Source organism: Ambystoma mexicanum, chromosome 11 (assembly GCF_040938575.1).
Source record: "Ambystoma mexicanum isolate Mex_15411 chromosome 11, UKY_AmexF1_1, whole genome shotgun sequence".
Taxonomy (NCBI): Eukaryota; Metazoa; Chordata; class Amphibia; order Caudata; family Ambystomatidae; genus Ambystoma; species Ambystoma mexicanum.
In genome coordinates, this window is record NC_090934.1 from 75155254 (window position 1) to 75299432 (window position 144179).

The 144179-nt window shown below is 47.4% G+C and overlaps 1 protein-coding gene across 1 annotated transcript; it reads left to right on the forward strand.

Moving 5' to 3' along the window:
• The first annotated feature begins 20246 nt into the window (after positions 1 to 20246).
• Positions 20247 to 84547, forward strand: LOC138503073 (gap junction beta-5 protein-like). Its single transcript, XM_069622558.1, has 2 exons — positions 20247 to 20574; positions 80179 to 84547. Exon 2 carries the CDS (start codon positions 80199 to 80201, stop codon positions 81009 to 81011), a length of 813 nt encoding a protein of 270 aa, XP_069478659.1. The 5' UTR covers positions 20247 to 20574; positions 80179 to 80198; the 3' UTR covers positions 81012 to 84547.
• Positions 84548 to 144179: the final 59632 nt, after the last annotated feature.

Below are 144179 nucleotides of genomic sequence, written 5' to 3' on the forward strand. Positions count from 1 at the left end.
CCTCCAACTCCCTCAGGTCAGTCGCTTCTCCAAGCAACGAGTTGGTGGTAGATTTCTTTCCTCGGCTAGGGCCTCCCTGAAACTTGAGGAGAATCATCTCTGGTTCCGGAAGCACCTCAAAACCTTTCTCTTTGCTTCTGCTTTCTCTCCTCCTCTCCCCAGCTGATTTTTCTGCTGAAACTGAAACTGCACTGGTTACTTGGCCACACTCTGATCTTGGGCCCAGGCCACCTCCCCCCCATCAGTCGCACACCTGCACTGCCTTCCTGGCAACCCATGCACTTGGGGACTGTTTTCTTTATCCCTATAGTCTCATTACCAGCACCTGACTCCTGATGTCTGCACTTACTCTTGCCACCAGCTGCCCGTACTTTTATTCATTGTTTATTTATCCTATTAATCCCATGTACTGCACTGTCCCCTCCCCCCTTTCCACCCCGCACTTTACCCTTCCCCCCTTTCCATACACTTGCGTGATCTGAATGACACATGGCCTAGTAGGATCGTTATCTCATCTTCCCGCTATTCCTCCTCCCCTGCCTCATCGCGTCTTGAACCACTTGTGTATAGGCGCGTTATAAATGCCATATTATATCATAACATATCATACTGTCCCAGAGTTATACCATATCTATCAAGCTGCCACAGTGGTTGCTAATCTCCTTGCCCCTATTAAATCCTATAAACCCAATCTCTGCCCTTCTAAGCCCTGGTTTAATGATAATCTTTGGGCTCTCAGCCTCCAACTGAGACAGGTAGAGCCAAAATGGTGGGCCTCTCTTTGCTCCGAGGCTAAATTAGCCTGGCAACAAATGTCAGCTTCAGATCACAACACAATTTGTGAATTTAAGTGCACTCACTTTGCACATCAGGAGGAGGTATTTATTAATCAATCTACAGATCTCTATAAAGTTGTGCACTCTCGGTCTTCTCCTCCTGTAGAAGCGATCCTCCCTCCCCAACACCTATGTGATTCTTTATCCTCCAATTTGTGGAAAAGACTTAGAACATAAGGATGGGTATTACCGCCTTAGGGGGTCTTCATACCGAACGTTCCGACCCTTCTCCGATGGGTAATTCCCCCCTTTTTAGTCCTCCTTTCCAACAATCGTGGCCTCTCTTTCTGTTGAAAACCAAACCAAGGATGTTTGTCAGAAGGACGATTTCCAGTTGAAGATCTTGCGTAAAGTGTTCCCCTTCATACAAGTTGAGTTTACAGCTCCCGTGGTGGCTGCTCTTGGTCTAGCCTCACTGGATGATTGTAATTCTCTTTATCTTGCTCAACCTGCTCATCTGATTCAGCGTTTGCAGGGCCTGCAGAATTCAGCCGCGAGAATAGCCACAGGGACATCTAGGCCTGCCCATTTAATGCCTCTTTTGCACTGCCTTCATTGGCTTCCGGTGGCCAAGCGTGTTCAATTTAAATAGTTGTATTTGGTGGCTCTATTCGCTCTGTCAGTGCCTGCCTGATTGTTGTTCACCGGGCTAAATACTCTCGTATTGAGGGTAGAGCTTTTTCGATCGCAGCACCTGTGCTATGAATCGTCCTTTCTCTATAGTTAGTAGTTGTCTTTTTGGCGCTCTCTTAAAAGTCGTTTGTTTTAACGTTTGCTCAAATGTCCTCTTCTTTGTAGGGCCTGTTTTCTTTTTTCTTCCTCTCTCATTGCAGCCTAGTGCCAAGATGCTTCTGGGCAGATGTTGCGCATATAAATCTCTGTAACATAACATAACATAACATAACATAACATAACATACCATAACAGAGACAAGTCAGCAAGTAGCAGAATACAATTGACTCCAACCCCTCTCCCCCACCAACTCATCCATTCTCTATCGTTCTATAAAACAGAACAAACAGTGACCAGTAAACCGCAGACTGTGGCAACCCAGTCACTTCAACAGCCCAAGCTTCAAAATCACACACCCAGCCATCTCAAGGCCACAGTGAGCGAACAACCACAGTACAGTCTTGCAGCACACACCCAGCCATCTCAAGGCCACACCGAGCTAACAACCACAGGTCAGTCTTGCAACAGACGCCATCTCAAGGCCACACCGAGCTAACAACCACAGTTCAATCTTGCAGCACACACCCAGCCATCTCAAGACCACACTGAGCTAACAACCACAGTTCAGTCCTGCAACACACAGCCAGCCATCTCAAGGCCACACCGAGCTAACAACCACAGTACAGTCTTGCAACACACACCCAGCCATCTCAAGGCCACACCGAGCTAACAACCACAGTACAGTCTTGCAACACACACCCAGCCATCTCAAGGCCACACCGAGCTAACAACCACAGTACAGTCTTGCAACACACACACCCAGCCATCTCAAGGCCACACCGAGCTAACGTGGAACCAGTGTTTCTGAACTGTACCCATCAACACCAGGGTTTCCCCTCTGGCAATACCCAACCCTGTTACCATAACACGAGGCCCCTGGTATGTTACTAGTTTGCATGAAAGTAGTATTTCTGACCTGTAGCCATCAACTAGAGGGGTTCCCACCTGGCAACGCACAACCCTTGTGCCCTAACCCAAGTCACCTCGTATTTCACTATTACAGGGGGAACCAGCGTTTCCGACCTGCACCCATCAACACCAAGGTTTACCCTCTGGCAGCACACAACCCCTGTGCCCTAACCAAGTCACCTCGTATATTTGTTTTACCAGTACACAGGGAACCAGTGTTTCTGACCTGTACTCATCAACGCCAGGGGTTCCCCTCTGGCAACACACAACCCTGTTGCCATAAACCAAGGGCCCTGGTATTTTACTAGTACACGTGAAACCTGTGTTTCTGACCTGTACACATCAACGCCAGGGGTCCCCTCTGGCAACACACAACCCTGTTGCCATAACCCAAGGCCCCTCGTATTTCACTATTACACAGGGAACCAGTGTTTCTGACCTGTACTCATTAACGCCAGGGGTCCCCTCTGGCAACACACAACCCTGTTGCCATAACCCAAGGCCCCTCGTATTTCACTATTACACAGGGAACCAGTGTTTCTGACCTGTACTCATTAACGCCAGGGGTTCCCCTCTGGCAACACGCAACCCTGTTGTCATAATCCAAGGCCCCTGGTATTTTAGTAGTGCAAGTGGAACCGTGTTTCAGACCTGCACCCATCAATACCAGGGTTTCCCGTCTGGCAATACATAACCCTTGTGCCCTAACCCAAGTCACCTCGTATTCCACTATTACACAGGCAACCAGTGTTTCCGACCTGCACCCATCAACACCAAGGTTTACCCTTTGGCAACAGTTCAGTTTTGGCAGGTGATTCTCAGGTGCTGATCGTGGCCCCATGTTGGCTGTTTCGCAGATACTGGACCATGGTTCGGTTTTGGCAGGTGATTCTCAGGCGCTGATCGCGGTCCCATGTGTGGCTGTTTTGCAGGTACTGGACCTTGGGTTTGTTTTTTGGCAGGTGATTCTCAGGTGCTGATCGCAGTCCCATGTGTGGCAGTTTCCCAGGTACTGGACCTTGGTTCAGTTTTGACAGGTGATTCTAAGGAGCTGATTGCGGTCCCATGTGTGGCTGTTTCCCAGGTACTGGATCTTAGTTTGGTTTTGGCAGGTGATACTAAGGCGCTGATCGCGGCCCCATGTATGGCTGTTTTGCAGGTACTGGACCTTGGTTCGGTTTTGGCCAGTGATTCTCAGGTGCTGTTCGTGGTCCCATGTGTGGCTGTTTCCCAGGTACTGGACCTTGGTTCGGTTTTGGCAGGTGATTCTAAAGCGCTGATCGCTGCGCCATGTGTGGCTGTTTCCCAGGTACTGGACCTTGGTTTGTTTTTTGGCAGGTGATTCTCAGGTGCTGATCGCAGTCCCATGTGTGGCTGTTTCCCAGGTACTGGACCTTGGTTCGGTTTTGGCAGGTGATTCTAAAGCTCTGATTGCGGTGCCATGTGTGGCTGTTTCCCAGGTACTGGACCTTGGTTCGTTTTTTGGCAGGTGATTCTCAGGTGCTGATCACGGTCCCATGTTGGCTGTTTCGCAGGTACTGGACCATGGTTCGGTTTTGGCAGGTGATTCTCAGGCGCTGATCGCGGTCCCATGTGTGGCTGTTTTCGCAGGTACTGGACCTTAGTTTGGTTTTAGCTGGTGTTCTCAGGGGCCGATCGTGCTCCCATGTGTGGCTGTTTCCCGGGTCCTGGACCTTGGTTTGTTTTTTGGCAGGTGATTCTCAGGTGCTGATTGCAGTCCCATGTGGGCTATTTCCCAGGTACTGGACCTTGGTTCAGTTTTGACAGGTGATTATAAGGAGCTGATCGCGGTCCCATGTGTGGCTGTTTCCCAGGTACTGGATCTTGGTTCGGTTTTGGCAGGTGACACTAAGGCGCTGATCGCGGCCCCATGTGTGGCTGTTTTGCAGGTACTGGACCTTGGTACAGTTTTGGCCAGTGATTCTCAGGCGCTGTTTGTGGTCCCATGTGTGGCTGTTTCCCAGGTACTGGACCTTGGTTCGGTTTTGGCAGGTGATACTAAGGTGCTGATCGCGGCCCCATGTATGGCTGTTTTGCAGGTACTGGACCTTGGTTCGGTTTTGGCCAGTGATTCTCAGGTGCTGTTCGTGGTCCCATGTGTGGCTGTTTCCCAGGTACTGGACCTTGGTTCGGTTTTGGCAGGTGATTCTAAAGCGCTGATTGCGGTGCCATGTGTGGCTGTTTCCCAGGTACTGGACCTTGGTTCGTTTTTTGGCAGGTGATTCTCAGGTGCTGATCACGGTCCCATGTTGGCTGTTTCGCAGGTACTGGACCTTGGTTTGGTTTTGGCAGGTGATTCTAAAGCGCTGATTGCGGTGCCATGTGTGGCTGTTTCCCAGGTACTGGACCTTGGTTCGTTTTTTGGCAGGTGATTCTCAGGTGCTGATCACGGTCCCATGTTGGCTGTTTCGCAGGTACTGGACCATGGTTCCGTTTTGGCAGGTGATTCTCAGGCACTGATCGCGGTCCCATGTGTGGCTGTTTTCGCAGGTACTGGACCTTAGTTTGGTTTTAGCTGGTGTTCTCAGGGGCCGATCGCGCTCCCATGTGTGGCTGTTTCCCGGGTCCTGTACCTTGGTTTGTTTTTTGGCAGGTGATTCTCAGGTGCTGATCGCAGTCCCATGTGGGCTATTTCCCAGGTACTGGACCTTGGTTCAGTTTTGACAGGTGATTATAAGGAGCTGATCGCGGTCCCATGTGTGGCTGTTTCCCAGGTACTGGATCTTGGTTCGGTTTTGGCAGGTGACACTAAGGCGCTGATCGCGGCCCCATGTGTGGCTGTTTTGCAGGTACTGGACCTTGGTACAGTTTTGGCCAGTGATTCTCAGGCGCTGTTTGTGGTCCCATGTGTGGCTGTTTCCCAGGTACTGGACCTTGGTACGGTTTTGGCAGGTGATACTAAGGCGCTGATCGCGGCCCCATGTATGGCTGTTTTGCAGGTACTGGACCTTGGTTCGGTTTTGGCCAGTGATTCTCAGGTGCTGTTCGTGGTCCCATGTGTGGCTGTTTCGCAGGTACTGGACCTTGGTTTGGTTTTGGCAGGTGATTCTAAAGCGCTGATTGCGGTGCCATGTGTGGCTGTTTCCCAGGTACTGGACCTTCGTTCGTTTTTTGGCAGGTGATTCTCAGGTGCTGATCACGGTCCCATGTTGGCTGTTTCGCAGGTACTGGACCATGGTTCGGTTTTGGCAGGTGATTCTCAGGCGCTGATCGCGGTCCCATGTGTGGCTGTTTTCGCAGGTATTGGACCTTAGTTTGGTTTTAGCTGGTGTTCTCAGGGGCCGATCGCGCTCCCATGTGTGGCTGTTTCCCGGGTCCTGGACCTTGGTTTGTTTTTTGGCAGGTGATTCTCAGGTGCTGATCGCAGTCCCATGTGGGCTATTTCCCAGGTACTGGACCTTGGTTCGGTTTTGGCAGGTGACACTAAGGCGCTGATCGCGGCCCCATGTGTGGCTGTTTTGCAGGTACTGGACATTGGTACAGTTTTGGCCAGTGATTCTCAGGCGCTGTTTGTGGTCCCATGTGTGGCTGTTTCCCAGGTACTGGATCTTGGTTCGGTTTTGGCAGGTGACACTAAGGCGCTGATCGCGGCCCCATGTGTTTCTGTTTTGCAGGTACTGGACATTGGTACAGTTTTGGCCAGTGATTCTCAGGCGCTGTTTGTGGTCCCATGTGTGGCTGTTTCCCAGGTACTGGACCTTGGTTCGGTTTTGGCAGGTGATACTAAGGGGCTGATCGCGGCCCCATGTATGGCTGTTTTGCAGGTACTGGACCTTGGTTCGGTTTTGGCCAGTGATTCTCAGGTGCTGCTCGTGGTCCCATGTGTGGCTGTATCCCAGGTACTGGACCTTGGTTCGGTTTTGGCAGGTGATTCTAAGGCGCTGATTGCAGTCCCATGTGTGGCTGTTTCACAGGTACTGGACCTTGGTTCGGTTTTGGCCAGTGATTCTCAGGCGCTGTTTGTGGTCCCATGTGTGGCTGTTTCCCAGGTACTGGACCTTGGTTCGGTTTTGGCAGGTGATTCTAAGGCGCTGATTGCAGTCCCATGTGTGGCTGTTTCACAGGTACTGGACCTTGGTTCGGTTTTGGCAGGTGATTCTCAGGCGCCGATCGTGGTCCCATGTGTGGCTGTTTCCCAGGTATTGGACCTTGGTTTGTTTTTTGGCAGGTGATTCTCAGGTGCTGATCGCAGTCCCATGTGTGGCTGTTTCCCAGGTACTGGACCTTGGTTCGGTTTTGGCAGGTGATTCTCATGTGCTGATCACGGTCCCATGTGTGACTGGGTCCCAGGTACTGGACCTTGGTTTGTTTTTTGGCAGGTGATTCTCAGATGCTGATCACGGTCCCATGTGTGGCTGTTCCACAGGTACTGGACCTTGGTTTGTTTTTTGGCAGGAGATTCTAAGGCACTGATCGCGGTCCCATGTGTGGCTGTTTTGCAGGTACTGGACCTTGGTTCGGTTTTGGCCAGTTATTCTCAAGTGAGATAGATCCGCCGTTGTTGGCTGATTCCCAAGAACTGTAACTAATCACCACTTTGGGTATTTCTCAAACCATGGGCCTAATGTTTGCGGGGTACAAGGGTGTTAGCCCCCAACTTTTATGGCACACCCTTTTGTCCTACTCATTTGGCAGGGGCCCCTTGATTTAGATGTCATGTCACCCCAACATTTTTAGCAAAGTTACTCAACTGTCTCAAACTCTGTTGCTTGACTCCAAGACTGGCCATATTGTTCCAGTCGTGTAGCCCAGTCCTGCAGTGGAGAATGGTTCTCAAGCAATGCATGTCATTATTTGGCCGGGTACCAGTCCTAAGCCCAGTGTTGGCAGTTGTTTCTCTGTCCCTGTTGCCTGGGCCTGTGTTAGCAGTTCTTGAGTTTGTCGACAGACCACATTGAAAACTGCCCTGTACCACTGACTGTTAATGAACCACGTGTGTGAGTGACTCGGGAGGATAGCTCAGGGGCAAAGCGCTCACCTTGGAAGCAAAACGACACGGAGCACCACAGGTTCATCCCCGGGTATTAATCGCGTTATAAACAACATATCATATCATATCCGTGCTTTAGTACAGGGCACGCTGAATTGCTGCTTGTGTGCACGTGCAGGGCAGACGGGCTGCATTCCTGGCCACATTGCCTCTTGATGAGCCACGAGTCTGCATGACACTCAGGGTCGGACTGGGACAAGAAATACGACCGGACACCACAAAAAAATTGGCCCACCCCTTGCCTCAAAAAAGTGGCCCAGCCCTCGCCTCACAAAAGTGGCCCACCCCTCGCAAAACGTGGCCCTCAAACCATCACTCGTGAATCGTGTCAATTCACGACTTTACAGAAAATGCTACTTATGGAGGGTTCATGTGTCTGTTACATTACAACACAACTCATAAAATAACATAACTTTGCATGCAAGAATGGATCACCATATGTATCATTAATATCTGTATGTATAGATCCATATTGTCAAATTACTGTGAATGCAAGCAGACGTCCAAGGCCAAATGATAATATGTTATTGTACAGCACTTACGTTTAAGCTCTTTTTTATAGAACAAATATGCATACAATATCACCCAACCTGTGTTGCTACTCATTTATCGACCTCAGAAGGATGAAAGGCTGAGATGGCCTTGCTTGGATTCGAACCTGCAGATCATACACACACAATGCAGTGGCGAGCGCTCAACCCACTGAGCTATCCTATCAGCTATAGTAAAATTATCAATTATTACGTAGTGGATACCATTAAACTGGTAACTGAGATATTGTTTGACACGCCCTCTGCCAAACCTTTGTCAAATACCAATGTGTCCCAGCTCCCCCACTCCATCCCAGCTGGAAGGGACAGCATTTCAACAGTTCTGCGCTTACCTTCTGCTCGCACTGCACATGACGCATGCTTATCTGCTTCCGCTTGGTAACGGAGGCACAGCATTATTTGCACCAAGAGTACACATGCACTAAGGATCTGGGCAGGGATTTGAATTAATTGCCACTTGGCTCTAAACCCAGAGACCTAAATTGGCAGCTCTACCCCAGACCCTGGGTATATACCTCCAGCATTGCAGATTTCGTGTCATATTATGGGTCCCAAAAGTTGTCGCTGGCCATATCTTTCACGGTAAGTCAGTGAAAGGTGTGATTCTGGTTTATGAACTTCTACTCTACGTGGCTAAAGGCTGTATTCAGGGAATATGGCCTGACAGGAAGTAAACATATGTCAACCATCAAGCCCAAACAAACACTATAGAAATTCTATATGATCTGCAAGGGGACAACGGTGCTCTTCACAGTACCACCAGTGCTGCCATGATGTGCTTTCTTACATACATCAGATGTCAGTCAGTGCTGTCATATAACATATAATGCCATCATGTGCCCCAGCCCAGGTAAATACATCGTCAGAAGACACTCCCATCACATGCACGGCTACTCACAGCATTTTCAAGTGAGTGCCATCATATGCCAAGTTTCTCCCGCAAGTAGAAGTCGTATTTTCACATCATACGCCTCAGTGCCCTGACTGTTTACCATGCAGTGCTAGCACACATCAGGAATTGTCAGGCAAAAGCGTAGGTACTCCCATCGTTAGCTAGGACACTCATGATATGGCCAGGTGCTCAGGTCAAAGGGCAAGCATTCCTAGCATATACCATGCATCGCCATCATGCTGGCATGTTCGAGCATGCCATGTCAGATTGTGCCCCATTTGGCAAGTAATATGTGATACACACAGGTGCTTACATCATTCACTCAGCATTTATTTCCACCACGTGCCCAAGTGCACCATTAGACACGGCTTGCCATCATGTTCCCAGCCACTCACACCATATGCCAAAAATGCCTGGACACACACATCACTTACACAGTGTGTGCCATGCTATGCCTTGTGCACATGCCGCATGAAAGGCTCTGCTGTCAAATGCACAGGTATTATCGCCATTCAACATGTTTCTGCCATGTGTCACAAATGGGAGCGCATTGCCAGCAAAATCGTATTTATTTCATTCTATTTCAAATGTTTCTTTAGCGCGAACATGGCTCATGAGAGCATCACAGCATTTTACAAAACACAAATACAATTTAGTACAACAAAATGACAAAACAGCAAATCCATCAATGCATTTCGTGTGGGAAAAGGGTGGAGAGCGGAGGCCGGGGCCACGGGGAAGTGTTCGGACAAGTGCTTTCCGATCGCCTCGGCATCACATGGATCATGGCATCTGTGCCCCCTCCGTGGCGGGGTTAGAGAGTTAGTGAACGGGTGTGTGAGGTGCCCTTCATGGTACCACAGGTGAGGAAGTGGAACAGATCCCTGATTAACGCCTTCATAGAAAATACGTCTCCCGAGTCCCCCGCCACCCCAGTCCCGACCCCCCTCGGCCGTCCCAGGCTCTTGGGTCCTTCCTTACCGGGGTCAGTCTGCTGCTGCTGCTGCTGCTGGGGGCCAGGCCCAGGCTCAGGGCAGGCTGCTGGCGGTGGGTGCCGCGGCCACTACTCTAGTAGTGCTGCTGCCTGCTGGGCTGCAGGGCTGGCAGTGGCTGCCTGCAAACAGTGTCTTCGTGAGTCGACGACGGTCAGTTTTGGGCAATGGCTGGGCACTGGGCTGGCTGCTGGCTGACTCTCTGCTGCCTCCTCGACTCGTGGCCAAAAAATAATGCCAGGGTCAGGACTCAGGAGGAGGAGGCCCACTATATCAGAGAGAGTCATCAGTCATCAGTCACCCACGTGTTCACACTCTCTCCCTCCGGCTCCAAGACTGTGGCGGCACGGAGTCTGTCTCATCGCCGTCCCAGCCCCCACACAGCACAAGTTGCTTTCAACTTTGCAGGGCAACGAATTGATACTTCCTGAAAGTTGAAGGTAACTTGCTTGTGTGAACTTGGGCAGCCCCGCCCCCGGCAGCCAGGCCCCAGCCCTGCAGGCAGAGGAACCGGAGGGAGGGAGCGAGCAGCCCAGCCAACCTCTTGCTGTGTGTGCTGCAGTAGTCTGCAGACCGCCTGCCCCCCGCCAGTCTTTGTGTATTGAGTTCAACTTCTCAGGGGGGTGGTGGGACGCTTGCACAGTGCCGCCGCGGCCTGGCCCTCTCATATGCATGATGCATCATGCACTATGATTATGATGCATGCATCATTGCAAATCATCAAAGCAAGGTAACAAGGTGTTACCTTGCTTTGATGAATATGCTCGCCCTGAGTCGCCTCGCTCCACCCACCTCCAGGTCAGGAGGACCGGCAGCTCCAGAGAGTGAGAGCGTGCGTGAGACTGACAGCGTGTCAGTTTTCTTTGTTTCCATTCCTTTTCGGGCCCGGCACCCGAAGCGAGCTGGCTGCTCAGTCAGGCTGCGCACTAGTCTGTGATCTAAAGCTTGGGCCGCGCAGAGCCGACGTGAAACACGATAAAAAAAAACACAATTAGAAAAAAAACGGCCCACCTCAGGAAAAAACTGGCCCCCAAGGTCCCAAAGGTCATCGGCCAGTGGCCGATCGACCGATAGGGCCAGTCCAGCCCTGATGACACTTCCATTAGGGGCTGGCACCTACCGCAGCAGGAAGAGTGGCATGCCATGTGAGGTCGTGCTCCACCCTCCTGAAGGGTGCATTGGGCGCTCTGACAAGGCATGCGTCGTAATGCCATGGAGCCATTACATGGCATTTATTTTCATGGGCTGACCGCAGAGAATACGTTTCGGATCCGTTTGTCTCTAAAACTAAATATCAAAGGAATAATGTTTGTTTTCTATTCTTTCGTCAATGTGTGCCCAGTTGATTAAACTTTAAGTGGGCAGTACGTGCTTGCCTGCGCATGTCACCAATGGCAAAAGGCTTACCCATCCTCTGAATGCCGAAAATGTCCACCCGAGTTCGCAGAATCATAAGACAGGACTTGTTCTTACCTCCCCACAACAGGACGTGCCATGTTATTAACGTGCAGAAGGGGGCTAGCACTGACCTCCCAGCCAATAAGGGAGCTCGGAATGCGGGCCTTCCCTCAGAATATAGGCCTGCAATGCGTGTCTTCGCATGAGCTGGAGCCATTGATGTCTTTCTAAACCCGGGCCAAACGCTGCTATTCAGCCCTGCCCTCCCTCGCAATGCCCCTCTCACACTACACTTACCTACTTCCAATGGCCCGCCTCTCAAAGCCACACTGCTCGCTGATGCCTTTGCCCCCCTCTGATACTGCCCCAGGCGGGTGTGAGATGGCTTCCTGGCACTAACAGTGGTACCGTCTGCTTAGGCCATACCAACAGTCGTTTTGAGTTGGTTTGCTCTGCCATTTCATAAAAGTAAAAAAAGGGTTTGCCACCCCAGTCAACAGTCTCCCATGGCAATAGGAATAAACCCCTCTGCAGGGAGCTTTGCAACCTTGCTTTGCTATGGGCTGTAAGTTTAGCCCCGGCTATTACAGGGTAGTATGCCCCTCGCCCCCCATGGACGCAGTTGAGCTGGAAATCACACAAGGGCATCCAAACCCTTTCTGCCAATGCATGCTTGCCGGGTGTACTTGATCTTTTAGTTGTGGCTATTGGGGGGTGCAAAAGTGCACTTAGGCACCACCTATTGGCTGTAACCATTGATTAGAGTGCATCTAGGATACAGGTGAACTATGAGATGTGAAACAGAGCTGCGGGTGTGGTTTGGTTATTTGCTCACCCATTGACTGTCCACCGCCATGTAAATCATAATGGCTATAGTGGCACCCACTACTTTCCCATCCATGCCCAAAACACATCCTGTGGGATCTCTTTGAGCTAGCTCTATCAAGCCGTAACATGAATCTTTGGCATCCAGTGTTATTTCTAATCAGTTGTTTTAAATAATGACGTAATAGCAGCTGTAAATGTGCTATGGGTGCAATAAACATGTCCCGCTAGAGCATGCCTGCAGCCACTTGTTTTATAGCAGTTCCCTACGCTGAGGTCCTGCTAAAAACCAGCATTGACAAAGCCAAATGTGTTGGCTTCTGTATAGGTATAAGGCAGGCACTTGGCAGGCTCCAACATTATGTGCCAGCGTAATCACACCATATTCCAGCGTGTGCCATTTTATGGCCAGGTAGTACCAGTGTCAGGCAAGTGTCTATCCCGTGTATGCACAACAGTCAAAACGTATGGCTTTGCCAACACTTGTGATGTTATATATTGTCATTATGATACGTGGGACCTCTAAAGTGCTACTCTGCCATTTACAAAACCTCGTGGCACTGTGACGATGGGGATAGGCTGGCGCTGCCATCCGATTAGCCACGTGCCGCCTGTTCACGCTACTGCAATTGATTAGGAATGTCAAGACAGCCGAGTCCACGGCCAAGACATGAGTCACGGCCACTTTGAATCTCGTTACCGACTGACACCCTTTGTAATTTGGGTTTCTCGATTTGCCACTCAGGTCTTGGGCACATGAGGTATGTCCTTCTTGGAGAATTCCAGCTGCCTCCACTGGCATCCATGACCTCATCCACTGGTGTGCACATTCCCGCTACACCTGGAAGCCTCCTACGTCACAACCGTGCAGAAAACACAATTAGACGTATTCACGTGTCAAAAATATACCCTGTGCATAAGGTACGAAGATATGAAGGCAGAGGCAGGGGTATGCCCTGATCGCCAGAAACAGAACGACAAGAAGTAGATTTCAAGGAGTGTCATTTCAGCATCAAACAATCCCGTGTCCTTCTTAGTTGCGCTGTTTCCTTCAATAACTGCCTCACTGCAGGGCACCCTTCATTAATTGCCCGCATTGCATCATTCCCTTCAGTTATTGCTTATGTGTGCTTCACTGCCTTTACTGTGTGTCTCGATTCTGTGATTTTCTTCACTGCCTTTCCTTGCATGGTTTCCTTATGCACCCCTCCTAGTGACATAGTTTCTGTCATTTCTTGTCCTTGTCCTGCCGTTTTCTTCCTAGCTTGTCTTTGTCAAATAGTTTCCTTAATTTGTGGTCCTTGTCTTGACGCTTTCTTTATTGCTTGTCTTAGTGTCATTGTTTTCTTCATTACTTGTGCTTGTCATATTGTAGTCTCTACTATGTGTCCTAGTCACATTGTTTTCTTCATTTCTTGTCCTTCTTTTTCTTCATTTTTTGTCGCTGTCACATAGTTCCATCAGTTACTGTCCTTGCCATGGCGTTTTCTTCATTGCTTGTCTTCGTTATATAGGGATAGTTTCTTTCATGTCTTGTCCTTGTCACGGCATTTTCATCCTAGCTTGTCTCAAATAGTTTCCTTTGTTTCTTGCCCTTGTCACACCGTTTTCTTTATTGCTTGTCTTAGTGTCATTGTTTTTTTTCATTTATTTTGCTTGCCGTATTGTAGTAGTCGCATGGTTTTCTTCATTGCCTTTCCTTGTTGCATGGTTTCCTACTTCACCTCCTCTTGCCATTTGGTTTCCTTTACTACTTCTCTTTGTTGCATAGTTTTCTGCATTGCTTGCCTTGATCACATAGATTTCTCTTGATGAGCCACGTCGTTTTCTTGATTGCATGTCTTTGTCACATGGTTTCCTTCATTTCTTGTCCTTGCCACATCATGTCTTCATGGCTTGTGTTTGTCCTATAGTTTCCTTCATTTCTTGTCCTTATCATGCCGTTTTCTTCATTGCATGTTTTTGGTGCATTGGTTTGTTCATTATTTGTGCTTGACATATGGCTGCCTTTACTATGGGCCTCATCACGAGTTTGGAGGCAGCCATGGAGCTATTAGCTCCGTTCCGGGCTCCATTACCGGGTTCCTGCATTGGGGCTTGCCGGGTTACTCCGACATAGGATGACCCGGTAATTTCTCCTTGCAGGAACCATTCCCCATTCCCATTTGAGCCCCCATAGGGCTCAATGGGAATGGGGAGGGAGGTAACAATGGGCACATTACAAGCGTCCCGTTGCTACCTTCCTCTTCCCCTCACGGGACCCGGAAAAGACGTCTGGTTTTACCGGAAGTCTGATCCGGGTCCCGCAAAGGAAACCTCGTAATCAGCCCTGACGGAATGAAGGGGGGCGGTCCCGTACCGGCCCCCTTGATTCCGTCAGCGCCAGGGTCGTAATGAGGCCCAATGTGTCCTGGTTGTGTGGTTGTCTTTATTACCTTTCCTCGTTAGATGGTTTACTTCTTTACCTCTCCTTAGCACATGGTTTAATTAATTACTTCTCTCTACTTCATAGTTTTCTTCATAGCTTGTGTTTGTCCTATAGTTTCCTTCATTTCTTGTCCTTATCATGCCGTTTTCTTCATTGCATGTTTTTGGTGCATTGGTTTGTTCATTATTTGTGCTTGACATATGGCTGCCTTAACTTTGGGCCTCATTACGAGTTTGGAGGTAGACATGGAGCTATTAGCTCCATGGCTTCCTCTGTTCCGGGCTCCATTACCGGGTTCCTGCAATGGGGACTTACCGGGTCATTCCGACATAGGAGGAGCCGGTAAGTCCTCCTTGCAGGAACCATTCCCCATTCCCATTTGAGCCCCCATAGGGCACAATGGGAATGGGGAGGGAGGTAACAACGGGCACATTACAAGCGTCCCGTTGCTACCTCCCTCTTCCCCTACGGGACCCGGAAAAGACATCTGGTTTTACCGGAAGTCTGATCCGGGTCCCGCAAAGGAAACCTCGTAATCAGCCCTGACGGAATGAAGGGGGGCGGTCCCGTACCAGCCCCCTTCAATCCGTCAGCGCCAGGGTCGTAATGAGGCCCAATGTGTCCTGGTTGTGTGGTTGTCTTTATTACCTTTCCTCGTTAGATGGTTTACTTCTTTACCTCTCCTTAGCACATGGTTTAATTAATTACTTCTCTCTACTTCATAGTTTTCTTCATAGCTTGTGTTTGTCCTATAGTTTCCTTCATTTCTTGTCCTTATCATGCCGTTTTCTTCATTGCTTGTCTTCGGCACTTTGGGCCTCATTACGAGAATGGAGCTCCATGGCTGCCTCCATTCTGGGCTCCATTACCGGGTTCCTGCAATGGGGACTTGCCGGGTTACTCCGACATAGGAGGACCCGGTAATTCCTCCTTGCAGGAACCCATCCCCATTCCCATTTTAGCCCCCATAGGGCTCAAAGGGAATGGGGCGGGAGGTAATAACGGGCAGATTACATCTGGCCCGTTATTGCCTCCCTCTTCCCCTCGCGGGACCCGGAAAGCACGCCACGTTTTACCTGTAATCGTAATCAGCGCTCCTGGAATGAAGGGCTCCGGTCCTGTACCGGCCCCCTTTTGTACGGGAGCGCCAGCCTTATAATGAGGCCCATTGTGTTCATTATTTGTGCTTGACATATTGTCCTGAGCATGTGGTTTTCTTCATTGCCTTCCCTTGTTGCATGGTTGCCTTCTTTATCTCTCCTTGTCAAGGGTTCTCCTAGATTACTTTTCTTTGTTGCATAGTTCTCATCGTTGGTTGTCTCTGTCACAAAGTTTCCTTCCTTTCTTGTCCTTGTCATGCCGTTGTCTTCATTGCTTGTCTTTGGCACATTGTCTTCATTGTTTGTGCTTGGCATATTGTCCTGGGCATGTGGTTTTCTTCATTGTCTTCCCTTGTTGCATGGTTTCCTTCTTTACCTCTCCTTGTCATGTGTTCTCGTGTATTACTTCTATTTGTTGCATAGTTTTCTTCCTTGGTTGTCTTTGTCACATAGTTTCCTTGAGTTGTTGTCCTGGTAATGCCATCTGCATCATTGCTTGTCTTTGTTGCTTTTTCATAGTTTCTTTCATTTGTTGTCCTTGACACACATTTGTATTTATAGCGTGTCTCTGTCCTACAGTTTCCTTCATTTCCTGTTGTTGACATGCCGTTTTCTATCTTTACTTTTCTTTGGGCATTGATTACATCATTATTTGTACTTGCCATGTTGTAGTCTTTACTACATGTCCTGCTCTTGTGGTTTTCATCATTGCCTTTCATTGTTAGAGGGTGTCCTTCTTTACCTCTCCTTGGCATGTATCACTTATCTTTACTTTATAGTTAGCTCCATTGCTTGTCTTTGTTGCTTTGGCTTTCAACATTGGCCTTCTTTCTTGCATGGTTTCCTTCATTGCTTGTGTTTGTCCTATAGTTTCCTTCCTTTCTTGTCCTTGGCACAGCATGTTCTGTAATGCTTGTCTTTGTCCTACAGTTTCCTTCATTTCTTGTTGTTGACATACTGTTTTCTTCATTACTTGTCTTTGGGCATTGTTTTCATTATGATGTGTACTTGATATATTGTAGCCTTTACTACATGTCTGTGTATGTGGTTTCCATCATTACCTTTCATTGTTTGATGGTGTACTGTTTTACCTCTCTTTGGCACATGGTTTCATGTATTACTTGTCTTTACTTTATAGTTTCTGCATTGCTTGTATTTGTCACATACTTTTCAACATTGTTTTTCGTTGTTGCATGGTTTCCTTCTTTGCTAGTCTTTGGGCCTCATCACGAGTTGGGCGGTAACGCCGGCGGTATTACCGCTGGCAGTATTAGCCCTACCCCCAAAGCCCCCAGCGCTATTAGCGCCGGATCACGGGTTTGGCGGTAATGGAATTCCCCATTCCCCATTGAGCCCATTCGGGAATGCCCCATTCCCCATTGGGCCCAATGGGGAATTTTCACGCTCTTACTGCCGGCAGAATTCCCGCCAGCGGTAATAGCGCAAATTTTCAGCGGATTTCCCCCCAGCTCAGAGCCCTGATTTGACGGACCCTTAAATCCGGCAGTTATAGCGCGACCGCTGGATTTAAGGGTTACCGCCCAACTCGTGATGAGGCCCTTTGTCTCATGTCCTTCATTGCTTGCCCTTGTCACATTGTAGCCTTTGCTGTTTGCCCCTGCGGCTATTTGTTTTTTTTCATTACTTTTCTTCGTCACTTCTTTCCAATCAACATTTCACCTCCACACGATTCTTCCCGCCCCGCTTTGCTTCCTTGCACTTCTGTGTTGCTTTCTTGTTTATATCAATCTCTTACCCTGCACCCTTTGGCTCTCCAGATGTTTTTAATCACAACTCCCTTCAGCCATAGTCAGCATAGCAAATGGTGAAGGGTCACGGGAGTTGTAGTCCAAAGGTCAGAGGTTGCAGTTTACTAGAAGATTATCTGTGCTGTGAAAACCAGCACTAAAACATGTTCGTAAGGATGAATTAAGAAGCAGCCATTGTTGCAATGAACGGCAAGGAAGGCAGTGGTGAGATGGGGGACAGGTAGTTAGAGTAGGTGGTAACCAGGATGCTTTAAAGAGATATGGTTTGAAGTCCCTGCACAGTTCTTTTGATCCCAAAATCCTGGGCTCTTCAAGGCAGACTGTTACCCTTATGCAACGCCAGGTAACATGCTTACCAGAAGCAGAGACTGTGGGCCCGAATCATGGAATAATTGCCCGGTTCCAAGTGAATTTGCACTGCTGAAAAGTGACTTTGCACTGCCGACACAAACCCTGCTTCATGGCGTGCAACGTGTATTTTTGCAGTGCAAAGGCCGGCAAAAGTCAGTGCATAATCGTTTTTCTATAGAAGATGACTTTGCACAGACTTTGCACGCCAATAATACACGTTGCAAGGTTCCAAGAATCGGGATTTGTGTCGGCAGGGCAAAGGCACTTTTCAGCAGTGCAAATTCACTTTGAACCGGGCAAATATTCCATGAATCGGGCCCTGTGACTTTACGTGAAAGGTTGGTTAAGACATGGTGGTTTAGTGTACATTAAAGGCAGGAGATCAAAGCTTAACCACTTCCCCTGTGGTGGCCAAAGACATCAATGCTCATTAGTGAACTTTTTAGACACCCTTCACAACCCAATTGAAGCAATAAAGGCACGCCCTGTTTATTGCAAACCACAACGCTGGATGTCCAACAGCAGGTCTGTGAACAGGCAGAGGGGGTCTGCAATACTTGTTCAGCCCCTCACTGTTGTGCTTTTAATATGTTATATGTTACTCCGCGCACATCACCACCCTAGTGGTCTGACACATAAGTGGGTTTGAGGATGAAATGTTTGAGGCACAGACGTTGAAGTTGTGGAAAAAGATCAACCTTCACTTGTAAGTTTTTAGAATAACCTAACACGTGCACATACTCTGGACTGAAAATGGGGCAGGCACCGCTGCATTTCAACGCCTGTGGAACCTGCCTGAATCTGTTGGGGACCCCTGCCTGAATCTGTTAGGGAACCTGCCTGAATCTGTTGGGGAACCTGCGTGAATCTGTTAGGGAACCTGTCTGAATCTGCTGGGGAACCTGCCTGAATCTATTAGGGAACCTGCCTGAATCTGTTAGATAACCTGCCTAAATCTGTTGGATAACCTGCCTGAATCTGTTAGGGAACCTGCCCGAATCTGTTGGGGAACCTGCCTGAATCTGTTGGGGAACCTGCGTGAATCTGTTAGGGAACCTGTCTGAATCTGTTGGGGAACCTGCGTGAATTTGTTAGGGAACCTGCCTGAATCTGTTGGGGAACCTGCCTGAATCTATTAGGGAACCTGCCTGAATCTGTTGGATAACCTGCCTGAATCTGTTGGGGAACCTGCCTGAATCTATTAGGGAACCTGCCTGAATCTGTTAGATAACCTGCCTAAATCTGCTGGATAACCTGCCTGAATCTGTTAGGGAACCTGCCCAAATCTGTTGGGGAACCTGCCTGAATCTGTTGGATAACCTGCCTGAATATGTTGGGGAACCTGCCTGAATCTATTAGGGAACCTGCCTGAATCTGATGGGGAACTTGCCTGAATCTATTAGGGAACCTGCCTGAATCTTTTGGGGAACCTGCCTGAATCTATTAGGGAACCTACCTGAATCTGATGGGGGAACCTGCCTGAATCTATTAGGGAACCTGTCTGAATCTGTTGGGAAACCTGCCTGAATCTGATGGGGAACTTGCCTGAATCTATTAGGGAACCTGCCTGAATCTGATGGAGAACTTGCCTGAATCTGTTGGGGAACCTGCCTGAATATATTAGGGAACCTGCCTGAATCTGATGGGGAACTTGCCTGAATCTATTAGGGAACCTGCCTGAATCTGTTGGGGAACCTGCCTGAACCTATTAGGGAACCTGCCTGAATCTGATGGGGAACTTGCCTGAATCTATTAGGGAACCTGTCTGAATCTGTTAGGGAACCTGCCTGAATCTGTTAGGGAACCTGTGTGAATCTGTTGGGGAACCTGCTTGAATCTGTTGGGGCACCTGCCTGAATCTGTTAGGGAACCTGCGTGAATCTGTTTGGGAACCTGCTTGAATCTGTTAGGGAACCTGCCTGAATCTGTTGGGGAACCTGCTTGAATCTATTAGGGAACCTGCCTGAATCTGTTGGGGAACCTGCCTGAATCTGTTAGGGAACCTGTGTGAATCTGTTGGGGAACCTGCTTGAATCAATTAGGGAATCTGCCTGAATCTGTTGCATAACCTGCCCGAATCTGTTGGGAACCTGCCTGAATCTATTAGGGAACCTGCCTGAATCTGTTAGAGAACCTCCCTGAATCTGTATTTTATTGTTGGTGGGATTATTTTGTGAACTATAATGTAATATGTATAACTTTTTTTAAAAGTGCATTTATTTTTCTACGTTTCTAAACTTGTAATTATTTGCCAAATAATGCTATATTCCTTTATTTTTTGTCTGTGCAGACACACTCTTCCATTTCTGCCTTTGCTTCCAGATGTGTCTTCAAACTTCCGCCTGAATCCGGAAAGTGTTGCCAATGTCGATCGGAGCCAAACACGGTGAAAAGTCTGCGACTTCGTAAAGTTGCAAACTTCCATTCTGCAGCAGTTATCTGGCAAAACAAGAAACCCACACCGCTGCCCGTTCCCATAAGCAGCGCCATTCAATGCACAGGGTTCCCTTTCTGAAGAGGAGCCAATCACAATCTAGGGCAGAAGACATTCGTTTGATATGCAGCCTGCACCGGAGGATCTGGCGCACTCACCCAACCCTGGAATGTATGCGAGTCCCTGCCGGGGTTAGTCAGCGCCAGAAGCCAGCGATGAAGCAGCTCCCAAAGGGGCCCCCGCTTCCAGTGCAGGCTCGCGGACTCGTCCGCGGACTCGGACATCTGTCGGGGTGACCTGCTGAGCCCGGGACCCTGCGAAATACCCGCGCCATTCTCAACAAGAGGTAAGGGAACTCGGGGAAGTGTCAGCAGATTCTGCCCACCTTGCACCAGCTTGAGGTCGAGTTGTGAGTGGTAACTTTCTGGGACAGTCCAAATATGGTATATGTGTATGGGGGGTGCATTTAGGAAGCCCTAAAACCTCACAGGGGCGTCACATGTTGATGATTGGAAGTTTCCGGTCTTTGTTTACAATTTGGAAGTAAGAAGAGTTCCTTGTCCCCCAATACACGCACACACGCACACACACACACACACGCGCGTGTATGTTTATAAAGGGGAGCGTCTGTCATTTCATTGTGCTGTGTTTGAACCGAGCGGTGATGTCAGTCACCTCGCAAGTTTTCGAGTGAAGGGAGCTTATATGCGAATAAAACTCTCTCAAATAGGAGCGCGGACCGGAGGGAAGAGGCGGTCTGGGGTGTGTGTGTGTTTGTCAGTCCGTGTGGGCAAAACACCCCCGAATCTTAGAATCTGGCGGGCTGGCTGCATGCGGCCAGTGCTCCTGGCTGGGGGTGCACCTTCGTTTTCATAACCCAGTGAGATAGCTCTGCGGGTGAATGCGCTTGTTAACGAGATATGCAGGAGCGCTGCAGTGCACGAGTTTCAATCCGTACAGGTGGACAAGGCACTCCCCTTAAACCCCAACCTCTGATGACATTCTGTGCGGGACACGTTCATTTTAAGAATAAATTACACTGTGGCTACCAATTCTATGTTCACTTACGTGCAAAATATCCTCGCCTTGCAATGTTTTATTTTTGCACCACGTAATGGAAAAGTAACGAGTAAAACACACCTTTACACTTCACTTTTCCACTGCGTTGGTGGAAACGTGTAAATGTATCTCGTAATTTACGATAGCTGGATGCATTTGCATTGCATTCCTATGGAATCCGCCTGCTTTTATCAGGTGGTAATTTCAGGAGGATTCCATAGGAATCCAATGCATTAGGTCCAGCATGAAGATACATGCTGGCGGTACTGCAAACTCTGTGTACCACAAGGTGGATGTGGTATATCCATCCCGTTCAACAACTCTGCCTTACCAACATAAGAGAATCCGGCAGATCAGAACACGTGGTTGAAATGACTTTTAACGCCATATTTCTTTTCCATCTGCTTCACCTGGCAAATGGCGCCCTCTAAGTCTTCCTGCGTTGGGTAGAGAACACGTTTGCTCCAGAAATGACAGCCGGCTTACTCTCAGACCCCAGTGGCGTGGCAGATGTTTCTGGCATTCTGTCCTCTCCTCCAAAAGCTTTCCGAATCTGTGTATATATGGCCTGAGTAGTGTGTATATTTCGGATGAGTATTGTGAAAAATGAAATTAGCATCAAACCTCATGTGCATTGTGTACGTCAAGCACTCAAACCTTTTTATCACAAGCATGTTTGTCAAATGTAACGATCTGTGGTCATTCTTATGCTCACAAAAAGCTCTTTGATATCATACAATGGAGTCAAGAACCCTCCATTTTAGCTATTTGCCACGTACCCCTTCACATATGGGTATTTCAATTGAATACAATAAGAGTGTACAAGGCTATCAATCTTGGAATTTCTACCTGAAAATCATTTTGGTGGTTTCTCTGGGTTTAGATAATGTGATTTTCTCAGTTTGACATGTGTAACATTCTTAATAGGAATACAATATTGTCTGGATAATCAACATTAAAATAGAGCATTGGGAAGAAAAAAAAAAACGTTTCAATGTTATTGAAATTAAAGAAATACATTTTTAATGGTTTCTTTTATAAAGAATACATGCACTTGTTTCCCTCTAAATATCATGAATTCTTGGGAAGGGCCACACTCATATTGCAACCAACGATCCGTTTCTTCTGGGAGTACAAAGACAGTATTCAGTGTATCCTGCTGGCCCCTGGCTGGTAGTGCTGTTGAACCTGCATATTTGTTACAGCATGCACAAACACTAATAATGTACAAAACCAGAAAATAACAAACACAGTTGTAGACACTGCAGTGTGGTCTTCTGATCCTCTATATGGTCCTTCAGAACCCCATCACAGCCTGTAGAGCCTGTACACACACCCCTCACTTCTCCCTAAACAGACAATGAACACTTATTCCTGTGGGACACAAGCGATGACAATGCATGTCTTCAAATATGCATTTAAAGCTATTATTTATTTATTTAATGGACATTACAGGGAAAACTGCATTTTTGGCAGAAAAATACGTACAAAACGTATTAGCGTTGATTTACAGAGCAGAGGACAAGTGTCCTTAACAATGGGTGAGAGGTTGTGCACATAAGACCAGATGATGCAGGGGAGGTAGAAACAGGAACTAGAGACAAGGACAGTAGAGCATGGGATACTTTTCTTTTTTTTTTGTTTTTTAATTGAAGCTCCTGGCCTGTGGCCAGTGCCATGTGGCTCTTTGTTTCAGAGTGGCTGGCCTTCTTGTTCAGGTCTCTTAAAGAAACAGGGGGTTCCACAAGTGTAACACTTTGAGCAGTGACCCTAAATAAGAAAGATTAGGAATAACAAATAATGAGTCTTTCTGGAATTCTATACAATAATTGCTAAACTCATTAAAGGTTCATTTCAGGAGCACTTCAAGGAGTCACTGATTTAGTCTGTCCTTAAACACCTCAAATTAACAATGCAGACAAAAACGTCCAAAAAGTATTTAAAATAGACTAAGCATCAATTTCGGACTAGGCATTTTGCTTTTTGCAAGTTGCAGTTATAGTATATTTTTTTCTGCCGTTGTCTCTGTTACAATCATCACAAGACATTTTATCTTGGTGTCCTCGGTCCCTTGACAAAATCCTTGTGCCTAAAAGCTTGTTTACAGTGTAGAAATGTTGGACCATAGCACATAAAGTGGCCCTTTATTTCATTGTGCACAATTAATGCTTTCTTGCAATGTGTCTATCTTTCCTGTATCTGTGGCGTGCTGTTCAGGATGTTTGTTTGCATGTATGAGGTAACGAGTGCCGAGATGCTGTGTCAGTGCACTGATTTTCCTGCGGTACTCAAAATTCTTTAATACAGTTGTGAACCCTCCCAATGATATGTATTTTGCCAACCTCTAAAGCCTGAAGAGTAGATCCACGCAAGCTTGACATGTGGCCAGCTTTGCACCAGACCTGCAAATGAACTGGCCTGCTGTTGAATCTCAGTTGCCAGTTTAGTGGTATCCACTACAGAGTGTAATTTGCTCTCTGACTTTGAGAACATTCAGACATGTAATTGCCCATTTGACTATAGCCGGTACGTGGGTTGAGCGCTGACTGATGCAGTTGTGTGTGTGTGTGGATGTGTGGATGTGTGCATGTGTGTGTGATCTGCAGGTTGCAGGTTGAATTCCGGCAAGGCCATCTCAGCCTTTCATCCTTCTGAGGTTGATAAATGAGTAGCAACACTGGTTTGGAGGTATTATATGTATATTTGTTCTATATGTAGCGCTTAATCGTAAGTGCTATATAATAACTCATTGTTATTCGGCCTTGGACGCCTGCTTGCATTCACAGTAATTTGCTAATATGGGCCTGTACACACTGATATTAACGATACATATAGTGATCCATTCTTGTATGAAGTGTGTATCACATTACAGTGATATCGTAACCATATTTTATGTGGTGTACTTAGGAACAATGCTATGTGATGCCGCTTCCTGTTTTGTCAAGGGGTGAACGGTCATGTTCTATCGCTTCCCATGATGTCACTTCAGGTTGGGGTCAAATGACATCACTTCCGGTGATATCATCAGAGGTCAAGGGTCATGTGATGTGACCTCCACTACCCCTGGCATTTTGGTGAAATGACGTCCCTAATATAGGAACGGGATAGTGGAGGAAGTGATACGTTTTAGGATGACGGGGTGAGGGGTAAGTGCTGTGGGCTAGTCGTAGGGTGGCAGAGATGGGAACAGGGAGATGTGGTGGTGTAGAATGCTATGCAAGGGGTTCTTCGGAATGGAGGAGAGCAAGGAGGTTGGATGTAAATACAGATAGTGTGGGAGTAGTGCAGAGAGGGAGAGGAAGAACATTCCATTGTAATTGAGTGAGGAGGGGAAGAGAGCGGAAACAAGAGGGAGCGCAAGGGGCATGAGAGGTGGCAAGGAGGTGAGCTGAGGGGGACAGTAGGGAGTAAGATGGGCTGATGAGTAGGATGGGGCAAGTCCATGCATAGGTTTGAACATGATGAGAATGAGTTTATGCTTTGCCCTTTGTCTCACAGATAACCAGCCTAACTGACAAAGGGCTGGGGAGGTGGAGATAAAGTGGGTTTGGACATACAGCAAAGTTGAGGACTTTGTCGAGAAGTAAAAAAGCAGAGTTGGGAAGGCCATAGAGAGGACTGGCACAGTAGTCAGATCGAGAGAGTACTGAAGAGGAGATTGGGTGCTTAGCAGTTTTGAAGGGAAGAAGATGTCTTATTTTTGGGATGTTGAGGAGATTAAGTCTGGCCGCATTGGCAGATTTGGAGATGAGTGAAAAGTTGTGAGATGGGTCAAAGATGACACCAAGGTTGTGAGCAGGAGAAGAGTAGGGAAGGTGGTCACGAGAGAAGAATAGAAGAGGGGGCGAGGAAGAGATAGCTTGTTTGGATGGGAAGTAGAGAACATCAGTCTTGTAGAGTTGAGCGTAAGCCAGTGAGATGCCATGCAGTATTTGATGGCTGAGAGACAGTTAGAACACTTTGACTGTAGCTCATCAGATAAGGAGGGCAAGAAGAAGGTCTAGGTGTCATCAGCAAAGAGTTGATGGGAGAAGCCATTGGAGGAGATGACAGTGCCAGGAGCAGAGGTATAGAGAGTGAAGTGGACCCAGGACTGACCCTTGGAGCACACCAACTGTAAGGGGGGTCAGAGCGGAGCTAAGACTATTCCAGGACACCATGACTTGATCCTACCTCGGGGGATTCCTCTGACACTTCTGCTATTTTTCTGCTTTTAACAATAAAATATTCCCTCCTTCAAGATACATGTGTTTTATCTGCAGTTACACTGCTGTCATCAACAACTGGGATGGTCCTAACAAAAGTAGACCTCACAATCGAATTCGCACCTACCGATAGAGACAGAGAGAGAGAGAGAGAGAGAGAAACCTTGACAGACAAGAGAGACAAAGAGAGAGCCAAAGCGTGAGGCAGAGAATGAGACAGAAAGAAGCAGAGAGAGAGAGAAAAGGCAGAATAATAAAGAGCACAGAGGGAGAGAGAAAGAGAGAAAGCCAGCTAGATCCGTGTGTGGCACACCTGCTCCAGCTAGTATTAGCATTATTTCATTTTGAGGGCAAGGTGTGGCTCTTTTCTGCTGGTGGTCTCTGGGGCCCGTCTCATGCATGCATGTCGAAGTCAGCTGAGCCAACCACGATAAATCCAGAACAGCTGGCAGCATATCCACAGATCCTCATAATGATAGCCACTGGCATGCACAAGGTCAGCACTACTGGGCATGTCAGACGGCCACACTGCGTCATTGTCATTGATGGGCACTGTATGTCTTGTTTCTCTATGGCGAGAAAACAATAGTGTCTCATTACGAGTAACGCGATAATGGCAAACACATGTGGTATGCTAAGTGCCTACACTTTGCAAATAAAAACACCCAATGCCTCGTTTACACTGTTACCATTATATTCACAATACAGTGCACAAGAGCTTCAGTAGACAATGTGACCAGTCCCAGTGCAATATTGACGTTTTGCAGCACACACCACACACTAACCTGCCGCTTCTTCCGCCTTCAACAAAAGATGCACTGCATCACAAATCACCAGCCCTCATGTTATCAACCCTGGAGGTAGGCCTGGGAGTACATTTCAAATAATGGATTGTGAGTATTTATAAATCTCCCAATCATTAAGGTAAGATAGCTCAGCGGGTTGAGCGCTCGCTGCTGCCATCTGAGCGTGATCTGCAGGTTGCAGGTTCGAATCCTGGCAAGGCCACCTCAGACTTTTATCCTTCTGAGGTTAATAAGTGAGTACCAATTTCGGTTGGGTGATATTGTATGTAGACAGGTGCTCTGTAAAGCGCCTTGGATAAAGGCGCTACATAAATAAACCATTCATTATCATTATTGGCTCAGTTCGAGGCTCTCCCCAAACTTTCCTTTCAACATAAATCTGTCACATCTCCTTTCAATGTCTGCATCTTGAGAGGGGAGTGGGGGACTTGGGGGGGGGGGGTGTTGAAGAGGGTCGGTGTTTGGGGTCCAGGGCAGAGATGTGCAGTAACAAAAAACACTTAAAACACTACTTCAAAGGAAGGGCATGAGGCAGGGAAAGAGGGAGTCGCTTGAAGAAAATGTCAGGTGAGAGTGATTCTGACTAGAGGGAATATTGTGCAGTGCATGTGTGAGTGATAGCCAAAGAAGAGAGACCAATAAACCAAGCAGTAAGATAGCTCAGTATGTTACTGCACCTGCAGCAGAGAGCTGTGTGTAACATTCAGATCCAGGGTGTGAACAGGGGTAGGAACTTAGTACTCAGACTTCCCTTCCTCTGAAATCAAGGTGCTGGGGTAGAGTCGGTCACATGTTAAGCAAGCTAGAAGCAGGCTACCATCTTCAGGATGAGGTTTCCGCGAGTACCTCTGAGTTTGTAATATTGCAACAGTGAGATGTCATTGCTGGCTCCCAGCTACGTCTCAAAGGCCGGTGGGGCTGGGACAGAGGCAGCTACTTGTAAGGTATGATAAAGCCCTTTAGCTTCTGAGGTTGATTCCATGAGTACTATTGAGGTTGATAATATTAGATTAAGGAAAGTTCATGGCTGGAATGACCTCTATTTAGGCCTGCCAGGTCGGGGCAGAATCATTCATATTAGAGGGAGGGGGGGGGGCGAGCCCTGAACCTCTTGACTCCAACGTTGGCGTCCATCCTTGAAATAAGGGATTGCATCAGAGGAAGCTCAAAACTCTGACTCGCGATGGAATTCAGTTTAAAACCTAAAATACTCTATTTTCCTCGAAACCAGTTTGAACTATTACTCGGAATCGAATACAAACCGACTGAACACGTGACAAGGTGAAATAGATTAATGTTACATTACATAAAAAGAAAATGATATCAAAACATAATAAAAATAAATTAAGCATGGAAACACGTGTTTGAGTCCATCATGGTTGGGGATGCTTGTGATCTCGTGCAGAAGGGATGTCACCTAGCAGTTCGGGCCGGACTGCCCCTTTTGGGGTGGGGCCAAGCCTGATTTGCATATGGTCTTTCCCCTTCTGTAATGACTTGACAGACCAAGAACGATGGTCTGGAGGGTTGCCCAGAGCAATGCCAGAGGTTAAGATTCATTCTAAACCTTCCAGCCATCACCTCTTTGTTTGTGCTTTATCACCCCGATTGGGACGGGTATGCCGAGACGGGGGTCCCGTGCATGCTGGGCCTAGAGACCCAAGCTACTCCTCACTGATGAGGCCCAACAAGGCCAAAACATGTTTGGGGATACTTGTGGTCTCGTGCAGAAGGGATGTCACCTAGCAGTTCGGGCTGGACTGCCTCTTTGGGGGTGGGGCCAAGCCTGATTTTCATATGGTCTTTCCCGTACTGTAAAGGCTTGGCAGGCTGAAGAACCATGGTCTAGAGGGTTGCCCAGAGCTGTGCCAGAGGTTAAGATTCATTCTAGACCTTCCAGCCATCACCTCTTTGTTTGTGCTTTGTCACCCCGATTGGGACGGGTATGCCGAGACGTGGGTCCCGTGCCTGCTGGGCCTAGAGACCCAAGCTACTCCTCACTGATGAGGCCCAACAAGGCCAAAACATGTTTGGGGATACTTGTGGTCTCGTGCAGAAGGGATGTCACCTAGCAGTTCGGGCTGGACTGCCCCTTTGGGGGTGGGGCCAAGCCTGATTTTCATATGGTCTTTCCCCTACTGTAAAGGCTTGGCAGGTGAAGAATGATGGTCTGGAGGGTTGCCCAGAGCTGTGCCAGAGGTTAAGATTCATTCCAGACCTTCCAGCACATCAGCTCCTTTGTTTTGGCGGTTCCTTTAGAAAAGACAATTTTCCTTAACTATCAACCTGTGTAAATCTGAGCCCTAATCTCTCAAACCTATGAATTTCAGCTTCAAAATGTTAAAATCGTAGTAACTGATTGAAAAACATACATCTTCTATCGGTTTGAACTGGTGCATCGATGGCAAATGCACGCGGCAAGCAGGCATGCACGTGGCTGCTTATCTCATCAAAGTTGATTGAATGAGTGTCATGTACAGGGTTATTATGGTGGTGGTGCAGGTTCATGGCTGCCCGGTACCTCTGGGAGATAATACAGCTGATGGGCTCTGAGCGCCTTAGCTGATGATTTATTGTGCCAGCTGAATATAAAGACTTGCTTTATCTTCTTAGCAACAATAAATTGCTCCACCAGCAGCACCGAATTCTCAAAGGAGGCAACATCTCAATGTCCCTGGGACTTCAGAAGGCAAAACGCGATCCGCATTTTTCAGCCCACTGTCTCCAGCCTTCACCCAGCATGCAACAGCAGCGACACCAAACTGCTTCTATTTAGAGAAGCTTGTCAACCTATTTTCTATGTTAACATTATCATCAAGGGAGTCTCTACTTCTCCTCATCCTTCCCAGGCCCTCTGCATGACTCTGGTCGCCCACCTCACGAGCGGAACTCAGGACATCATGTCCTCACTCTCTTCTACTCCCATCCCTCCGGACTCAGGATTCCCTTGGTCCCTCTCTTTCTTCCCCTCCTGCTCTCCTCCTGCTCACCCACCAAGACTGTTCGCTATATGAAAGTCCCCTCCAAACACGTGCTTCCCCGAGTGGAACAGGTATGCAAAGATGAGGGTCCCGCACTTGACACCTGATGTCTGCACTTACCCCTGCACTTGCCAGCACTTGACTGCACTTCTTATTTACTGCATTTATTGTTTTTTTATTTATTTTATTGTTATCCTATGTTCTGCACTGACCCCTCCGCTTTCCCCCGCACACTTTTTCCCTTTCCCCCATCCCCTGCACTTGTGCAATCTCAATGTCATTTGGCCTAGTAAGATCGTTGTCTCTGTCTTCCCTCAATTCCCCATCCCTTGCCTCATCGCACCTTGAAACACTTGTGTATAGGCATGTTAGAAATGCCATATCATATCATAACAACAATATTGCCGCCCTCGCTCCCTTCTTGGCTGAGTTCTGCAACCGCTTTTTTGCCACTGGCTCCGGCCCACTTCCTCTCAAGCACTCGCTTGTGCACCCCTCTCAAAAAATCTGTCAGCTGACCCTTTCTGCCTGGCTTACTACCGCCCTATCTCTACTACCCCCTTCTTGGGAAAACTATTGGAGAAGTTGGTCCTCTCCCAACTGATCCATCACACTGAATCTGTTGCTTGTGTCCACAACCACCACTCGGCCTTCAGAGCAGCCAGAGGCGCGGACACTGCTTTCCTGCAAACCTGTGAAGACTTGCTCTCAACCCTCGACTCCAGTTTTCCTTCTCTTCTCATCCTCCTTGATCTGTCCTCAACACCATTAATCATGCCACCCTCTTAAATTGCCCCCATGATACGCTGGGCATCACAGTCCAGGCACTGGCTTGGTTAAACTCTTTCCTCTCGAATTGGCTTTCCCAGGTTCAACTGTTTTTTTTTTCTCTCCTCTACCTCAATCTCTACTTGTGGCGTCACTCAGGGCTCTATCCTCTTGCCATTGCTTTTCAGCATTTGCCTGGCCCCTCTTGCCCACTTGATCTCCACCTTCTCTCCTCATTTCCAGTGTTATGGGAATGACACACAGCTTTGTCTCTAGCTCCCACCCCTCAACCTCCTCTCCTTCCTCTACCATTCTCGGCTGTCTGACTGCTATTCAGGCCGTGTGTGCCGCCAATGATCTGTCTGAACGCCAGCAGGACTGAGGTCCTTATCATCGGAATCCCTGCTTCTTCCTTCCCCCCTAATCTCTGGCCACGGTCCTTGGGTTCTCCTCCCTTAGCCTCTTATAAGGCAAAAGCCAAGGCGTCATCTTCGACTCCTCTCGCTGCTTCTCACCTCACATCACTGAGCTTGCCAAGAAGGCCCACTTTCAACTTCATTTCCTCAGAGGCATTCTCCCTGTCCTTAACTTCCCCCAGAAACTCCATTTCCCCAGAGCTCTGGTCCTCTCCAGGCTGGGCTACTGCAGCAGCCTCGTCCTTAATCTGCCCCTTTCCTCCCTCTGCCCTCTTCAACTAATCCAGACTAGGACTGTAAAACTTATCCTTGGCCTCAAGCCCAGGGATCACTTCTCTCCTGCCCTAAAATCTCTCTACTGGCTCCCGGTGGCTGTAAGGATCACATTCAAGACCCTTTGCATCATCCACAAGGCTTTCTGGGGTCTGAAACCATGCTACCTCCAAGGCTCTCTCCCTAAATACCTCCCTGCTAGAGTCCTTTGGTCCTCTAGCTCTAACTCTCTGCAGGTCAGATGTTTCTTCAAGAAGAGAGAGGGGGGGGGGGGTAGATCTCTTTCTTCGGCAGGTGCCTCCCTCTGGAATGCCCTTCCTGCCCCTCTCAGGCTTGAGCCGGATCTTTTAAAGTTCCAGAAGCTTCTCAAGATTTTCCTTTTCTCTTCCTCCTTCTCTCACCCCCTCCCATGCTAACATCCCCCCTGCTGCTACGATTAGCTGCCTGGTCCCTTCTGATCCATACAGGGGCCAGGCCCTCCTCTGACCAGTGTTCTGCAGTTCCCCATATCCAGAACTTGCCCCCAGGTGCCCTTCCCCGACTAGCATACTGAGAGTGGGCTGCCCCTGTCCACGTACTTGAAGACCCTTCACCTCTTTCCCTGCGCACTAGCTCTCCTTGGACTGCCTGTGATGCTAGAAATGCATTGGAGGGACAGGGCCTCCGTATCCTTGTCCTTTACTGCTTTTTACTGTGTGTTCTGTCGTGTTTCCGTGCAGGAGTTCATGTGGGACTCCTGGCAGTGCAGCTCTCTCTTTTGGTTTGGTGTACATACTCATGGTATTCCCTTATGGCACCCATGGGTGGGGGTACAACCCTGTGCCCCTAGTGTATGTTTTTGGGCACCTGTGTGTATCCCACAGAGCAGGGTACGGGCTGGTGGCAGCTCTGTGTTGAATTGACAAGTGCCCTGAGAGTCCTCCATTTTGGGATGCCCAGGCCCTGTCATTGGAATCAGTTCATTCCTGATGGAAACAAGATGGCCCCCGTGGCCTCTTGCCTTCCATCGCCTGTTACCTTAGTTTTCGCAAAGTCCCGGGAAGCCCTGACTCTGTCCCTTCCCCCTGACTGGCTGTTGGGTGGAAGTTCCCTATATGGTAGTGTGGGGAAGTGCCGACCAGACTGGCTGGAGCCTTCCCAATGACTGTACATTGTGGGTAAACCTATGGGTGGGACCTGGGTGAATGGAGTGTGTGACAAATATGCACTTCTTGTTGTTTATGTCTGGTATCTGGTGTTTGACACAATGACTGAGACAGCCCTGTCCGAAACTGGTATGAATGCAGTGTGTAGTGTTGAATGGCTGGGTACTTGTCTGAATCCACATTCTGTGTTGTGAGTGTCTGGATGGAGAAGAATGGCCTAAATGCACTGTGCGCCTGATTGGCTGACTGACTGCCGAATGCCCTTCTGAGGGATTGGTTGCCTGAGTGTAACCCAGCAGAATGAATGGGAGATCAACTAGTATATCTGGGGGCCTCTCACTGCTAGAAATCATTCAGAAGCTGAAGTTGATACTTGATGCTTACTCTCGTAGCCGAGCCGGAAGAAGGTGAACCGCTGATCCTTTCCGTCTAATCTGAAAGCTGCTGTGTCTTCAAGAACTGATCCAGGGGAGGACCTGGTTAGGAGACCTCTCCCCGAGCTACGAGGGACCATCGTGCACCAGCCGATTTTTGCCAAAGCTCCCTGGTAGACAAACCTACGAAAGGCTGCCGACTGGAGACGGGGACTGCCGCGGAATCCCAAGGAGAAGCACCCGGGCTGCTGTCTGTCACCGTCGACGACCGCCATCGCCGACCGGAGCCGCAGTGCTCCCATTGCCTAAGAACCTTTTTTGATCCAAGGACGCTCTCGTCTGCACCGTCAACCACTTTGTCCCGCCGGAGAAAGTCGAGGCTGCTGATGCACCGAGGAGCATCCACCGTGGGTTTCCTGCCACCTGAAGACCACAGAGACACCAACGACCAGACGCCCTTGCTGGGCCAACGTTCTTCTTTGCAGTCCTGAACTATCGACATCGAGGTGCCCCGCACGCCTCTCCCTTGCAGGACCTCTATACTCCACCGTCAACGGGCACCGCTAGGAACGAAACTGCCACTTAACCGCCATAGTTCACCCTTTTCATCGCCGGACATTCAACGACCCGTGGCTCCTGCCTTAAAGGGAGTGCACTCAAGAAGGGCCGTCGATTTCCCAGCGAGGAACTCTACAACACTAGGTTCTTTGGGGTTGCTGAACTATTGGAAAGACTTTTCTGAACAATGTATGGACTGTGCTTGTAGTACATCCTTATGTTACAGGTTGCCCAGGTGGGGGGATCTCCATGCAGAACTGTGTCTATCGGTAGAGGCCACTATTGTACCAATTGTTCTAACCAACTGTTTTCCTCCTATATCTATTGCTGGTTTCCTTTACAAACTGATTTGTGTGACATTTAACCGTACAGTTGATGCACTTTAAAGAGATCGAATAGTGATTGTGGTACCACAAAGAACTGTATATATTTGCCATTGTAGATTAACCGAGTACAAAGAGAGTTATCGTGATAGTGTATATAATCGTGAACCTTAATTATATGAAGACTGTGTTTTAACTAATACAGTGTGTGGATATTCCTTTGTGGGTGCTTGGGGACTACACTGTGCTTAAGAACCAGACCGCATTACCTCCTGAGAAGCTAGGCCTTGATTGCTCGACTACGTTACCAATAATACAGAATCTTGGCTGGGGTCCTCTGTGCCGCTCTTCTGCCATATAGAGAGCAGCAGTACAGACACCCCCCTCCAGTCTTTACACTGCCTACCTCCTATCCAGCCCCAGAGCCTGGAGTCCCTTCCCTAGTACTTATCCAGCCCCAGCCCCTTGGGGTCCTCTTCACTTACACTTCTCCCTTCCCCTTCCCTTTCACCCTGACCATCACCTCATCCCCTTGCACATCTTGTTTCTGCACTTGCACGATCTGAATATCGCAAGGCCCAGTAGGACCGTCTTTTGCTGTTTTTTCCTCCTGTGTGCCCCACTTCCCCCTTGCTTTGTGGCACATGGAAACACTTTCTGCTGTATAAGCGCTATACAAATGTTCAATATATAAATAAATAAAAGGTGAAGAGAGTAAACCATGCGGCGCAACATCCTTTCGCCGTGGGATGTTTTTTAGAAGGGGTTTTTACAGCTGATTTAAAAAAAATCATCGACATTTTTGGGGGGATTAGAAAAATATATATGTGGGGTGAGGGTGCTCGGGAAAATATAAAAAAATAAAGGGGGATGGAGTTTCACGGGGTGGACCCCCAAAAATAAAAAATTAATATTTGATGTGTTTTTTCATTGAAAAATCCACTATAAAAACCCAGCAGAAAAACATCCCACGATGAAATGACATAGAACCAACCATGCATATTGAGAAATCTAGCAGCAGTAGTCCAAGAAAGTATTGTGCTTGGTGATAATTCTGTTATGTCAAGATTGTGGAAAAAAACTCAGGAAAGGAACAGATACAGTCCCATGGTTGCAGCAGATACAAGAACTGGACTGTGCAAGGGGGTGCAGGTCGCCTCCCCACCTGAAACATCACACATCTGAACTAAAGGGTTCTTAAGAACCACAGAGCCAAGGTGGTCTCATTCAAAAAGAGCTACAAAAGGAAGGATGTGATTGGGGGCTAGGTACTCATGACCACAGAGCCACCAAATGTTTTCACTCACATCTTGAAAGTTGCCAAACCTTGAACACTTTCAACATTTTGGTTGTTCTAACGTTAGCCTAGTCAGTTCTTATGAGGTTACTTGCAAGTGATGTTGGCCTGTAGTTATTGTAAGCTTAGCCCTGCAGTTTACACACACATCCCTTTATTACACATTGCTCTGGGCCAACTCTCTCTTCACAGACAATAGGGGACCGTGGTTTGGGCTATTCAGCAGGATCCCCCTGCCTTCCTGCCTCCTGATAGCTCGTGGTTAGGTGGGCGGGGAAAGGAAAAGGCAGAGGCAGGGTAGGAGATCTTAAACTTTGGTATTAAAGTTGGGTTGTTCAGTCAGAGAGCCCTCAGTTGTGGCTACTGTGACGAGCAAAGAGGCACAGGAGTCATACTTCATTGGATTCTTCTGTAGATTCGGGGGTTGGGGTGGGGTAATGTAACAGTCATTCCATTCTGCAAGACTCCAGAAGCATCGTGCAGGAAGCCTGCAGGCCTCTGCACCAGGTGTTCTTCAATAAATATATGTGTAAAGTCTAAGCTCTGCAAAGTAACTTTTCCCTAGGCATGCTTAGGACATACAACTGTTGGGGGACAGACAAGACAGAAGAAAGCTTTTAGGTGAAGCGATAACTGTATGCATCCTTCCAAAACAATATCATATCAGAAATGGAGTGCATTTCAAGTTGGCTTCCATAAACAAGGTCCTATCACCGAGAATGTTCTATTCCCCTCTATGCTTAAAGTTGGACGGTGGGCCCTTCACAAGACGTTATCAGCCAATTGGAAGGCAGTATTATATCTTCCAGATACTGGGTTGGGTGGGCAATTTGTACTTTACTTATTTATTTATAAAGCGCACCCGTCCCAAGGGCATCCGGGCGCATCACTTAGGTTACAACATAGTATATACAAGTAGGGGAAGGTAATAGGCAGTACACGAACAAGAGAACATCTACCGATAATATACAGATTCAAATTATACGGACTACAAATGCAAGCTATATATAAGGCAAGATGTTTAAAATCCTGAAAACAAGGTATTAGATCTGAAAGTCAATACGCAACTCCACTGGAAGCCGGTCCAGAGAGGGATGAAGCTGTGGTACAAAGCTTCAAGTCAAAACTTAGATCCGTTCCTGTATTCTCCAACCAACTGGAGTCAGGGCAGCTGATAGGCTGGGAATCCAGAGTAAAGGGTTATTGGCCCTTGTATGTTTCAATGTGGAGTTCATAAATTATATAATATGCTGCTTCCTTTTCATATGTTTATCTCTTTGGATGTTCAGAGAGCCCCAGTGAGTTTGGTCAAGTTATTCACACAAGTTGTCAAGCCTAGAAACCCTTGTGTACAGGCGTGTTATAAATGACTTATCATATCATACCATTGATCGCCATGCAACAGCAAGGAATAACCGCCATTTCGACTAAGTTGGGCAACCATACATACGTCGTCTATGTCAGCCTACGGCTATGCATCGAGTACTTCAAATCCTTCTTACAAGTTAAAACACACACATATATGTTTCATGATATTGAGTATAGTCAAAAACAAAATGTACATGAGATCTTGTCAAGGGTGGTAAAAAAAAAATAAGTCCCCTGACAAATGCATCCGTTATTTTACTTCCTGCAAGAATATTTTTTGTAACTGAAGCAACAAACCAATACCACATTACAGGGAATCGGAGTAGAGCGTTGACATGTTTCAGCTTCTTCAATTGTGTACAGGTGGCTGTCTTCAGGATCCACTCTTTATTCAATATTTGGATGAAACATGAATTTATCTTGCGTTAAATAGTCAGAAGGAAAAGTAAAATAAGTGAATGAACTGGAACTGCTTTCTTGCAATTGTTTGAGTATTTTTGGTCTGCTCATTGTCATATTGCCAGCTTCTCTCTTTGCACATGGCGCAGTTCCATGCACCTACCCCTACACTTTGATAAATGTTTCGGCCCCAAATAGATACCTTTAATTGTCCATTTCAACTCCTAAAAGTCAGGACCTAAATGATAGTCGATAAGACCCTCATTCTGGTGTTGGGGAACCTTCCTTAAAGTCGGCATATTTCCGCTCTTTCATGACCTCCCGTGGGAAAGCCAATCTGGGCAACATGTCTTCAAAAACACTTGTTCAAAAAGACAGTGAGTGTGATAACTCACAGAAGAGGTTCCCCTTACTTCCAATAACAGGCTTAGTACCCTTCTTACTAGTTGTCTTTAATACTGTCCCGAAAACATGATGGAGAGCGGTCTCTTTTTGTTTTTCCATTTATGAAGATTGTGTTCAGCAGTCAGTACATAGAAACAAATGTACAGCAGAGCTTGAAAACGTGTGCCCATTTTTGTAAACAAAACTCCAGGAAAATCACAATGCAGAATCATTGGTGAAAGTTAAAGGCTTGCAGGCTCTGGGTGACAAATCATTTGTGCATGAGTTTATTGATCCATGGAATGTGATGAGTTGTTTCCAAACCCTTATAACCAGCATTTGTAATCTGCTTTAGTAGCCCACCACCCCACCTAGGACATTCACCCTCTAGCTCTCTCAGCCTCACCAGCTCCTAGGATGAATTAGGCAAGTATATGAGCACACCTGACCAGCACACCTCAGAAAGCAGAACAGCTCGAAAAGAGAGAGAGAGGGACCCCACAAGCAACATGCAAGAAACCTGTGTCTCATTGCAACCCCATGTCATATCAGCTGTAGCACCCCAGCAGAATGATACCAGCCGACAACAAGGCATGTACAGGGAGCTCCACTTTGCAATCAGACTTATCATCAGCAGTAATGCTATACATCCTGAAAACCAGTCCACACATACATACCAGGGGGAGCTCACCCACCCTAGGACAGCATGGACAGATATGACCTCAAGGGGAACCCCCAAAGCTTCCCCCAGGAAGAGGACACCAACCCCTTGCAGCACTCTTCCATATTGCAGAGTAAGCGCCCTGATGCCTGTGGGATGCTATATAAGTAAACATACATACATACAGAGTGAGGACCCATGAAGGAAGAACGCAGTGGTGCGTAAGCCAAGTCAAGAATGAATGCAAGACAACCCTTCACCCAGCAGCGTGGCTGATGCCAACCCCAGCATAGGGTTGCTAAGCTGCTTCGATCATCCCCTTCTGCTGCTCTTCACAGTGCTTGATCCGCACCCATGCACAGCACGGAGACCGTCAACGCTCTCTTGGAAGGCAAGACTGACCTCCTCTTCATCAGCAAGTCCAGGCTGACTAATGATTAGACTGTGGCCTGCACAAGGACACAACAACATATTTTAAGACCTTCTGCTCATCCAGACCATGACAAAGGAAGAAGAAATCCCCCTCTTACACAGGAATTTCAACAGCACACAGGTAGAAGAAAGGACTCCAGTACTGGACTGTGAGTCCATCCAGGTGCACTCCAGCATCACTCACACAGCTGTGTCCTCTTTCCTTTTGCTCCAGCTCCCGCTGTCCTACAGTCCATCCTTCCTTCGCAGACAGATTCACATACATGGCAGCAAATCCATCGGTGGACTAGGACTGTCTCACCATTCCAGGCAATTCCACACTATGACTGGAGAAGAAAACCTGCACTGCAGCCAGGAAAAGGCTTGGCAAACCCAGAGGCCTTATAACTGAAGTCATAGGGTATCAGGTAATATTACCCCTACCAAACATATATGCCGTACATATGGTCGTCTGGAACACCATAGGCGATATTTTTGGGGGGGATAATTTGTGGGAGGGGGATTTGCGGGGGTGTCCCCTGCACATTTAAAAATAATGCAGAGGTGTCCCCCGCAGGGTCCATGCCTCAATATCGCCGCAAACATATGGTGATATTTTTGTATCGCAATATTTTTGCGGGGATGTTAACACAAGGAACCAGTCATTATTGCGAGTACCCACCCATGCCGCCAGACACACTCCATGCGGATTACTCTGCAACGATAAGCTCGCAATTGCGCACCGGGGAGATTGGGACGCAGGGTACCCCTTGGGACCAGGGATACCCATCCAATATGCAAGGAGCTCCCTGGAACTGGTATGTGACGGAGTCCTCAAGGCCCCTTCAGTGCGTTCCCCAGTCCCACTTATAGAGGGATCACCGTCATGGTCCTTCTTAATTATAAGGAAACAAGCCAGGGACACATCCCAATTAAAACAAGCATTGACAATGCCAATAGTTTGGGCTTTTTTGTAGGCTTGGGAAAGGTACTTTCTAGGCACAGCCATAGTGGTATTATCTGGCATTGATGGCAGCAAGTGCAAAATGATGCGAGTACCTGTCTGGCAAAAGCATAATATGTCAAAGGTTGGCTTTGCCAATGCTTGTTTTTGACAGGACATCAATGAAGGACAGGCATAGGGCTTATAAATCGAGTGGTCGAAGGCTGGCTTGACTGACATTTTTATTACACCAAAAGCGTGTTTGCAACTCCAATTAAGTCATTAACTCTCAGAAGACTGCATTGAAAAAACACTGGCAGGCACATTGAATGCAAAGCCTGATGGTGAGGCTTGATTAAAGCAAGCTCAAAGAGTTTCCGTGAGGGGGTGTTTTGGGTGGGTAGGTGCAGGAGCTGGGTGGGAATGGCCATAGGGATTAGCATGGCCAGGGGAAGTCAATGGGTGGGCAACCAACAGCTACAAGCACCGTGTCCCTCCTCATATGCCATTTCTCCCTCTTTGTACTCTAATGCAATAGTTGCGGCTCATGGGTGTTTCATGTAATACTGTATAGCCCAAGCTAAAAAGTAATACATAAATGAAATTGGGCTTTCACATCACACTTCATGCCGGAGTCCAGCCTCTAAGCGCGAAACCGGGTATGGAAGCCCATTCTGCCCTGTGTTGTCTTGCTTCCAAGACAAGCATGCTGCCTTGAGCTACCATCCCGGCCCAATTGTAGTCCCTCCCATGAAATATGGACCAGTGCATGGAGGGGGTCACAGTCAGCGATCCTCTTACCTAAGAGGGAACAAGAAGGGGTGGGTCCCAATGGCAGTCCTAAAAACTAGCTGACGAGAGAGAGGGGTGAATAGAGAGAGAGAGAGAGAGAGAGGGAGAGAGAGAGGAAGAGGGAGAGAAAGAGAGAGAGAGAGAAAGAGAGAGAGAGAGAGAGAGAGAGGAAGAGAGAGAGAGAGAGAGAGAGAGAGAGGGAGAGAGAGAGAGGAAGAGAGAGAGAGAGTAAGAGAGATAGAGAGAGAGAGAGAGAGAGAGAGAGAGGAAGAGAGAGAGAGAGAGAGAGAGAGAGAGGAAGAGAGAGAGAGAGAGAGAGAGGAAGAGAGAGAGAGAGAAAGAGAAAGAGAGAGAGGGAGAGAAAGAGAGAGAGAGAGGGAGAGAGAGAGAGAGAGAAAGAGAGAGAGGGAGAGAGAGAGAGAGAGGGAGAGAGAGGGAGAGAGAGAGAGAGAGGAAGAGAGAGAGAGAGAGAGAGGAAGAGAGAGAGAGAGAAAGAGGAAGAGAGAGAGGGAGAAAGAGAAAGAGAGAGAGAGAGAGAGATGAAAGCCTGCAGAGGGCTGTAGCTCAAAACTGGAGAAGAAGGGGGAGAGGAAGAGAGAGTGCCAGTGTGAGAGTATAGCTGAACATTTCAAGCGAATCTCCCATTCGGAGCCATAACAGTGAACATTACATTACAGTGATCAGGGAGAACAGATGTTGCAGGGGTGTCCCGCATCCTTATTCACTGTAATGGCCTCAGGGGTTGTGGGGATACCCCCCGCTTCCTGAGCAATAACTCTGACCCTGCAGTTCCCGATCACAGAAGTTAAGGGAACAGGCATCCCATCGACAGAGCGAGTTGTTAGTCAGCAATGTGTGCCGCCTTGGGGTAAGTAAGGGGATTTCAGCTTCGAACAAATGAGAGAGAGCTAGAGAAAGAGAGAAGGGGAGAGAGAGAGAGAGAGAGATGAAAGCTTGCAGAGGGTTGTATCTCAAAAGATGTGGACTGTTGCTATAATCCTGTGCCAAGAAATGTGCTGGGTGCTATGCCCCTGAACCAAGAAGTGTGCTGGGTGCTGTATCCTTAGGCCAGGAAATGTGCTGGGTGCTATATCCCATAGCCAAGAAATGTGCTGGGTGCTATGCCTCTGAGCCAAGAAGTATGCTGGGTGCTATATGCTTACGTCAAGAAGTGTGCTGGATGCTATATCCCTCAGTCCATATATGCAATGGGTGCTATATGCCTGAGTCAAGTAGTGTGCCTGGTGCTATATGCCTGAGCCAAGACGTTTACTTGGTGCTATATCCCTAAGTAATATTGTGCTGGGTGCTATATCCATGAGGCAAGAAATGTGCTGGGTGCTATATCTCTGAGTTAAGAAGTGTGCTGGGTGCTATATCCATGAGCCAAGAAATGTGCTGGGTGCTATGTCTCTAAGCCAAGAAGTATGCTGGGAGCTATATGCTCGAGTCAAGAAGTGTGCTGGGGGCTATATGCTCACGTCAAGAAGTGTGCTGGGTGCTATATCCCTCAGTCCATACATTCACTGGGTGCTGTATGCCTGAGTCAAGAAGTGTGCCTTGTGCTATATGCCTGAGCCAAGACGTTTACTGGGTGCTACGTGCCTGAGACTGTTTTTAAGGCAAGTCACCTGGGAAAGGTTTAATTTAAGTAGCTGTATCCTGGCATCCCCTTGAATTCTCAGATTCCTGAACATTTACCAAATGATCCTTTGCTGTTTATAATCTGATTCCTCCCTGAGTATCTTTAGGCGTCATCGCCCCACTCATCCTGGCACCAGTACTAGAGCGTTGAACTTCACTGGTGACTCCTTTGTTCTGTTGACCCTGGTTCCCCTCTCCCTGTGCAACAGATCATGAAAACACAGTGAGTTGTTGAATATCCTCACAACCCTAGATGCCAACGATCTGGCAACACAGACACGTTGACCCAGGAACTAGAAGAAGGACTCCAGCCACTTCATCGCACCTCATCCTCCCCTCCCCACTATCTCCCCTTCCATGAAGTCCCCAGTGCCAGTCATTCTGCTCAAACTCAAATGATTTGCAGCCCCCGTTGATATTGAAGGATGTGATATAAATATAAATATTTAATCCTATCTTTGCAACAATAAAGTATGAGTAAAAACTCAGACCGGCCCTTTTTGATCTCATGTCTGAGCCAGCAACAGCAAAGTCCTGCACGGCTCAGTACCATCAGCTTGACTCTTAGGCAACTGCATGCAGCCACTGGAGGACCACTTTGACCTTTTTCTTTGCCATTTCAAAGATCACGGACATCACCGAGATCACATTCAGACTACGGGGCTGGAATGGGGACACCTCTCACCCTGCTTATTCAAGACTGGATGATAGACAGCAGCCTATGCCTAAAATGATTCATGGGTAGAGTTCATTCTCATTGGCTCTACAATCCCTCCCGTTCTATCGTTCAACTGGACTCATAACCTGGGGCCATCTTCCTCCCCTTTTTATACTGCTAAAAATCTTAGCTTGATGTTTGAGGGGCATCACTCCTTCACTCAAGTTCAGGATCCCACACAAGTTTGGGATCTCACAAAAATTCTCAGTTCCACTTGCACAAATGAATCTTTCCTTTCCTTAAGGTTTTACACAAAGTGCGCGTACCTGGAGCCATGTCCCGCTTATGTACCAATTAGACTATTGCAACAGCCTCTTCCAGGCCTCCCAAAAACTGTACCCATTAAATGAAACTTATTTCGAATGCAGTTGAAAAACTAATTTTAGGACTGAAACGAAGAAATCCCATCACACCTGCATAGAAACCCCTCCACTTGATCCCAGTAGATGAGGCAACTGACTTCAGAACTCCCTGCTTCACACAGCAAGCCTGTTGGGGATCAATCCCAGCTAACCCAATACAGAAATTTAAAAATAAAACTTGGCCCAATAAAAATACATCAGGTTTGACACAGAAATTCACAAAAATTCTCAGTTCCACTTGCACAAATGAATGTTTCCTTTCCTTAAGATTGTACACAAAGTGCGCGTGCCTGGAGCCATGTCCCGCTTATGTCCCAATTAGACTATTGCAACAGCCTCTTCCAGGCCTCCCAAAAACTGTACCCATTAAATGAAACTTATTTCGAATGCAGTTGAAAAACTAATTTTAGGACTGAAACGAAGAAATCCCATCACGCCTGCATAGAAACCCCTCCACTTGATCCCAGTAGATGAGGCAACTGACTTCAAAACTCCCTGCTTCACACAGCAAGCTTGTTGGGGATCAAGCCCAGCTAACCCAATATAGAAATTTAAAAACAAAACTTGGCCTAATAAAAATGCATCAAGTTTGACAGAAACTGGGGCCCTTAGCATTCCTGCAGTCACAGCCTTGGTGGCAAGCCTTTTGAAGCTGTAGTTGCCCCAGGAAAAGGTGTGCAATACAAATAAAATAAATACAAATACAAAATTCTCTGTGGAGTCACTTTCCATCTGCCCTAGGAATTAAAGGAACTATGTGCCACTGTAAAGAACATAGCAACCCAAAACCCGAATGGGAATGATAATCCAAAAGGACAAATAACCACTGCGCCTCTTTGCAAGGGAAAACAAGGTTTATTACAAGCAAAGGTTCTCAGATAGTCCCATAGAACCAAACTGAGACAGAGCTCGTCATGCCCCAAGAAGTTACAGGTTAGATATCGGATACGCACAGAATTAGGTTACCATGTTATCCCACCACTCTCATGTGCTACCACCTATAGAACATGCTAATGACCCCCCATAGTCCCTAGACCGATTGGCCACACACTAGCTAAACCCATTCCCCTAGACAGGTGGTCCCCTACATTGTCATTGGTGAATCCAGGTACGGGATTTGTTGTTCAAACATATGGACACATTGATCAATTTAAACTGCCATGTGATGTGCACCCGCAACCAGAGTAAACTTGCTATGCCAACTCTGCTTTGATAAGACAATAGGCCTTCTCATTATACCAGATGCTGTGGCTCACACAAGCTGCCTCCCGGCCTTGTATTTAATGTATTGGCATCACCTCTGCTCTTATCCCAAATCACAGGACGTTCCAGATAAATCTACCCCTTATCTCCTACAACCCCAGGTCCCCAGTAGTGACGTAACTGGGGCACCGCTCATGAGTCTGAATTTCATGGTTTTATTTATTTTTGTTGTGTGTAAACAAGTAATTCATGTGGGCTGACCGCTTATCGGGGGGAAGGCAGTAGCACTCTAAATCTTCGCCTTGCTCCATTGGCATCACAGAACCTTATGCCCTGCTCTTAAAAATGTGTCCTTCAAAGGGTGCATCACTACCAGCTCTCCCAGCAGCTAACATTGTGTTCCCACCATGTTCAGGCCCTGCAGCTGGATACAATTCGCATTTATCTGTGCTCCACGAGTGCCTCTGACCTCAGCTTCTCTCCTGGGGAACTGTAAAGCGGATTTGTTTTTGGAGCTGAGCTACACCGATCTTTCTCTTGGTCCCCATTTTGGTGTCCCAGTAATTACCACATATAGTAATGCTTTTGTGTGAGGTAATTACTGTCCCAGAAAAGCAGGTGGTAATAAGAGTTTCAGAAAGGAAATATGGAATTTGGCAGAGTGGTAAAACATCTGATGATGGACCACTCGTCGTCAGGCCCCTTTCGACTTCCTCTCTTCTCTTTATTCTTCAGCTCCCATGTCAGCCCTTCAATGACGATTCCCAGCCATTCCCTCCGACAGTCCATGACCAGATGGACTCTTAGGCCTTTGGGTCTTTACCGTTAGCTTTGTTCTAATTGTTCTTCCCCTTTTGTTCTCAGGTGACCCCATTCTTCTTGAACTCTTGCTCTTAGCTAGAATGATGCTGTTCCCTTGCACTTGGCCTTTGCCTTCCCTCAGCACAAGACTCATTTGGTATGTTCCAAGTCACTCCTGCTCCTGCCTTATCTACCCCTTCACCCCTGTGTAGAGGAGGTACCAAGCACGACCCGCACTCAAAGCGCCCATTTTGAAGTACCAAGAACATTCATGCTGAGATACGTGATGTACGATGATCAAATAAACAAGCAGAGAGCCGCAGTAGGGCTCTGCCCGTTACCGATCAGACCCTCAGCACCCACTGAAGTACCAACACCAAAGAAAACATGGACAGTAAAGTACCCATTGAGGAAACCATATCAACAAATAAAACGGAACGAGGATGGTCTGAGTACAGTGCCTGAAGAGGCCAAGAAAGTCCTAAAAGAAGACGAATGGTGACGTCACAAGAACTCAGACTGACTCGCAGATAAAGAACATGACGACTTGTGGATAACAAAAGAGACGAAACACCAAGGATAAGCGACATCCTGAGTTGACTTAAAGGAAGATGTCAAGTGTAAGAAGCTTATGCCATAAAAGCGATGAAGATATGCAACCAGTTTACACATGCACATATGCTTGAAAACCAAGAAAGCTGAGGGAATTGTGCAGCTTGCTATGCATAGTGGGAAATTAGATGCAGCAAGAGCCACATACACATATCTACCTCAAAAGGAGCACGTTAAATAGCATACATGTCCACTTTGCAAAAGTTCAGAACCAACTGCAAGTTACTAGAGGCCCCAGGAGCGAAGGCCCTCAAAAATGGGAATCGAAAGCCAAGGACAGAAATGAAACTCGGAGGCATGAGGCCCGTGCAAAGAAACCAAGGCCATCTTAAGATGACACAGGCTAATACAATGTATGACACCAAGAGCGGAGTATCCTGTTCAAAGGAGTTGAGATAAGCAGCAGAAGCCATTTGGTGGACAGAAAGCTAAAATCAAATACACAAATTACATGGAGACGGAGACAATTTCACGGTGCCTAAGACACGTGACCTGCCAAGCAAGAAGAGTTGGGGCATTCAAACCTACGCGCAGCCTTGAGCCATGCACAGACATCTGACTTCTCCCAAACAGAGAGGCAGCATGGAGGCCTACAAGTTAGAAACTAATTGACACATGGCCAGTGGGTGAGTGATGGATGGTGGTACTGGTTGGTGGGAGGCTAGGGAACTGACGGGCACCCTGCACCTGGCCGACCATTCTGCATGCTGCTAGGCAAAGTGGAAAAGTACAAGGTGACGTGTTATCAACCCATTCACAATGCACCAAGTAATCTAGCATCCTATAGTCCATGGAACCAATGAGACGTCGTACTTTCTGTGACGTTTACAGTAGTCATTCTGAAGGAAGGACTTAGATGCCCCACCTGACGCTAGATATCCAATCCCCTCTCCCCATTACCATGTACAGATATAGTACCTATAGTAAAGTTACCTTCCTATAACCAATACAATTGCATGCCACTTTTTAGCGTTTTGTACGTCAGCGATGATGAGTTTTTAGTATAAAGGATGTCATTTTTGTAAAGTTCGTTTGAGTTGAAGCGAGAAGGAAGATCGCACCACTGCTGATATTCATAACTCCCTGTTTTTTGTACTTGTCATTAAACGGACTCCCTTTACGATACCATTGAGTTGTCATTATTGATTTGATGCTAGAGTACGAATCTGCATCCCCATCCATCTCACGGGTGCTGCTATTCCATCTTAAAGTGCTGTTTGGGAAAACCACAGTCCTATGGGCCGGCTGGGGTCCCTCCTGCACACCTGTTACTCGCTTGGGTTGGCACATAGAGATGGTAACAGTGCTCTCAACATAAACAATACCTTGATAGTCTACCTGAATGGCAGAAGGCACGGTTAAATAACTCCACACTTGATTTTTACAATACCGGAGCTGGTGACACGTTTTACACTTTTTTTACCATCTCACTCTTTGACCTCGAAATATCTGTTTTTTTTTGCTTGCTCTGATCTCAGGTTTTTAGACATGGGAAAGGCACATCTAAGATGGCACACCTAAGATGTCTCTAATTAAAATGATTTGGCTGCTAATTCTTGTCTTTAAAGTAGTGCATTTCTAGTAATTCTAGTATAATTTAAGTAAACAATAAAAAAAAAATAATAATAATAATTCTCTCTATTATCCTCAAAAAGAAAAGGCAACATTCCCCCCCCCCCCCCCCGACCCCCCATCCCCAAACCCCTTGCACAGGCAGGTAGTTATTGCCTTTGCAGGTGTAAAGGAATGCATTTTGAATTCTCTGCGACTCCACCGTCCAGAGGTTTGTTAGAAGAAGGAGTTGTGGCAAAGGCAAATACACCAGTGATGTTGGGGGTGAGTGGTTTTTCTGGCATCGTTTGACAGTGTTCAGTGTTCATTTTGTAGTTACTGGGTATGAAATGCCCACCCTGAACTTGGCAGAATGGTTTTCAAAATATATGTCTGTATCATCATTTCATCATTGGTACAACACAAAATGAACTGTAAGCCCAAGGTAATCACACTTCAACCAATTAATGGCATGACAACACACCAGGTTCAAAGGTAGACTTTAATGAAAGAAAACCCACAGTGGTAGTATCATATCTAGTCCAGTCCACATGTTAAATGACCACACTTTGGGCCTCATTACACGGACGGCGGTGGACCAAGGTGCTATTAGCACCTTGGTCCATGCCGGTAAAATACCGGCACCGCCTTGGAGGAAAGGGGAATTACCGCCCTATTCCAAGGTTGGTGGGGCGGTAATTCCCCCTTCCCCCATTGCCCTTCCCCATTCCCATTTTTGCCCCATAGGGCATAATGGGAATGGGGAAGGTGCTAATTACGCCACCGCAAATTGCGGTACCGTAATTAGCTCCATGGTCCCTTTGCGGGATGGGTTTTAACGCCTGCAAAAAGCAGGCGTTAAATTCTCCAACCCGCAAAGGGACCTCGTAGTAAGGCGGTAAGGGTTAACGGTCACCAGTACCATTAACGGTGACCGTTAACCCTTACCGCCGTCCGTGTAATGAGGCCCTTTGTATTTCTAAAATTCCATGTTCCATAACAAATATAATAAAAATTAAAAAATAAATAATAATAATAATAATAATAATAATAATAATAATAATAATAATAATAATAATAATAATAATAATAATAATAATAATAATAATAATATATATATATATGTCAGTCTGCAATATATGCATACAAGCCTGGAAATGTGTGTCTTATTAGAGGCTAGTTGTGACACCACAACTGACCTGTAATAAGAACATGACATCACAACTGCTCTGTAATGAGTTACTGTGCTTCAGTTGTGACCTCACAGTGCCTCCTGGCTAAGCTAGCAGAGAGAATGTTAGCTGGCACTGCAGCACTTAATGAAAGAGTGAAAAGCTTTTCAGATGCATCGCTCGCTGAGGAGTTTTCTGTGACACTTTGCAGCCATTAATTGACGAGGAACTGCTTATGCACAGCTGCAGTTTAACTGCTTGAACTATTTTTCTGCAACACATTAGTAGCTGCATTTTTGCTTGTTTAGATCCAGACAGATTCTATATTGAGTCTATGGATACAATACCATATAGCATATTTAAACAGGATATTGCAAGTCACCTTGCAGTTCCTTGGCTGTATAAAGGAACTCGGCCTTCGGCCTCGTTCCTCTATTTGGTCATGGAGCTCCTCAGTGGATTACAGTTTCTTTATAATGTACAGTAGGCGGAACCTTGTCCCATATACCGCAAGTATATAATCCTCAGAACATTGAAGGAGTGCATCCATTGGCTTATCCCCAAGCTCTACCAATCAGTATAGCCGAGCAATTCCCCACTACCAGCACTTCCTCAACATCCTCCTCTTGGCATGGTACTCAACGCCACACTCCCAATCATAGAGAGAGAGCCTCTGTGAGCCCTGCCATCTTCCCTGCTCCCATATTCACTGGGGCCGCTCCTGGCAGATGTGTCCTGGGACTACATCTTCTCTGCCTCCACCCTCCCTGTAACATATCCTATCCACCACAAAACTGGGCCTACAGTGCAGCCACCAATCACAGCCTTTCTCTCACCGGACCTCTCCCCTCATGTCAGTGTGATATGCTCCCTTGCCCCAGCCAGTTCCCTGCAAATCCCCTAGGTACATTCCTCTAGCCCCAGGCTCATGTTGGCTCATGTTTGTAACCCAAAATTGAGATGTAAAAGCTGGATTGTGTTGTTGAGCCGTACCAGTATTTTTGAAGCCATATTCCGCATTAGTACCCACCAAGGGGGAATCAGAATCAAAGAACCATTCTGATTGGCCCTCGTTGGGGCATTACCCGGCGGGAATCCCTCGGATTCCATGCCTTTGTCACCGTCGGGGGCGTGGCAGCCCTCAGCCAATGAGGAGGGAGAGGGGAGGAAAAACAAGAAAAAAAACATACCTGAATCCCAAGCGGGGGATGAAGGGGCCTCCAGCCGTGTGGAGGATCGGAGTAGGGATTGCCCCGATTCGAAGCAATATGCCCCTCGCAGCAGGGGCATTACCGAGTCAGGTAATGCCCCAGGGCCTTCGTTAAGGCCCGAGCAATGGGGCATATTGCTTAATTAAACACCCTTGTTGTGCTCAAGGTTTGAATTCAGTCTGTAGTAGGGCCTTAAATCCCGGTACAGCCCTCAGGCTCGTCATTTCACCAAAATGCCAGGAGTAGCGGAAGTGACATTTGTATTTGTTTTGTAAAGCGCAACCAGGCCTTTTGGGCAACCGGGTGCATCATCTTACATACATGTTACAGGTCGTTACAATTACATACAGTGGCACAAGAGGATATGGTTGAACAATAGGAAGACTCAAAACAGTCCCCCTTTACAATGAGATACATGAGTGGCATACAAGTCAGTAATGGTAAAGCAAATACATAAGTAGGAATGCAATAAGTACAGCAGGGTAGAATATGAAACTAGTGATCTCAAGAAGTTGGTCAGTCATTGCATCCAAGCCCTGAAGCCATTGTTTCATATTCCGCTTGAATAGATGGAAGGAGGGTTCTGATCTTAGAGGGACAGGGAGTGTGTTCCATAACTTTGATGCCAGTTATGGAGTTTGAATCTCGGTATGGACATTGTGTTTACTTGGGCCGCTCTAAGCGGTCTTGATGACATGTGTGTAGTGAGTTGGTTCGTAAGGTACGCTAGAGCGAGGTTGGCCCTAGCTTTATGTGTTAGTGCAAGAGCTTTGAGCGATATTCTGTGCTCAACCGGAAGCCAACGCAGGTTACGTCTAGTCTCCGAGATATGCGCTTTCTTAGAGATGTTGAGGGCAGCCCTGATGGCGTTATTCTGAATTACTTGTAATTTGTTAATGTTTTTGTTGCTAGTTCCTAAGTAAAGGGTGTTGCAGTAATCAATTTTGGACAGGACTAGAGTCCTAGCGAGTGTGATGCAATTGGGTGTGGTAATGAAAGGTCTGCAGGCGGTGATTAGTTTGCATCTATATGCGGATGATGATGCAACTGCGTTGGTTTGTTTGGAAAAGGACAGCGGGGCGTCAAGGTAGATGCCAAGTGTTTTGGTATTGTTGGAGACGGTGATGGTGTTACCGTCTATAATAAATGATTTGAAGGCAGTGTTTAGTTTCTTCAGTTTAGCGTGTGTACCAAGGATTAACAGCTCAGTTTTTTCGTCATTTAGACAAAGGCCATGTTGCACCATCCATGCTTGTATCACTGAGTACATTTCGTTGAGGGTTTTACTGTCAGTTACATAGTCTCCAGAGATGGGAATGAGTATCTGGGTGTCGTCCGCATAGTTAGTTTACGTAACACCCAGATAGTCAAGTATGTCGAATAAGGGCTTCGTAAAGACATTGTAAAGAGTCAGGGATACACATCAGCCAACCTTTGACCTCTGATGACATCACAGGAAGTGATATTATTGGACCCCACCCAAAAGTGATATCACGGAAAGCGAGGTAACACAACCTTTCACCCCTTGACAAAACAGAAAGTGGCATTACATAGCATTGTTCCTAAGTACACTACGAAAAATATGCTTATGATATCACCAGTGGTCTCAAGCAGGGTCAATAAAGATAAATGATAATAATTATAAATTCCAGGGAAGAGTTAGGAACATGGTTGCAGTAAAGGTTACAGGTATGAGAGTTCAGTGCTGGTAGCAGTTGATAGTAAGAATATTAGCACCAAGGGCGGACACAGCAACCAATCAGGTTGGTGGAAATGTGGGCTGCATCTAATGTGGGATCTAACCTGTGTTGCTCCACGTCGTCTTGCTTTCTAAAACGAGTGCATTGTCCATGAGCTATCCTCCCGTGGACATTAACCGCAACATGGGTTGCCATCAGTCATGGCCACTTCCCTTTCAAATCCAGAAACGGGAGCTTGTACAAACTTGGCAAAATAGGATTTCTGACAGTCAACCCCTTTCAAATATTGTTGGGGGTTTAGGGAAGTCAATAAGTAGAAGGGCGTTGCCACCTGTGCCTTCTGGGGCATGGCTTCCACATGCCCAGGCTCACAATGAGCTGATTACATTCCAGACATTCTCCCTGGCACACCGTGTACCTTTTCTCCAGCCATCTCCTTTTAGCACTGTGCCTATACCTATACAGCACAACAAACCGCAGGCACTTCACTGCACCGCAACCTACACTCAGCGATCTGTCTAAACCAAACTGAACCTGCCAACAGCACATCACAGCTCTCTTGCGCTTTTTCCCGCTCAGTCCTACTTACATACCTTACCCTATTGCTTTTCAGATCCGGAAAAGCTCCAGGGGTGAAATTGCGCGGTATAAATATCCTTTAACATAACATAATTGTGCCCCATAGAATGCAGTTGAGTTCCTCAATAAATATGGTCCAATAGTCCACATAGCTCATCCCCCTTTTCCTTCCGAAGCCTTCCTAAGCATCTTATCTATCCTACGTCCTCATCCCAAAGATGTACCTGGCTTGGCCCCTCCCTGCCACTACTGCATGTTCTATCATACTCCTCCTGTGCCTCTCTGACAGGCAATGTGCTTTGATGTGATAACTCATGTCAGAAAGCGCTATCCAAGTACAAGATATCATAACATAGCAAAACGGTGTCCCTTGCCCATGGACAATTAGAACTGTTCAAATACCAACATGTCAAATGGAAATTCCCAGATACACATTATACAGCATTTTACGCCCATATGTCCTCCTGTGTTTGGAATGACAACATGCCCTGTTTGCATCGGAATAAGAGAACAGCAAGACAGGATTTGCTTGAAACAGCTAAGGCACCCTAGTACTCAGCATTTTAAGTGGGATGAAGCTATCAAGGGCGAAGCCCCAGCACCCTCCAAAAAGGAGCACTCCTCGAGTAGCCCCAGTCACGCCGGCCCCTCAGGCAGCCTGTTTAACCGAGCAGAGCTGCACAGTTAAAGGGCTGCCCGCAGGTGCCAGCACTTCAGATCAGAAAAAATAAAAGGCATTGCCTCTTACCCGAAGTGCTGGCACCCACTGTCAGCCCTTTAACCGTGTATCGCTTCTCGGTTAAAGGGCTTCCTGTTGCTTGTTGGGTCTTTACTCAGAAACAAAAGTAGGAGCAGGCAACCCAGCCCCATCTTGTTTCTGAGATAAGAACTGACACCAAGCAGGTGGCCCTTTCACTGAAGGAGCTGAGTGGTTTAAGGGTTGCCTGTAGGGGTCTCATGCACGGGAGAAGAAGGAATCCTGAAACACAAGAATCTTTTCTATGCATGAAGTTAATTAGTTCGATTATGAACACTTTCTGGTAATACTGCAGTTTTTTTTTGCTTACTTTACATTCCCTGTATATGCTTCTATTTGTATGCATTGTGGTCTCTTGATATTTTGTGTGTAATAGTACAATTATGCAGTAAGGTAAGCATTCGCAGATACTAATGTTTCACAGAATGCAAAAATCTGTAATGGAAGCATTTATCAATTTAGTATCCAACATGGTAAGATTTCGAAAATTGCACCTCGATAACGCATGCTGCAGACAATGCCTACGTTTCTTCATGAGTGCGTTCATGTACTGAAAGAACTCAGTAATGCAATGGAATTTTTTTGCAATGCATTGCTTAATGAACTATTTGGCATATGACAGTTCTTCAATGATCTGTGATACGTTTCTGCCAATATTATAATGACAAACCCTTGGGGAGGCTCTGCATGAAAACTAAATGCACATGTGATGTCATCTGTGATGTCATCAATGACATTTGTGATGTCATCTTTGATTTCCTGGGTGTTAGTCTTAGCAGTGCACGGTGGTGGCGCGAGTTATGGTTGCTTAACTTACCACAACATGTTATGTCATCAGTGATGTCATTAATGACATTTGTGATGCCATATTTCATGTCCTGATTGTTGGTGTTAGCAGAGCACAGTGGTGCGGGCAGTTATCGTTTCTTAGCCTACCATAACTGGCGAATTTCAGGGGGTTTTCGGTTTTACTTTGAACCATAATGGCACGTTTGAAAGGTTTTTTTTATGAAGTGCACAGGTTTTTGGTAGGGCAACTTAACCATAACCTCCCCTTAACAACGTTTTTTGTAGTGATATAGTGACCAAGCGGCGAGGCAAACCGCGAAACGCGTTAACGTTCCAAACGCGCACGGATATTTGCACTTTGGGAGAGCCTTACTTTTATGGCTTTTTAAATTGATTTTTGCCACTTTGCAAGGCATCAATAAAGAATACATTTTATTTCAACCTGGATGTCCGGACTTTGCTTATTTTTGAAACTATGAAGAGTGCTACTCACCCAGCCTGACATCTTTCAGTGCTTCGAAGATATATATAATAACAGGCTCCTTCAGTAGTTTGAAACTGTTCTTACCAGTGCACTACAGACTCCATGAGTGCTCTTCTTCCATCTGCCACCGTGTCCCCAAATATTATCCATTCAAGGTTAGTAAATTCACGTCCCTGTAACTGAATGTGGACTACCAGCAGTGTGTGCCTGCATTTCCCTCTGTATACCAGCAGTGTGTGCCTGCATTTCCCTCTGTATACCAGCAGTGTGTGCCTGCATTTCCCTCTGTATACCAGCAGTGTGTGCCTGCATTTCCCTCTGCATGCTGTCCTCGAGAATCAAAGTTGAAAGAACCCAAATGAACCAGACAAGGAAGATGGAATGTCTCTTTTGAAAGGCTAAGCACACTGCAGACGGGTTTGTGAATTGGGGTCAGAGTCATTCGACCGCCAACATTTCAGAGCCGAAAAAAACAAAAAAAGCCTAAGACACAGGTAGCGAAGCAGCTTTTTACCGGCCTGGACCATTTGGCATGGGTAACCAGCAAGCCTTGGGTTTCCGATGGGAGAGATGGAACCGGAGATTTGAAAATGATTTGCATGCCCACAACAAAACCGCGCTCGATAAGTTCGCTATGCGGCTGCTGGTGAATCTAGAGAAGATCTCATACCTACCTTCTCGCCGGAAGACATCATGAGATACAAAGTCCTCAAGGAAGCGCTGAGCAACTACTTTGTCCCACAGCGCAACATTGATCACGAGAGACACACATTCAACGTGACATACCAGATGGTGGGTGAATCCATGGATGCTTTCGGCACCTGCCTTCATAAATTAGTGGCGTGCTGTGAATTCCACAAGTTCACGAATGAGGAAGCTATGAGACTGAGGATCATAGGAGGATGCTTGTCTTCATCAATCAGAAAAAAACTCCTACGTGAACTGATTCCTCTGGCAACTATACTACAAATGGATAGTATGGAGTCTCGAGCAGATAGACAACCTCCAGGAAGAGTATACCAGGTCTCGTCAGCAGCTCCAGCTTGAGTCAGGCCTACAAGCAACAGTGTGCCCAGAGGGTCCCCTTCATCCAGAAGATGCTACCAGTGCAGCCATCTATTCCCTCATCAGGAAGGCATGAAATGCCCTTCATTTGGACAAGCCTCTTCCGAGTGTGGTAGAGGGAATCACTTGGCGGTCATCTGCAGCTTTCCAACCAGATGGTCACAGGGGTAAAACTCCATGCCATATAGACAGGAGTGCGGCATGCGCAGCACTGCTCCAAGAAGAGATGCAGTTGCAAGGAGAGACCTTGTGAGACATGTCAGGCAAGTGACAGGAAGATCTCTTTCGCCCTCACCCTCTAGAGATGGCAACCAATGGGATTACATCTATATGATGAATGGAATAACCCTAGCATCGGAAGGCAGCATCACTTTACTGGGGTTGATCACCAGGCTAAGTTCCTCATTGATATGGGTGCCAGCATAAACATCATGTGTATATCGGAATATCGCAGGATAAGGTCATCTGATCTCAGACTTTTCAGCGAGCTGCAACAGGACTGGTGCAGAATCATGGGAAATTCTCCACAACAATTTGCTGCAAGAAGAAATGTGTGCGAGCTGGATTTCACATACTGCAAGGGGAAGTCCCTGAGAGCAAACCACTAAGGCACACCACTGCTCCTGAGATGGAAATTGCTGCAGTGTCCTACACCGTGCAACACGGACTGTCAATCGCTCAAACCTTCCCAATTTTGTTCGAGGGCATTGTCTGCCTCAAGGGAGACCCTGTGATGCTTCACATTGATGAATCCATAGCGCCCGTTGATCAGCACCCGAGGAGAATACCAGTTCATTTGCAACTACTCATTTAAGAAGAGATGCAGTGTTAGCTGAAGGAAGGAATAATTGAACTGGCTGATGGTCTGACCCCCTAGGTGTCCCCCATAGTGGCTGTACCCAAGAGAGGACCCCCCAACATGATACACAAATGCATCAACATGCAACAAGCAAACAAGGCATCGGGCGTGAGCAGAGACCCACAATGCACCTGGATGATATGATCAACCTGCTGAATGGGGTAAAAGTTCTCTTGAAGCTTGACCGGAACAAAGGCTATTATGAGATCATTAAAGACCAACAGTCCTGATACGTCACCACGTTTGCCACACCAATTAGGCTCTTCAGATACAAGAGACTCCGTTTTGGCATCTGCTCGGCAGCTGAAATATTTCAAGAGAGGATGCAGAGAGTGATTTGTCATGTGAGTCACTGCTTCAACTACAGCAATGATATCCTGGTGTTTGAGCCACTGTCGCTCAGCACGATCAAGCTCTTCGCCAAGTCTGTGGAGCACTCGGAGAGGCCGGACTGACACTGAACAGGGAAAAATGTGTGTTTCAGAAGTCTCGTCTTAAATTCTATGGACACATTTTCTTACACGAGGGCGTGAGCCCTGATCCAGGAAGGTGTCTGCCATCTACAAGCTTTCAGCTCCCCAGGATGTCAGTGAAGTCAGGTCCTTCCAAGGGATGGCCGGCTACTGCAGCCGATATCTCCAAGACTTTGTGACCACCTGTGCCCCTCTCAGGGAACTCACCAAGCAGAACAGGGCATTCCGATGGTCTCAGCAATGTGAGGAGGTATTCACACAAATAAAGAAAGACAATGCCTCGGTTGAACACATGGACCACTTCAACCCAATCGTGAGCACGGAATTGACTGTAGATGCCAGTCCAGTTGGTCTAGGGTCGATTCTGGCACATACATTTGGGCGAGAATCCCCCAGAAAAGTGATTGCCTATGCCAGCAAGAGCCTGTCAGAGGTATAAACACGATATTTGCAACCTGGGCATGCAAGCATTTTCAGATGTTTCTCCTTAGCACGCCTTTCATGATCGTGACGGATCACCAAGCTCTGGCGACCATCTGTGGAAGCTCTAAACGCAAGATGCTGCCATGGATAGAGAAATTGACCCTGCGATTGCAGGATTTTGACTTCACGATTGTTGACAAGCCGGTGAAGGAATAGAACCAGGTGGATTTTGTGTTGTGGCACCCCCTGCTGGACACTTCCAGCAATAACTCAATGGCAGGGGAGTATGTGAACTTCCTCACCCATCAAGGGCCCCCAAGTGCTATCACGCCAACACTAATCCTGGAACACTCCGAACAGGACATCACACTGAAGCGCGTACTGGAGTGATTAGGTCCGGAAGATGGAGAGACACAAGCTTCACAAACAGACAAGTGGGTGATTGTGCCATGACAGAACTTCAGGCCTTCTGGGACACAAGAGAGGAATGATCAGTATTTGCAGAAAGGGTGTGTCTTGCGAGGACACAGAATAGTGATCCCCATGGATTTGCGGCAGCAGGTCATAGATCTAGCTCATGAAGGACACTGGAGGGTGGTGACCACAAAGAGACAGGTGAGAGACACCATGTGGTTCCCAGGACTAGATTAGGTGGTGGAATGCATGATTGGCACCTGCCACCTGTGTCAGTGCACATCCAAATCTAATAACCCTGAGCCTCTATTGATGTCCAACATGCCGGAGCTCCCATCGACTCACCTGGCGATGGACTTCTTTGGTTTGTTTGGGGAGACCAAATACTGCTGGTTATCATAGATGACTATTCATGATTCCCTCTAGTACACATGATGTCATCCATGGCTGCCACTGCTGTCATACCAGTGATAGATCGCATCTTATACACATGGGGCATTCCAGAAGTCCTCAATTCAGACAACGGTCAGCGTAATTCATGCAATTCATGCAATACATGGGTATCCACCACAGAAAGATTACTCTCCTATGGTCAAAAGCAAACAGCCTGGTGGAGCGATTCATGGGCAGCCTTAAGAGAGTCCTCCAACAGAACAAGCTACGATCTCTGTCACTCATTCAAGCCCTGTGCAACATGCTGTGTAACTACAGGAACTTCCCGCATGGCACGACTGGAAAGTGTCCCTCAGAGTTGTTATTCACCAGGAGAATTAGAACCAGATTTCCTTTCCTAGTAAGTGATCCAAATGAAGATGCGGAACAAGCCTGAGCGATGGACGCACGCAAGAAACAGGGTAGGAAGGTATATGCTGATAGCAAGAGACGAGTCAAAAGCTCCAACCTGTAATTAGGAGACAATGTGATCATCTCTAGATGGCAGGAAAGGAAACCAGACTCAAGATTCGATACAGGCTACCTGAGAGTATCCCTCGTGAATGGAAGAATGGTGACTGCCCGATCGCCTACCAAGATGGTCACACAAAATTTCTCCCAGTTCAAACTGTACAAGGGAGAGGATCAAGAACAGGACGAGAGGACAACTCTGCAACCTTAAGTAATGAGCCAGTGAGAGAAGAGACTGAAGAGGAGCCAGAAGGATGTTGGGAAAGGCCGGCCAGATGCATTAGAAGACATTTGCATCGGTTACCAGACATTATATCGAAAAAAATTGGCCGACTCGACAATTGGTCGAACCAATTTGGTCGAAAACCAAATGGTTGAATTTTTTTTTTTTTTTTTTTTTTTTTGGGGGGGGTCCCCCCCAAACACCCTTTTTTTTCTAAAAAAACCTTTTTTTCCCTAAACTACAACCTTAATATATATATATATAAATAAATACAAAAATTCGACCATTTGGTTTTCGACGAAATTACGTCGACCAAATGTCCTGTCGACCAATTGTTTTCGATGAAATGTCCGGACACCATTTGCATCTAATTGAAGAAATGTAAAGACAGAACTGTAAGGGACTTTTATTTTGCTCGATGGGGGGAGATGTAGTGTCCTGTCAAGGACATAGTTAACTGAACCTTGGAGCACCGTCATATGGGCCAATCAGCATGAGTGATGTTCGTGCATGCACAGTAGGGAGCCCGGGAAGGGGCAGTTCACTGCAGGGAAAGAGTAAAGAAGGTTCAACCTACTGAAGGCTCCTGTTATTATTGCAGGCCTGGACCTTATATATATATATATATATATATATAGAAATACAGGCACTATATATATATAGTGCCTGTATTTCCCTCTGTGTGCTGTCCTCTGAAGCGAATCAAAGTTGAAAGAACCCAAAAGAACCAGACAGAGTCCATGCTAATGAGGACACAGCAAAGATCCATTACAATGCTTGACACGTCTACTCTTCGTGAAGCCGGTGACAGCCCCCTCCTACTATCAGTTAACACCGAAAAGGTGTTGGACCGCATGGAGTGGCATTTTTTACGAGCGGTTCTGAAATGGGCAGGGCTGGGAGCCGTGTGGACTAAAGGAGCTAGAGCACTGTACCAGACAGCCCAAGCCAAGGTCTCCATCAATGGCACCTCTTCAAACGCCTTCACTCTCAAACGAGGCACAAGGCAAGGCTGCCCGCTCTCCCCCTTAATCTACGCTCTAGCTGTTGAAACTTTTGACCAAGCCATTCGATCTAATCCCATGATTCACGGAATCCCCCGGGGAGGCAGGGAATACAAATTGGCCATGTTTGCCGACGATATATTACTTTATCTCACCCGACCATTAGAATCCATCCCTGCCCTCTTACGGGAATTATCGCAATATGGTGCCCTATCAGGCTTCTGAGCAAACCTTTAAAAAACTATAGCAGTCACCTTAAAAACAAATGTCGAACTATCAGATCTTTTGAAGGCGAACTGGGGCTTTCAGGTACAAACCCGCTCTGTCAGATACCTGGGTGTAAACATCACTACCTCTCTCTCATATCTCTTTGAGGCAAATTACGTCCCCCTCTGGAAGGCCATCCAGCATGATGTTTACAGGTGGTCCAGAATACCTTTGTCTTGGGCGGCACGCTTCACCTCCATAAAAATGAATGTCCTGCCAAGATTCTTGTTTTTGTTCCAATCCCTTCCGATAGTCATCCCAGAATCTTTTGTAGCAGAGGTTAAACACATATTATTGAGGTTCCTATGGATTGACAAAAAGCCCAGAATTCCGTACGCTACACTAATCCAGCCCAAGGAGTTGGGGGGTATGGGATATCCAGACCTAGAGGAGAATTACAGAGCATCTCAACTCCAGGGTACTGCCGGAACACCTGTGGGAAAATTCAGAGAAACAGTGGGTCGCTATAGAAAATGATATATTCGCACCAGTTACGTTGGGGGAATGTTTGTGGGTCCCTTTACCGGCCATGACGCGAAGAATCAAGGAGCACCCTGTCCTAAAATTGTTGTAGTCTCTCTGGCATCCAGCTCGTGCCTTGCATGGCCCTCCCCCCATAGCTGCATTTGGTCCCCCCCTATTCGAGATCTGTTGGGCGAGGTTCGGCTTTTTCAACCCTGGTATGAGGCTGGGCTTGCGCGAGCCGGGCAGATGTGGAAAAAGGGTTTATTCATTACCTTAGAGGATTTAAAGGAAGCTCTGCAGGGTGTCGATGTAGCCCCCATGCCATTCCTCCCGCTACGAAGTGTCCTGACCGATGCGCGTTGGGGCAACTCTCTGAAGCGTCCTCTCACCCAATTTGAGCAAATACTTAGCGCCCCCCAAACAACGAAGGGTCTCATTGCACGAATGTACAAATCTTTGATCACTAGAGGTGGGCCTAACACACCAGCCGGAGGTTTGGGAAGCTATATATAGGGCGGTGTGGGCATCATCAATTTCAGTACAATATAAAATGCACAATGCACGCCTACTGGTAAGGTGGCATTACACTCCCCTACCGTTGTCTAAAATGTTTCCAGGCATATCCCCCTACTGTTGGAGAGGATGCAGCGAACAGTGTGACTATTGGCACCAATGATGGAAATGCCGCGAAGTGAAAATGTACTGGAAAGAGGTTCTGGGGTGGAACCGACCATAGACGGTATAACAAGAGCACTAACATCAGTGCTGGTCTTGTTCGGGGTGGAGATGGATGATGAAGACTCTTATGAGTCACTATCGCATATGCCACGCAACCTGTTACTGGCGGCAAGAGTTTGCTTAACTATCAAATGGAAGTCAGCCGCCCGCCCCACAAAAAGAGAATGGCTGACCAAGGCACATGCCATTTATGAAATGGAGAGCCTTACAGCCATAGTTTTGGAATCTCATAAGAACACAGACATAATATGGCTGCCTTTTTTGAAATTCTACACAGCATGCTGGGATTCTGTAAGACCGACTGACTAGACCCATCACAGTTAATGATGGGCAGAACTAATGAAGCCGCCCCAAGTCGTTTGCTAACCTTCATTCCTGTGTAGTATACCTGCATTGCATTCTAAGCAATGTAATATATGAACAACAGTTTGAGCTGTGTGAATAGCTGCTCGTTTTTGTCAATCTGTCTATTGGGATATGATGAGTGGGGGTGGGGAGGGAGGGTCTTATAAGACAGGTTTCTGCTTTTTTGTTCGTCTCATAATTGCCTAATAGTTATTATATCGACATAATATTGACCTGTACTGTGGAGCTAACATGTATCAAGTCAGACTTGTTGATAAATCAATAGAATTCATTAAAAAAAAAATACTTGACACGTATGTAAGTTGGACTTAACGATGTTAAAGACTGGTGCATGCTACGATTATAATATATGTAAAGTAATTATTTTCTTATATTCTGGCACGTGTTCTTAGGATGTGAATTACCAACTAAAGCGAAATGTTCATTGTTGCAGAGACTAGTTACTCACTAACTTCATCACGACTTTTTCATGTATGTACTAGGTGTAGGTCAGTGATGCCAAATATTGTGGGTGAATGAAAGCTCTGAACCCCGAACATTTAGATTATTGTTCCACATAGATTAACTGTTCATTAATATACTACATTGGAAGACACGGGCAATCACATAAAATTGGACAAAATGGCAGCAACTTCACCGTAATTATCGTTTAGGACCCATTTCTGATAACAGCAAGATGGCCGCCTTCCAGCATTATCACTCTGCCTAGACTATATCCAATATGGTGCCCTGGCGAATTGATGACGTGAAGCGCTTGGAAAGTGGTCAAGCAATGGTCCAAAGCAACATGGGATCCCACCACAATGGCCACCATTGAGCACAGCCGCTCGGTATACATATATTATTTTCAAGATGGCACCCAAGCAGACGCCTGAAATTTGGCTCCGGCCATACAACAGAGATCAACTGTTAAAAGTAACCATCACATGAGTTCTGCTCCGTTCACTGGCACAGCCAGAGAATACAGAGTCCTCAGGAGGCAGTGAAGGTATTGGAAATGGAGCTACCAGGAAACCCTATATTTTGATCCCTCACGCGCACTGTAGACCTCATACCTTGCATGATCTTTGACTCTGCCTCTCTGTCCTTTCCCCTAGCAGAGTGCTCCTTTTATAATAACCTATCCCATGTCTTCATGAGTATTGAAGCACATTTGGAAGTCCTGCTGCCTCTAGCATTACCTCAAGATTTGGTAAGGAAGGACATGTTTTTACAACCCTCTTCCTTTAGCCTGGATAGTACATCTATTCCTATTTTCCTAGTAAGCAACACGAATAGGATGTAGAATAGGCACCCACAATGCATTGCTTCCCATGAAATGAACCACAGACTCTTATAATGTACATTACAAATCACTATTACCTTTATTGAAGCAGAAATGTTGCATTATGGAATATTCCAACTCAGGTATGTCCCTAGCCACACCTGGAGAATCAGTGGGTGGGCGAGTCATTTAGGGTGACAGGATCAACAGATAAGCCAGACCAAATGATTTGCAATTTAAAGATCCTACCACCTTTAACTTTTGCACAGGATGTCCAAAACGACAAACAAAATGGGCCTTCTTTAACTAAAACAACTAGGATGGGTGTCCCCTCCAGGATCTGGGGTTTTTCTAAATGAAGCGAGGAAAGGGTTTCTTGGGGAAAAATAAAGCCCTCAACAAAGGTTGATGATAAGCGTGGAACCAGGTCTACCGGTCGCCCCTAGTATAGGGTTCCCATGGGACCTAAACCTCAACATTAAGGGCTAGCAGTAGTGTCACCAAACTCTTCTCTACTTTAGTCTCATCCTCAGGTTCTAGGATTCCCCACGCCCTGCAAACAGTCAGCAGGAGGTTTTGCCATCGGGATTCCGGGTCCATTCATGATTGGGGAGGAGTGAGAACTAGAGATGGAGTTTTTCTGGCAAAAACACATCTTGTGCTTCCTCCAATATTTCCCCTTCTTTGGGATTTTTTCTCCTGGTGGATGTCAGAGCCATGGAAGAGGGTGCTTTGGTCTCTCTCTGGCCTAAATCTCTTGGGCCTGTCTATCTCTTCCTCCTACGGTCTCGGTCTCACTGCCCTCCTTCTCCTCTCTGAGCCTGAGGCAAACTCCCCGTCAGATGCAGAGTCCTCCAGCCACTTCTAATGCCTCCATAGGGTAAACCATCCCACCAGGACCTTCCTGTTATGTTATGTTATGTTATGTATACTTGTAGAGTGCACAAACGCTCGAAGGCACCAAGGCGCTAGAGGAGAGAACAAAAACCTAACAGACAAGACTTAGAATACAGATGTCTTTAGTAGGCGACAAAAAAGCGAGGTGATCCGCGGTCTTTGGCAGTAGCAAGGGGAGAGCGGTTCAAGCGTTAGCGGCGGCAACTGAATAGGCACGACCGCCAGTGCGCATCAATCTCAAGCGAGGTACCACAGCGAGAAATGCGGATTATGAGCGGAGACAACGAGTGGGAGTGTAGTGCAAGAATTTGTCCTGAATGTATTCAGGTCCCACACCGTTGAATGCCCGGTGTACAATACACAGAGATTTAAACAAGATCTGCTTTTCTACCAATAGCCAATGGAGCTGCTGCAGTAGAGGATCATGTGGGTGCCAAAAGAGGGCCGTAAGGCAGCTCTAGCAGCAGCGTTCTGCAGCAGTTGAAGACTGTTAATCAAATAACGTGGCTGAGTTAAATACAGCAAGTTGCAGTAGTCTAAGCCACTCATGACAAGCGCAAATACCACCGGAGCCTGGCATTTTCAGGCACAAAGGGAAGAACGTTGCTAAGTATGCCATGACCATCCATGGTAAGAGATGAGATAGTCACCCCCACATTTTTCACAGATCGCACACGTACCAGAAGGGGACCAAGTGCAGTGGGCCAACATTCATTTGGCCAGTAAAGGAGAGAGGTGGTGGTACCAACCACTAGCATCCCAGTCTTACTGTTGTTAAGTTTCAACCAATTGAATGTCATCCATTCCCCGACCTCCTGAAGACAACATCTAAACCGAGTGACTGTCTCAGCTTGATTAAAGTCAAGCCAAACCAGGATTTGTGTGTCGTCAGCATAAGAATAATAACGGAAGCCATGGTGCAGGATGAGGGGCAAAAGGTGCCTAATGTAAAGATTAAACAAGATAGGGGAGAGAGTAGATCCATGTGGGACACCACAGGAAAGCAGGACTGGGCTCCAGCGAAAGGGTGGAAGGAAAAGCGATTGAGAGCTATCAGCAAGGAAGGATACAAACCTGTCAAGAACTTTGCAGAGCACAGCCTGGAGATCAGGGTGGGATGGTCTACTGTGTCGAACGTGGCTGACAGGTCTAATAAAACAACTGTGCTGACACCTGTTCTGGTTACCATCACTCTTCTCTAGATGGCCTTCACTCTCCTCTGTTCTTTCTCCACCTCGCTTCCTCCTAATATTCTTCCAACTGCTTAGTTTCTCCTACCACCTCCCAGTGATGTTTTGACATGAATTCCATCCACCCCTTTTGTTGCAACCTCATTTCCAAAATTCTCTCACTAGTACTTCTCAATTCTCCACCTGGCTGTAGCACTGTCACAATGCTGCTCTCCTACCATATACTGAGGGTTTCATCCTACCACCTTCTGACATTCACCTCCTACCACCTTATGACATTCGCCTCCTACCACCTTATGACATTCACTTCCTGTCACCTTTGAATGTTCTCCTCTTACAACCGCTTGACATTCACCTCCTACCACCTTGTAACATTCACTTCCTGTCACCTTTGAATGTTCTTCTCTTACCACTTCTGGAAATTCACTTCCTACCACCTTCTGACATTCACTTCCAGCCATCTTTGAATGTTCTCCTCTTACCACCTCTTGACACTCACCTCTTAACACCTTACAATATTCTACTCCAACACTATCACCCCGATATACCCTAGTTATCGTCTTCATTTTGCCATGTATCGCCTTAGTGTGACCAACCTCCTATGTTTTCTCACCAGTCTCCCCCTTAAGTATACCAAGATCGTCCTCAATCTCACCAACCTCCTTAATCTCTACAGATGTCTCCTCTAGATCGTCACCTGCCTCTGACTTAGAGTCAGACTCACGACCCTCCTCATTAAAGTCTACAAACACCTCCTCCACATCTTTGCAAACACCCCCCTTAATTGATACTCACCCTCCCTCTGTTCCCCAACCTCCTTCCACGGATACCACGCCCATCTTTCTGCTACCAACCCCCTCCTACCCATAACAACTCTCCTCCTTACTCTCATCTCTCCCAGATCTTTATACAGGTCAGGAACCTTTTGGTTTGACCTCACACAGCAGCCTGGGTCTCTCCTCTAGACTACTGGGTTTTTATCCACCCCCACGTTCTCCCCTGAACTCTCTTTGCACGACACACATGCTCCAAACTCCTCTCACCAACTCCTTCTCCGAGCTCTGACCTTCTCTTTCCAGACAACCACCCTCACTTCTTTCTTTCTGCCAGAGATATTCTGGCAGTGTGTTTTTTGTTTTGTTTTTGGGATACCAAGGCCTTTACCTTATTACTCCAATGTAGCTGGTGGAAGTTTTAAGTCATGTTTAGGAAGTCATCTTGGGTCTGCATTACATCGCTACGCAGTTCAATACAGCAGTTGGCCGTGGGTACCGGTCAAATGGGTGTGTGGTGATACCAGCCAGATTCATGATCAGGGGTTTTTCTTTCTGATTCAAATCTTCCTAGAATTTTTTGTTCAGTTTTAGGAGATGTTTGTCTAGCATTTCCATGCCCAGGTTCCAATGGAGATCTGCTGTCCTTGCCCAGGGGGGAGCACCCGCTGCAATTCGTAGTGCCTTGTTTTGGACCATTTGTAGAATGCTGCGATGTCACTCATGGCAGCCACTCTAGACTGGAGACGCGTAGGTCAAGGTGGGCCTGATTATAGCTTGGATGACTTTTATCTTGCTCTGTATTGGCATAGATCTACTCTTCAGACCTCCACCCAGCCAAACTCTAGGCTTTTATAGTCTTGTCTTCCCTTCTCCTAGGCAGGCTCTTGGGGAGGGTCTGCACCTGTGTCCTTGAATAGGTGACATGCTGATATTGGCAGGCAGGCAGAGGCTCGCCTGAGCTTACTTTGGCTTTAGGGGCCAGACCAAGCCTTTACTTGGCTGGTCCTTCATCTGCAAATCCCCTCCCCCTCCCTGTTACTGCAGAGCGTGGCTTGGGAGGACATAGATCACCTGCTTCCCAGCACATGGACCTCGTGCATTGGAATCCCTTGAGAATCGTTTGAATCCTTCTGAATATGACATCTGCAAAGGAAGACACTGCTGTGATATACAGTGGGCTGGTGAGATTGTATCATTTATGGGTAGAAATGCTGCCAGAAAACCGTGAACTGGCAACATTGTGAGGGTAATTCATAGAATTTAGCGCACAAGTGGTGCACGCGGCTGGCGCGCAGAGAGCGCGTGCAGCAGTCTGCGCCAGCCGCGTGCACCAAAACCCATTTCAGCGCACAGCATATTCATGGATTTATACATCCATAAGCAGCCGTGGCGCAGAGTGGCGCAGCGACCCTGCAACAGTGCCAGTCATGCCCCCAACCCTGCCCCGTTCGCCAAAAACATCACACAAATACAGTACATGGTGCAAAGGCCAGTGGACCAGCATACAGCCCCCCAACCACGAAAGCGCGTGTAAAACTCCCTGCGCACCCCTCAGAATATGCGTACCCGGCTTGCGCCAGTGTAATAGCATGTAAAACTCCCCGTGCACCCATCGGAACACACGTACCCCGCTTGCGCCAGCGAAATCATGTGTAAAACTCCCCGCGCACCCCTCAGAATACATGTACCCCGCTCGCGCCAGGCCTATCGCATGTGAAACTGCACGCGCACCCCCGGAATACACATACCCCGCTCTCACCAGGCCAATCGCATGTGAAACTCCACCAACTGGACCCCTGCAGATGGCAGATGTGCAGGCACCAAATGGCAGGGCACTGTGGCGGCAGGCAGCAGCAGATGGCTCGTGGGAGGCTGCTCAGGTCTCTGGGGGACAGTAATTCGGCCTTCTGTGCAGGAGCTTGGTTTTCAGTGTGTTGTCGCATGCACAGCTTGATACGGAGTGATTTGGCACGTAAAAAATGGCACGTTTGCGTGAATTCCGAGGAAAGGCCCTTGCAAAAGCTGTGAATGAATAAGATGAAACAAATTAATTAAACCAATACGTTTATTCACTAATTAGTGTCCATTGGAAATTATTTGAGAAAGACATTTGTGAAAAACTTGTACATAAAAGCGCACAGGCTGACATAGAACCATAACCTCCCACATCCATGTTAATTCTACAAAAAGAGATTGTTTTAAGGGCATGCTCTGGGTGACAGGGTGAGGGTTCCACTGCTGATAACATGATTTCCGTTATCGAAGTTCTGAGAGGACATAGCATTACTACTGTCATTTCTGGCCTGGGCTTTCAAGCTCTGGAAAAATTTCCTGGTGGTTCCTTTAGCTGAAACATGAGGGTGTTGTCCGACGTGGCACTGGGTGATTTTGAAAAAAGGCTCTGGTAACCTGCAGATGTCTCAGTCCAAGTCCTCCCACCTGGTACTTGAGCAGAAAATCTCTGGATATAAGTGGGTGGATAAGCCCACAGTGAGCATTGACATGGTCCCCGAAAGGTCACCTCTGGGGTATGTTTTCACCACATTTCGGTGTTGAGGAATGTGACTGATAAAGCTATGCTGTGGTGGTGTTCTCTTTGTGAATTCGATTTTTCAGTTACAGTGGGTGACCAAGAAAGTCACCCACAATCCCCTGCAGCCCCTCATTATGCACCATGGAAAATATAGTGAGGTGGTGAGGAAGAATGAAGTTATGGTATAAGGGACAAGAGGGCAATACTACTCTGCAGGCCAGGCTGCTGGATAAACAAGGTCTTATTATGCACAAGAGAAACAGGTTCACAAACCGCATCTGAGATTTGGAGTCAGACAGAGCTGCCAGAAGTATCTCTGATGATGGCCACAGGAAGACCAGCTTATATAGACAGAGCACCAATATGGAAGCACGCTGGCCCTACTCCAGGTGGGCGCGACCAAGCCAGGTTTGCATACCAGCAACAGATTCTTGCACAAGCTGGAGTTGGGGCGCCAGTAAGCCTTGCGGTGTCTCTTGTATACTTTTGTAATATAGGGTTCAGCTAGCCTATAACTTCTTTGGAAAAAAGCATAGCAGCAAACTGTATACCAAATAAGGTCACGATACAGAATTGAGAAGTACCACACTGATGTGTGACGTGGTGTTGGTTGGCTGTAGGCAGACATCTGCCAGGCCTGCCAGGCCTGGGTGGCAACACGCGTGCTGTGCAACGTGTAAGGATGACTGTACATGGCTACACAGAATGGGCATAGTGTCTGTCTACGATGACGTAGAGATATTCTGCCACAACAATAGGTTAGCAGGAATGGGCAGTGGCACAATCAAATGAGAGATTGTATGATGTTGTAAATACAGTTGGACTTATCGATTTTGATCACAAATGTCAACAACAACAAAAAATCCTAACATCTTCTGTTTTGATGCACTGCAAACATGCAGAATTGGATGCATGTTGTGTTCACAAGCTCCTTTTTTTCCAGTTCTCACTTGGTTATTGTGAAGCGATTTTCCTCCATACATAATCATCCCTTGTGTTACAATGCTTAGAAGCAGTAGGAATGGGCAATACAGTGCTATATAAGGATATTGATATTAGTATAAAGTCTTAAAATAGACAACTACGTGGGACAGCCATGTTTTAAGATGGTCACACAGATTCTTGAGTTAAGGCACGCGCTGCAGAGATCAGCGTGGACACAGGTTCAAATCCTGCTGGACCCGCCTTTCTTTTTTCTAATGGTTGAGCAAAGAGGACCAGCTCTATCTCTGGAAGGTGCTTAGACACCCTAGAATAAACAGTGTCTGCTATAAGGGATGTCGCAGATCACCTATGCAACACACATGCCAAGCCGGACTTCATCCTGCTTCTGTCCAACAGCTCAGTCATGCCACAGAAGAATACACATTCTGTGCAACCGGATGCAATCCCTTGATCTTCCTGCTAAATCAGTATCTCTGCAGCAGGCGCATCGACATGCGGGGCAAGTGAGCTTTAGCATCTCTTGAAGCAGTGCTGCCGACTATGACCAAAGACAGCAACCTATAGCCAAAGGAGCGTATGGCCAGAAAGCTTCTTAACGGATCATTGACTTTGCTTATAAAACCCAAAGAGTGTGGGGTGGAAGGTCTCACATTAATCTGAACCACTGGCATTGCCCTGGGCAACCTTCCACACCACTGTATTTTAGCCAGTCTGCGCCATTGCAAAAGGGGTCCAGCCATATGCAAATCAGTCAGGTACTGCCACCTATGGGAGCCGCCCAGCACGCACTGCTGGCCAGGTCCCCTCTGCACAAAAAAGCAAGCAACCCCAGGCCTGATTTGGCCTTGTTGGGACTCCTCAGTGAGGTGCAGCTTGGTTCCCTATGGCACAGGCAGAGCTATCAGCTGTGTGATGGAGGGCCATTAACATCACAGAGTTGTGAGATGCCCACCTGCTGTCATCCTGTGGTACTGCGAGCCGACAGATGTATACAATACCTTCTAAAGAGCCATGTGTTGTGTGCTTATTACTCAGTATTCCAAATACTCTCAAGGAATAGATACTTCTCAAAAGGTTTTTTGGATGTGATCTTGGGATCGGGGTTGAGAGCCAGAGGTAGAAATGTTTGAGGGAGAAAAGACCAAAGATTTTTTTTCAAAATAACCTTTGGTCTTTTCTCCGCTGAACATTTCTGACTTGGGCCACACCCCTACCCACACACCCAACACACCCCTACCCACACCTCCAACATCCCCACATCCCCTCCCCCTACTTCTCTACTTACCTTGCTTCCCACTCGCTGGTCCCTTCAACGCCTGTTCCCTTTCACTTCTGCGATCGGGAATCGGAGCCGCAGGGTCCTTTCCTTTTGTTTTTTCTGTTCGGGACAGCTGCGGGGGACACCCCCACAACCCCATCTCATAATATAGTGAGCAAGGGTGCTGGGGACACCCCCATAGCCCCCAGCAACGAATGCGTGATCTGGTCGAATTTTTGGCCGTTCGGAATTTTAGAACGGCCGAAATTCAGCCAAATCACCCATTCAGTCATTTTGGGTAATTCCGTGGTGCTGTTGTCTTGACTTCTATATGAAGCCTGTTGATTCAAAGAGTTGCATGGAAAACATGGAGGAGGTATTCCGCGTAACATGGAGCACGTGGAGCATTCACAGCATTGCAACGTTTGCCCTGCGTGGATGTTTTCAGGGATTTAGAGACATTTTGGGGGTGGTGGGGGGGTTTACTGTGAGATTACAAAAGCATGGATTATGTGTTCAGTGAATCTGATGTGTGCAAAGCACTAGTGCATTCAATTACACTTTTGGGGGAAAAAATAGATTAAGTTAGAAAGTAAATCATGTACTAGCAATGAAAACCAACAGCTGGTGTAAGTCACTGCCTGTTTAGTTTATTTTGGTGGAGTATTTGTGTTCACATTATGCATAGCAATACGTGCCTTTGTTGTTTGAAATACTGGTCCAGAGCAGACGGGTTTGCCACACAGCATGTTAAAGGCATCATGGTTTGGCCCATGTGAGGCTCTGCGTACCCTGACTTTTATGGTCTTTTCAGCTTGCATTCTGGTACTTGTGGTCCTGTTTTTTATACTGGCAAAATAAAACTACAAATACTGTACGAGAATATGGAATGATGGGATCCAAAAAGCCAGAAGTTGCCAAACGTCCATACCGTACCCAGAAAAACTAAAGGTGCCGCTGGAAAAGATACAGTGTGAAGCACATGCATTTGCGAACTGCAAACAGAAAATCTTGGCTCCCCTCTTTGAACAACCCGTGTGATCCTAGGCAAATCACTCTGCATAAAAGAATCTTATTTTCTTTGGCCACCCACATTTGGTTTAACTAGAAATGATTCTGTGAAGGATGAACTGCAAAAGAAGCCCCACGCATGCATTTTTTAATGGACTCCCGTGTTTAATCCATGTACACATAATACCATGCACCATTAATGGGGTGCACATCACTTCCTAAATTGCCTCTTTCCTTTGTCATTGCACATGGCACCATCACATGTGAGGATAACAAGGGGGGTCCTGGGAGACTCTCTGCCAGACATAAGTCCTGGTTACAAGAGCCTTACCCAGAGTCTTTAGCTCACTATCTTTCACAGAGAAGAAATATCCCAAACATAACAGTCTTTGTCCTGCCCTGGGGCAGTCCAGCACCGAAATGCTAGGCAATTCTCCTCTGAACAAGAGTACCAACAGCAACCCCAGACACGTGTTTCGGCCTGGTTGAACCTCATCAGTAGGGTGTAGCTGTGCCTCTCTAAGAATAGTGAGCAAGGGGTCCACGTCTGGATTCCCCTAGTAACTTAGGGTGAGACCCAAAGTTACTTTAAATATGCAGATAACAAGGGGGTCCTGGGAGACTCTCTGCCAGACATAAGTCCTGGTTACAAGAGCATTACCCAGAGTCTTTAGCTCACTATCTTTCACAGAGAAGAAATATCCCAAACATATCAGTCTTTGTCCTGCCCTGGGGCAGTCCAGCACCGAAATGCTAGGCAATTCTCCTCTGAACAAGAGTACCAACTGCAACCCCAGACACGTGTTTCGGTCTGGTTGAACCTCATCAGTAGGGTGGATCTGTGCCTCTCTAAGAATAGTGAGCAAGGGGTCCACGTCTGGATTCCCCTAGTAACTTAGGGTGAGACCCAAAGTTACTTTAAATATGCAGATAACAAGGGGGGTCCTGGGAGACTCTCTGCCAGACATAAGTCCTGGTTACAAGAGCCTTACCCAGAGTCTTTAGCTCACTATCTTTCACAGAGAAGAAATATCCCAAACATATCAGTCTTTGTCCTGCCCTGGGGCAGTCCAGCACCGAAATGCTAGGCAATTCTCCTCTGAACAAGAGTACCAACAGCAAACCCAGACACGTGTTTCGGTCTGGTTGAACCTCATCAGTAGGGTGTAGCTGTGCCTCTCTAAGAATAGTGAGCAAGGGGTCCACGTCTGGATTCCCCTAGTAACTTAGGGTGAGACCCAAAGTTACTTTAAATATGCAGATAACAAGGGGGGTCCTGGGAGCCAAAGGACAAAGACTGATATGTTTGGGATATTTCTTCTCTGTGAAAGATAGTGAGCTAAAGACTCTGGGTAAGGCTCTTGTAACCAGGACTCATGTCTGGCAGAGAGTCTCCCAGGACCCCCCTTGTTATCACCATCACATGTGAGCCATGGTAAATGAATTACTACAATGTTTTGCTTGCGGTGGGTGGGGGTAATCTTACCAACTGGGGGCATTAGCCATAGGGTCTTCACCTGCTGCACAATTTGTGAGTGGGGTTGTTGAAGGAGAAGAAACTCCCGTCAGGCAAAGGGTGGGGGGGGAGGTGAAGTTTTCACCGACTAGAGCCTGTTTTTTGCCGCGTGGCTGTCCCCTCCCAGACAGGAGGGCGTGCGTTTACTCAGTGTCACTCATTAAATCAGCCTCTGAAGGATGAAATGATTTACAGGCCCATCCAAGATACAAACGTGTGACCCTGAGATTACACACAGTGCGCTGCAGCAAGCGCATCAACTACCTGAGTTACCTCACCAACTATATTCAAATCATCAATCCTCTGGGTTACCCACTTGAGGACAGAGGAAAAAGGTTGACATATGAAAAATATAATTCTGGAGGGGAGTCTAGGGGGGAAATAGAGTGGAACGTAGCTAGGCTTTGTATAGAAAAACACCTGCCAAATAGTGCTTCTTACTAGTGCACGGATACGTTGCTTAGTGTAAACAAGTTATAATACATACAAAAAAAGAGCTAGCTTTAAAAAATAGCTAAATACACATTCCAATGATGATTATTGTATTGCTTTTATGGGTTCTCTTTTCAAGGGGTCAACTGCATTTATTGTAACTTTTTCACAATCATGTGTCAGCGCACTGGTAACACTTAACATGTTTCAGCCTTTGTGTTGTATATGCAGCACCAGAGATGTGATGCTTGCTGAGCACTAGTAAAGGCACAGTTATATGTCAGAATGTGGGTAGAAATAGCCCAGCGCACTCTAGAACACCTGCCGCATTGAAACGGAAGAGATTTCCTATAGCACGGCTGCTTCCACTTGGGAGGCCTTTTTTGCACTGCAAAACATGATGGTTGTAACGTTTTGAATTAATCATGATAACTGGCATTGCCCTGGAGGCCATTTCATGCTATCATGCGTTGGCCTGTGTACCCTAATTGCAGAAATGGACCAGCCAGTTTGACATCAGTCCTGGTCCTGCCATCAATGTGTGGTAACTACAGTTGCCTGAGGCAATGTCAGTGGTTATGATTAATTTACAACTTTCAATCCAACATTTATTTTCATGTTTATGGGACTCAGACTGTCATTAAAAAAAGAAGACCTGGCTAGTGCCTCACTGACAGGCACACGCCAATAACGTCACTTCCTGCAATGTCGCTTCCCTTGACATCACCTGGGTCAAAGTTTGCCCCCTAAGCTGTTCCTGCCTCATCGACACCAATTTAAAAGTTGGCACCTCTGTATTGAAGGCCAGTACTGCATGACTTCTATGTAGATAGAACCATTTGGCCAACCCTCCATATGTTGCATGAACCCTGTTTACTTTCTGATTTGCAACAACAATGGACCTGACAAATGCCCAGGTTCCCACCGCAACCTTTTACCTTCAACCCCCAAAATGTATCAAAACAAACTGTGTTTGGGGAGGAAGGATAGCTCAGGGGCAATACATTTCTCTTGGAAGACAAGACAATGCAGTGCAACGCAGGTTTGAATCCCTATCCCGTGCTTAGAAACCCCTCGCTGGTATCAAGCACGTTATAAATGAACAATAAAATAAAAATAAATGTGAATGCCAGTGAGTGGCAGTGCCTTGCATTATGCATATGGAGATGATTTGGGCTGCTGCTCCAGATTAGCTGCTAAACATCTTATTCATCACGACTAACGAGGGCACCCCCGCGTCTCCGCCCCCGGATGCCCCGGGTCATAATGTGAGCAGATCCTGCTTCTCCAAGCCCGCCTCGCTCTGCCTTCAAGGGGGTGGGGGGCGCTTCTTGGGGAACCCTCCCTTAGGTAGAGACTTCCAAGCTCTGATGAGCTACAATTCCTGTTCCTAATTAAGCCTTCTGGACTTTTTTGCCGCAGCGGCTTGGGAGTCATCCAGGCTTTTTGTTTGATTTTATGACTTCATGTGCAGTTTTTGATGTCTTCATATGTATTTTTTTTTTACTTGAGGGAAACCTCTTGAAAAGTTCACCCTTTGCTTGTATCCAAAACGAGTATAGCTTTCTTTTAAAGCGCCATCTATGTGTGCGCCACATTCTGTAATATACCTATTTAGGTCACCCTATGTTTTTTTAATGAAGGCAGAAAGCTGCGTGCACTGCTCGGCCTTTGGAAGTCAAATAAAAGAATGAGATATTAGCTGCAGCGTGCTATAGACCCAGGCAGGGAGTCTGGCAGATGAGGGAGGTTATTGTATGTTCCAGACCAGAAAGCAGCATGCAGACCAATGGGTGCAAGGAGCGTGAGTTGCCATGAGGGAAAGGAAAGGGGGTGAGAGGGATAGATCAGTGGGGAGTGGGAGATAGGGCTGTATGGGCGGACAAGGTACTGCTAAGGAGGATGAGCACATGGCCTAGTAGGACATCAACGAGAATACCAAGCAAATATCAGGTAACAGTGCGTGAATGTGTCCTTTGTGATTGGCCGACACGTTAGCACCCATGGCGGAGGTATAAGCCAATGAGGAAGCTCAGGTTACAGACAACATAGCTGGTGACCCGGGTCCTTTGCTTTTGTCTGTTTTTTGTCTTGTTTTCTTTAGTTATATGTGCGCCCTGAGGCCCATGGTCATGTGGCGCGTAACAAGAAATTAAATAAATAATGAATTACGCACGCGCATGTTGTGAACTTGGATGGCCACCAAATGTGCCTCCATCTCACCTCCCTCCTCCTGCTCCTTTCTCCAGCCCAAGAAAATAGCATGCTTTCGCTCCCTCCTTCTTACGGCACTGCCGCCTGCGACGTCACCACCATGGAAAGGGAAAGAGGGCTTGTTTTTGGGATCTCTGACAGGTGATCTAAATAATCCACAAGCCTTGAGGAAGTTTTAAAATCCCTGAGGTATGGACGGTTCTTGGAGTAATGGTTAGAATAAGCAGTTAAAAAAGGGAACCGGACAGAAAAAGGGTGTGGGGAAGTCGTGCTAGGGCCGTTCCTCTCTCGCTCACCTCCTGTGGGATTTCCACGCTAGGCCAGGGATCCCTAACTCCAGGTTAGTGCTATTGTTCAGTAACCCCTACTGCCACAGGCCGGTCTAAAAAACAGATGACTTACCTGGTTGCAGGCTCGCTAACTCCCACAGAGATCTTATCCCTAACCCTACACTAGAGATGGTTAGTGCTAGTGGGTGGGATATGTGTGCCATCCCCTCGCTACCCTCCTTTTCCCCCTAACTTTCTCCTCTGTCCAACTCCACCCGCCTGCTCTCCTCGCAAGTGTTTCTCCTCCATGTTTCCAATATGATATGATATGATATTTTATTAAGGGATGGGAATAAGGGAGAACAAAAACAACAATTTTACTAGGGCCATTGACATTAGGAACACGTAAGTGCAGGGGAGAGGGAAAGGGGAAAGTGTGGGGGTGGGGAGAAGTGGAAAGTGCTGAGCAAGGGATAAAACAACACAAACTGGTAGTGCTGCCAGCGAGATGGCAAATGCAAGGTAAATGTGGAGACAAGGGGTGTCTGATAAGTGCAAGTAGGGGCACTGTAGGGTAACAGATACAGACCGAAGTGTAGGGTTGACTGGAGGCAATGGGTGTGTGACTGGGTGGGAAGGGACCTGGGCCTGAAAAAAGAGGGTAACCAGGAGCCCGGTGCCAAGCAGAGCAGATCAGCAGCGGTGAGGAAGAGCCGATGACTCTCTCTCCTCCACCTGCCTCCACCCTCCTTCCCCTGCCACTCTCTTTCACCCCCCTCCTAGTGCTACTACTAATACCTTCTCCACCCTACCACTCTGCCACTACAAAATCCTCTTTACGCTAGTTCCACCCTACCTGCTCTCCACACCACTATTATGATCACTACAATCATCACTCTCACCACTTCTACATTACCTTCTGCACACTATCATTGCTCTAGGTGTGACAGTTATCTCTCTGCTGCCCCTCTATCACTAGTACTACTCTACCGACTACTACTCTTGCTGCCAAACTCAGGGATATGGTGCCCTGCTCACCTATCCACTACACCCACACTCACCCCCTAGTATACACCGTTTCTGAGATACCCGCACCGCAATGCACTGCAACATACTGCACGGCACCAGGGTGAGGTGACAGGTGGGGAGAGCGAACAGAAGGTCCAAAGATGCTGCCCGTTCTCCCCTCCACTCCCCTCCACGTCGGCTCCTCGGTTATCAACAATTGATGAGAGTGTTATCATGTCTGTCTACAGAACCCGTGATAAGTATGGGTACCTTTTGCTAGTATATATTTTCCTATGCGAACATTTAGAAATACCACACAAAACAGGCACAGGGTGCAGAGGCATACCGGGAGAACGCCGGAGTTCCCTAAAGACCATTCCACCCCTGGGTTTGCCTTCAACCACTTGAAATATAAGGAGTGTGCATGTTCTTCACCGAAGTCCTGTAAAAAATAAAAAAAAACAATTGCAAAACCAACAGTTTTGATATGTGGGTAGGCATTTGCCAGCACTGCTGTTACGTGCATAGGCACGCACAGCATTTGCATCCTTCTTTGTACCCCACACACTGTGCACGCACATACATGCACACACACACTCTGCATGTACGCATGGACAAACACAACACACGCAGGCACATGCACTCAGAAACACACCATGCACATGTACACACCACACTACACGCCTAAACACTGACACACCACACACAGGCACTCACCCCCCAAACACATATGCACAAGCATATCCACACACTACCCATCCACCCACCCAGCCAGCCACCCGATCCCACGAACTCACACAGAAACACATGCACGCACTCACACACTACACGACCCACTCAAACATACACTACACACACATATGCACACATACGCACCCACCGCCCATCCAACACACGCACTCATGTATGTACACACAGACAGACACACTACATCACCCAAACACACAAGCCAGAAACATACACACATGCACACAAATTGAACACTGATAAAAACATTCATTGATGCACACACACAAGCATACACATGAACACACATACCACTCATCTACCCCCACACCACCCACATAAACACACTTAAGTGCACACACAGATGAACACAAACCACACAGACCACCCACCCACCACCTATCAACACAACACACACAGACACACACACACACACACACACACACACACACACACACACTCAAAACTACCCACACATACACAGCACACAAACACTCACTAGTGTTCAAACTGGTAACTAACACTAGAGAGGAACAGCACACATGTAAACGTACGAGATGCACGCCTGCTCTTCTTTGAATGAACAGACACACACGTACATTATGCATATACCGATGTTCCTTCTTATGCTGAACCACATGACTGTGGAAGAATGACATGACACCGAGTAGAACGGTGCATGCACCGCCTGTTGAATCAGCGACCCCCTTCCCCTCACCCCCAGATCTCCTGGCCGCCACAGATCACTAGCTGCCCGTGATTGGCCAGGAAACAAAAGTGCATCCACTTGCTCTAAGGGGTCACGAGAGGGGACTGATAACTTCAGCACTCACACATCTCCTCATTACACCAAAATATCACGACCTTTAAGGGAAGTCTGGCTGATAGCTGAGCCCACACAAAGGCTGCTTTTAGGAATCTTGACTGCCTCTGACGACCGTTTCACTCAGAATTCCCAAGCGGCGGTGTCTGTACTCAGCAGAGCTCGCCTGCGAGGTGCAAAAGGAGACAGACATAGCGCAGTGAACTCGCAGCCCGTGCAGTGCTAAATTGCACAACTCCATTCTTTCCCAACCTGCGGTGTACCCAGATTATCTGACCGGCTTGTCTAAGGGGAAAAAGCAGAGGAGTCATTTTGCTGAAAACGTTGGGGGAGGGGGCCTGCTAGCTGAAGGAAAGTTGCAAGTCAGGTGAAAAGGGGGCGAAAATGGGAGGGGTGAAAAAAGAGGGTACGCAGAAGCGGTACCATTTTGTGCAGGACATTTTAGAATAAAGTGTTTTCGGACCAAAGTCTCTTTTGTGCCTTGGTTGCATTAGACCTCCAAGGATCTTTGGCATACGGTAGCTCAGTGAGTTGAGTACCTGTGATTAACACGCAGAAACAGTGGTGGGCTTCAGCCCCCGAGAGTGTGAGAATCTGCCAGAAGTGAACAGTGTGTGATGCTGGCACTGAGGTGCGGACAGATGATGTAAGGGTCTGCCACTGTTGGACAGCATGTGGTGCCTGCACTGGTGGGGGTGCGACAGTGTAAGGAGCCGCAGCGAAGCGTTAGGAGCGGACACTGGAATTCGTTTATTTTATTTATTTATTGCATTAAAATTGTTAAGAATTTTTTTGCACTATAGCTCATTTGACAAATGAAAAGTATAAAAACAAAAAACGGAAAAAGGTAAGAAAATACATATGATTCAGGTCTATTTAAATTACATCAGCTCACTGAGCCCGATTCAAAGGACAATCTCTCAAGAAATTGAACAAGAGCAATGACATCATTAGGTTTTGAACCATCTATTAACAAAGGCCACCAGGCTGCAAGATCAGATGCTTCAAAGTCTGAAAACAGATGCCTAAAATATATTGTGCAAAGGTCCCTCAGCCCAAGGCATCCTGTAACAATATGAGTCAATGTTTCTTCCTCCTCCAGGCTTCTGCAAAATCAACAGCATTACTATTTCCTCACAGATCACATAGAAACACACAGGTACAATGTCCAAAGCACATTGACAAAGGGATGCAGTTTCGACACACTCTTAAGTTGTAAGATTGCTAGAAAAATGTGGATAAGGAACTAGGGGCCTGTCATCAACAACAACTTTGTGAAGTTCGTAAAATTGCCTGCTAATATTATAAATGGCCTAACATTGAAAGTCTATTAAACTGCGAGTGAGGCATTTTCGAAAAGTTTTGACTTTAAACTGGATACCTTCTATAGACGAACACATTTGTTAAATAAGGTGAATTAAAGGAAAGGGATTTGCCCAAGGTCACACAATTTAATTATGTGAAGAAGCTGGGATTTGAGTCCAGTCTGAAATTTGGACCATTGACTGAGCACACCTCTTCTTACCTCTGATGTGTTCAAAAAGTAAAATAAACCAATTTGACAAATATGTCAATCCTTCTCGAAATACATTAAGCAAAAAGTCTATTATTGAAACGTTATACTCCCCCATTGAGAGGGGCAGTATCCAATGATATGATATTTATTTATGTATTTATTTATTTATTTATTTATGTATTTGCATCTTTAAAGCACGCAGCAACCCTTAGGCATCGTGGCGCTGTTACAGGAAGACTTGCTGGGTTCGAGGAGGCATTTATAACACGCCTGGACACAAGTGTCAAAAGTAACGGGATGTGTAGTAATGCAAGACTAATAATGCCCCTCTTTGCTTTGCAACTTAAGTTGAAGGCTTAAAGAAACACTGCCTTGGGATTTTGCACAATGCAAAGTAAATGTGAAGTTCCAATACAAAGGAAAATAAAACACACTTTTTTTGTCCATGACATCATGGAATTAAAATAGTTTTAAAATGGGGCAAGGGTGGTTATGCGTCTACATTTAAATGCCATGAGGCAAGAGGCAGAGTAAGGGTGGAAGATGTGTGGGGGCTTTCCACAGGTGATGCTTAATTAGAGGGCGTGCTGCCATTTACAGCTAACACAGAGCTGCCCTTTCCTCACCAGTGTGCAGCCAAGTTAAGATATGTAAGTGTTCCGAATAGAGAGTGCCATTGGGTACACTAGGTACACGTCATTGGAATTTGTTTGGAAGTGGGGGAGGGGGGCGCGGCGTGGTGTAGTTTCATGTCCAGAGGACACACTTTGCCAAAACTCTTCATTTTTTAGCCATTCTACATTGTGCACAGAACGGTCACAATTATTCATTCATATTATATCACCTGCTGGCCATTGTGCCAGTACATGGCGCATGGTCTTCTTTATACCCACAGTGTGGTGTAGGAGAAATCATGACAAGTGGCCAGGTGAATATTAGGATTTTGGATAACCTATGAGATCTGATTGGTTGCTCTAAAGTCAATCTTGTGGTCAAGGATGTGGTTGCCTAGGGAGACGGTATGACTTGAGAACGAAAGTGCCATTGGGATGATGTTGTGTTCAAGTAGGGGGCTCTTATGGAGTTCATACTCGGGGTGTCTACGGAGGAGAAGTGGGAAATGTAGACTATGGACGGGGCACGGCCGTGTGCTCACCGGGGGTCGTGTGGTCCACCTTGGGTATGTGCACTTAGCACGTGCTGTCTAGGGTCGCGAGTTCCCCTTGGAGGACACAGTATATCGAGGTGTTGCTGGGAATGTGGGTAACCTAGTGGCCAAGGGGAGATGTAGACGACACAGAATGTGTGGTGTTCAGAGGTGTGGACTGGACACAAGGAACTCTGCTAAGAAGCGATGATGCTGTCAAGTAAATTAACATGTTGAAAGAGGTTGCCTGATCCATGGAGCAGGTGGTGTCTGTTGAGGCACTAGGCTTGAACTGCAGAGTTTTGTTTTAAAATTTTAGTTGTGCCCTCAAAACACTGAACTCTATCTTAAGTTAATGCTTTCACCGTAACAAGGTTATTCTGGTGTAACCTGTGCTCTTATCATGTAGGGTCTAAAAGCTACACCTCTGACAATGATGGCGGATCCTTGCCAATACAATTTCTCTTTTTTTCTTTCAGGACCACAGAACGCAGCTACTATGAACTGGACGGTGTACGAGGCTCTTCTGAGCGGGGTCAACAAGTACTCTACGTCGTTTGGGCGCATCTGGCTGTCCGTGGTCTTCATCTTCCGTGTCCTGGTCTACCTCCTAATGGTGGGGCGTGTGTGGGGAGAGGACCAGCGTGACTTTGACTGCGACACCCGCCAGCCCGGTTGCCGGAATGTTTGCTACGACCACTACTTCCCCGTGTCTCATGTCCGGCTCTGGGCCTTGCAGCTCATCTTCGTCACGTGCCCTTCTTTGCTGGTGATCATGCACGTGAGCTACAGGGAGGACAAGGAGCGAAAGCTCCGCGAGAAGATGGGGAAAGACTACAGGAAGCTTTACGCCGACACCAGCAAGAAGCGTGGGGGGCTCTGGTGGACGTATCTACTCAGTCTTCTCTTTAAAGCCTCAGTAGACAGTATCTTCCTCTATGTTTTTCACATGATCTACGAAAATTACACACTTCCTCGGCTGGTAAAATGTACTCTCAGCCCATGCCCCAATACTGTGGACTGCTACATACCCCGAGCGACCGAGAAAAACCTATTCACCCTCTTCATGATCATCATTTCCGTCATATGCATCGTGCTCAACCTGTGCGAAGTGACTTACCTGGTGGTCAAGAGGTGCAGGGAATGCGGCCGCAATAAGAGAACGAAGGACGATATCTGTCTGGGAGAAGAGTCAAGATTAACAAGCGAGCCAAGGAACTCGGCCTCGTTGTCGGGCCAGCCGATTTTCAACGGGGTGGACTGCAAGCCGCCCACAATTGAAATTGAGGTCCACAAGTTGAGCGTTAAATAAGTGGGAACGTGGTATGCCAGCAGTTCGACAAGCATGGCGGGTTACATTGTATCCTCATGCCGAGCGATGACATTGTCCTAGTATATTTTGATAAACATGGCATGTTCTTCGAACAGACCATTTTGGTCAAGGACTTTAGGCACAGCGCTGTGGAGAATTCACCAACAGTTGGTTGACTAATTAAAAACTTTGGAGAAGACAGTACGTCAATCATGAATGAGGCGGCCATGCGCCGAAGGACGCAGTATCTGGGTTCCTACCAGAAAGCTGACTCTTGTGGCCAGAGGAATGAACTCAACGTACAAGAGCAGAAGCGGCCACCGCGCACAGAGGTGATAAGGGCTTCTTCAGAGAGTCATAGACATCTCAACATTTGCGAGTGGCTCCCGGAAGGTTTAAGAGTTATTTAATGGGTCATAAGTAGATGTCAATGGCCAAAAGTGAACACTATTAGACCAATCTCAGGGGACGTTGATCAGAAAGGTTGGAGGTTTTGGTCCAGTTGTCCGTGCTCACCCTATCGAGGGAGGTGCTTAAGACTAATGAACATTGACTTATAGCTCATCGCCAGAGTTGAGTGCGGCACTATCATGGAATATTGAGAACCCCGCAGTGAATCTACTTGAGCTGTTACCTATCGCCGCATACGTCAGGCATCCGCTCCAAGTGTCCCTGATGTGGGATTGTTTACAAGAATTGCAGCCAGGGAATAAAAAAAAAAACAATGATTGTTCATGGCGTGACTGTAACCCAAGGAGGTACTACTGTGGTCCATCACCCTTGCCGGGGAACCCCCGGGAATACCTGCATTCCTTGATTGCATGCTATATCTGCACCTCGCAAATACATTTCACAGGTAGGGGGTCTTGCACACAGAATACTTGCCTGGGTCCTAAATCTATTGCAATTAGGGAACTAGCCTGGACTACACCCCTAAGAGGTCCCAACAGCCTCATACGGATATCACGCCAGCCTCAATCTCCCTCACACCACAGTACCCTACTCCACATTGCCCTATAACAAGCGTTATTTATCCCAACGCGCCCTCAGCTACTCACAAGCCTCTTACCATCTCGCTCCGTCCCTATGTTCAGAGATACATCAGTTTGTTACATAATGTACTATGCCGCTTGCACGCCCCCGGAAGTATTTAATATCAGCTTGTAGTTAAAGGATACTGCTCTCCAAGAAGAGCCAACATTATTAGACTGGAGGCAATGGTGGCCTGACCAAGTGAGGCCATGTGCAAGAATGGAGGAGCACCTCCAGAGGTCCCCCACTGGAGTAAGGGCCAGAACCCCTCGTGGGTCTTCTGTATCCTGCCAGCTGTCCACCTCCAGGGTCATGCTTGCAGCTCGAGCTATGGGCATGTCCAAGGAGACTGTGCGGGTGCAATCTCCTGCCCCCTTCTTGCATTAGTTGGTGAGAATATTGCTGTTGGGATTACGTGGCGATGGTTGTGGGAGAAAATGGCCATAAATGTTCCAGATCAGGACTGCCTTCACTATAATATCATGTCTGGAGGGCCACTGCCCTGCAGTCTTGGGAGTATAGCTCAGGGGCAACGTGCTCGTCTTGGAAGCAAGAATACAAGAAGCAACACAGGTTTGAACCCTGGGTCTGCGCTTAGAAACCTATGTGTATTAAGCATGTTATAAATAACCTAATATATCATATCAGCCTTTTAGCATGTGACTTGCATTTCTTCGCTAATGTCCCCCTGTGGCCTTCTTGGTACGATTCTTCCATGTTCTGAAGCCTACGTCCTCCAATATTCAACATGACCTCTTCATGACCTTTCACCCCACCCAACAAAATGACTTGTGATCCAGATTGCATGCTCTCCCGTATCCCTTTCCACCAAACAGTTTTGCACTTTCTGTGGCGCAATTCCTCCCTGCGTAACCCCCTTGCACCATCAGCAATACTTGCCCCCAGTATTGGCTCCGTGGCAGGCCCGCCGACCAGAAGCCGGATTCCACCGCCTGCATTTGTTTTTGCTCATAGTTCAATTCACTGACGTGTGGCACTGCCACCACCTACCACTTGTGTTGGAGGGCCTCGGTGGCATCAGCACAATGGTGGTTTGCATGTACATCCATTAAGCTCAGCACACGCAGGTATTGGGGAAATTCACACACGCACACACACTCCGCACAGTCATTGTGCCACCTCCACAGAGGGCACTGGGGGTGAAGACGTCCATGCCAAGCCTTAAATGCCCCCTTTTTGCCCACCGTGTCCCTATGAAAAGGCATTCCCCACGATGCCAAATGCCTTTGCCAAACCTTCTGCTGTAGCCTTTGGGTTTCAGTCCTTTCTCAGGTGCCTTGAGGCGGCCATCTTGCTGCACCCACACTTTTGATTCATGAGGTACCCACAGAGGGGTTTTCCACAGGCCCTGGTCTGGTCAAATATGGCACTGCTACGAAACTCATTTCAGGCTGAGAAGATAGTCCCATGAACTGAACACCTTCCTCTCAGACTTCTGTGGGAGGGAGGTAACAGATGACCCCTTCCTACCGGTTATCACGCTTCTGCACCATACTAAGACTAGCAAACTGTGAAAGCCCGGGGGTAAACTACATGTGCCCTCTTTTGACAGGCCTCGCGGCCTAACTGCGCATGCTCCTGCCTAGGCCTTAGTGCGCGTGCTCGTAGGCAGGGAACGCCCACGAGATCTCTGTGGGTACTGTACTCTGCTGCCCCCTGGAGGACCGCTTGAGTTTAGCAACATGAATTTCAGGCTGTGCCTATGAGCCATGGAAGGACAAGCATGAAGGATACGGACTTGCGACTCAGAGTGTGTGAGTCTGAGTGATATGATATTTACAGAAAAAAGCAGTGCAAATACCACGGCCTGCAATGAATAGGTTTTCTTCACTGTGACTGGAAACCGTTTTCCTTGAACTGTCGTTCATTTAGAACTCTAAAATGCCCTAAAAAGAAAACGACAGCAACTAGAAAAATTGCACATTTATAAAAACGTATTTAAACGCATTAAGAAAATCTGCTTTCAGCCCGCGAAGCACAGTGAGCTGGCACATTTATATAACGCCGCATAGAGCGAAACGCCCACGGGCGGATATTAAAAGCTCTAAACACTGGTTTAAACGTCGCCCGCTGGTCGCGCCGGGACTCACATTATTAAAATGCGCATGTTTTCACACAGCAAACAGGCACGAGGCAGGCACTGTTTCCAAACTGTTTCAGTGCTCTCCCAACCCCTCCCGGAAACACATCAAGGGTGGTCTTTCTGTCTGAGGCGTGGACCCACCGCCAGGCCTTCAACAGGGCGCGACTACGCAGCACTTTGCTGGACATTTCTAACTTTCCTTTGCATCTTCTAAAGTGTATCTCAGTTTAATACATTCCACGCATGCGTGACCGGATGAGTCATGTTGTGTTATTGTCTCTTTCCTATAGCTCACGGTTAACTGTTAAAAGGAGAGCATACATGTTAAAATATGTTTACCATATATTTATATTACCTGTTTATAAATTCTCCTAATAAAAATTTATGAAAAAAGAAAAAAGGATCAGCTTGTTTTTTTTGTAGTCTCTCTTCTTCCACCTTAACACAGCCTTCCATGTACTATGCACATCATCATCATTTACGGGGCTGTTTCAAGACATTAACGCCCCAGGACCAAACTCTGAAATGTGCCCCACGCCCCAAAGTAAGCACCGCAACCCCTAACATTATAAAATCATTTCTCTTTGGTTCATAAAATAGCTCAGTGGATTGAGCGCTGGTTGCTGACATGTATGTGTAACTTGCAGGTTTGGAACTATGCAAAGCAAATTCAGCCTTTCATCCTTCCAGGGCATGTTAAATACCTACACGTTTTGAAGGGGCTCCTGAGGGAGCCTCGGGTGTAGAAACAAGGCACAATCACCACACACAAACTGATACGCCAGACACGAAGTTGTATTCCCAAAATCTAGGGTTTATTACAAAGCAAATAGTCTCAGTTGGCCAAATGGGTCCCACGTCCCGTGACGTGTGTTTCCAAACCCTGGAGGACGCAAGAGAGCGAGAATCATACAACAGTTACATATATACAAATCAAGCATCTTGTAATCAGTAATGACACATCCAATACCACCCCTAATACATTTCCTTTGAATTGGGCACGATGATTGACAATGGTGACAAATATGACACCTTCGAACATTCATTTAGCAACAGTTTGCAATTTTCGCAACCCTACAGACACAAGTCTTTGTTTAAAAGAACACAGAGCTTCTGTTCTCTGCAAGCAAGCTGCGTGCAGGGGAGAAACACATTCCAGGCCTTGCTATCTCCTAGTTTCTATTTGTGTACTGGGGGTCAACTTGCTCTCCAGGACTCTACCGGGCTCAGGAAAGGGGGGCCGCAAAGACGAGCATAATTCAAGTCATTTAATGTCCGTTTCTAGCATTTCTACTGTGTTTTTGAGACTAGCTGGCACCTGTGGACTGATTAGGATGCCTCGCTGCTTACTTCCAAGGATATGCGAGGAAGGAGACCGGGCATTTCTGTCTGGGTTACTGCATTCTGTTTCAACATGCCTCTCGCGGCCTTGCGTTATGCACTAGTAGAGCAGAATAATATTTCAGCAAAGCAGTTTTAACAGAAAGCAAAAAGCAAACGTTAGAGAAAACAAAATGGTGATTTCAGTCACCTTTAAAATGGCAGCACTTTAGTCAAGCTTATGGCTATATATTTCTAATACTAAACACATGAGGCGGTTGGTCTTCGGCCAATATAGTACATGGCCTTATGATTGAGGGGTGTCTATTTTTCTGGACTGACAAACCCTCCTTTTGACCGTATGCCAAACGTGTCATCCGTACATTGCTTCCTCTTCTGACCAAGTATCTGATTCTGATTCTGAATCTTGTGCATTATTAGTTTCCCCTTCATTGTCATCAATATTGATTGACATGAATTATTTAACAGTTTTTAATTCCTCATTACCATGGGTACTTGATTTAATAGTGCTCTTTTTTTCCATCATCTGTACACACTCTTCACTCATTTCAGTGCATATTATGGGTAAGCAGTGTATGCAACTACAACATGTCATGAATATTCCTAGCACTGCAGCTAGGATCGCAAATAATTTCCAGCCCCATGAATATAATATCTCCCAGAACCAGGAGACTATATCCCAACCCCCTATGGAGTTCAGAGCTCAAGACGTGCAATTTTCTTATCGCCTCAAAAATCGTAGGGGAGGAGTCATTTACAAATACACAGCATGCTGATCCCACGATTTTGTAAACACTGCCGCGATCAACCAGGATCACATCAAGAGCCATTCTATTTTGAAGTGTCATTAATCTAATGCCTTTCTCCTCTAATGTCATGTTGTATAATATATCTGTTGTTCCATTTATTGTTTTCTCTAAGAATCTGGGTAGTTGTCGTATATTATAGGAATGTATTGCTTGGGCCATAAATGGTACAAATGATTTTTCTACGTCTTCCACAATCAATCCTCCTTCATTACTTCCCCGTGGCCTAGATCTAGATAGTTTGGCTATGTCTGTTGTTTTTAGAAGAAACACTCCTGGGAACAAAAATCCTAAATATCAAGTACCGCCCCAGTTTCTAGGCAACCAGGGATACGCTTTTTCTCCACAGATAAAATGCACAGGATCACCTACATATACAGGTTCTACTTCCCTATCAAGAATCGCTGTATTCATACATCTAGTGAATATCCCTACTGAATAGGAGCCTTTCTTTTGTAAGCAAAAAGGCACAGACCGTGGGCTGTAATTTACTGTATAGGAGGGGGGCACTTCATCTTTATTTCCTTCTAGTCTCATATGAAACGTGATTACAGATGATTTATATGGTGCAGACAATCTATCTTGTGGCATAAGTTTGGAAGGTGTAACTTTTGGTGTCATTATTCGTGCTCTATGAAATATCGAGCAACCTACAGGTTTCATGATTATCTCTTCAAAGTCATTCATGTTTGTGCTATCTAACTGACCCGTTTCACTCTTATTCCATTTCACATAATATAATGTACTCAGAGATGCACTGCATGCATTACTCAATGTCAGTTGCTGCACATACCAACCTATTCCTTTACCACCATGCTGTGGCAAATGGGCACACACCCAACAATGATTCTTTCTCAGGATTGAATGTGTCATATTCATTATTTGCATTCATGTATTGTTACCATATCCTTCCCTATGTCTTTCTTCCATTGGGAACAGAGTGTAAGTAATTACATGAACCGGGCTTTCAGTAGTGGAGATGTTTCTTACAGGCAAGAGAATTTGCAATGGGTGCATTTCTTCTAAGTACCATAATACCAGTGCTGTCGTTATTGGCGCTATTATACTCATCACACACATTACTATTGTTAAAATCAGCATACAATTTTTCCGCTAATCTTTTTTGTGTAACTTTCCAGTTTCTATGTCTAATTTATTATCAGCAGTGGTGCAGGAGGGGGCAAAAGCTGATTTCGGCATTTTTCTCTCACGGTTCTTCTTCTTCAGCAGTGTTCGTCGTGAATATCTCTCTTCGTTAAACTCGTTGGAATGTCAATAAGTTCGGTAAATGTCAACAGTCTGTTCTGCCAGTTCTTAGAAGCCTGGATTGCTTTACGTTGGGCAGTTATCAATTGCCTTTGTACCATGTGAGCCCTTCTTGTCCGGGAGGGGTGATCTGCACATGGATTTTTTTTAGCACCGAGGAGCCTCGCTTTTTGGGCTGTCCGATTTGCACAACCCTCACGCCACTCTCCTCTAGGCCTCCGGTTCCATCTTCATCCGAGAATAGGAAACAGAGGCAACAAAGATCAAAAGAAATGTAGATTTGATCACTCCTTCTTCTGGTTCTGTTACACCATTTAGGCGATGGTCATTGTTTTACAAGAAAAGGTTCTGTGGTTCAATACAACACTCCGCCTCACTGAAGTCAGGCAATTCTGCCTGTACAAGTATTAGCGGTCTAGTCTTTCCACGTCCTCAACGAATGTCGGATGCAAGTCATGTGATCCCTTTAAATCAGAAGCGGGGCTCTCTTCATAGCGTCGCTACTGTTCACATCTAGGGAGAATCAGTTTCTTCTAACCTTCTTTCTCCTTTTTTCTTTCTTATACTAATCACTCTATTTTGTATCGTAGAGCATCTTTTCAGTGCCATTTCCCCGCGATTCGCCTAAGTTCACCCGTACTTCCGGGTCTGCCGAATCCAGCCTCCTCTCCTTCTTTCAGTCCCCGATCGGGCGAACTCTTGATCCTCCTCCCGCCTAACACAGTGAGTGGTCTCTTCCCCTTCCTCTGTTCCTACCTCATTCCATTTCCTGCACTTACTCACCTCCCATTACAGGATCCCCCGGAGCAATTAGGAGATTTATTCCAGACGGGTTCCCTTTCCAGGGGTTTTCTTCGCTCCATGTAGAGTCGTTCCCGATACTGGAATTCCCGTAAGACCTTTCTCCTTTCTTTCCATCTCGAACACTCCATCTCTTATCAATCACACACTCACCAATCATTCTTCTTACCCTTTAGAGTCCCGGCTTCCCGCACTACCGAGAATTCACAACAGAAGACATCCATACACCCAAGAGGCACTCGTCTAGATCGTCCAGGGTTTTCTTCCCCAGAGGGTTTCCCTGGGGCTCGTGCTCCTTTCACTGTGGGCTGTTCCATTGCGGTGTGGGGGCAGGGTCCTCAGGGGGTCTCTTACTTCTGCCGTTGCTGCTTCAGGATCATCAACCCAACCAGGTTAGTGCATGAATTGCAATATTCAGTTGAGCCGGTCTTTGCTCATTACGTAATAGTTAGCAACGCCATTGGCGCCTGGTTGGTACGTGGACATGGAGCAGCAAATGCAGCAGCTCATGGCCGCCATGCAATCCATGTCCTTGGAAATGCAGAACCTCAAACAAGATAATGCTCAATTAAGGCAACAAGTTGCCAGAGCCTTCTCTGACTCCCCTCCTATAACCCTTCTCACAGGGAAATACGATGGAGACCCACATAAGCTAAAGGAGTTTTTGGACAGTTGCACAGTCCAGTTCACCTTTAAATCCCGATTTTTTCCTACCGATAAGGATAAGGTAGGCTTTATGATCTCTCATTTGACGGGTCCCGCCCTTGCATGGGCTACCCCGTTAGTTACTTCAGGTAATGCCATATTAGAGTCTTACCAGGCATTTACCAACAGTCTTAGATCTATGTTTAGTCGGCAAGAGATTACTGTTACCACACAGGAAAGACTCCTGGATCTCTGACAAGGCAGTAAGGACCTAATAACTTACATTACTCAGTTCAAGCAATTGTCTTCGGAAACAGCTTGGCCTGATGATGGTTTACTGACTCTCTTCAGACGGGGACTTGCTGAGGATCTGAAGGATGAGGTGTCTAAAGTCCCATGACCAGGAAACTTGTCCGAGATGATAACCTTAACAATGCAAATAGACTATCGCCTTCAAGAGCGATCTCAAGAAAAGAAAAGAGGGAAGGGATTTCGTTTGAACCCCAATCCTATAACATCTCCCAGCAAACCCGTTTCCTCAGAAGAACCCATGCAGATCGGATCCGTAAGGGGACCTCTCCCGGCTTCTGAAAGAGAAAGGCGATAGACTCCAGGTCTTTGCATGTATTGTGGTTCGGCTTCTCATATCTTACGAGAGTGTCCGATTGTTCCTCCCGGCAGAATCAAACCTGTACAATCGGGAAACGCCAAGACCCTACCGTAGGGGGAACCACGGTAGGAGTTCAACATCAGGGTTCCCCTGTAAGGATCGAATCTTCACTAGACCCGTTGAATAACCAGCATTCGATGGTAGTCCTTTCGTTGACCATTATCCTGCCAGACCAAACTTTAGCAGGGATTCCTGCGCTACTGGATTTCAGAGCTGCGGGGAACTTCTTGGATGATCAATGGGCAACAAAGAATGGGTTGGCTAGGGTTTCTAAGGCTTTTGCTACCCCCATTCAAGGGGTAGATGGTAGCCCGTTGAGTTCCGGACCCATTAGGGAACAAACCACTTCCTTGACCTGCCTGATTGCCTCCCACACAGAAGTGTTGGTCTTTAATATCATCCGAACCGCCCACTTTCCGATCATCCTAGGTTTACCTTGGTTACGCCTTCACAATCCATATATTAATTGGAAGGCTGGAACTCTATTCTTAGGCTCAGAATATTGCGTCTCCCACTGTCTTTCACAACACTCCGTAGGCCTACATCTGCCATCTGAAGTAGCAAGTATTCCCAAAGTTCCCTACATAGGTCAGATAGAATTGATTCCTTCCTGTCACCAACAATACATTGGAGTTTTTGATATACCACCATTTCCTTCTCTTCCTCCACATCGACGGGACGATTGTCACATCGACCTCCTCCCGGATCAACCTGTACCATTTGGACGCATGTATGTTCTATCCCAAAGAGAGAAAGAGGCCCTCAAAGAATATCTACAGGCCAATCTTCAGAATGGTTTAATTACGGAATCTAAATCCCCTGCTGGTGCATCGCTGTTCTTTATACCTAAGAAAGACACAGAAGAACCTAGACCATGCATAGATTACAGAGGTCTCAACAAGATCACTATACCCGACAAGTACCCCATGCCTTTGATAAAGGACATTCTGGAAGCTGTTCGTGGAGCTACTCTTTACACGAAACTGGATCTTAGAGGGGCATATCACCTAATTCGAATCGCACCAAATGACGAATGGAAGACCGCCTTCCGTACCCCCTTCGGTCACTTCCAGTACCAAGTTATGCCCTTTGGCCTTGTAAACGCTCCTGCTGTGTTCCAGCGGTTTATGGACCATCTGTTTTCAGATATTCTCCTACATTTTGTTAACATCTATCTAGATGACATCCTGATTTTTTCTACTAACAAGGAGGAGCACATCCAGCATGTCAACACTCTTCTACACCGTTTACAAGCCAATCAGATATATTGCAAAGCGGAGAAGTGTAAATTCCATAAGACTCAGATCACTTACCTCAGATTCATACTTTCCGCTAGGGGTATTTCCATGGAACCCAAAAAGGTTTCAGCTGTTTTAGATTGGTCTTCCCCATCAACAGTTAAAGAGGTTCAAAGCTTTCTGGGATTTGCGAACTTTTACCGTAAATTAATTCCTGGTTTCTCTGAAACCATTTTGCCTATTACCCGTTTACTGAAGAAAGGAACAGCATTTTCTTGGGACCCATTAGCACAACAAGCCTTCGAAACATTAAAGAATTTGTTTACCTCTGCTTCCATATTGATTCATCCAGACCAGTTTCGACAATTCATTGTCGAGACCGACGCCTCCCATCATGCTTTAGGAGCCATCCTTCTACAAAAGAACGACCAGGGGGAGGAACGGCCCGTAGCCTATTTGTCAAAGACTTTCACCCCTTCGGAACTGCATTATTCTGTGCTAGAAAAGGAGCTCTTGGCCATTTAGAAGGCCTTTGAAGAATGGAGACATCTATTGTTAGGGTCACCTTGGGCCGTAGTAGTTCGAACTGACCATCAAAACCTCAAAGTCTCACAACAAGCCCATACCACGAATAGCAGTCAGGCACGATGGGCACACTTCTTCTTACCATATAGGATTGAGTTCACGTTTTTGCCGGGGAACCAAAATCTGAGAACCGATGCTTTATCCCGGAAAAGACCTGTAACAACCCGTTTTTGTGCAGAGAGGATGTTCCCTAAAGCAAGATTTATTGTTATTCTTATGGATTTTCTGCAAAGTCTTAAACAAGAAACCTCCAAGCAGAGTCTGTTATGTGAGAAGCTTGCGTCCTCTCATCACTTAGTCAAGAACCAGGATCTTTACTTCCATGCAGATCAGGTCTTAGTTCCTTCTCGTTCTCTCCAAGGGGAAGTCCTTAGGATGTGTCATGATTCTAAGGCTGCCGGACATCGAGGCATTCAGACCACCCTCGATTTGATTAGACAGCATTTTTGGTGGCCTACGGTTCTATCTGATGTACGGGATTATGTCAATGCGTGTTCCACTTGCTTCAGTCCAAATCCTCACGAGCCTCCCCATTTAGCCTCCTCGCTCGTATGCCTATTCCCGAAAAGCCTTGGCAGATTATATCCACAGACTTCATTGTGGATCTTCCACCCTCGTCACATTGCACCACTATTATGGTTACCATAGACTATTTCACAAAGCTAGCACACTTCACTCCTCTAGCCAAAGTCCCAGGAGCCACTCAGATGGCCAAGATTTTCATCGCAGAAGTGTTTTCTCGTCATGGTCTTCCTGAGACCATTGTGTCGGACACAGGGCCCCAATACACTTCACAATTTTGGAAAAGCTTATGTAACATTTTGGGTGTCAAGAGAGCTCTGAGTTCTGGATACCATCCTCAAACCAACGGACAAACAGAACGCCTTAATCAGACACTTGAAGGATACCTATGCTGTTTCATGTCTGCAGCTCAGGACGATTGGGTAGATCTACTACCACTGGCGGAATTTGCTTATAATAATTATTTTTTTTTAAAGTTTATTAAATGATTTTGTTTTTGACGCATACGCATCTTTACAAAATTCTTTTTCTCTTCTTTACAACATACATCGTTTCACATCTTTACATACAGAAAGATATTTTTTTTTTGTTTTTGTTATTTGTGCATCATTAAAAAAAATATATATATTTACAGGGTTATATAATACTTTTTACATTCATCCTAAGATGTTTTTGTGTTTTTCCTCCACTTATGATTAAAAAAGACAAAGCGTATCCAGCATATCAATTGTATATACAAATATAATAAAGGTTTAACTTATAAATTCATAAAAGTTCCTCAAACAGGAAAAACAGTTATCAAATGAACAAGAAGCAGCATGTAACGCGCATAGGACTGCAAATCTATTCAGAAATAACATATTTCTACCATACCGATTAACATTTTTTACTTATAAAATGAAACAAAACATTGAAGAGAAAAAAGAGCAAAACCGCAACGCTTCACATGTTCACTTGCTCTCCACCTGCCGAGTGATTGCTTCATCAATGATTTTCACTAATCGGACAGTTGCCAAAATGATCGCATTACAAGATCCCCACCTACAACAAGTCCAAATTAATTCTCTTGCATTTAAAGTGTTGGTAGAATTAAATGAAGTAATAATTTTTAGTCTCTCAGCTTCGAAAGTTGGACATATGAGAAAAAGGTGTTTTAAAGTTTCATTGAATTCTGACATTTTACAGAATCTACAAATGGTATCGTCTGAATTGATGCCCCTGTTAAACCAATGTTTGATTCTCATTTTAGTATGTAGCAAGTCTAAACGAAAACGCATATATAATGCGCGAGTTTCAGCGCTAGGGGAGAGCATAAGGTATTGCAAGCGGGGTACCTGAGCATGTCTATATGTCGCGTATTCCGCAAAGGAGGGATATTGCGATATTTGTAGACAAGTGGCGGCCCAATCGTTCAAAAATAAGCACCTGTGAGCAATATTGAGTTTGTTTTGTAAATCTTCTGCAGGAATATTGATATTAGATAGAATAATCCATATGCGCTGCTGAAAACATACAATAGACCTAGGATGGGATTCTCTCAACATAGTGAGGAAGTCTTCATATAATGAGTTTTCCACAGGGAAACTCATATTGAGGTAAGTTTTCAGGAGTCGCCAGCTGTGGCGCGAAGCCAAACAGTTTAAACCTAGTTCATGGTATAAAATTGCATTCGGAAGATATGCCGGAAGGCATAGAGTTACTTTCCACAACTTTGCTTGTAATTTATTTAAGAACATTGATAGATCTAATAGATTTAAATCAAGTCCATATAAGATGATGGCTTCTACCTTTTTGGAATAGAATTCTAGCAGAGAAACTAGGGAGAATTTACAATATTTGCGGAAAATGATTCTCATTTGATTTTGCAAAGGAAAAACTTTTTCAGCAATGGCTTGTTGCCAAAAGAATGCAGAAGAGTTATTTGCGAGATTATACCCTAGATAAGTTGTCTGAGAGACAATTTGAAGGTATTTGGAATCTAAATGCCAACGAAACTTACAGACCTTTTTTTTGGAAGAAAGTACAAGAATGTTTGATTTGGAAGAATTTATGGTAAGGATGTTGCCTCTACAAAATGAATTGAATACTTCTAATTTATTTTGAAGACCCGAGTGAGTGCTGTCAAATAACAGCACATCGTCAGCATATGCAAGCCAAGACAGGTGAAGCTTACCCAGCTTAACTACATTAGATTTAGAGGGATCCCAAATAACTTCAATGTCAGAGAGGTATAAATTAAACAGAACTGCTGCAAGATTGCAGCCCTGTTTAACACCAGTTGCTGTCGGAATAGCTTGTGTCAAGAGGCCTTTGTTGTTAATGCGTACTCTGAAAGACGTGTTGTGGTGTAAAAGCGCAATCAGTGCCACCAAACCAGGGGAGAAATTGAGTTTTGACATTTTGTCCCAGAGTCTACTATGGATTACACAGTCAAATGCAGAAGATAGGTCCAGTGAGGCAATGAAGATCGGTCCATGTACTGGATTATGGGCTTCGGCAATTAAGTGTGCTAGTATGGTAGCATTCAGTTGCGTCCCCATGTTTTTTCTAAAGCCTGTCTGGACTTTGTTGAGAATGTTCCTCGCTTTGATATGTTTCTCCACCTCTTTAAGTAAAAGAAAAGCGAAGATCTTGGCAGCAACATCAATAAGGGCAATTGGCCTAAAATTGTAAGGATCGTTCAAGCGGCCTATTTTATGACGAGGAATTATAATAGAACTAACCCAAGAAGGGGGAAGCAATTTAGTTTTGAAAATCGAATGAAAAATCTTCAAAAATACATTCGCCCAAAATACCGGGTCATCTTTTATAACGCACAGTGGTAGTCCATCAGGGCCTGCACAGTTTGAAGATTTTAACTTTGCTATTGCGACAAGAATATCTTCTACAGCCCAAGGACAAGTCTCTGGAATATGTGCCACTAGATCAGAGATGTTCACTTGATTAAATCTCTCCGGAAGTAGGTATTTTTGTTCACAGAATCTAAACCAGGAGGTACCATCTATTGCAGATTCCAAAAGAGGCTGAGAAGAATTATTAGACCCCCCTCAGAATTGTCCAAATATCCCGAATGTTGCGCGTACAAATTAAGTGGATTATATTCTGATTGCCAATAAATTGAAACACTGAACGAGCCGCTTTTAACTTGTTTTTATATTTTCTTTGAATCGCCTTTTTGGCTATCATCCAACTGTTGCAATTCATGATATCAAAGTTCCTCCTCCCCATACGTAATTCAGAATTATTTTCTTTTTTTAATTTATCAAGAATAGTTGCTAAGATATTGGACGGTTGATAAGGCTTATGCTGTCTCAGCGAGGAGTCAGCTAAAGCCATAAGATGACGCTGTATCATGTGGATGTTCCAAGAGAGAATGACCTGAGAGTGTTTCTCAGCCGTACCGGAATCAGGCCACCAGTCTCGATTGACTAAAAATGTCAGACGTCGACAAGTGTGCATATTCCAACAAATAGAAAGAAACGGTCTGTCAGAGTGGGCCAAGGCTAGCACTTGGACCCTATCAAAGGATTTGGGGCGTATCAGCAGAGTGCCCTCTAAGATGGCATGATCTCCAAATGGAGGAAAACAAGGCTTAATCATAGATAAAAGACCAGAGAGGTATTTTGAGGTAATTATGTAATCAATGGTCGAAAAAGCATTCCCCCTATGCCAAGTGAAAAGAGACTTTGAACAAGGTGTTTTGCTTATACATAGATCCCAATTGGAAAAGAAATTACACCATCTTAGGCCATTTGCAGAAGCAGTTTTAAAATAGTAGGAGGATTCAGTAGGTAGAGCAGCATTAGGAGATGCATATAAATATGCATTGAAATCACCACCAATCATTAGCTCTGCCGGTGGTTGTGTGTATAGAGTGTCCATTATAGAATCATTTAATAAGTTCATGGCATCGACAATAGGCAGAGTATGAGAATTCCAATAGAGTGATATCAACACTACTCTCCTTGGCTCAACAATGTTTATGGTGACATCTAACAATAGAAACAGTTGAGTAGAAACACTGTGATTTATTACAAATCTAAGATCATTGTTAAGTAAAATACTAATTCCACCTATTGGGCGACCAACTAAAGGTTGTGAGGCTGCATTGTGAATGGCATTAAAGCCATCTAATTGAAAGTTATGGACACACATGGTCTCTTGTAAAAAGAAAATCGATGGTAGGCTTGCTATGTCGATATTTGAGAACCATGTTAAAAGATTATTAAAGCCACAACAGTTCCAAGATTGGATGATGAGGTTTTTACATTACGACTTTGTAGGAGGGATAGAGACTAAAGCAGCTGCCTGAACAGGAGAATTTAATTTAGGCAGTACCCCCATTAAACCGCTCAGAGCTGAATTTAGAGAAGCGAGTTGTGCTAAAATTTTTACATTCTCTGATGGATCGGTTAAGGCATCCTTTGTGGTATTATTTTGTTTTATCAACGCAGGGGGTATAAATTCCAAAAATTGCATGGCCTTTTCAATGGAGGGGAAAGCTTGTAATTCCAGTCCCAGAAACAACAAGTCGGTTTTATGCTCCCAAATAATGGGCGATAATACTTTGCAGAGCATCCGATTGTTGTTGATCAAAGGCAACTTTATCCAATCCACATCTTGTGAGATTAAATTACGCAAGGACGGGATTGTGTAAAGAGTGGTCATCAGGAAAGTGCGATTGATGGATGCCATACCATTAATTTGGGGATTGCTTGACCCTCCAATTAAGGTTTGAGTTTCCTCAGGGATGTCATTAAAGGAAGCAAGACTGCTGTTAATTATTATGGAAGGAGATGCCGAAGAACGAATTGCAGCAGGCTGCATAAAGACACCCTGTCTTTCCCCGTGGGTTACTGTCGCCAGAATTGAGCCAGAACTTAAGGGAGTTACTATGGTCCCAGCCTGAGCAAGAGGTACTTCGGGCTCCAGTCTAGGCAAATTAGGCCTTTGTTCAGAAAAGTCAGACGTGGAAGCGCGCATTTCGCGGTTATGCATGGGAAACCCCTGCACATCTAACAGTGCAGCGCCAGGCAAAGATTGATGAATTATTGCTTGAACTAAAGTCGAGTTCGAAGCATCAGTAGCAACAACAACTTTCTTAAGATTACTTATGCCTGCATGGCAAGTTGTTTTTTTGTTCGCCATGGGAAGGAAGAACGTATTCAAATTTGCCTGACGCGTAGCAGCAGGGGGCAGAGCGCCTGCATCACAAAAGGACGCACGCAATGCACCTTGATCTTCAAAAGTATTTTCCGAAATTGGTGAAAGAAGGGAGGTACAAGAGCCTTTCTTCTTGCCTTTTTGCGTTTTTTTAGAAGATTTCAGTTGCAGTGCAATTTGACTCTCTTCAGTTAATTGACTAGATTTCAGCTGAAGATCTTCATTTCCAATATGCGAAGTGTTCAAAGAAGCATTTTTTGTTACACAATTTGAGGCCGACATTTGGAAGGAGGAGGCTGCATTCGTGTTGGTAGCTAAGCAATTCTTATTCTGTTTTGCCTTATTTTTGCATTTTACCGCTCTCTCATATGCTTTTTTCATTTTACGAGAAGGATGATACATGTGATTAGGCCCCTCAATATCTTGGGAGGTCTCGTGTGAGTCAGCCAAGTCCAATATGTTCGTGAGAACAGACGGACTATCAGGAGCGGAGTCAGCCATGGTAATCGGCGGAGAAATACTCACAGATTCAAGCATTTCCAAATTAAATAATTTGGAGCTATACATGATTTGTTCGATTTGTAGAATTCTATCATGTTGTAGTTTGGCTATTTCAGCCAGCTCTATCGGCGGAGAGATAGAGTGTGAGTGTGCCATTACTTCGGGTTTAACAACTGCATTTGCAAATGAAGTAGGCATGCCATTCAACAATAGAGGGGCATCAATCGTTTGAGTGGTTTGAGATATAGAAGCTTGCATTGAGGTGGACACAGGCAGACTCCTTCTTACAATTTCGGCCATCCGTTCAGGACAGGTTGCATGAAATTTGCGGCAGGCTTCTTGAGCCAACATAAATCCCTCGATCTTAGCAAGTTGAAGTGAATTAGAAAGCATCAAATCTTTCAGATCTTTTAAAAGTACATGTGTGAATTCATGACCTTTATCTAATAGGTTTAGAATTCGGGTAAGAACTGGGAAAGAGTGAAGTTCCTGTTCCACGAAATGGGAAGAATTCCCATTAATTGGAATAGGAGAAATTGGAGGTTGCGGATAAAGTGGCACAGTATTAAATTCCTGTGGCAACTGTTTGAATGTAGAGTCATGAATGGAAGGTTCTTCAAATTGTAATTCCCTGTGTAATAGGAGCTCACTTGTGGGAGAGCTACCTGAATTGCTAGGTGCACAATGAGTTTGAACATTTATGTGAGAGGTAACTGGATTAGGGAGAGGAATGGTATGAAAACGAACCTGTTCGCACGTACCACATGAGGCTACAGCTGGGGTGGAAGGCCCCAAAGACAGACTAATACGTCTTTCTAGGGCAGCAATTATACCAGGAGCAAGCATTGAGGTATCCGAAATGGGAAGCGGAGCTTTACCAATCTCTCCTGAAAAGACCTCTGCATTGAGGTCTTCATCATTAGCTGTTTTCAAAGAAATTAGAGTATTTACTTTTCCAGCCAACGCTAGCTCAGGCAATTGTAAACTATTGGACAGAGGCTCAAGGATCTACGAATCAGGGTTCATTGTAGAATTTTGAAGGACAACAACATATGTGGAGCTTGAAGGAGGGGCTTGTTGGCTAACTTCTGAGGGAGGAATAACCACCGTTTTTGGTTTAAGTGGCTTCATAATCAGAGGTGTTTTTACTGACTCTTTCAGGCATTTTCCATTCCTAAGGGTGGTAGAGGTGGAATCCATCCGGAGCTAAGCCTGAATCAAGTGGACTCAGAAAAATAAAGCAACAACCAGAATAAGCAGCAAGCAAAAGATACCCTGTGAACCCTCCAATAGCCTCGAATGTCAAGGAATCGCACCTCAACCCAAGCTAGACACACAATGTCTACAGAAACGCACGGACATCCAGACACAACGCGCCGCGCACCACGAACAGCAAACAGTCCTTTGCAGTGCTTCGCGGTGCGCATCGCGGGTGCGCTGGAGGGCCGCGTCTAAATAGAGGCAAAAAAATGGGCGTCGCACAGCCAGGGGGCGGAGAGCAGAGTCCACAGGTCACCTTTTTGGAAAAAATATACAATAAAAAAAATGGATAAGTATATTGGGTAATATTCAAGTTACAAAACCCACCGCACACAGTCCCCTCGGCACACAGTCCTTAAGCCTTGCGTCTTGAGACGGATGCAGGAAGAATGCAAAGTCACCTGATTCTGCTGAGAGTCAGGCAAGGAGCAGTGTCACATGTTAAGACTTCCTCCAGGCACGGAAAGCAGCCCAAGTATAACAGGCGTTGAAAGCTGAAAGGCGAAGTCCAGGCGTGTAGACAGCGAGCAGTACAGCAACAGCAAACAGTCCTTTGCAGTGCTTCGCGGTGCACAGCGCGGGTGCGCTGGAGGGCCGCGTCTAAATAGAGGCAAAAAAATGGGCGTCGCACGGCCAGGGGGCGGAGAGCAGAGTCCACAGGTCACCTGATTCTGCTGAGAGTCAGGCAAGGATCGGTGTCACACGTTAAGACTTCCTCCAGGCACGGAAAGCAGCCCAAGTATAACAGGCGTTGAAAGCTGAAAGGCGAAGTCCAGGCGTGTAGACAGCGAGCAGTACAGCAACAGCAAACAGTCCTTTGCAGTGCTTCGCGGTGCACAGCGCGGGTGCGCTGGAGGGCCGCGTCTAAATAGAGGCAAAAAAATGGGCGTCGCACGGCCAGGGGGCGGAGAGCAGAGTCCACAGGTCACCTGATTCTGCTGAGAGTCAGGCAAGGAGCGGTGTCACATGTTAAGACTTCCTCCAGGCACGGAAAGCAGCCCAAGTATAACAGGCGTTGAAAGCTGAAAGGCGAAGTCCAGGCGTGTAGACAGCGAGCAGTACAGCAACAGCAAACAGTCCTTTGCTTATAATAATGCCAAACACTCCGCTCTCAAAACAAGCCGCTTCTATTGCTCTCATGGGTTTCATCCTTCCTTTGTTCCCAAGGCATCTCCGTCCTCATCGAAATTACCTGGAATAGACTGTCTCATAGCTGACATCCAGTCAGCTCAACGACTGGCCCGTGTGGCCCTTCAAGCAGCCCAGGACTGAGCCATATTTTATGCTGACAAACATCGCCGTAAGATGCCCGTCTTTATAGTTGGGAGCAGTGTGTGGTTGGCTTCTCGCTTTCTCCCTAAACATTTGGTTCCTTCCAAGTTGTCCCCTAAGTTCTTTGGGCCTTTCAAGATAATTTCCCAAGTGGGAAATACAGCAGTTCGATTAGCCTTACCACCTTCTTGGTATCGGATACATCCAGTTTTTCACCTGTCTCAGTTGAAACCTTCAGTTCAGGACCGTTTTCAACGATCCATGAGACACAGACCTCCCCCAATTGTCACCAGTTCGGGAACTGAATATGAGGTAGCCAAAATATGCGACTCTCGCTCTCATAGGGGTCGCCTCCAATTCCTCATAGACTGGAAAGGATACTCTCCAGCGGAAAGAACTTGGGAACCGGCCTCTGGTGTCCACTCTCCTCTCCTGGTGCAACGTTTCTTTCAATTACACCCGGGGAAACCAGGGTCTCCACCCATGAGGAGGGGGCATACTGTTACACCATTTAGGCGATGGTCATTGTTTTACAAGAAAAGGTTCTGTGGTTCAATACAACGCTCCGCCTCACTGAAGTCAGCCAATTCTGCCTGTACAAGTATTAGCGGTCTACTCTTTCCACGTCTTCAACGAACGTCGGATGCAAGTCATGTGATCCCTTTAAAGCAGAAGCGGGGCTCTCTTCGTAGGGCCTCATTACGACCTTGGCGGTAAGGGGTTTACGCCAGCGTTAACTGCGCCGACCCCTTACCGCCAATTACGAGTTCCCTTTCCGCCATGGTGATTTTAACGCCTGCTTTTTGCAGGCGTTGAAAACCATGGCGGTAAGGGAACTTGGTGTTAATTACGCCACCGTAATTTACGGTGGCGTAATTAACGCCTTCCCCACTCCCATTATGCCCTATGGGGCAAGAATGGGAATGGGGAAGGGTAAAATGGGGATTGGGGACTTACCGCCCCGCCAAGGTCGGAATGGGGCGGTAAGTCCGCCAACCCCCATGGCGGAATTTTCACATCTCCGCCAAGGACCATGGTGCTAATTGCACCATGGTCCTCCGCCAAGGTCGTAATGAGGCCCGTAGCGTCGCTACTGTTTTCAGAGACGCTCCGTAAGTTCGCATCTAGGGAGAATCAGTTTCCTCTAACCTTCTTTCTCCTTTTTTCTTTCTTATACTAATCACTCTATTTTGTATCGTAGAGCATCTTTTCAGTGCCATTTCCCTGCGATTCGCCTAAGTTCGCCCGTACTTCCGGGTCTGCCGAATCCAGCCTCCTCTCCTTCTTTCAGTCCCCGATCGGGCAAACTCTTGATCCTCCTCCCGCCTAACACAGTGAGTGGTCTCTTCCCCTTCCTCTGTTCCTACCTCATTCCATTTCCTGCATTTACTCACCTCCCATTACAGGATCCCCCGGAGCAATTAGGAGATTTATTCCAGACGGGTTCCCTTTCCAGGGGTTTTCTTCGCTCCATGTAGAGTCGTTCCCGGTACTGGAATTCCCGTAAGACCTTTCTCCTTTCTTTCCATCTCGAACACTCTATCTCTTATCAATCACACACTCACCAATCATTCTTCTTACCCTTTAGAGTCCCGGCTTCCCGCACTACCGAGAATTCACAACAGAAGACATCCATCCACACGAGAGGCACTCGTCTAGATCGTCCAGGGTTTTCTTCCCCAGAGGGTTTCCCTGGGGCTTGTGCTCCTTTCACTGTGGGCTGTTCCATTGCGGTGTGGGGGCAGGGTCCTCAGGGGGTCTCTTACTTCTGCCGTTGCTGCTTCAGGATCATCAACCCAACCAGGTTAGTGCATGAATTGCAATATTCAGTTGAGCCGGTCTTTGCTCATTACGTAATAGGTTCCGCAGATTATACCGCCTTTCGAGAATAGGAAACAGAGGCAACAAAGATCAAAAGAAATGTGGATTTGATCACTCCTTCTTCTGGTTCCGCAGATTATACCGCCTTTCTCCTGGTATTGTGTGATCAATGAATAGTGCGGACGCACTTCCAGACTCAAGCTCAGAGTCAGCCTGTGGCGCAATAGCAGATGATGGTGGGCGCCAAAGTGGTGATGCAGGTATCGTTTCAGGCTGCGGCACAATGAAAGAGGGTGGGCGCCAAAGCGGTACACGTTTTGTGTCAGCCATCAGTGATGCAGATTCTGCTGGACAACGTTGGGGCACTCTTTGCCCTTCCTCTTTTACAGCAATCTCTTCAGGCTTCGTTTCAGGATCAGGCAGATTTTGTGGCAAAGAACTGCCAACTGTCTCTTTCGTTTCTGGGACCGCTGTCTCTTTCTGGTCGTCTCGATCAGGCAGTTTTTCAGATGGTGTCGGGACCTTTTTAGCATGGGTTGCGTGAGTCCACGCTTTCCTTCCGTCTACACGAATGGCCGTTTGCGTTGTTAGGAGTATTAAATAGGGTCCACGCCACCTGGGTGCAAGCAATGTTTTCATTATGTAATTCATTATCAGCAGTGGTGCAGGAGGGGGCAAAAGCTGATTTCGGCATTTTTCTCTCACGATTCTTCTTCTTCAGCAGTGTTCGTCGTGAATATCTCTCTTCGTTGAACTCGTTGGAATGTCAATACGTTTAGTAAATGTCAACAGTCTGTTCTGCCAGTTCTTAGCAGCCTGGATTGCTTTACGTTGGGCAGTTATCAATTGCCTTCGTACCATGTGAGCCCCTCTTGTCTGGGAGGGGTGATCTGCACATGGATTTGTTTAGCACCGAGGAGCCTCGCTTTTTGGGCTGTCCAATTTGCACAACCCTCACGCCGCTCTCCTCTAGGCCTCCGGTTCCATCTTCATCCGAGAATAGGAAACAGAGGCAACAAAGATCAAAAGAAATGTAGATTTGATCACTCCTTCTTCTGGTTCCGTAGATTATACCGCCTTTCTCCTGGTATTGTGTGATCAATGAATAGTGCGGACGCACTTCCAGACTCAAGCTCAGAGTCAGCCTGTGGCGCAATAGCAGATGATGGTGGGCGCCAAAGTGGTGATGCAGGTATCATTTCAGGCTGCGGCGCAATGAAAGAGGGTGGGCGCCAAAGCGGTACACGTTTTGTGTCAGCCATCAGTGATGCAGATTCTGCTGGACAACGTTGGGGCACTCTTTGCCCTTCCTATTTTACAGCAATCTCTTCAGGCTTCGTTTCAGGATCAGGCAGATTTTGTGGCAAAGAACTGCCAACCGTCTCTTTCGTTTCTGGGACCGCTGTCTCTTTCTGGTCGTCTCGATCAGGCTGTTTTTCAGATGGTGTCGGGACCTTTTTAGCATGGGTTGCGTGAGTCCACGCTTTCCTTCCGTCTACACGAATGGCCGTTTGCATTGTTAGGAGTATTAAATAGGGTCCACGCCACCTGGGTGCAAGCAATGTTTTCCTCTCAAAGTTCTTGATGAGGACCCAATCTCCGGGTTCCAGTGCGTGTCCCGGACCAGTGTATCTTATCAGTAATGCCTCCTGAACCTGCTGATGAATCAAACGCAATTTCTGTATTAAAAGAATACAGTAAATGCTGAGCACAGGGTATTCGAGTTCCTTCAGCCGTTTCGGCTGAGGTCCACACCAAACATTTGCCTGTCTCCCCATCACAATCTCATATGGGGAGAGCCCAGTTCTTGCCTGCACAGATGTACGCATGCACAGTAACGCTAGTGGTAGTGCGTCTACCCAGCCTAACTTGTCTCCTGTGCATATTTTGCTTATTTTGGACTTCAAGATGCCGTTGCGGCATTCAATAAGACCGGCACTCATGGGGTGTCTAGAACAATGGAATCGCTTATCAATCTGGAGACCTGCGCAAATCTGTAATATCACTGCGCCCACAAAATGCGGACCATTGTCTGACCACATGATATGGGGAAGACCAAAACAGGAGAAGTATTCCTTCAACATTACTTTTGCAGTGCTCATGGCGGTTCAGTCTTTTAATGGATATGCTTCCACCCACTTACTGAATGCACATATGACCACAAGGACATACTTCAAGTTTTGGCATCTCTCCATCTCTATGAAATCAAAATGGATTACCTCAAACAGCTTAGAGGGAGGGCCAAAACTGCCTGTTGGAGTCACCGTTCCCTTCCCCACATTGTGTTGTAGACACGTGATACAGTTCTAAACCAGCCTCTCAGCATTTTTCTTTATGTGTGCATTCTCCCATTCTGTGGCTAGATGCTGAACTATCTTTTTGGCACAAACATGAATAGGACTGTGGGTCATCAAGACCATTGCAGTTACATAGGAGTTGGGCAGCATCCAGTTTCTACTCTTCTTGTCCACCCAGCAACCTTCCAGATCTAATTCAGCAGAGCCCTCAGCCCACCCTTATATTTCATCAGCAGTGGCTTCTGCCTGCATTTCTTTGACAGTAGCAATTCCATTCTCTATCATGCAGGGCACCTCCTCAGACTGTACTGTCAACATTTTGGTATTCAAATCAGTGGCAGTTTGCTTCGCAATTCTGTCTGCAAATGCGTTTCCCTCTCCCACTTTACATGTTACTTTTTTTTGCGCCTCGCATTTCACTATTGCTAGGTGTTTCGGATACGTAAGTGCAGACAGCAATCGTACAATCAAAGGGCCATGTTGGATTCTGGCCCCATGTGATGTCAAGAAACCCCTCTCAGCCCAGAGTCGGCCAAAGTTATGAACCACGCCAAAGGCGTATTGGCTGTCAGTATATGGGCCTCATTACGACCCTGGCGGTAAGTTACCGCCAGGGCCGTGACTTTACCACCATGGCGTAAACTAAGTTTACGCCATGGTGGTTGGCGGACTTACCGCCCCATTCAGACTTTGGCGGGGCGGTAAGTCCCCAATCCCCATTTACCCTTCCCCATTCCCATTTTTGCCCCATAGGGCATAATGGGAGTGGGGAAGGCGTTAATTACGCCACCGTAAATTACGGTGGCGTAATTAACACCAAGTTCCCTTACCGCCATGGTTATTTACACCTGCTAAAAGCAGGTGTAAATACCGCCATGGCGGAAAGGGAACTCGGAATTGGCGGAAAGGGGTTGGCGCAGCTAACGCTGCCGCAAACCCCTTTCCGCCAGGGTCGTAATGAGGCCCTATATGTTTACACTCAGATTTTCAGAAATCTCACAGGCTCTGGTTAAGGCTATTATCTCCGCTGCTTGAGCAGAGTTGTAGGGGATCATTTTACTTTCCACAATACTCTTTAACGTGGTGATAGCATAGGCAGCAGTTGATGTGCCATCAGGTAGTTTAAAACAAGAGCCATCACAAAACAACTCTCCATTTGGCTCTTTTTGTGGGGTGTCTGTTAAATCAATTCTTCCTTTCGTTTCTTCCTCAGTAACCATTAAACAATCGTGCGGAGGTGATTCATTCTCACCAGGTTTTTCCGTGGGCAGTGGCATTAATTATGCAGTATTCAAAGCGCTACACCTCATAATTTGGATGTGTGGTGCAAAAAGGACAATTTCATATCTAATCAATCTAGCTGAGGTGAGGTGTTGCATCTGCGTTCTATTGAACAGAACGGCTTTGGCATGTGGCACCATCAAAATCAAGGTGTGCCCCAATACCATCCCTTCCGTTTGTTTCACTGACGCAGCAGCCGCTGCAACAGCTCGCAAACATCGTGGTAATGTGCGCGCTACAGGGTCCAGCGCAAAAGAAAAATAGCCGCACGGCCTTTTTCTTCCACCTTGTTCCTGTGTCAAAACAGCCAACGCGCAGCCTTCATTCTCATGTACAAACAGTCTAAACATTTTCATATAATTTGGTGTGCCCAAAACTGGAGCAGAACACAATGCAGTTTTGAGCAGATCAAATGTTCTCTGACATTCTTCATTCCACTGCAAAGGCATCACAACATCCTTTTTTGTCAATTCCACCATTGGCTTCACAATCAAAGCAAAATTCACAATCCACTGCCGACAATAAGAAGCCATGCCTATTATAGCTCTGACTCCTTTTTGTGTTTTTGGAATAGGCATACCAGAAATGCTTTCTATCCTCTATGGTGTCAGTCTTCTCCCTTCTCTCGAAAGTAGGTAACCCAAATAAACCACCTCCTTTCGACAATATTGGAATTTCTTTAATCTCGCTTTGTGGCCATGCGCTGCTAAGTGTGTTAATAGTAAAACAGTGCTCTTTTTACAAATCTCCTCTGTATCTGCGGCAATCAATAAGTAATCTATATACTGTATCAATACACAACCTGCTGGTAATTCTAGCATGCCTAGCTGTTCTTTCAATGCTCTGCTGTAAATACTCTGACTCTCTGTGTAGCCCTGCGGAAAGCGCGTGAAGGTGAATGATCGTCCTCTTAAAGTGAATGCGAACAGATATCTGCTTTCTTTGTGCACTGGAATACGGAAGAAAGCATTCTTCAAATCAATAATACTAAAGTATTCTGCTAAGGCAGGAATCATTGTCAAAATTGTGGTAACATCTGGAACCAATGGGAATTGAGGATCTACTACCTTGTTTAGTGCACGCAGATCAATTATGAAACAATACGGTACCTCATTACCTCCTTTCTTATACACTGGAAGAATGGGACTGTAATCTCTTCAATCACTCCCAATTTTACCAAATCAGACACAATACTTTTTAATCCTTTCTCTCCTTCTGCTGAGATTTTGTATTGTGTAATACGCAGTAACGTTACTCCTTCCTTCAGAGCAATTTTCACTGGCTCTATCTTCAAGCATCCCACATCATTGTCATTCATCGCCCATATACAAGTTGGTACTTCACTCAATTCTCCTGGCAAAGGTTTGGACAAAAATTCAGATACTGGTACATTCTGTGGTGAAATGGTCAAAAATACTCCATCTGGCATACAGTGGATAACTGCACTCAGTTTTTTCAATAGATTTAATCCTAACAAATTTTCAGTGAATGGACCTAATGTTACTGGTACTGGTTGGGACATTGGATTTATTACTGGGGTACCTGTGAACCCTACTGAAATATTTCTTTGCCCTGACAGTGGTATCTCTGGAAACAAGTGATGATCTATCGAGCATTTTTGTGCCCCTGTGTCTACGAGAAAGCTATGCTCTCTATTCCCGACTTTCATTTCTACGTAGGGTCCTTTCTGATTCACGGGAATAGGCACTGGTTCTGACCCCTGTCTTGGGCTGTCCTACTGGGGAAACAACACATCATCCGATGTGTAATCGCTGCTGTAATTATAGTATGCATTTGATTGAGTGTCAAAAATGTTTCCGCCCCTCCCTCTATTCCCATTATGCGTGTTTTGATGGCTCTGATGTTGAGTAGAGGCAGTTTGATTCTGAGCTTTGTTCTGACTTTGGGCACTATTCCCTTGGCTATTTTGGTGCTGCTGCATGCCATTTCTAGTCTGCCCATTTGTTCCTGGATGCCCCCTATGCTGTCTTCTCTGGCTATACCCATTTCTATTTTGCAGATGTGGACATTGTGTTCGCCAGTGACCTTCCTCTCTGCAATATGCACCCTGATTCAATCACGGAGGCCCACCATGCATGTTCGAATTACCTCTGCCTTGTGCATTACCTCTTCCTCTATTGTGTTCCGCCACTTGCTGGAGTAGCACCCTGGTTTTCAAATTTGCCCTATCCTTCACCTCTTTCTCTTTCTCCGTATTTATGCTGTTCTCATAATATTGGGCCATATGTAATACTTCGCTCAACGTTTTTGCTTGCCATGCACGTTCTGATGTCATTATTAAGTTTTGAATTGGAAGTATTAACCCTCTCACATACTTATCGACAAATAGTCTTTTCCCTGCTTTTGTGCTCCCATTCTGTCCACTAAAGTCTGTGAATACTTCCTCAAATCTATTAAAATAATCTGTAGCTAACTCATCTTTGCCCTGAACATATGCAGTCAATTTGTCCCATTGAATTCATTTCTTCTGAACAATTTCTTTCAATTTCTGTATTATTCGTGCTGGTAATGCTACCATGTTTGGCCCAGGCTTTCCCCCCACCTCTTTATTCCTATCCTCCAGTATTAAATTCGCCCATGTGGCGCCATAGGCCGTTTCATCATCCACTTTTCTTATTTGCTTCCATATATCTGTTGGCAGGATTACTGGGAATATTAGATCTATGTCACCCATGGTGAGCACGGATGATTGCAGGCAGGACTCTACTTCTTTATAAAATCCCACGGGATTCTTTCTTATATCAGGAATTGTCTGTTTTATATTATTCACTTCCTGTCTGGAGAAAGGGACATGTACATATTGGACTGTAAAATGTGCTTCCGTTACCTGCGCTGCACCCCCATTAACACCAGGAATTTCTACTTTTGGCACAAAGGTAGGTGGGACTTCTCTCATGGGAAATACCGCACTCACTGTTCCTCCCCCTTCTCTCATATGCAATAGTATACCCAAGTCAAGTGATAAGGCTGTTTCTCCTGTTCCACGTTCTAGTGCTCTCTTGTATATTGACATTATATCAGGGGGGCTAGCTTTCTTATCATTTATATCTTTGTCTATCAAATGTCCAGCCATTGTCTGCAGTGCTTTTCTTTTCATGGGCAAGGGGTATTCATAAAATATTTCATGTATTTCCATTGTGGGGAGACTAGGATCTGAAATCCATTTTAACGCCTCTCGTATACATACTTTTAGTTTATCGCCAGTCTGTCTTGACAACGGCAAGGTGATTGTGCCTTGTTTCCAAACCAGAAGGTCCCTATTCGGGCGCCATCTTGAAGGGGCCCCTGAGGGACCCTCGGGTGTGGAAACAAGGCACACTCACCACATACGAACTGATACGCCAGACACGAGGTTATATTCCCAAAATCTAGGGTTTATTGCAAAGCAAATAGTCTCAGTTGGCCAACTGGGTCCCACGTCCCGCGACGTGTGTTTCCAAACCTCGGGGGACGCAAGAGAGCAAGAATCATATAACAGTTACATATATACAAATCAAGCATCTTGTAATCAGTAGTGACACATCCAATACAGCCCCTAATACATTTCCTTTGAATTGGGCACGTTGATTGACAATGGTGACGAGTTTGACACCTTCGAACATTCATTTAGCAACAGTTTGCAATTTTCGCGAGCCTACAGACCCAAGTCTTTGTTTAAAAGAACACAATACTTCTGTTCTTGCAAGCAAGCTGCGTGCAGGGGAGAAACACATTCCAGGCCTTCCTATCTCCTAGTTTCTATTTGTGTACTGGGGTCAACTTGCTCTCCAGGGCTCTCCAGGACTCAGGAAAGGCAGTCCACAAAGAAGAGCATAATTCAAGTCATTTAATGTTCGTTTCTAGCATTTCTACTGTGTTTTCGAGATTAGCTGGAACCTGTGGACTGCTTAGGATGCCTCGCTGCTTACTTCCAAGGATATGCGAGGGAGGAGACCTGGCATTTCTGTCTGGGTTACTGCGTTATGTTTCAACATGCCTCTCACGGCCTTGCGTTATGCACTAGTAGAGCAGAATAATATTTCAGCAAAGCAGTTTTAACAGAAAGCAAAAAGATAACGTTAGAGAAAACAAAATGGCGATTTCAGTCACCTTTAAAATGGCCGCACTTTAGTCAAGCTTATGGCTATATATTTCTAATATTAAACACATGAGGCGTTTGGTCTTCGGGCAATATAGTACATGGCCTTATGATTGAGGGGTGTCTACTTTTTCTGGACCAACAGTTTCGGTTGGATAATACTAACTTTATAATTAAATGTGATATTTAAAGTGCTTTTGTTTTACTGGAGAAGCCTGGATCTGAGTCCAATCTGCAATTTAAGCACTTGACCACACCTTCCCAGCTGTGCTTAGTACAGATATGGGCTCACGTTTGGCTTTCCAGGAAGACGAAAACACTATTCTGCTTTACTCTAATCACACAATAAACCAGCCTGCCAACGTGTACATTGTAATAGAAGCATGTTAAGGAAAAACTGTATACTTGTGGCAATTACTAGCATGCTAAATAATGGAAGTATAAACGGCTTTCCTCCGGATTTTTATCTGTACCGTGGAAACGTAACCCCTTAAGTGCCAGGCTATTATGCACGTCTATGCAAAAAGGATGAGCAAACTCGTCCTTGGCACTTAATGAAAATGCCTACCGATGTCAGCTGCGTGTGGTCATTATTTCACACTACATGAAGTATTTCATGCCCCACTCCATTCGAACTTCTTAAGGGACATCCCATTAACAATAGTCACTCCCAATTACTTGATGACTGCTGTGTCCGCTGACATCTGCAGCTGCAGCTGACCGGTGCCCATTTAAAATACTATGCTGATAACAACAACAAAAAATGTTAAAACATATGTGACAGGCCCTGTGGCAGCTTGTTTACCTGTTTGTGCTTGAAATGCAAAGCAAAGAAACAGACAAACAACAACACTTGTAAATTATAGTCTCTGAGTACTGGCTGGGAACAGCTGGCCCTGCACCCACAAAATGCCTGCACCCTGCTTTGCACACACCAATACACACACTTGCTCATACAATAGGAATGCAGCAAGAAGCTGGGGACAGGAGAAAGTGAACACAATAATCAGTAGGAAGATGATGGAATGGCATGTAGTGCTGGTTGCTTGAAGGGAAAGCAAACATCTCTAAAAGAAAAGTTCACACATGCCCGGAATGTATCACAAACACTTAAGTGTAGGGCTTGCCGCGCCCTTTCTCTAGGAAAAGAAGAGACATTTTCAGCGATAAAGAGAGCGTGCATGCGTGCATGCCCCTGCATGCACATGTGTACGCCCAAGCCTGCCTGCATGTGGCGCGTGGGGCTTATGGCTGAAATTCATAATCGCCTTACCCTAGAACTCCTTTCCCAGCCGCAACAGCCTGTGCACCCAAAGCTGAAGTGGGGGTGTCCACGATTTCATTCCCACAAGGGTTCAACGTGTTTGGGGTACTCCCAATACTCGATGATTGTCAGTTCCGGAGTTTCGTGAATGGGACATGTGCATTTCATTCCATTTATTTGGTAAATTCAGTATTTTGAACAGTCCTGTGTACCGATGCCTCTTCATCAAAGGAGGAGATTTCCAATAAAGAGTGTTAGCCTGACAATCCTCAGCATTTCCTGAAGTTTGCACATGGGGTGGACTGGCCTATAGTGAACTCTGGAGATTTCCCGCTAGGTCTCTGCACCCGGGCCAGGGGTGGATTGGCCTGTAGTGAATTCTGGAGATTTCCTAGTAGGCCTCTGCACCCTGGGCAGGGGGTGACTGTCCTGCAGGGAACTCTGGAGATTTCCTGGTAGGCCTTTGAGCCCTGGGCAGGATTGGACTGGCCTACAGGGAACTCTGGCAATGTCCTAGTAGGCCTCTGCACCCTGGGTAGGGGGTGGACTGGCCTATAGGGTACTCTGGAGAGTTCCTGGAAGGCCTCTGCACCCTGGGCCAGGTGTGGACTGACCTATAGGGAACTCTGGAGAGTTCCTGGAAGGCCTCTGCACCCTGGGCTTCTTTTGTGTGGTAACCTTTGTTATTTCTAAATGTTCTTGTAGAAAGAAAACTTGGGCTTGCTGAAAATGTGTGATATGGGGCCACTTTGTACATTATTTCCTGGACATCTTTGGGTTCCCAGACCACCCTTTCCACGCCAACAGAAGTGCACAGTCATCATTGTGTGATACCGATGTGTGAGCAGGACTGGTGGGCACCATTGGGAAACTTGCTCAACACCTTGGACACCAGCAGCAGCAGGGGCATCAGCAGATCAAGCTGGCATATTAGCACCCAAGGTGAGTACACCTGCTGGTCATGTCGCTCAGAACTCAGGCAGTATCGCCCGGGGCCAGCCTGCGTTGCGAGCAAGCTTGCGGGCTGGCCCAGCCCCATTACACGAGCCCATTGAGGAGTGAATAGTGCTAAGGAGACCCAGGAGCAACCCTATCAGCACTTGCAGCTTCTGACCATTACCCGTTGGCGCTAATGGCAATAACACCCAATGGCGGATGGACGGATCGGTCTTCCTGGCCCATTACGACACCGCCAATCACCATCACTTCGATAGGACCCTTAACTTAAACGGCACTGCAGGCCGTTAGCAGACTTGTATGACCCATCAGAACATGTACTATTATTTCAGGGGAACCTGCACTCCACTGGTTGGCCAATCAGAGTGATTGGGAGAAGGGATCACATTTTTAATAGAGATCTGCTGCTCTGTACCTTGAAACATGCCATACATACAAGGTCAATCAGGATCCACGACGTCCATGCAACTGTTGCCCGCATTGCCATGGATCCGTTTAGTTGACTGGATCTTAGTATCTCCGGCACGCGCCTCACACCTTAACCCCCATCTTGCACTTACCTGTCTCATCTCCTTAGGCTTCTTCTCTCGCCTCCACTTCCTCCCCTCCTTTTGTAACGAGTGGCATCAAGAAGGGACCACAATGCTACGGCTGCGTTGCATCGCATGATATGGCAGCCATATTGGAATGATAGCGCTTTCTCCTTTACACACACAGGGTCAAAGCTATGTGGCAATTATTAACAGTGTTACAGCCCCTTGTGATGGAGCAATACTGAGTGTTATGGGACCTGGGTCCTTATGTGTCCTGACCAATCTCATTGTTTGGATTTCTCGGCTTCGTAGACCATCAAGACAGTGGGCCATAACACTTCCCCTCTAGACAATCACATTCTGACTGTGAGGACCTCTGATACAGCTTAGCTCACTTCCAGGTAGCCATTAAGATGTCACATAACTCTAGCAATAAAATGTGAACCACCTGTGCTGCCCTGTTTTCCTGCCCTGGTCTGTGAAAGGTTGGACTCTTTGCTTCCCCGGATCAGGGACAATCCCTGTGGGACCCACCACCCACAGCCCCAGGCCAGCTCGATAAGGAGGGGCGCTAGACCTGTAAAATAACATCATTGATAACAGAAGATGGGCTACACACTGAGTTCCTACCATAAAAATGGACAGAGCTACCAGAGTGGCCTTTAGAGGCATCCAAAGGGAACCCCTCTTTATCAAAGCATGTATTCGCTTTATTAATGATCATGTATCCCCTGATGTGACTACCAACTAAATGAGGACCTGCTACGTCAGACCACCCTTCCTTGGAGGGGTCTCGGGACCCAGAGGGTGAGTTTGATGCCGCATATTCCCTCCCTGACTCCAGGTACCATCCACATGGAGGGTGAGGCCAGAGGTTGGCAGCTGAGGGTGGTCCCATCACGCTAGCTGGCCTTAGGCAGGCCACCACATCTTCCTGCTACTTCCCGCTAGGGTATCTCCCTGCTACCCTCGCTCTTATAATCGTAATCCCACTAATCCTTTCTCTCTCCTTCCTTTATCTTGCCTGTCCTTCTTTACAACTGACTCTTAAGTGTTTCCCTTGAGGATACCTTTCTCCCCAGCTGTGCCCATTCTTGAGTAGGGGAGTTCTGCTAAATTGTTCTTTTCTTCTCTTTTTCTTGACATTCCATCCTGCCCCATGGTCGGTTGGATGGTTTAAACCAAAATGGAAACACATACATACACGGTTAGAAAGGAGTGTGGGAGACCCTCTACTGAGAACGAGCATGGGTCAAATACCCTGTTGTATGGAATGTCCTCCACCCACGAGGGTCTTAGCTCACTGCACCCTTCACAGAGAAGAAATAACCATTTGCATATCAGTCTTTGTGCCACCCACAAGGGCAGTCCAGCACTGAAATGCCAGGCAAATCTCCTCTGACAAGAGTACCATCAGCAAACCCAGTCACGTGTTTCAGCCTCGTCGAGCCTCCTCAGTGTTTGTTATCACTTGTCTCAATATGATGACAGAAGTGGGAGTATCCTTCCCCCACGAAACATGTTGTAATATAATTAATGAATATTCTACAGGGCATTACCATGAGATAGTTGGCCTTTGCTGTTGTTAGAGAACCTCGTCTCTTTTTGAAATGACTGGGAAAGTTCTAAGATGAATTATCGTGTGATAGTGCCTGGCAGAAAGTGAATTATTGAAATATCAGGCTATGAACTCCAGGAGAGGAAAAATACCTCTTAGTATTGAGAAATCCTTGCAACCTTCTGGTTGTCAAATAGAGTTCCACCCGACAAACAGTGATCATAGCCATAGCGACTGTATGGACACTAGGCAACCATCATCGAAAGGGCCACCTTTAGGTGTAGGAGTGCCGCGGCCTGAACCGAAAGACCTTGTTTGGCCTGTCTAGACAGATGTGTAGAATGTGGACCCATCCACCTCCCAAGTAGATATGGTTTGACCATATCGATCACATCCTTGGGGAGGTAGTTTACAAATGTATTGATTTATTTAATCATTCAGTTAAGTGTTTTGTGGCGCGCTACCTGTCACCTCACTGCCAGGGCAAGAATTGGGCTGGACTTGATGAAGGAGTGCTCCAGCAAAGTCTATCTTGGCAGAGCACTTATTCGCAGAGGAGCGAGGTGCAAACCCCCAGGTTAGCTAGCCCAGTAGTCACCAATATTGGCTCTTGAGACAGGACTTCCTCTGTCCCCCATAAGCAACACTTCAAGAGACTCACAGTGAGCAAGCGTGACTATCTGGGAATTCATGTATGAGCTCTCTGTGCAAATAGCCCAAGGCTTCCAATTGGAGACATTGGGGGTCATTCCGAGATTGGAGGGAGCCATGGTGCTATAAGCACCATGGCTGCCTCCAATACCAGGTCTAGGCCCGCTCTGGCTGAATGGGGACTTACCGGGTCATTCCGACCCTGGAGGACCCGGTAATACCATTCAGTAAACCATTCCCCATTCCCATTTGAGCCACCATAGGGCTCAATGGGAATGGGGAAAGTGCTAATAACGGTACCGCAAATTGCAGTACCGTTATTAGCTCCAAGGTCCCTTAACGGGAACCTCAGAGAACGTGTGGTCAGACCACCCGTTCCTGCTGGAACCCGCTAAGAGACCTCAGAATTGGGCGGTAAGGGTTTACCGGCACCGGCATCCTTACTGGTGCCCGTTAACCCTTACCGCCCAACTCGGAATGACCCCCATTGACTTTCGAAAAGAGGGCATGTGTCTTGTGGTTAGAGACATTGGGGGTCATTCCGAGGTGGGCGGTAAGGGTTTACGGGGACCGGCAAGGATGCTGGTCCTGGTAAACCCTTACCGCCCTATTCCGAGGTCCCTTAGCGGGTCCCAGCAGGAACGGGTGGTCTGACCACACGTTCTCTGCGGTTCTCGTTAAGGGACCTTGGAGCTCATAACGGTACTGCAATTTGCAGTACCGTTACTAGCGCCTTCCCCATTCCCATTGAGCCCTATGGGGGCAAAAATGGGTACAGGGAATAGTTTACTGAATGGGGACTTACCGGGTCCTCCAGGGTCGGAATGACCCGGTAAGTCCCCATTCAGCCAGACCGGACCTGGACCCAGTTTTGGAGGCAGCCATGGTGCTAGTGGCTCCATGGCTGCCTCCAATCTCGGAAGACCTCCATTATCCGGTTACTTGCTCAGAAAGTTGTCATGCTTGCATCATTATCACAGACATATTTCACATGTCAAATTCTGGGCTCAAGCTTATGTTTCCAACATGTTCTTTGCTTTTTTTCACAAGTTACCAGGAATCAATTGCTCCTGCAGTTGCCCGCCTCTCCTCCCTCAGCTTTGCTGGATTCAGTTCCCTGTGGAAATCAGGTGCTGCTCAAACTGTGTTGGGGTCCACCCCTCATCACCGCCCACATCGCCCTAACAACCTCCGCTCCCACTCACAGGAACAGGAGGTTCTCAGAGTACATGTTCTCCAGTTGCAGCATGGTTCACAGCTACCTCTAAGCACTCATATGCGGTGTTGACCGGAAACAATGTGTATGTTCAGGCCGGTCTCAGGTTAAAGAGCCTGCGTGCGCGTCTGATCAAGAGAAAGGGTCATTTCTTCTGGACTTTGAACGAGAACGCAAACAGTAGGGTGTTCTCAGACCGATGGGATCTGGTCCTTCAGGCAAAGGGAATTAATCAAGGTCAAGTCTTCTATAGGGTGAAAGTTATAATGTGTCGATCATGCCCGCACAAAGAAAGAGCAGTTCCTCAAGGGCTTGTCCAATTAGAGGAGACTACCCGTGGATGGCAGCGATGCGCGCTATTAATCAACATAACATAACATAACAACGTGGGACCTCTTCTAACCGCACACTGTACTTCTAAAATCTATCATACTCCTTAGGTGGGAGAGAAGGGGCAATGTTGACATCTCACAGAGGCCCTGAAAGAGCGTGAGTAAATATCCACATACTGATTTCCTGAGCCCCAAATGCCCATGTATGGCCCGGTCTTTTACGCAGGAAGTCTAGGTAGAATAAGGACACTCTTGAACCAGGATGGGCTTTCTATCGTTAACGTATCCGTGGAAGACATAATTAAGTCGAGTTCCCATAAAGAAGAAATCAAATTAGGGAATCTAATCTTAGGTGAGAGTAGTTTGGAAAAGATTTCACAGCAGCAGGGCGTACAGAGAAATGGACAACACACGGGGCCTCATTAGGAGTTTGGAGGTAACCATGGCGCTATTAGCGCCATGTCTGCCTCCAAATCCTTACCGACTCCGCCCTGGCGAATGGAGCTATTACTGCCCCATTCCAAGGTTGGCGGGGTGGTAATTCCGCATTCACCAGGGCCCTTCCCCATTCCCACTTGAGCCCCCATAGGGCTCAATGGGAATGGGGAAGGTGCTAATAACGGTACCGCAAATTGCGGTACCGTTATTAGCACCAAAGTCCCTTTGCGGGTCCCGTCCTTGATGCCTGGTAAAACCAGGCATTAAGGGAGGACCCGCAAAGCGAACTCGCAATAGGGCGGTAAGGGATTACCGTTACCGGTGCCCTTACCGGTACCGGTTATCCCTTACCGCCCACCTCGTAATGAGGCCTACGATCTCCAGACAATCCCAAACTGCATTACCCAGGGCCAAACACCATCTTACATAGATTTTCTAGTGCAACCAGCAGAAGATGTCATGGCTTCATTACAGAGCATTTCACTCCTTCCGTTTAATGGATCTCAATGTGGAAACGGAAGAGCCCAGGTTCCTCCTGCTCTCTTCAAGAATTACCAATGCCGCCTCTAAGACCCACCTATATAGGATAGGCAGGGTGGATACCGCTACTTACCTAACATGCTCGGGCCAGGATGGGTCCTTTTTTCATATGGTATGGCCCTGCCCCAAGGTACAAGAACACTGGGACAGGCTTCTATGGATATTATCTAGACTAGAGGGAAGCGCCATCCCGATCTGCCCCAAAGTAGTCCTATGTCATGTTTTGGAAGAAGCTTTGAGCACAGGTGCGACCGAAAATTCATAAGCACAGGTTTGGCTCTGGCTCGCCGGCATGTGGCATCCAAATGGGGGTGGACGGGATGCCAACAGTAGCTCAGTAGAGGAATGGACCAATGTAGATCCCCGAAAGAGGTGGTATATCGCAATAGGGTAAACCTTCAGGAAAATGATCGCAATGGGATCAGAGGGGGGCGAGGCTGCTAGAGGGTTGTAAGGTGGTTGGGGTGGGCTCAGGGATGGGTGGGTAAGGCAGGGCAGTTTTCATTGTACGACTGAGGATGAGCAAAATACGGAATTTCATGTGATTCTGTCGTTTTCTGTTGGTTATACTCTGGTAACCAATAAAAAGAGTTATACAAAAAAATAGCTACCAAAGCAGTTGCGGATTTATTTTCCAATCAAGACTGGCGCTGTCTCATGAGCACTTTGAACCGGAGTACACTTTGGTAGCGTGCGCAGAGTTACAGATATATGTGCTCAGTGCTGAGTCAGCAGCAAACCACTAGCTGAGTAGAATGGGTATCCAATGGCTTCTGTGCTGGAAAGGAATATCGATGGGGAAATAATCTCTTTTTTGAGTCCAACACTTTCGCCACATATTCTAGGACTGCAGTCTGTTTATATAGTTGTTTCAGTCCTAAAATATGTTTGGACGGGAGTTGGCTCAAACAAATATTGTTTACCCAACGGAATTTGTTTTCAGCGATGAAATCACATTCTACCAGTAAAATGCTGCATTGGTGAGCCAGGTTTCCAGGCTCCACTCTGACTGCAGGCAAATATGGCATTCCAAATGTAGTCTCTCTAACTGCACTAGGCCTGTGCAATTACTATAAGGCCCACTTCTCTTGAATCCACACATGTATTCCATGTTCATGTCAATTCACTAACACATGATTATACATTCTTTGAAACCTTCACAGGAATCCACCTTTGAGTCTTGTGACCACTCGACTCGGACCTAGAAAACCTGAATTATCTGATCAAATAGTCCAGCACCATTCTTATATCTCTAAAAGCCCCTATTCATGAACTTTGAGGGTGTTACATCACGTAATGAAAATAATGTGTTATTTATATAGCACTTTCCCCAAAGCAATGCAAATACAACATATTTACATCCAATTATTACTCAACCAAATTTGGTACTCATTTATCTACCTTGCTTGGATGAAAACTTGGGTTGGCCTTGCTGTGAATCAAACCAGTGCTGCAGATAACAGCAGCGAATGCTTAACCCGTTCAACTATCTTACCGGCTGTGTAAAAGCAGAATTGACCAGCAAATATACACACAAAATGTCCTACCAGGAGAACAAATATTATCAGAACTCTGTGTATTGTGGAGTGCTGTGAAGTACTTGTCTGAGTCAGCTGTGGTTTGTCATGTGCTTGGTGATGTCACGTGAGTGTCAAGTGGAATGTTGATGTATGAGTGAGAGAAGGCTGTGCTGAGTGTTCTGTTTAGAGTCAGTTGGTCCCTCCCTCCCTGGGTGATGGGTGCCGGTGTTAATGGGCTCATTACACAGAAGGGGGTAGGGGATTACCGGCACCGGTAAGGGCACCGGTGCCGGTAATCCCCACCGCCCTACTACGAGGTACATCAGCGGGTCCCGTCCTTAACGTGTGGTCAGACCACACGTTAAGAACAGGACCCGCTGAGGGACTTCAGTGCAAATAACGGTACCGCAAATTGCGGTACCGTTATTTGCTCCTTCCCCATTCCCATTGAGCCCTATGGGGGCTCAAATGGGAATGGGGAATGGCTCCCGGAATGGGGACTTACCGATCCTGCAAAGGTCGGAGTAGGCCGGTAAGTCCCTATTCCGGGAACCCAGCCTCCGACGGCGGTGAGGGAGTAGCCATGGCGCAAGTAGCGCCATGGCTACCGCCTTCCATGTAATGAGGCCCAATGTCTTATTCCTGATGTCTTATGGCCTCATCACGAGTTTGGAGGTAGCCATTCCGCTATTTGCAGCATGGCTGCCTCCAAACTCGAGTCCGGGTCCGGGTTCACTGAATGGGGACTTACCGGGTCATTCCAACCTTGGAGGACCCAGTATTTCCCCATTCAGGGAACCCATCCCCATTCGAGCTCCCATAGGGCTCAATGGGAATGGGGAGGGAGCTAATAACGGGCCTGTTAATAACAGGCCCGTTATTAGCTCCCTTGTCTGTTAGCGGCTCCCGCTAAGGGCGGCTGTTTTTGCCAGCCGCCCTTAGCTGGACGCGCTAAAGGAAATCGGAATGTGGTGGTAAGGGGTTAATAGCACCAGCATCCTTACTGGTGCCGTTAACCCCTTACCGCCGCACTTGGAATGAGGCCCTTAGTCTTGTAACTTGTAACCTAAGGACTGGAAGTCAGCTGTGGTTTGTCATGTGCTTGGTGATGACATGTGAGTGTCAAGTAGAATGTTGATGTATGAGTGAGTGAATGCTGTGCTGAGTTTTCTGTTTAGAGTCAGTTGGTCCCTCCCTCCCTGGGTGATGGGTGCCGGTGTTAATGTCTTATTCCTGGTGTCTTAGTCTTGTAACTTGTAACCTAAGGACTGGAAGTAAACTTATTGAGAAGCAACTAAAGCAAGTGTGGACATCGCCTCTTTACATGGAGGCATCTGATTATCCATTTGAACTGGTTAGCCATGGCTGAGAGGGACCACCCACAGTGAGTGATAGCTCGTCAGAGATAATGTGAGTGAGATTGTCATCATAATTTGAGATAAAGTACATCACCCGGATCCCACAAAAACACAAACACCTCCCTCTAAGGCCAGGGTAGTCTCTAAGGCCATTCCGTTCTGCAGTATCACAGTGTGTATCGCGACCTGCTCGCGGGTGATTGATGAAAGGGAAACTGAGATGTCATGTGTCACTTTCTCCAGCAACAGGAACAATTTCAGGATCCTGCCACGCTTTAGCTTAACACCTAATGCAAGCATGTTGCAACCCAGGCTATCAAGGAAACTTTCCAAAAACAGATTCTCTTTTCTCTTCTGGAGGTGACGGCAGATGAGGAGAGTCTCTGGCAGCAGTCAGGAGACATCCCATGAAGAAACTTCTATTCCAATCCGTAGGAGACCCTACAAGTCATAATTCCACAGATAAAGTAAGTTCCATGATAGGTGGCATAAGCAGGGTTAACGAATGATGATCATTCACCAACAGAAACATACAACCTTTAACACACAGGGACCTGTGGAAAATCCTTGGATTGACAGCAAACACACCAGTCTCAGATGGTTGGGATATAGGCGTTCTATTACCATGTGGCATGCAGGCTGGTGTGTTTGCTGTCAATCCAAGGGTTTTCCACAGGTCCCTGTGTGTTAAAGGTTGTTATCAGGAAGGACCATATTAGAAGGAAGAGAAGACTCATTTTGGGCCTAGTGATTCTGCCTAAAGGCTCTTGACACTTGGTGACAGGTTGCAATTCAGACGCCATACAGTTTTCACAATTTCTCAAAGATCTGGTATATTGAATATAGAAGTCAAAAGAAAAACAGTGCAAACAGGAAACCGTAGTGGCCTTCAATGGAAGAACAGACTGGTCATCAACGTCAAGCGCAGCCAGAGATATCCATACAGGCGATCAAGGAGCAGATGACAATTACGAACACAAATAGCCCAGTAGCATAATAGCAGAGAGGAAGCCACAAGGGTCCTGAACAAATTACATCTTTCCAGGTTCTTCGATATTTCTTTCAACTTCAACATACTGAAAGAGTACTGTAGTACTGCAAACACAGGGTATTCAATTGTGCAGCATGATTCACAAGGAACCAAGTCTATACAATGTTACCTCAACAAGCAATTGACTCACTGTGCTGTTCTGTGCATGGACTGACATGATATCTCTGTTGATCTCTTGAATCAGGGCCCTGGAGAGAAACAGACTGGCACAGTTCCCCTTCTGTGATAGAGTCCGCGCTCACTGATGAGGAGGGCGCGACACCAGCTGAAAAGCCTGCGTCAACAAAATAGCATTCCTCTGAACAAGTGGTGGAGACGCCCCTCTCAGTGCTGCATGCAGAGGCAAATCCAGGTGTGGATATTCCTGGTGAATGGTGTGCCCCTTCCAGAACCATCTGAAATATGGGTCATTAATGTCATTGCTGCCGGTCCAGATGCTTCTGGCATCTGCAATTGGTGCATGGACCCATGTCAGATGCCCCTCACACTGGACTACGGTGTGCGTGAGGAGAAGCACTTGAAATGGCCCTCACCAGCATGGCTTCCTCTAAAGCACTCACCAATAGGACCAGTGTCCTGGTATAAGGGAAGGGCGTGGTTGTACAGCAGTCTCTGGCAGTGCTCTCTTGACCTGCGAATAGAGTGATCTCATAGCCTTGACCAAGGACTTACAGTAATCCATGATGTAGTCATCCTTTCAATGCAAAGTCAAACACTTTACTGTGAAGGGAGGGGACGTAGCAATGCACACAGGGTGGTCCATCAACAGCACAATAAACATGCTGAGCAGCGACCCTGCAGCAGCGCCAGTTACGCCCCCAAGAACGCCCTCGCGCAAGGAAAATCCATCAAAATCCCCAATTCATCGCAAATGTCTGCGCTAACCCTGGACCAGTTTACAGGGCTGCCAAACAGCAAACGCCAAGCGGGGAACGTGTATTTCAGGGGTTTGCGGGAAGTTTCACACGCGATCCCAACAGGGTACGTGTATTTCAGGGGTGCGCGTGAAGTTTCACATGCGATTCCATCAGGGCACGATAATTTCGGTGTGCGCGGGAACATCCACACGCAATTGGCCTTGGTACGTGTATTTCGGGGTGCGCGTGAATTTTCACATGCGATTCCAGCAGGGTACGTGTATCTCAAGGTGCGCAGGAATTTCCATACGCGAATTCAGCAGGGTACATGTATTTCAGGGGTGCGCGGGAAGTTCCACACGCGATAGTCCTGGGTACGTGTATTTCGGTGTGCGCGTGAAGTTTCACACGCGAATCCTGCAGGGTATGTGTATTTCGGGGTGCGCGGGAAGTTTCACACGCAAATTCAGCAGGGTACGTGTATTTCAGGAGTGCGCAGGAAGTTTCACATGCGATTCCATCAGGGCACGTGTATTTCAGGGGTGCACGGGAAGTTCCACACGCGATTGCCCTGGGTACGTGTATTTCGGGGTACGCGGGAAGTCTCACATGCGATTTCAGCAGGGTACGTGTATTTCAGGGGTTCCGGGGAGTACTACACGTGAACTGGCCGTGTGGGTCCTCCCAGGTGTTCCCTCTACACCCTCCACGGCCCCTGCAGGCAGCCCACACCACAGGGGACTACCCTGCACCCCTGCTCATGTCCCGCAGGCAGCCCATCCACCATGGGCATGCCCCCCAGCCAAGTCACATGTCACCTTGCACTACTGATCAACAACGCATGTCTCCCAGCACCCCCACCCCCCAGCACTGTGGGGCACCTGCCAGCAGGCCCCCACTCATGTCCAACTCATGTCCCCCTGCATCCCCACCCCCCAGCAGTCAGGGGCACCCTCCACCAGGCCCCCACACATGTCTCCCAGCACCCCCACCCCCCAGCAGTGCAGGGGCACCCTCCACCAGGCCCCCACTCATGTCCAACTCATGTCCCCCTGCACCCCCAGCATCCAGGGGCACCCTCCACCAGGCCGCCACTCATGTCCCCCTGCACCCCCACCCCCCAGCAGTGCAGGGCACCTGCCAGCAGGCCCCCACTCATGTCCCACTGCACCCCCACCCCCAGCATCCAGGGGCACCCTCCACCAGGCCCCCACTCATGTCTCCCAGCACCCCCACCCCCAGCAGTGCAGGGCACCCTCCACCAGGCCCCCACTCATGTCCCCCTACACCCCCACCCCCCAGCATCCAGGGGCACCCTCCACCAGGCCCCCACTCATGTCCCCCAGCACTACCACCCCCCAGCAGTGCAGGGCACCCTCCACCAGGCCCCCACTCATGTCCCCCTGAACCCCCACCCCCCAGCATCCAGGGGCACCCTCCACCAGGCCCCCACCCATGTACAACTCATGCCCCGTGCACCCCCACCCCCCAGCAGTGCAGGGCACACTCCACAAGGCCCCCACTCATGTCCCCCTGCACTCCCACCTCCCAGCATACAGGGGCACCCTCCACCAGGCCCCCACTCATGTCCCCCTGCACCCCCACCCCCCAGCAGTGCAGGGCACCTGCCAGCAGGCCCCCACTCATGTCCCCCTGAACTCCCACCCCCCAGCATCCAGGGGCACCCTCCACCAGGCCCCCACTCATGTCTCCCAGCACCCCCACCCCCAGCAGTGCAGGGCACCCTCCACCAGGCCCCCACTCATGTCCCCCTGCACCCCCACCCCCCAGCATCCAGGGGCACCCTCCACCAGGCCCCCACTCATGTCTCCCAGCTCCCCCACCCCCCAGCAGTGCAGGGCACCCTCCACCAGGCCCCCACTCATGTCCCCCTGCACCCCCACCCCCCAGCATCCAGGGGCACCCTTCACCAGGCCCCCAACCATGTACAACTCATGTCCCCCTGCACACCCACCCCCCAGCAGTGCAGGGCACCCTCCACCAGGCCCCCACTCATGTCCCCCTGCTCCCCCACCCCCCAGCATCCAGGGGCACCCTCCACCAGGGCCTCCAACCATGTACAACTCATGTCCCCCTGCACCCCCACCCCCAGCACTGTGGGGCACCTGCCAGCAGGCCCCCACTCATGTCCCCCTGCATCCCCACACCCCAGCAGTCAGGGGCACCCCCACCAGGCCCCCACACATGTCTCCCAGCACCCCCACCCCCCAGCAGTGCAGGGGCACCCTCCACCAGGCCCCCACACATGTTGCCCAGCACCCCCACCCCCCAGCAGTGAAGGGGCACCCTCCACCAGGCCCCCACTCATGTCTCCCAGCACCCCCAACCCCCAGCCGTGCAGGGGCACCCTCCACCAGGCCCCTACTCATGTCCCCCTGCACCCCCACCCCCCAGCAGTGAAGGGCACCTGCCAGCAGGCCCCCACTCATGTCCCCCTGCACCCCCCCAGCAGTGCAGGGCACCTGCCAGCAGGCCCCCATACATGTCCCCCCAACACCTCATGACGATCCATAATCATGGCCCCCATGCCCCCTCAATACACTGCCTATGCCACCCCAGTCCGAACACACGACCAGGTATGACATCCAGCCCACAAAGAAATCACCAGCACATGATGCATCCCAAATGGCTAGTCTGCACATCAACATATATCCGTCAAACCCACACAATGACAGCATGTGAATGATAAAACACACAATGCGACATGCATGACACCAAAGAGAGAATACCACACATTGAAGTACCAAATGATAATGTATTAAACAGAAAAGCAAGGCAATGAAATGGAACAGAAGAAAATGGAAATAAAAAATGAAATCCAGCATGTCCAATAAATGCAAAAGATGCATGAAATCCAAATGAAAAGCAATCCAAAAGCAAGTCTCCAAAGTGTCAGTCTGAGAAAATAAATCCAAGGTGCAAAAATAATAAAAAAACATTGATCCATGGGAAAAAAAAATCAACAATTCAAATCCATTGTCAAACTATGTACAAAGTGAACATCCAGGGTCCATGTGCCCAATCCTTTAAATGAAACCTATAAAATAAAATCCTACCTAATGAAGAACTATATACAAGAAGTTGAGGCATTGTCCAAGCGCCCCAAAACAAAACAAAACCGAAAGGAAACTTAACACTAAAGAACTATTTACAAGGGCAGCGGGCTAGTCCGACGGCTCACTTCTGGATGTTCCGGGCCAGGGCATCATCAAACTCCTGCTCAATGTCCCGGAGGCGGTCCTCTTCCATGGCCCCGAGGGTCCGCAGGGATGACGACATGTTCTCCTCCAACTCCTTGCGGATTGCCTCGAAGCACTCGGCCCGCCTCAGGGCCCTCCGCATGGAGTTCTCCGCCCTGACCATAGTGAGCCGTGCTTCTTCCACCCGCTGCCGCTCCGCATCTATGGCGTGGCCCAACCGCTGCCACAGGGAAGACACTTCCCATCCTGGGTCCTCCTGCCCTCCGGCCGATGCCTGCCCCTCCGATGTCGAAGGCCCTGAGCCATCATGGCTCCCACCTCATTGCTGCTGCTGCTGTGCCTGTGCCCTGGCTCCTGCTGCCTGCACATCCTCCACCGTCCGGGGTGCAGTCGTTGATGTGGCCACCCCTGCTGGACGTCCGACTCCCGACTGTGGCAGGGATGTGTCCTCCACCAGCCTGGTCACACCATCAGAGGCAGCTCCACAGGGCACCCAGGTGACAATGGGTGGAAATAGGGCACGGAGGACGACTGGCGCATAGGGTGTTCAGTTGAGGAGGGGGTCGGAACAAGCTCCAGCAAACGGAGGAATCCGGCCTGTGTGACCTGTCCCAGTAGGCCGACACGGTCAACGAGCCATTCGAGATGACGTGCAGTCTCCTCATGAAAAGACTGCAGGTCACCTCGCATGGCCCGTTGACGCAACGCCACACCAGTCAGGACAGGCTCAACCCGTACCTGGATAGCCACTTCCGCAGGCAGAGGAAGGCTAGTTGTTGTAAGCTCATCCCCTGCCTGAAAACAGGTCTGGACGTAGGCATCCCTGCTGGTGCAAGATGATGCAGTGACAGGATCAGGGACAGGATTGCACACAGGCACCTCCGCGGCGGCCTGTGCTGCCTCCTGTCCCTGGTCCTGCACTGCACCACTAGCACCAGTGGAATCCCCACCTCCAGACCCCGTCTCTGTCACTTGCACGGCCTCCTCCTCCACCAAACCCCCCACCAACCTGGATGACTCCGTGCCATCTTCCCCCGTTGGGCCCTGTGGGGTCCCAGCTGCCCCTTCTGCTGCCAAGGAGTCCAACTCCGACCTCCGCCTCTTGGACCTCCTCCCGGCAGCTGCTGCCTGGGACGCGGCACCGGACTCCTCACTCCCGACGAGATGACAACCTGGGAGGGGAGCCGGGCCTTGTGTCTCCGGCTGGCGGTGCGATCCCTGCCGCTGTGCTCCACAGCACCTTCTCCGCCCTCTTCATCAGTTGACGCTGCAGACAGGGAGAAATAAAACACAGGCATCAGGGCACTGTACAATGGACACATACACACATGACAGTTGTACATGAGTGGCATTGGCAAACCTCAGACATGGCATCATAATCGCCAACACACATGTAATTTCAACTCGCACACATGAGCCATACCACAGCCATATCGCAACAGCCAGCACCATCCATACACATACAACAGCATGAGCAGGCAAAGGTGAGCCAGACATCACATGCAACACAGGGAGTGCACGACACATGCACACACACCACCACACTTGCATGCATGTGTACACCTCTGCCAACTGTCGCAGTGTTGAGATCGGCATCCATGTCACATCTGCCAATCAGTCTTCCACATCCCGGTGTCACATGCATCCATGTTGCATCACTGTTGCACCCTTGTCAAATACACACACATGCACATGTACACAGTGCAGATACATGCAGCTGAAACCAACATCCCTGTGTGACATCACAAACATGCCTACTTACATACACATTCATTCAAACATGTGTGCCCACACATCTGCATTTGGCATGCAAGCCTACACACACAAGCACCATCCATGTCTCACACATGAGAGCCCTTGCATGTGTTAGCCTCAAGGCCCTGTAAACCCCCACCATACTTGGCCCCATAAAAACACATGTGCAACCTGCACACTACTGGCACACCACCACACGCACAGCTTACAATCAGGATGCATGTACACTTACCGCTCGACTCCAGATGGGTCTGCCTCTCAAGGACCTGGACGTGGTGCGCTGGGGATATGCGTTCCAGGACCCTCATCTGATCTTCCGACAAGTGGCCCTGGCGCCTCTTAGCATCCTCTGCCTACAAGAGGCGCCGGGCCTTGTTGAGGGTCCTGGACCTGAAGTCCTCCCAGCGCTTCTTGGCATGATGGAATAGTCAGACTGCCACCCCCTCCGCGTTGATGGCAGTCACGATGTCCGTCCAGATCCGAGTCCGTCCTTCCTTGTCAACGCGCAAACTTCCGAAGAGGGCATCATACTGCCCCAGGACTTGCTCCACCAGGATACCAACTTCGGTGGCAGTGAAGCTGGTGCCCCTCTGCCTCTCTGGCCGGGGGTTGCCAGTGGTGCCAGATGTTGCAGTGCCCGACATGACAACCCCAGAGGCAGGAGTGGGTGGGCAACTGGGTCCTGGGGCTGGTCTGTGGAACGATGGAATCCCAGTCGGGAGTCTTCGGTTCCAGCAGGGGTGGTCACAGCAACAGCACCCCTGGCTGATGTGCAGGCAGCAAATGGCAGGGCACGTGGGCAGCAGCCAGTCAGGCAGCAGCAGATGGCAGGTGGGAGCGTGCTCGGGGCTCTGGGGGGCAGTAATTCGGCCTTCTGGGCAGGAGCGTGGTCTTCCGTGTGCTTACGCGTGGCCAGCTTGATACGGAGTGATTTGGCACGTGGAAATCCAGCACGTCTGCGTGTAATTCGAGGAAAGGGCCATAGCGCGTAAGCGCGTCAGCACACGTACGCAAATTTATTGGCACAAAGGCCCCCAGCGTGTAGGCGCGTGTATGACGTTACGCGCACGTGCGTTTTCCATGGCGCGTTGAAAAAATAAGCTCGTCAGAGTGTCATAGCGTGTAATTGGTGGAAAGGGCCTCAGCGCGTATGCGCGTCTGTGACGTGCGTGCGCGGGTGTTTCCCTGTACACGGGTGCATGTTACACATCCAATGACTGCACGTCAGAGTGTCAGCTCGTGTAATTGGAGGATAGGGCCTTAGCGCGTACACGCGGAAGTGACGCTGGACGTGTGGGCATGTTTAAAAGGTACGTGTAGAAGGCCATTTCCTTGTATGTGCTTTTCGTGGAGAGCGAGAGGGTGAAATCTGTACTTCTTGTCGGTTCACACGCGATTTACTTCACAGCGTTCCAAGTTCGTACTCCCTGTTACCTCTGACAGCTTTTTCTATTTTTGTCTTTTTCCTGGGTCTGTTTCCTCAAACAGCGTTCACTTCTTCTGTTGTCCTGTCTCCTCAGACAGCGTACAATTCTTCTTTTGGCGGGGGTGTTGCCAATGCGCACACGCGCGTCTTTTTCACACTATTTTTCCAGGCAGACGGGGAGTCGCGCACGTATTTAACATCTGTGCTTGCCCCGTGTGTCGCGTACCGCTTCAGAGGTCATTCTAGACTGCGTGTGACACGCATACGTTCATTTTTGTGTTTCTGGGTGCCACAGCGTAGTGCAGGTTTATTTTTCCACGCACGTGGTCTAGGAGGGGTTGCGTGCACATTATCTCCCTTTTTTGGGGTGCCTGTGTGTTGCGTGACCCGTCATCTTCCCCCAGGGGTCACATACAGCCTTGCTAGAGCACTAGGGTACGAATTCCATCTAGTACCCTACCCCTTTGACCCCCAATTGCCCAGGACAATAGTTTACTGCAACTCCCATACGCACAACAAAATCAGTGCCATGGTTGGGAGGCGAGCACGCGGTAAGGGTGGCAAAGGTGGCCGAGCCTCAAGAGGTGGGCGTGGTGGATACGGTAGGGGAAGTGGCCGGGACTTGCAGGGTGCCCCTAGCCCCCCATGTGTGGATGACCAGTCAGGGACACCCATGCCAGGTTGAGGGTAACGTGGCTGACACCATCCCTGTCCAGCCCTTGTTGGACCAGCCCATTGTGGCACCAGACCTGGCACAGGGGGACTCCATGGCTGACTTCCAGGTCAGCATGTCTAGGCCACTTGTGGCGGTGCACATTGGTGTCACCAGGCCACGTGGATCAGGGGCAGCTATGTCATCTGCTGCCCCGAGTAGGCAGGGTGGGGAGGCTGCAGGGCCAGCTGCGGCTCCATCCACCCCAGCTCTGAGTCTCCCAGCCAGGACAGTGTCGGTCCCAGTCCATCCTACTGACGTTCCCCCTGATTACATCACACTTCAGCTAATGCCTGCACCAAGTCCCATGGTGAGTGTTCATTCCCACACTCCTAGTACACAGTCCACCGGGGCTTCTGCCCCTAGTGTCCAGAGCGGCGTAGGACACTCAGGATCCCCACCACCTTCCAAGCGGAAGAGGAAGAGTGCTCGTCCAGTACAGGCTGATGCCCCAGACACGGCTACACAGTCCGGGCCGCCAAGGAAGCACAGCTTCAATCAGGCCGAACTTAATGCACTTGTGGAGTATGTGTCCGCACATGACAGCGAAATGGTGATTACTGCACGATGCAAGACCACACCTGCACAACGTCTGGCACACTGGCAGACCATCGCGGACATCATAAGTGCCCTTGGATTCGTGAGGCGCACAGCTAATGATTGCTACAAGCGCTGGAATGACCTGAAGCGCAGGGCAAAGAAAAAGCTGGCCTCAAGTCATGCCGCTACTCAAGTGACTGGAGGTGGGTCTCCAGCAGAGGACAATGAACTCACTCCACATGAGTTTGTTGCTGGGACCTACGTCACGGAGTGACAGATCCAAGGCGTGGGAGACCTGCCAGATTACACGGCATTGTCCGGTGAGTGCACATGCATGTGTGTGTCATCCATGTGCATGGTTTGTGTGTGAGGGCTTCTGATTGAGTGCCAGGTGAGGGTGTGTGTGCCTGAGTGGTTTGGGTCACCCATGTGCTTCATCCAATACATTCTGCGCACCAGGATTTGGGTATTGCAGTATCCCTTCTGGCAACAGTAGACATTTAGCCCAACCTCACGCAAGTTGGCCTTGAAGTGTCATCTTGCCACAACATTGTTGCGTATTATTCTGTGTTCATTCAGGCTGATTGTTTGCATTCCACCACTTTCACTAGGCATTTCTCAGGCCTATTGTCACATGTGTGACATGGCTATGGTACATGCCATCTGTGTGATGGCATGTGTCATGTATGTGTATTGGACATGCCAATTACAGGCCAATGTGTGATGGCACTGCTAGCCAGCATGCAGCAAATGTGTTGGTCTTCCATCTTGGTGTCATCAATGTGTACCATTTGCCTCCCCGTCATACGCAGTGACGGTGCATGCATGGGAGGGTTATAGTCATGTGGGACATGTGTCAATGAAGTACTGGTTCTGTTGCTTCTCAGCCCTAATTGCGTGCCATGGTGCTAATGCCTGTTCCCATTTCTTTTCTTTCATGTCTTTGCAGGGGATGACGCACTTGATACTGCTGGGGTTGTGGAGATGGTGCAGACCCAGGGGGGGTCTCAGGCCCGACTGGGCACCAGTGATGGACGTGGTGTGGTGGTGTGTGAGAACCCACACTTGCTGCAGACCATTCTCTCAAGAGGTATCTCTGGGTGCACCTCCCCCGAGCTCTATTCAGGTGTCGATTTGGATGATGAGACCTATGTGCCGTCGTAGGTAAGTGTTTCTGGGAGGGATTCTGTACTGTCCAACCCACCTGCACCAGGGGTAGAACCCTCAATGGGGATGTCAGTGTTGGTAGGTCCGCCTTTGGTGGTTACGGATGCAGGGTCACACTCCGCAACATCTGATCCTGTTCCTGGGCCAGCAGATCAGAGGGGGAATGCTGTCCTGCAGCCTCAGGCAGTGCCGGCACAGCAAGGCGCAGTTTGCCTTGCCCCAGACAGGTGTGGTGCCCGCCGACACGGTGGCCGTACGCCACCTGGCAATACCGCATGGGAGCAATCCATATACGGTATGGCAAACCAACAGGCAGCATCATCTGAGATGATGGCTCAGGCCATGGATAGGGTGGCCACTTCCATTGTCCCCCAAGAAAGGCTGATGGAACAACTACAGCAGGCAACAGACTCCATTTGCCAGTCACACAGGGAGGACATGTTGGCGTCCAACAGGGACAGGCGGGCGGCACTGGAGACTCTGCGGGAAGCCATTTCTATTGAGTCCCAGGGCCACAGGGAATCCCTGAGGGTGGAACTCCGTCAGCTCAGGGTGACTCTTGTTGAGCTTGAGGCTTCAACTGACACGAGGACAGAACAGCAACTGGAGCGGCTCACACGTACGCTCTCAGCTGAGATGCAGGCAACTCGGGAGGAGGTCTGGGCATCCCGTGAGTTGTTGCATGGGGACCTCTGCATGATTATCCTCCAGAACCAGACCTTCCACACCCGCATGCTTGCTGCCATGGAGGACCAGACTAGGGCTTTGCGTGGGCTGCCTCCCATAGTACCACCACCTCCTGATGCAGCTGCAGAGGGTGAGGAGAGTGACAGCAGCGATTCTCTCACAATAGGGTAGCCGTGCAGGCCATGAGCCCATGGAGGTGTTTTTTTTTTCCCAAAATCCACACAGGTGGGTTTTGGTGTGCACCCTGTCCTCGGACCTCCTGGGTGGCCTCCCCCACCTCCCCCCCCCTCTGGCCCATACATGGCCATTTTTGATTTTTGATTTTTGATTTTTGATTTTTGAATTTTGAATTTTGAATTTAGATTTTTTTTACAGTGTGTTGCCTTGTGTGGCTCCCGTGGGCATACGCTGCATTGGGGCTGGGCACATGCAGGCTTGTCCTGAATTTGGGTTAGATGCTTGGCTTTGTGTGACACACACCCCTCCTGCTTCCTATTTCCATGGGCTTGCAAAGGGTGTGCCCAAGTGACATTGACTTACACAGTGACGTTGGACTCCCATTTGCTGTGTGGGCAGTCTGTAGTCGATACTGTGTATACATTCCTAGTGCATATTGTTGTTGTATTGTACACTGCATGGTGTATTGATATGTGCCTCTGCATCCATCTCATCCTCCTAATTTGCAGGTCCATTCCTCATGTCTTCACAAGGCGGTCTACTTTGGAAATGGAGTCCATGTTGTAAGCAGTGCACCTACGCTTTTGCGTGGCGCTAACACTGTACAGTTGGAAGTGGTCGAAGTGCTGGCATTATCAGGTAGTAGACTACCAATTTTTTTAATCCGTACTGTCATGTTTATGGTAGGTTTGAGGTTGTGTAGGTGATTTGTATTATTGCTAAATATTTGGTAATGTGTGTTGTTGGTCCTGCATTACTGTGAGCATTTCATTTGTGGCCAGTTTCCATTAGGGACACTGTACTTTGTGACACTTGTGTCATGTTGTGGGGATTACTTTGTTTGCTCTCACATAGCATGACATGCCCTGGTGTGTTGTGTGGCGGTGCCGGGGAGGGGTTGGGTGACATGGCACTGTTCTCATGTTGTATTTTGCAAGTGGGTATTCATTTTTGCTGCATAGAAGTGTGTCTTTTGATGACACTGCATTGGTGGCGTTTGTGTAGGTAGGGATGCACACATTGTGACACTTCCAGGTGAACAATCACAGGCTGCTATGGTTCTGACAGTTGACTGTCCCTTCATTCATCATAATTGTCAGATTGAGTCATCATTGATTGTCAGATGGTATGTGCCAGGGCTGTGTGCACTCCACAGGGGTGTGATTTCTATGTGAAGTAATTAGCCACCAGCTGCGTACGGGCTGCCTCACCCTGTGCCCTTTCCCCTCCCATGCGCAGCAGGCGTGCATGTGGTTGGGGATGTGGGGGCACCACCATGTCCACAGCCAGGCCCGGCGTGTTGCAACATTGTGCAGGACACATGCTGCCACTATGATCCTGCACACTACTGGGGGAGCGTATAACAGCTGCCCACCAGAACGGTCAAGGGAGTGAAAGCGTGACTTGAGCACTCCGAATGTGCGCTCCACTCTGCCCCGGTTGCAATATGGGCTGTGTTGTATCTTACCTGGGGAGGCGTGATGGGGTTACGAATTGGCGTCATCATGTGGGTGCTCAGAGGGTAGTCACTGTCCCCTAGGGAGGTGGTGATGGGTATCATTAGTGGGGTAGTGACATTACTCTGTATCTGACATGCATGCGTGTGCTGTGGCATTTATACTCACCAAGCAGCCATGCATCGCCATGCCGCCCAGCTTCCATGTCCCGGATTAGGGTTGACATCCTGTAAATGAAGCTGTCGTGGGTGGACCCTAGATAGTTGGCATATACTGAGGTGATGATTCCCTTGGCATCACATACTACCTGGACGTTGATGGAATGCCAGTGCTTGCGGTTTCTATAGATATGCTCAGATGCCCTGGGGGGACGTAGAGCCACATGGGTGCAATCAATGGCACCTAGGACTTTGGGGAATTGTGCCACCCCGTAGAAATCCTGGATGACAGCCTGCCTTTCTGCAGGTGTTCTGGGCAGGTATATGTGCCTGCGGACTGATGGGCGTGCAGTGATGATGGCCAACACCTGGTGTAGGCACCGTGACTGCGTGGCCTGTGACACCCCCCCACTATGGTACTTGTCCGCTGAAATGATCCGGTAGCCAAGAAGTGCAGTACATTGAGGACCTTCTCCAGGGGGCTGAGTGCTTGGGAGCACAGGGTGGGTGATGTGAGGTCATCCTCCCACTCACTGACCAGGTTGAGTATTATGTGAGGTGGAAACCTGTACCTCCCATACACCTGGTCATCAGGCATACCAAAAAGGCTGGTTCTGGGTGTAAAGATTCTGGCCCTGACTATCCTCCTCCTCCTCCTGCGGTATCCCACGGCCACTGCTGCTAGCAACGGTATATTCATCCTGGCGTCTGAGCTTGTTTGTTGTTTGCGCACACTTTTATGCTGCACGGGTCGATGTACACCTGGTTCCTGCGAGTCGACGTGCGCCTGCTTCATGCTGGCATACGTGTTTCCGGATTGGACCGTCTTTTTTGGCGCGTTGTAGGCGACCATGTAAATCTTCCCGCCCACCCCAGGAATACACGTACCCCAATCTCCCAGCTGCTGATATCGCGTGTGGAAGTTCACGCGAACCCCGTAATACACGTACCCTGCTGATATCGCATGTGGAAGTTCACGAGAACCCGTAATACATGTACCCTGCTGAAATCGTGTGTAAAACTACCCGCGCACCCCTGAAATACACGTACCCAGGCCAATCGCACTGCTGGGGGGTGGGGGTGCTGGGAGACATGAGTGGGGGCCTGGTGGAGGGTGCCCCTGGATGCTGGGGGGTGGGGGTGCAGGGAGACATGAGTTGGACATGAGTGGGGGCCTGCTGGCAGGTGCCCCTGGATGCTGGGGGGTGGGGGTGCAGGGAGACATGAGTGGGGTCCTGGTGGAGGGTGCCCCTGGATGCTGGGGGGTGGGGGTGCTGGGAGACATGAGTGGGGGCCTGGTGGAGGGTGCCCCTGGATGCTGGGGGATGGGGGTGCTGGGAGACATGAGTGAGGGCCTGGTGGAGGGTGCCCCTGGATGCTGGGGGGTGGGGGTGCTGGGAGACATGAGTGGGGGCCTGGTGGAGGGTGGGCAGTAGTGCAAGGTGACATGTGGGTTGGCTGGGGGGCATGGCCATGGTGGATGGGCTGCCTGCGGGACATGTGCAGGGGTGCACTTTTTCAGCGCACATCCAATATTTTTCTCGCGCACAGACTTCCATGAATCGATGTGCGCTGGTTTCCCTGCGATTTTAGCACTTGCACTGCGATTCGCACGTTTTGGCACCTCTGCACCGGAATTTTCGGGAAAAACATTAATTCCATGAATCGCCCTAAAAGTGTTGAATCACAGTGTGAATCATTATAGATTGTGGTGATTTCCCTCTAGATTGTACATAGGAACGAGTACAAGCAATAATTTCCTGGGAGGATAGCTCAGCGGCAACGTGCGCACCTTGGAAGCAAGACGACACGAAGCAACGCAGGTTCGATCCCCGGGTCTGCGCTTGGAAACCACTGGGTATTAAGCGCGTTATAAATACGCAACTAAGACAAAAACAAATATGCAATTTAAAAAAAAAACAATTTCTGTAACAGCGCCTCGATGCCCGTGGGCTGTGTGAGCGCTTTAAAAATGTAAAATAAATACATTTCAGCAACGTGGGCAGTATTCATGTTTGGAAACTGGCATGCTTTCAGCTCCTCATTCGATGAACAGCCTGCATTCCCAGATGCAATGTTTCCCTGATTATTATGTAAACAAGACCAATCAACAAACAGAATCATCTCATGTTTATGGAGTGGTACATCCTTTAAATAAGTGTTGGGAGTCATGAGGTTTTAGTTTCTAACTAACAATCATGTGGTGCCCCGCGTGAGTCAGTTGGAAGCAAAGAGGCCAATTTATTACATATCGATTAATAGTCATGTAAGCAGCAGAGACTAAACAGTTTCTCATATTTGGTTAAATATTAATTTGAGCTATGTTGAGTTTTGCCTTTCGTGAGTAATTCTAGAGCAGCGTGAGGTTCCACTGCAGCGAATGGTGCCCCTGAGTCAAGGTGTCAGATTTCTCTGCTACCAATGAAAGTGCAGCTTTAGCACATAAGCAGGAAGGCAGACCTGCAACCACAGGATTGAATGCAGCGCTGCAATATGCAATCGGGCAGTGCTTGTCACTATGCCTTTAAGTCAACACACCCACGAGAAAACATCTGCATTCATCACAAAAAAGTGTGGAGGACTTCTGATAATGTGGGAAACCTAAGGACAGAGCTTTTGAGAAATGTTGCTTGAGTCTGATAAACACCTCTTTTGTTTCAGATGACCAGTGAAGTGGAATCATGGGTACGGTTGTGCATGGTTTTAATGATTGAAGCACATCCCATTATCCATTGGTGAAAATAGCCAGCCAATCAAAGAAATCTGCTGATTTGCTTTCGGATTTGTGGTCTGAGACCTTGTAAAATCACGGTAATTTGATCTCTGGACAGGCGTCTCTCCTCAGAGGAGATAATGTGATCCAAAAAGGACTCCAGTGTTGTGTAGTTGAAGGTTTTCTTAAGAGCAGTTAGTAAATCAAGATCATTTTGCTTGCAAGCTTTCAATGAGGCAGACACCAATAGAAGATCATCAAAGTACTGAGCCAAGATGGACCCCTCCTCTTGAACAACCAACCAGTCAAGAGCTTGTTTTAAACATCTGGAAAAGGGCATGAGACTTTCCACACACTCCTGGGGTAAATGAGTGAAACAATATGCATGTACATATATGTAAAAGAAAATAAATACTGATTATCAGTATGCAGAGGTGTAGGAAAGCATGCAGAACACAGATCCACTACTGCAAAGATCCTACTGGCAGGGTTGCAATATAAAATATGTACGGTGTTGGGATCAACCGGCAAAGCAGGCAAAACTGCTACTTTAACAGGTCATATACATGAATTATGTTTTTCACAAGGTTCATATAAGAAAAATTGAAGTGTTAGAAGGACTGTGGGTAGACACACTAATTCCTTGCAATAAATATATTTCAATAACAGGGTTTTTAACATAATGCACTTCCTTTCAAACAGGGCACTGTGAGATGCATGAAAGAGTAATGGACAGTTATTCAACATGTAATATGTGCCCCACTGCATTCGCATACATGGACTACAAGGTACTTGGTCCAACAGTCTCTGTTGCAAAGAGTGGGCTTCGTTCAGCTTCTTTTTTTCAAAATTGGAGACTTGCAACCCTCCCAAAACGTCAAATTCTCTTTGTAATGGTAAATCCAAATAGATACCACCAGGGAAACAGCAGATAGAGCGACTGATTGTCCGCAATGCGTCCAACACTAATACAGTCCCTGGCGTAGAAGGGATCAATGTATATTCAGATGGTGGAAGCAGGAGAAGGCTGGGCAGGTGAGCGATCTGCTCAGTTAGGTAGTAGGCTGGGTGTAAGCAGCTTGCTTAGAACCCAGGCCTTTATTGATAGATTAAGCCCGGGATTTGAACATCATGATTGGCTGCTATTCAAGCCTTGGGTGCCAATATAATAATGTGCACATGTATTGTTAGGGGCGCCTTCCACAAACTCTTTTTCTCCAACTACAAAAACTACGGCTATTATACAATCCTCTCAGAGCATGCAGTCATGGGATGAGTGCATGTAGCCCCACATCTCCAGGGACTGCCCCCCGCTTTGCAGCATCAGTCCCTTTCCATCCACCCAGTCCACACCTGACTGAGGCCTAGTTTAGCGAGGAAGGTTATAGGGTAAATGGAGAAGGGGGAACTATGAGTACCAAATCACTATGGCGAATAACATTTCCTTCCTCCTACATCCTTTCCCTGGTCCTCCTTAGCCTGGGGAGACCCCCAAGCATATTCAATTATAGGGGAGGGGGATCTAACCTGAAAGTAGCCACACATGGTCTGAAGCACAGCCTGGCCACACCAGGTGCCACACCAGGTGCCAGGCCATGAGCTGGCATCCATGCAAATGTTGGCAAAGCGTAACGGGTGAGGGCCAAGCATTTGCCTTAGCAATGACCTCCCAGGAAACATGCCTCTGGATGGTCACTGAAGCAGGCTTGGCTGTCACTGCATGCATGTGCAATCCTTTGGGAGTGGGGAGAGAGTTTGTGGCATGTGTAATATTCTACAGTAGAGTAGACTGTCCAAGCATGCAGCAATCACCTCAGACACCTGCTTCTCACATAAAGAGCTGCTGAAGAGAAGAAAGAGGTGCCCAGAAGAGTAGAGGTCCTTAGTCCTCTCCAGATACAGTTTTAAAGGCTGGTGTAAGTCAATACAGTACAGATTTGTTTCTGAGTCATAAGAGACATTTTGGAAAGACAGTCCGTGTTGTATGAGTAACTCTTACACTACCTTTGGAGGAAAAGCTGGATGAGTTTGGAGTACCTCCTTGCCCTCCAAAAAGGTTGTGTAGGGCTTTGATGCTAGGAGAGCCTTGAGCTCTCCAACTGAACAAGCTGATATGACCGCTATTGAGAAGGCCCTTTTCAATGAGACCAAGTTGATATCTAAAGATGTCATTGGCTCAAAAGGCATGCGAGCCAATGCCACCAAGGTTACATTCAAATCCCATTGGGGATGAAAGGTCCTCAGCGGAGGAAAAGTTGAAGAAGTTCATTGAGATGTCTCTTTATAATTGAGTTTGATGGAGAAAAGGAACAATCGCCTCAGCTTTTGTAGGCCCTAAAAGTTGAAAGGTCGGTATGACAGAAATCTATCAACATTCTCAGGTAGCCACATGAGACTTGATCGAGAACAGTGAATCAAATTCAAATGGTAGTAAGCTCAGATTTCTATCAATGCACCAGTGGTAAAAACGGCACCACTTACTTTTGTACTGAGCTCACATGTACTTCTTCCTATCCACCAGCAAGACCGGTTAGCTCTAAATTAACCGTTCAGGAACCAGGCTGATTGACCCAAAGACTGGATGAAAGGGTACAGAACCCTCACCTGAATAATTGTTGATTTTCTGGGTCAGGCTGGTGGGGGGCAATTGGTGAGGTTTTGAGAACCAGAATCTCTCCTGCTACCACGCCAATCCTGATTGGGATCTTGAAATATCCTGATTAACCTGCAGCAGAGTGGGAACAGATGGAAGGAGTACAGGAATAGACACCGCCAGGGGATGAACAGGGCCTCCCCTAAAGCAGGGTTGTCCAACTCCAGGCCCCGAGGGCCGGATCCGTACCGGGTTTTCAGTATACCTCACATTAATACTCATGAGGTACATTTCCATACAATGATTCTAAATGTATACACATTTTTCCTCATGAATATTAATGAGGGATGTCCTGAAAACCTGTCAGGATTCCAGCCCTCGAGGCCCAGAGTTGGACAACCCTGCGCCTTAGGAGTTGGGGCTACTTCCTATTTGAGACACATAAAGAGGATTTCTTGCATTTTTGTGACAGACACATAGGTCCTTAGCTTTCTGCTTGATCTTCCCAGGAAGGTGTAAAACCTGAAGTTGGGAGTCAAGGCTGATTTTCACAGGTCTATCCCCAGAAGTGCCATCAGTGAGTGCTCTTGTTGCCCTGATTGTTGATATAGAACGTTGCTGTTGTGCTGTCACTAGAGATTTGGACCACATGACCAGTGATGGTTGGAAGGAATGCCTTTAGGGCATTTGAGGATGCGCGTGATTTTAGGACAGTGATGTGCATCTCCCTGTGTGCTACTGACCCCAAACCATGTACCGGCAAGATGTTCAGGGTTGCCCTACATTCTCCAGGATGGACAAACCCATCCTAGTCATTGCAGAACACCCTGGGTCTGGAAATGGAATCCCCATCTGAAGTGTTTCCAGATTGCTGCACCAGAGAAGATTCTCCCTGATTCATCCCAGAATAGAGATCACCATCTCCTCCAGAGGAGTCTTTCAGAGCATGTCTCGGTAGGATAGCTCAGGGGCAACATGCACACCTTGGAAGCAAGATGACGCAGAGCAACAGAGGTTCGATCCCCAGGTCAACACTTAAAAGCTTCTAGGTATTCAGCGCGTGATAAATAACCTATCATATCATATCATGGCATTAGGAATCCTGCAGATCCAATGTACAGAGGCGGCCACCCTGTCTGAGAGATTACCAGATCTATGCTGGTATGATTATCTTGAAGGGTAGAAAGAAACTGAATGGTAAAAGATCCAGGATGGTGCACAGGCCGGCCACATTGGGAAAGGGTACTGTGAGCAGCATGGAGGTATGTCTGGCTCCGCGTCGGAGAAGAAGATCCTCCACCAACGCCTTGAGGTTCAGTAACTTCTGCATCTCAGAACAAAGAGAAATACACAACAGAAAAATAGAAATATAAAGAACCACAAAACAAAAATATAAACACAGCTACTTGACACATATTACTGCGGTGAACTTATTGATGACCCAACTGTGGTGTACAAAATGTTCCTGGAACACATCGTCAGGTCCATGCCCAACAATGCTGGTGAACATACTCAAAGCAGACAAACCAAATTTGTACAATTCACAAACCTGATCATCCGGGCTGCCTGGTTATCTCTGGCATTAATACATTAGCGGAAGTGACATCTGGATACATTGCGTCTATCTTGAAACCTGTGGCAAAGGACATAGAAAGCAACGGAGAGGACACCGCTGATTTCCCCAGGAAAATGAATAACATATGGTGTGGACCACTGAATGCCCTCCTGGCCTGGTTGGATGTCTCATCACTCTACTCCATTACTCCCCAAGACGATGGAATAGGTGGCGGCCATAGATGTCTGCAAATGAAAAACAACAAGTGATCGGGGATGCTCACACACAGCAAATTCTGTTTGAATGGATGTCACTTCCTACAAACAGTAGAACAGTCAAGGACACATACATGCACCTTAAAATGCTAACCTGTTCATAGCACACCTCAAGGAAGAGTAAATACAACAATAATTGCATACACCATGATCATACATGCAATACATTGATTAGATTTTCATCGCTTTGACAGAAGGCAAAGGTTTTCTTGAGCAATCCTGTGAATCAATCAATAGCTTCCGGCAACGCAATAAATTCACTATGGACAATTCCAAGACGGGCAGCCATTTTCCGGACACCGCCACCTCTGTCGGAAGATATGGCGAGCTGTCAATAGCTGCATGCAAGCCTCCCACGGACGGGAACTAGGACCTCTACAGGAACAGTTTAATTCCAAGCTACACAAAATATGTCATCTACAGTCAAGCAATTGGGTATCAACGCAAGGGCTCCAACACGAGGGCAACAGCATTGTCATGTGCTGAACTCAAAACCTCCTTTCTACAAAAGGGAAACTCAGCAAGACCCATTGTTGGGAGATTGATCATGGATTGAACATTCAAAGAGAGATCCTCCTACGTAGAGAGAAAGCAGAACTAGAGAAGTAGTACCCAAGCAATCATCTATCACCCAGAGTTAACACAACTTGAAAAGATGGTTAAGGACCTGCAACCAAGAGCCAGCAGGGAGAGACATGTTCAATGAACGCCCCTGGATTGGATGTAAGCAACCAATACATCTAGCACACTCCCTGACCTGAAGCACGTTTCCAATGGCTAAAGAACAATTGAAACCTGGAATATACCGATGTGATATGAGGATACGCAAAACCTGTCAACACATCTGCTATAATGACCCCGCAGAACTGAGCAGTATAGATTCAAGAGACTGATAACTGCAAAACAGCCAACTTTGTGCATCTCAGTCAATGCACAAAATGCCCAAAAGCAAGTACTATAACAAATCCAGGGTATTTGTCTCCTCTCCCCCAGGGGTACACACCACGTTAGAGACTAGGGAGGAGAGCCCGCTCAGCCTAACAGCCCCAGGGGACAGTGCAAGTGAGATCCCACTGGGGGTGACCCCCTTGTTAGAGGACAGGAGGTCCATAGAAAGGGATGTTAGTTATCCCCCCTATTCCCAGGACCCCAGTATTACCTTTGTTGGCTGCATAAGAGTTAACATATATAATGACTGAAAACTTCCTGTAAGGGTGGTTGGTATGGTTTCTGACCCACTGTGCGCACAAGATCCGTTGCAAGAGAGAGAGAGCTGTGGAAAGTCCCACGCCCTCACCACAGAAGAGGCCAATAAAATTTGGAGGAGAGCGATAAAGAACCAATCAACTTTGTAGACAGAGAGAGACATCTGTGGAGCAGTAAAGGCACAGAGCCCTACTGCTAGGAGATGTGGCAGGAAGAAAAGAGCATACACCATGTGTGGTGGGCCCTGCAAGGTTGAGCCAGAATAACTATGACAGCTCTGCCTGACAAAGAACTGGCAATACACCCGGTCCAGAGGAGCAATGCAGAGCACAAGGAGCACAGCCAGAGGAGGGCCAAGAATCCCGCACTGCAGACCCATCTGAGGTCTATGTGAGGAAGGTACAAGCTCTGGCAGAAGCGAGGAACCCAGAAGACAAAGAGGACCTAGAGATACCTGGATCACTCTCCCCGATTCTCCAGAGGAGTGCCACAACAAGACAAGAGGTATGGAGTAACACCAGAGAACTGGGAGAAGGGAGGCAAGGCCCAGACCTGCCCCAAGGCATGGTCCACATAGACGGGGTGAACAAAATCATATACCAAGGCGGGCTGAGTAAAGCAAGACCCCCTGATGTGGCACAAGAAACCAGATCCCTATACAGAGTGAGCGGAATCATACCTTAAGGTGGGGTGAGAGAAGCAAGTCTCTGAGGCAGGGCACGAGACACCAGACCCCTAGGTAGTGTGAAACGGTAAATGTATAGTGCCTCCTTTATATATATATTGGCCTAAGTCTAGTTGATCTATGAGGAAAACCGCGTTGCAAAGTTCCGATTTTGGATCGAGTTCGCCGCCATTTTAAGTATCGTCTGCCATTTTGATTTCTGTTTGTATGTTCTCTGTTCTAAAATGGTGGACTGTGTTTTGAACTTGCAACCAAGCGTCTCAACCTTTGAGTTCTGTTAATGTTTAGACTGTCCAAGAGCCGACTGTTTAGACTAGCTAATGAGGCCTTGTACTACACATGAACTCTTGTCCAAGCATTGCCTACGCTCACAAGGCTCAGCCTCGAATACACACTGGGGACAATGCAAAGTAAACCTCGAGCATGGACACAGGCCGAACTCAATTGTAAGATAGTCATAAATGATGCTTGTTGTAGGATTTGAGAACATATACTGTCATTGTATCACCGCGGAAATACAAACGTATGTAATCCCTTGTAAAATATTGTATGATCCATATATGAACTAGGCACATACTCTAGACCACAAATTATTAACGTAAAGAGGGGCTGGACAATATCACTCAGAAATGTATAAAAGCATGAATGTTTAGATGTCCAGCACTCTCTCACCTCTCTCTGTCGGGATAGTATACATTGTGGGGTGTTGAGAGCCAGATAGCTATCTGTGTTGCTTTGTAAACTGTACAGTAGTAATAAAAGATCTGTGAATCTTTTCAGCCCATGATTGGTGTATTTCCTTTGTGGTACTCAGCCTCGATATTTCCTTGTTCTTACAGATGGTGCCCGAATAGGGACCCTCAAGATTGATGCCACCTCGTTGAAGAGTTTGACGCGGCTATAGGACGGTGAGAAAAGGGGCCCCTTCTTGGATGAGACGCAACACCTCAACAGACTGCACGATCCGATCCGCATGATCCGATCCCTAGACGGTGAGCTCGTGGTCCGAGACGGCATCTTCACGAGGGTCCATATATCGAGGCAGGCAGTTTTGCCGAAATCACCAACCATGTGGGTCCTTTGTTGTCCTTAGTAATCCGATCGGACCTCCCTTTATCCTTTGAATCAGGTGAGTCGTGCCCCAATTCCTAAGTATCCTGATATTTGATTTGGAGTATTGTTCTCACGAGTACAATTATTGCCAGGTAACACCAGTAATCTGACATGCCTGAGAAATTGTCTGCCTGTTTCAGGGCGTTATTCAGCAAAGACAGACAATCTTTGGAATTTGGCCATCCGGCAGTACAGGAGGGGTCACAGGCATGTAGTATGTACTGTAAGTACGGCATTGGTAGTATGGTATTCAATGAAATATATATATATATATTTTTCCTTCATCGCAATTTTAATCACAATACCCTATAATGCATTTTCTGATATTTGGCACAGACAAACTAGACATGCTTCCGAACTTCAGTGGCCAATCAATGGTAGCTTTGAGATTTCTCTTATAGTGTATTTAGAATGTATATTGTTAAAGAAAAAAGCTAGACCTGCAGCTTTTGATATATTACAAAATTGGAAAAAAGAAGCTATGCAGCCGCTTAAAAGTAAAGAGAAATATGCACGTCGACATATGTCGAACGCCGAGAAAGCGTTATTGTATGATCAACAAAAACAGTCAGAGTCAGTTAGAAACATGGATAGGGCTTTTCAACTTGGCATTCAGAAAATATATCCGTCTAAAGATTTTCATGCATCCGATGAATCGATTGATAAACCTTTGGGTGAACGTAGGTCTGGTGCCACTGCACCACCTCCTTATGTACCTATTCCTGTTGCTTTAACTCTTCCTGCTGTTG

What these genes read in the sequence shown, in the direction of transcription:
- LOC138503073 (XM_069622558.1), top strand. Translation starts at nt 80,199, where the DNA reads ATGAACTGGACGGTGTACGAGGCTCTTCTGAGCGGGGTCAACAAGTAC.